The sequence below is a fragment of the Sorex araneus genome, chromosome 8 (genome assembly GCF_027595985.1).
Source record: "Sorex araneus isolate mSorAra2 chromosome 8, mSorAra2.pri, whole genome shotgun sequence".
Taxonomy (NCBI): domain Eukaryota; kingdom Metazoa; phylum Chordata; class Mammalia; order Eulipotyphla; family Soricidae; genus Sorex; species Sorex araneus.
The window spans coordinates 41,162,872-41,267,405 of record NC_073309.1 but is presented as its reverse complement, the minus strand read 5'-3'; the positions used below and the strand labels follow the sequence as shown (position 1 = coordinate 41,267,405).

General features: G+C 41.5%; 2 protein-coding genes and 1 non-coding gene across 15 annotated transcripts; 1 reads left to right on the top strand and 2 right to left on the bottom strand.

Annotated features, from left to right (window-relative positions):
• Positions 1–319: 319 nt before the first annotated feature.
• On the top strand, positions 320–32,936 carry LOC129406756 (zinc finger protein 569). 3 transcript variants are annotated; one of them, XM_055145120.1, is made up of 7 exons: positions 321–497; positions 1,936–2,102; positions 9,816–9,870; positions 22,723–22,754; positions 27,022–27,148; positions 27,586–27,681; positions 29,940–32,936. In XM_055145120.1, exons 5-7 carry the CDS (start codon positions 27,115–27,117, stop codon positions 31,760–31,762), a joined length of 1,953 nt encoding a protein of 650 aa, XP_055001095.1. In that variant the 5' UTR covers positions 321–497; positions 1,936–2,102; positions 9,816–9,870; positions 22,723–22,754; positions 27,022–27,114; the 3' UTR covers positions 31,763–32,936. The 3 variants fall into 3 exon arrangements, with proteins under 3 accessions (XP_055001093.1, XP_055001095.1, XP_055001094.1); XM_055145118.1 differs by lacking the exon at positions 22,723–22,754 and having other exon boundaries at positions 320–497; XM_055145119.1 differs by lacking the exon at positions 22,723–22,754 and having other exon boundaries at positions 323–463.
• A 7,970-nt stretch (positions 32,937–40,906) lies between these two features.
• LOC101544838 (zinc finger protein 383) lies at positions 40,907–103,804 on the bottom strand. Of its 11 annotated transcripts, none has more exons than XM_055145127.1 (6): positions 56,913–62,097; positions 52,444–52,519; positions 51,180–51,648; positions 48,102–48,218; positions 46,953–47,045; positions 40,907–44,900 (listed from the first exon to the last, which is right to left on the bottom strand). In XM_055145127.1, the coding sequence occupies exons 4-6, from the start codon at positions 48,169–48,171 to the stop codon at positions 43,582–43,584; spliced, it is 1,482 nt and encodes a 493-aa protein (XP_055001102.1). In that variant the 5' UTR covers positions 48,172–48,218; positions 51,180–51,648; positions 52,444–52,519; positions 56,913–62,097; the 3' UTR covers positions 40,907–43,581. The 11 variants fall into 11 exon arrangements, with proteins under 11 accessions (XP_055001102.1, XP_055001104.1, XP_055001103.1 ...); XM_055145129.1 differs by lacking the exon at positions 56,913–62,097 and adding an exon at positions 54,466–56,212; XM_055145130.1 differs by having other exon boundaries at positions 40,909–44,900; positions 48,092–48,218.
• Positions 51,453–51,559, bottom strand: LOC129406943 (U6 spliceosomal RNA). The gene has a single exon (XR_008631350.1). It is a non-coding gene; the product is annotated as a U6 spliceosomal RNA (small nuclear RNA).
• Positions 103,805–104,534: the final 730 nt, after the last annotated feature.

The window sequence follows — 104,534 nt, the reverse complement described above, 5'->3', positions numbered from 1 at the left end:
AAGAACCGTCAAGATGCAGTGAACAGATCAGAGGGAAGGACTTTCGGCTGGGAATAGTTTTGGGGCCGCGAAGGCATCTGGGAAATGTAGTCTGGGGCAGGCTAAAACCAACGGCCTTGGAAAAATTCTTCTGAGAAACAAACTGCGCTCCCGAGCCCCGAACGCCATCCTCAGGTGTGGTGGCTTTTTCACGGACAGCCTCCATGGAAAAGGATACGCGTCGTGACACGCAGCTGTGAGTTATTCCCGCTGTGGTTTATTCCCACTGTGGGCAAGCAGGAAAGGCCACGCCCCCAAGGGCCGCCCCGCCCCCCGCCGTCCGAGGCGCAGAGGACTCTGGGAAGTGTTGTCCCGCGTCTAACGGACCGAGGGAGGCTCGCCCGCGCCGGCCCACAGCCAGCGCTGACCGGAGCGGCGCCTCCCGTCATCCGGCGCCCAGCCGTGCCACTGGGGCGGCGCTGAGGTGTGGAACCAGGGCCTGCGTTCGCGGGTTCGGGGTGAGTCGCCGGGCAGCCGCGACCGATCGCCGGCCTTTTTGTGCGGGGCGCGAGTCGGGGCCTGCAGACCTGGTGGCCGTGCGGGTTGGAGGATGGCCGGGCCCAGCCGGGCACGTCGTAGCCGGCGAGTCCCGGAGGCCGAGTTGCTGGAGCGAGAGGCGCCTCGTGTCTTGTCCTCGCCACACATTTGTAGTCGGTTGTGGTGGTTGGGGTCGCGTGTGGACGTGGACTTGGGGGGATGCGCTGTTCCGTTCTGGGTTCCGTGCGAACGCGAGTGGAGTCGGGAGGGAGGGAGAAGCTCGGAGGATGGAAGGTAGAGAGGACCCTTGTGTGCGGAGATCGCGAAACGTACCGGGGTTTTCTTGGGATAGGAACATTGGCAAGGTTTGTATGTTGCGGCATCAATAGCCCTAACTCTTAATCTGGATATTTGGTTATTTTAAAATTTATTTTCGTGTATCTAGCGACGTTGCTTTGTGTGCAGCCCCAGCCTTAAATGATGAAGTATAGGAAAATACTCAGAGAACACAAAAATCATTCATAAATCTACCAGCCCTGTCAAAATGTGCTCCTCATCTTTTCACTCCTCCCTCAGAATACATATTCATGTAGTCATGAATATATATGTGTGTGTAGCGTAAAGTGTACGGTCAGTTACCTCAGTTACTATGTTTGTCTTTTAACAAGACACGTTATTTTCCATTTAAGCAGTTATAAATCCTTGCCATCACTTAAAAGTTTTTCATGGCATACATTTACATATTCTTATAATACGCTTCTTTCCAAAGTTCTGACGTTATTACAGTGTATTTATGTGCAGTTATTTGACACATGTTGCAATGCACTTCCCTACCTTTTAATTTTTATCTAGGCCTCTTAGAAGTGAAACTGATAGATTCGAATGTGTGTTCTTATTAAGCACTTTGTAAATCTGTCCAGTTATTATGATAATAATACTAATTTTTAACCCAGGATCTATACCACTCAAAGATCCTGAATAAGTATTTGCATCATTAATATAAGTAATCTTTAATTACCTCATATGTAAAATAATTTGTTTTTCTTTTTGGGTCACACCCGGCAATGCTCAGGGTTGACTCCTGGCTTTGCACTCAGTATTTACACCTTGGCGTTGCTCAGGGGACCATATGGGATGCTGGGAATTGAACCCAGGTTGGCCGTGTGCAAGGCAAACACCCAACCCACTGTGCTATTGCTCCAGCCCCTGTAAAATAAATTTTAATTTTAATTTGAGGTGGTTTGATAAGTGTTGAGGCCCCACGTTTAAAAAACCTTGGGAGTCAGAGATGTAGCTCAGTGAGAGAACATTAGCATTTCATATATTAGGCCCTGCAGTCTATCACAAAAAATAAAAAAAATCTTTTTTGTGGACTACCTGTTTTCAAAAGTGGTTTTCTGTTTTCCTTTTTCCTCACAGAATTCTTTATATGTTAAGGATTCACTTACTCATCCTCCAACTGACTGCTGAATGCTTTCTTGTCTATATGAAAGGAACAATTCCAGATGCTTTAGATAGAACTTAGAACACAAGGGACATCGAGCTATCATGATCCTTACACTGTTGTGGGCCAGATAACAAATAAGGTAAGTACCCAATATAACACATGTTAATAATGAAAAAATACTAAGAGGAAAAGTAATTAGGCAGATACGTAGAATTAGTGATGAGTTGGGATAGTATTTTAGGTGTTAATATATGAAGGATGTAAAGGAACTAATTATACATGTAACTGAGAGGAGGTTATAGCAACAGTTGTAAAGGCCCTGAAGGGGAATCATGAATGTTATAAAAAAAAAAAAAAGAGGCTGGTGTGGCTGAAATATGTTAAATGAAAGGGAGAAAAATGTGAGATTATTCTTGTGTAGAAAGGTAAGTGAAAGCAAAGAAGAAAAACAGGGCAGACTTTATTAATGATTTCGCCTTTATTCTTTTGTTTTGTTTTGTGTTGGGGCCAAACCTATGATGTTCAGGGCTTAATCCTGGCTCTGCACTCAGAGATCACCCCTAGCAGGGTGCAGGGAACCATTTAGGGTACCAGGGATTGAACTTGGGTTGGACTGCATGCAAGGCAAACCCTCTACCCATTGTACTATCACTCTGGCCCATTGGCCTTTATTCTGAACGAGATTGAAAACTTGGAGAATTTTGAATCTGGAACTGATAATTGCTTAGAATTTAATAGATTTGCTCTATTTTGCTGAGAGAATAATGTGAGGAAGAAAGGACAAAGGGCAGAAACAGACAATTAAGAAACTATTGCAATAGTTTAAGGAAAAGATGGTGCTGGTCTAGGCCAGAGTAGTAAATTTTACTAAAACAATATGATATACTGGATATAATTTAATGGTAGAATTGGTACAGTTTGTGTTAGAATTGACAAAGAATGTAAGAATGACAATAACTTTTTTTAAAATCCGAGCTTCTTAAAATACGGCTTTATATTCACTGAGAAGGAAAATAAGAAAAATAGACTTGGAATGTAGTGAAATCTGTGAAGTGTGAGATGCCAATTAAATTTCAAATGGAGATGTTAAGTTGGCAGTGAGATTTATAAGTTTGAAGTTTAAAAATAAAAAATCTAGACTGGAGACATAAGTTCAGAAGTTATAAGCATAGAGGTGATATTTAAAGCAGTAAACTGGATAAAATCGATGAAGGGGCTGGAGCAATAGCACAGCGGGTAGGGCGTTTGCCTTGCACGCGGACGACCCGGGTTCGATTCCCAGCATCCCATATGGTCCCCTGAGCACCACCAGGAGTGATTCCTGAGTGCAGAGCCAGGAGTAACCCCTGTGCATCGCCGGGTGTGACCCAAAAAGCAAAAAAATAAATAAATAAATAAAATAAAATCGATGAAGAAGGTAACTGGAATAGGAGTAAGGATAAATATGGGCCAGAGGGATAGTATATCAGGTAGAGCCCTTGCCTTGTATGCAGCCAACCTGGGTTCCAATCACTGGCACCTGATATGGTCCCCTGAACCCAGCATCCCTGAGTGCAAAGCTAGAAGTAATCCCTAAGCATTGCAGAGTGAGGCCCAAAATCAAAACAAGACTAAAAATATAAATAAGGTAGAATTAAAGGACATATTTCTGGGTTACAAAGTCTGGGAAATGAGTACAAATCAGCAACAATGACTTAAAGAACTTTACTTGAAGGGGGTAGAGGAAAACTAGATAAATGTCATATCCTGGAAATCAAGGGAAGAATATGTTTTAATAAGTAGTATCAGATATGACAGTAATTGAGGACACTGAGAGAGGACCTTTGAATATAGCAGCAGGAATATAATTGGTGATTTTGAAGAACTGTTTCAGTGGAGTATGGGCCAAAGAGAATTGGAGAATTAAAATTAAAAAGACTAGCTATAGTTTTGGGTTTTTTTTTTTCTGTATGTAAAGAGTAAAATGAAAATGACATAGTGAACAGAATTGATGTACTTAATAAGTACCACATACTGATTGAAATGATTCCATAAAGAAACTTTATATAAGGGTGAGAGTAGAAACTATTACAGACATGTTCTTAATTGGTATGAAAAGGAATGGAGATACATTGTAAGGACTGAATGCACGCGTTGCATGTAGGAGGCCTGGGTTCAATGCAAGTTGGACCCTTTATTTGGTGTGGCCCAAGTAAAAGCCCTCTCTCCATTTTATATAGATTCATCTATTTATATATCAAATATTACAATTTTGAGGAAAGAGGAGACAAATAAGAAATTCCTTAGTACAAAACCCTTGATACAGAGAATAGATTAAAGAAACATAGATATATAGGCAGCTTTGAAAACCCACTTGATGTTAGTATTTGTTAATTTAAAGTAAGTCTCATACTCAGGGTTATTTTATTTTTCTCCTGCCACAGCGTCAGACAAGGCAGGGGAAAGCTTGATTGAAATAAAATGGTTTCATGAAGTAAGAATAATGTAAAAGAGAGGGAATATAAGATAGCAGGAATTAATTATATTGGCTGACTCTGAAGTTTTGTCCAGCTAAGTAGAGAAGTGAGAATAGGAAGAAGGGTAGAGGAGTGGTGGAAAATTGGTTGAGTAAAGAAATGAAAGTACCTGATGGGGTTGAAAGATTCTTCAGTCGAAATACTTGAGAAGTAAGATGGAGAGGTAGAAGTAGATGTTTTCTTTCCATTGCCAGCACTGTAGTACTGTTGTCCTGTTGTTCATGGATTTGCTCAAGCGGGCACTAGTAATGTCTCCATTTTGAGACCTGTTGTTACTGTTTTTGGCATATCGAATATGCCACAGGTAGCTTGCCAGGCTCTTCCGTGATCCATTGCTAGATGGTTCCAAAATAGAATATCTCTCCTTACAACCATAGCAGTTTTAGAAAATGTGAATATTAGTTGTTCTAGTTGGATCTAACTAGTGCTTATTGCTATTGGCATTATCTTTTTTTTTTTTTTTTTTTTGCTGGGCTACTGCCACATTCTGTGGCTACTCCTATCTCTGTAGTCATTTGAGTCCCTGAATTATTGGCGCTTGAATCCAGGCCTTCTGTGTACAAAACATGCACTTCATCTCTTTCTCTGAACCTACCCTCCTGCCCCTATATCCAGGTATTTTTTTTCTTTTTCTGGTGAGCACAATTAGGAAATATCACTGTATCACTGTCATCCCGTTGTTCGTTGATTTACTCGAGCGGGCACCAGTATCATTTCCTGTGCTCATACTGCCATTTCCAATGCTAAAAAATTATTATTATTATTATTATTATAGCACTTTTACTTTCATTTTTGTCTTTTGCTTATGGATTTATATGTTTATCTAAATAAGATAATTACAGAGCAATATTAGCAAAACAACAATATTCCTACTGCTAATATTTTAACATTTCTTTTTAATTTGGTCCTAAAGGCACACCCCTCTAGGTACAAACTCATTATTGTGCTTAAAATAACTAGGGACCAGAGAGATAGTACACTGAGTAGTGCCTTGGCCTTATATGTGGCTGACCCAGGTTTAATCCCTGGCTCATCATATGGTGTCCTAAGTCCACCAGGAATGATCCCTAAGCACAGAGCCAGGAGTAAGCTCAGAAGCAAGACCAGGTTTGGCCCAAAAACAAACCAAAGAATATGGGGTGCCAGAGATCAAACCCGGGTTGACTGTGTGCAAATCAAGTGCACTGCCCGCTGTACTGTTACTCTGGTTCCCTAATTTGACTTTTTTTTTCTTTTTTGGGGTCACACCCAGTGATGCACAGGGGTTACTCCTGGCTTTGCACTCAGGAATTACTCCTGGCAGTGCTTGGGGGACCATATGGAATGCTGGGAATCAAACCCGGGTCGGCCGTGTGCATTGGCATTTATAAGGACAGAAAAGATACTGATCGAGTAGAAAATAGAGCTGATTAGCAATCAGGAGATAATTTATAGGTAGGGGAAAATGATATGCTGTGACTTTCAAGGAAGCAAATACTGTGGGTTTTTTGTTGTTTTAAGCCATGTTGTCATATATGGTCCATTCTACCCTTTAAACGCATACTATTCACAAGTATGTGTTTAAAGGGTAGAATGGACCATATATGAATACTTGTGAAATGACCTGGAATCTGAGAATATATGGCAGTAGAACACTAGAAGGTAGTGGGGAAAATATGCATTTCTCCACTGTGGAGCCAATTTCCAATGTGTAAGTTAACTCCAGTTATCTAGAGAATTTTTCTGGGAAATTTGGCTTAGACACTCAGAGATTTGGCTTTGTTTTTTGACAAAATTTGGGTTTTGGAAAACAGATGATGATAATGGCAATAATGGCCAAGTTGTTAGGTATGAACATTAACTGTTTGACAGTTAACTGTATGAGAGTTCTTTTTAGGAGGAAGTTATATACTCATTTATAAATTGAATAGATCAGTTTACTTCACATTAAGCTGTTTGCAAAAAAGAGGGAAATGGCGAAATGGCATTTGTTGTGAATGGAGTCATCTAGTCTGAATTTTTATTTTTAAAGTATTTCTCCAGTTATTTCTGCTTAGTTTTTAATTGTTCTAATATTTTAAGATTCTGGTCACCACTTAAAATATGTTTTCTTTTGTTGTAATTGTTGGATTTGGTTTTTTGTTTGTTTTTTCGCCCACGAAGCAATTCTGAGGCACCAGGTGGATGTCTTAACAGTTCAACTCAATGTAGACATTGCTTGCGTATAAAATCAGATTCCACAGATTAACACTGCTCCCCACCCTCATTTTAGACAATAGTCACAGTCCAGATTTAAACATTGAGCTTCTGTCCAACTGACTATAGAGCAGAGAGTTGAATGACCTCCTGTCTGAAATTGATCAACTTTGCTGGAACAACTAACAGAACTCAGAAACGTTTTACTCTGTAAACTACCAGATTATTATAAAAGGCTATGAAATAGATAAGAACAAGGTATGAGGAGAATGCATGGAAGCTCCACATTTGCCACTCCCTCTTAATCTCCACGTGTTCACTAGCATGAAAGCATTCTTACCTACATTCTTTGGGCTTTTGTGGAGACATAAGTACATAGGTATAATTGATTAAATCATTGATCATTGGCTCCATCTCCACTCTTTTTCCTCTGTGGAGATCAGGGGATGGGACTTAAAGCACAAGCAAACCCTGCGCTCACATAATTGACTCCACCAGTAACCAGTCTTTGTCCTCAGAGGATTGAATTTTTGTTTTATGGGGTTCACATAGCTGTGCTCCGGGTTCACTTGGGACTGTATAGGGTCCTGGGGAATCAGAGTAGGTCAGCCATGTGCTTGGGTTGAGAAATTGGTCTGCCATGTCGGCTGTGACCTCTAAAGATAGACTTTTTTTTTCTTTTTGGGTCACACCTGGCAATGCACAGGTGTTACTCCTGGCACTTCACTCAGGAATTACTCCTGGCAGTGCTCAGGGGACCATATGGGATGCTGGGAATCGAACCCAGGTCGGCCACATGCAAGGCAAACGCCCTACCCACTGTGCTATCGCTCCAGCCCTAAAGATAGACTTTTAAGTGTAAAATAAATAAAGACTTTTGATCTAGGGTTCGGTACTAATCAGAAATATTCTGTAAAATTTCCACCTATTGGCCTAAGACATAGTAGAGAAGGTCAGGTGCTTGCTTTGCATGAGGCTGATGTGGATTTGATCCCTAGCACCCTGTATGGTCCCCCTTAGCCTGCCAGGAGTGATCCCTAAGGGCAGAGCCAGGAGTAAGTAAGCCCTCAGTGCAGGATATGGCACAGAAAATAAAATCTGACCTGCTCTAGTTTGAATCTCTAGCATCACATCTGATCCCTGAGCATTAGAATAACTCCTGAACACTGCCTGACTCCAATGCCCACTTCCCGCAACAAAAAATAAGGCCAGAGAGATAGTACAGGGGTTAAGGTATATACCTTGGATAGAGCCAACCCCTGTTTGATTCAAGCACTGTAGGGTTTGCAAGAATTGTTGGGGGGAAACCCTGGAGGCCTCTGAGCACCATAGGAGATGACTATGGAGGCCCACAAGCATCACTTGTCTCTCCTGGTTAATCTGGCACTACAGAACTTGAGTCCCATGGCCTTGTTGGACCCTCATATTGAAACACTTGAGTGGTAGGCTAAGAAGCTAAGATTGCAGGACAAGTCTCTAGGCTTTTTGAATATTGCATGGGAGGCAAGATTGTAGCCAGGGAAATAGAAGGCTAGGGTTGCATGCTTTATATTAGGAGACCTGGGTTTGGTCCTGAACACTGCATAGTTCCTCTCAGCACAGAGTTAGAATATCCCCAGGCACCACTAGGTTTGACAGTCCCCAACCAAAAGAAGAAAAACTTAGATAAAAACAAAATGAAGATAGATAATCTATTAGAAGCTGCCTTTGTATATAGGAAATGCTAAAAGAAGTTCTTTAGACTGAATATGATAGCAATAGGATTTGAATCCACACACAAATAAAAAGCATTGAAATGAAAATATATGAAGGTATTAATTATTTTCCTATTTTTATTGCTCTAAAAAAATCTAAAGAAAATATTATGGTTTTTACAGCCTAGGTAATAGTGAAATGTATGACCATAGTACATAGAAGGTATTTAAAATATATTATTGAAGGTATGTGTATTGCAGGTGGAGCAGTAGGTAGACTTAGATTAATATGAAATATATACTGTAAAGCCTAAGGAAACCAAAACTTTTTTCAAAAGTGGTGTATATAAAACTTAAATGAAGATATAATACAATGTGTTTAATTCAAACAAGCCAAGGCAGAAAAGGGTTGCTGAATATAAGAAACAGAACAAATGAAGCATATAGAAACACTAAAAACAGTAGATATTAGGCCAGTCATTTGATAGCTATTGTAAATGTCACATCCTCAATAAAGATGGAGTTTGTCACATTGGATAAAGAGCCTCTAAATGTTATTTAATAAAAATCCATTTTTATTTTATTTTTTGGCTTTTGGGCCATACCTGGTTATGCCTAAATCTGCACTCAGGCGTTGTTCCTTGTGGGGCTTTCGAGACAGAAAAGAAAAGAAGATGGAAGAGTGAAAAGAAAAGGAAATGTCAGGAAACTATGGGATGAGTCTAACAAGAACAATATCCAAATTATAGGAGTCCCTAAGGGAAGAAGAGAAGATAAACTATTGGTCAAAGAATTTATAGCTGAGAACTTCCCCAGTCTAAGGCTTGATTCACACTACAGGTCAGAGAATTCCAAACAGAGTAAACTTGAATAGAAAAACTCTAAAACACACTGTAATAAAATTGACAAAAGCCAAAGATAGAATTCTGAAAGCAGCATGATCAAAGGAATTTACATGTCAAGGATACCATATAGGGTGCATTCTCTATCTTGAGGTTCATCCATATCTCAACCTGAGATGCTCAGTTCCTTTCTTTTATTTTATGGGACTTTATCTGGAGATTTACCCTAATCTCATCTGACATGTACTGTGCACTTTTTTCTCCATCAGGAGAAGCCTGTGTTCTCTCCTGAACACCACACCCTAATCAGACATACACAGACACACACACTTTATCTCTTTTTTTCCCTTCTCCCTTTCTTTTTTCTCCTCTCTCATTTATTTTAATAAAGCTATTTTATTTTGCACACTCACAGAAAGGATTCCACATAAGGTTCACAGCTTCTCTGTCAAATGAAGCTCACATGATCATACAAGTTATCCTTACACCTATCTCTGGTATGAATATTATTGGTCTTTCTGATTGATCCTCCTATAATTTTGTTACAGGGAGATCTTTACTTTGTAGGTACAGGTTTCTGAACCCACAAAGGAAATCTGTCTAATGGTTTTATTCTTTTCCCCAGCTTTTTCTCAGGTCCTGTGCATTCCCAAAAGGAAGAGGAAATGACTAAGTCCCAGGTAAATTTAATTTAATTTAATTTTTAAAAATTACTTTTTGGTTTTTGGGCCACATCTGGCAATGCTTAGGGGGTTACCCCTGGATTTGTGGACAGAATTACTCCTGGTGGGGCTCAGGGAACCATATGGGATGAACCCAGGTCGACTGTGTGCAAGACAAGCAGTTCTAGGTAAATTTTAAATAGCATATTTGTTCCTTGACTTACTCTACTGCACAGCCTCAGGGTATTACAGTATCTTATATAGCATATTGAAAATCCTTCAGAGACTTAAAACATTTTTTTTCATTTTATTGATTTTATTTTTTTAATTGAATTACCATGAATTACAAAGTCACAGAGATATTTATGATTGCATTTCAGGCATATATTGTTCCAACAACAATCCCTCCACTAATGTCCCCAATTTTTCTCTTACTCTCCAACCTGTGACAGGCGCTTTTCTTTCTCCTTCCCATTTTTCTAGTTTTCCCTTCCCTAACTTATTCCCCTCATCCCTGCCCCAATATCAAGCTTCGTACTGAAGACTAGTTTTCCTGCTCATTATTTCTATTGCCATTAGGCATTTGATATTCCCCTACAAAGTGTCTTTATATATTCCACATATCAGAGAGATCTTTCTGAGTCTGCTCCTCTCCCTCTGACTCATTTCATTCAACATGATACTCTCCATGACCTTATCTTTTCCTAAGGCTGTATAGTAGTCCTTTGTTCCATAGTTTTTTACTGAGTCATATATTCATGGGCATTTGGGTTGTTTCCATATTTTGTCTATTGTATATGATGCTGCAAAGAACATAGGAGTGCAGCATTATTTTCCGATTTGTGTTTGGGCCCTTGGGGTATTCTCAGGAATGGAATTGCTGGGTGATATGGAAGCTCAATTCCTAGTTTTTTGAGCAGTGTCCATATTGTCTTCCAAAAAGTCTGGACCAGTTGAATTCCCAGCGGCAGTGAATGAGGGTTCCTTTTTCCTAATATCCTCCCCAATCTTGGTTGTTGTAAAACATGTTTTTTAAATAGAGTTGGAAGATTAACAATAAAAATAAAATATGTGCTACAGCTGTGTATGAATTCAGAGATTAAGGGTGAGCCTTAAATTTGAATTTTGTTATTATAAGAAAACCTGCGATAGCACAGCGGATAGGGTGTTTGCCTTGCACGTGGCCAACTTGGGTTTGATTCCTCTGTCCCTCTCTGAGAGCCCGGCAAACTACCGAGAATATCCCGCCTGCACGGCAGAGCCTGGCAGGCTACCCATGGCATATTCAATATGCCAAAAACAGTAACAAGTCTTACAATGGAGACGTTACTGGTGCCTGCTTGAGCAAATCAATGAGCAACGGGATGACAGTGATGACAGTGAAGAAAACCTGAGCATAAATTTGTTACATAATTTGCATTGTACATAAAAGGCATAGTGAACATTTTTCTTATCTAAGTTTTTAGCTTTCTGTTGGCATGTAGATCATTGAATTCATTATTGCTTAGTTTCTTGTAGTTGATAAATCAAATTTTCTTACAGTCTACTTTGATCAAGGATGAAATGAATATATATTAAAATAGTCCAACATTAAAAAGAGAATAGATGAAGATAGAAAAGGGTATGTTCTATGTATTTTAATGTGATGGAACTCTACACAACAATAAAAAATACTAACAAATTAGTGGGCCAAAGCAATAATATATCAGGTAGGGCGCTTGCCTTGCGCGCAACTGACCCAAGTTTTGTAAAAAACTAAAGCTTGCCGAGGAGCGCGCGCACTCTTGGGCTCTCCGGGCGGCTCTGTCTCACCACCCACGTTCGGTGCCCCGGACCCGCTGTGTGTGCTGTCGGTCAGGGGCAGGCGACGAAAGGAAGCAGGCCAAACTGGTTGCTTGATCAGTTTATTTCATTCTCTCTCTCTGCTTCTCTCCCATCTCTGGATCTCTCTCTGGATCTGTGGATCTGGCCCCCCAACCCACTCTTACAGCCTAGTTAAATCTCCCCAGCATGAGGGTATTGGGGTCTACACATAGGTGTAGTCACCATCAATAGGGTTGAGGTTCCTTTTCCTTAGGGGATGCTTCTCCTAGGACTTAATTTTCTTTCAGCAGGAGGATCCACCCAAGGGTGGAGTCCCATGAGTATGTTTCTCCTCTCTTCAGCCAGCAAACATATAAGAATTCATAATATTAATAATTTTGTATGAACACAATAAGAAATGCATTAAAGCTTATAGAATTGTTCTCCAGGGGCCATCTCGATCTCAGACTACAGTACTCAGGCCAGATCAGTCTTTCCTATTCCTAGCAGGGTCCTAGTCTCATCATTACTTTTGGATCATGACAGCATTTGTCTATGATCAAGCTCTTAACTTATAGTTAAGAATTAGGCACTTTGGCCAGGCCTATCTCGATGCCAGGGTAGCACACAACTCACCGCTTGCCCTGGATCTGTCCCGTCCCTCGTCGAGACCCTGCTTTTGGGGTGCTAGGAACTGAGGGCAACTGAGGCTTAAGTGGAGAAAGCAGATGCCCAGGAGGGAATAATATTCGAAGCCAATTAATTCCCAAGTTACAAAAACATAATATTGTCTTCTTGTGTCTATACAAAAAAGACATTGCTTTAAAGTAAATTATTCAAAAGGCATAAAGAGGGGAGAAAGGCAATGTTATAATATTCAGTGTCCTAGGAAGGTCTGACCTTACAAATTAGCAGAGTCAGATTAAGGGAAAGCCTCGGATTAACTGTTTTGGGGAAGAGAGCATAGAGAAGTGATTATAGCTAAACAAAGGGATGGGAGAGATTCGGGAACACCTTGATGGGTGTGACTGGGGTAAGCCTAAACTCCGGGAAAAACCAGGACAAGCTACTCATGGCAAGGAGGGAGAGGACAAAGTAATGTCATCCTACAAAGTTTGATCTCTGGCATCTCATTTGGTCCCCTGAACACGACCAGGAGTGATTACTGAGTGCAGAGTCAGGAATAACATCTGAGTTTCAGCAGATGTGGCCCCAAAACAACTAGCAAGTTTGGGGCAGGATTTTGGCTCAGTGGAAGACTGTTTGCCTTCCTTGTGTGAGGTTCTGGGTTTGATCCCTAGAACTATCAAGACAAACAGAAAACAGTACTGCAACTCAAACAACAGGGATGTCTCCTTTTTTTCCCAAATAGTAAGCTGATTATGGTACATATCCCAGCTCAATCATGGTTTCCAAGCAGCTCTTCATTTTTACTGATTTCCTTTGGATCTTTTTGCCTATGTATCTCCTCTGAGTCCCTGTCATGGTTTTCAGTTACTGGCTATAATTTACCGCACAGCCCCTGGTTTCACCTTGCTCTCCAAGGGCACTATCATTTTCTTCTCAATTCTCATGCTACTTGGGAACCGAAGCTACTTAAGTCGTAGAGGAAAAATATCACATAATTTTTTGTTTCTTTCCATATTAAGTTTTAATTTGAAAATACTTCAGAGAACAGAGTGTATAGGAAAATAAAATTAAATAAACAAGTTTCTTCACATAGCACAGCAGAAGGGCGTTCGCCCTTCACTCGACTGAGCCATGTTTGATTCCTCTGCCCCTCTCGGAGAGCCCGGCAAGCTACCGAGAGTATCGAGCCCGCGAGGCAGAGCCTGGCAAGCTACCCGTGGCGTATTGGATATGCCAAAAACAGTAACAATAAGCCTCACAATGAGAGATGTTACTGGTGCCCACTCGAACAAATCAGTGAGCAACGGGATGACAGTGACAGTGACATTCTTAATTCTGATTAGCATTTGATTTGAGCTTTTGACTTTTTTCATGAGGATTTGAATTAATATTGCTGTCAGATTGTTTCAGTTTGAACAACTTTATTATTATATGATCTGTTTTTAATTTATCTGGGAATGTATTCCACTGCTTTTTTAGAAAAATTATTTTTTTAAACACCATGGTTTACAAAGTTTTTCATAATACAGTTGTTATGAATATTCAGTGTTCCAACATCAATGCCACTAACAGCATGACCTTCCCTCAATCATTGTCCCCATTTTCCCAACCACCCACCAGGCCTGACTCTTAGCAGAGACAAAAATATTTAATTGCTTGTTATAACTACTAAATGGCTAATGGAATTATAAAAAAAGTACTCTAGTAAAATGAAATTTGTGAAAATTATTGTATCTCACCATGCTGTCATTAAGTCCTTGTCTAAGGGTCTACAAAGCTGTTTGATACTAGTTGAACCTTCTATGTTACTGTTTTTGTTTATTGAGCTTAATTGGCTTTTATGTTATGTGATGTTAGTATTGTAGAATTTGGAGTTGTCCTGCAGCTACATCATGAACTCCACATTCTATAGAACTGTGCCGATAGATGAGTTTATATGGCAGCAACTGTGGAATGTGTGGTATAAGACCGCAGGGGCTTCTGAAAGTATAGGACAGAGGGGTAAGCAGACTTTTCCACTCTCTGAAGACCCCAGGGTTTCAGTCTGAAACCTGGTGTACCTAGAATTTTTGTCGGTTTGGCATCTCTGCAGAGATTAGTCGTGAAGCAGTGAAATTGGGCCATTGGCATGGCAGCAGCTGTGAGGTATGGGTGTAGCTGCTGGAACTGCGGCAGGGAAGGTACTCAGGCTGCCCCCTCCTAAGGGCACCATAGAGTTTTCAGCTGGGAGACTGGTGTACCTGTGAATTATAGCAGCTTGGCTTGTCTCCTTGGAGATTTAGTCAGGAATTTGTAAAGCTGGGCCTATGGATGAGTTTACATGGCAGCAGCTGTGGAATGTGGTTTGTATTTCACTTCCATTAAAATTGAATTCACATAACAATTTTTTTCTTATTTATCATGTTAGACTCCACAAATAAGCAAAACATATGGTACTTGTCTTTTTCTAATTTATTTCACTTTGTGAAATGCCCTTCAAATCCATCCATGTTGACACAAATGGCAGTTTCCTTCTTTGTGTGGCTGAGTTCATCGGGTGTGTTTATCTTTGGAAGTTAGTGTTCTTATTTTCTCTAATTAAATACTCAAGAGAATTGCTATGTCATATGTAATTCTGTTTTTAATTTGTTGGAGAACTTACTGTTTTTCATAATGTTTGCACCAGATTACAGTTTTATCAACATTCACAGTTACTCTTTTTCTCCACATCCTTGCCAATACTTGTTATTGTTTGTCTTTTTTTTTTTGTCCTCCCCAACAGTGTTCGGGCCACCAGTACCATGAAGCCCTGCAGTATCAGGGCCAAACCCAGGGCCCTGTGCATATGTGGGTCAGGCATGTATTCCATCTTTATGAACTATCTCCCCAGTCCCTTTTTATTATCTTTTTTATTACAGCCATCTTATTAGCTATGAGGTAATAAGTTCTGGTTTTTATTTTCATTTTTCTGATGATTAGTGATGTTGAGCATATTTTCAAATACCTGTTCACTATTTGGGAAAAAATAACTACTCAGTTTCTATTTCCATTTTACAGTCAAAATGGTTTTATTTTGGTTTTGCTATTGTGTTGTGGAGCCAAAGTAAAAGTACATCAGGTATGGCAATTGCCTTGTATGCAGCCAACCCAGGGTTGATCTCCAGCACGCTAGATGGTCCTCCTCAGCCTGTCAGGGATTCCTGGAGTAGAATCCTGAACACTGTTAGACATGGCCCAAAAAGCCAAATAAATAAATAATGTGAGTTACTTATATATTGGACTAGAGCGATAACACAGTGGTTAGGGCATTTGCCTTGCATGCGGCCTACCCAGGTTCTATTCCTCTGTCCCTCTCAGAGAGCCCAGCAAGCTACTGAGAGTATCCCGCCTGCACAGCAGAGCCTGGCAAGATACCCGTGGCGTATTTGATATGCCAACAACAGTAACAAGTCTCACAATGAAGACATTACTGGTGCCCGCGCAAGCAAATCAATGAACAATGGGATGACAGTGCTACAGTGCTACTTATATATTTGGATTTTAGCCCCTTATCAGAGATAAGGTCTGCAAATATGTTTTCCATAATGCAAATGACTTTGGTTTTGTTAAGTGTTGGCTGTTTGGAGGATGTATAGTTTGACTTAAATAAACACAATAAGCACTTATGTGTTTTTTGGCTGTCAGTACTCATGATTTTGGTAGCTTCCAAAAATTTTTTACCAAGATCATTGTTAAGATCTTTATCCCGGGACCAAGCACTAGTACAGTTGTATAGGGTGTTTGTCTTGCTTGTGGCTGGCCCATTCAATCCCTAGCACCCACCTATGGTCCCCAAAACCCCACCACAATTGATCCCTGAGCACAGAGCCAGAAGTAAACTCTGAGCACTGCTGGGTGTGGCCTAAAGTTAAATTTTTTTTTTTAATTTAAAAAATATGTTTAGGTACCCAGAGTGATAGTATAGTGGATAGGGCAGTTGCTTTGCTTGTGGCCTGCTTGGATCCTCCAAACTACCAGGTGTAATCCCTGAGTGCTGTCATCACTGTCATCCTGTTGCTCATCGATTTGCTCGATCTGGCACCAGTAACGTCTCCTGTTGCGGTAAGGTTTGATTAGACTGTCTGAGGCATTGAAATATGCACGCAAAAGAAATATGGAGGATGAGGATCACAAACTGTCTCTGGTGTTGTGCCATGCCCAGAGCAGCCTGTTCAGCCCCTTTTATTAACTAGCTTAGTGTTCTAACCAATGATATTCAGCCACATAGGCAGAATATGCAAATTAACTTAGTCAATGGAAACAGTATCAAAGTCAGTTATGTAATTGGAAGCATAGTTTGTTAAAGTAATAGTAACAGAAGAACAATTTTTACCTCCAAGCCTAGTTAGGCCTGAGATGGTGAGATGTTGTACACCAACAGTCTCCATTGTGAGATTTGCTGTTACTGTTTTTGGCATATCAGATACACCACGGGTAGCTTTCTAGGCTCTGCCATGCAGGCAAGGTACTCTCGGTAGCTTGCCGGGCTCTCCGAGAGGGGCAGAGGAATTGAACCCGGGTTGGCCGCATCCAAGGCAAATGCCCTACCTGCTGTGCTATCACTCCAGCCCTGAGTGCAGAATCAGGAATAATCTCTGAGTATCTGCAGGTGTATCCTCCCACCACCAAAAAAATAGCATCTTTAATCCCAGTATTTTCTGCTGTTTTATTATTCAACTCTTGTGTTTAAATCTTTAATCCAGAGCTGTATTTAATCTAGAGGCTGTAAAGATAGTACAGGAAGCAAGGAAGCAAGGCACTTGCCAGGAATAAGCTCTGAGTGTAACATACAAAAATTAATTTAATTAAACGTTAATCCATTTTTAGTTGACTTAAGTGGTTTAGGATAGTTCAGTTTTGTTCTTTGGCAGGTGATTGTCTAGTTGTTGAAGAGACTATTCTTTTCCCATTCAGTGTTCTTGATTCCTTTATAAATACTACTTGACCTTACATGAGGAATCTTATTTTTCAGATCTTAGTTATATTCCATTGATTTATGTGTCTTTTCCTGTGCCAGTATTATACTGTTTTCATTACTATACTGTAACATTGTAGTTTGTAGTCATGGAATGTGATACCTCTAGTTGTTCTTTATTGTTTTGAGTGTTTGAATTCTTCTTGTTTTTGCTTTTTGGTCACACCTATCTGTGACCAGGGCTTACTCCTGACTCTGTGTTCAGGGAACACTCCTGGCTCCTGGTGGGCCAGGGTTACCATAAGGGGTGCTAGGGATTGACCTCAGGTCAGCTGCATGCAAGGCAAGTTCCCTACCTTCTGTATACTATTGCCTCCCCACCCCAATTTGGAAACTTTTTTGGTTCCATTTAACTTTAAGTGTATTTTATTTTAAGATAAAAAGCCATTGAAATTTTTATAAGATTTCTATTAAATTGGCAATATGGACATTTGAACCATATTCTAATTTATGAAAATAAGATTGTTCCATTTATTTCTTCAATTCCTTTTTATCAGTGTTTTAATAATACTGTTCCTTGATTGTATTTGTTAAGTATTTTATTGCTTTGATAATCTTTTTAAATAGGATTATCTTTTTTAATATTTATTTTGTTTTCAGTATAGGGAAATGTTTAAATTCTGTCAGTTGATTTTGAATCCTGTTGTTTTACTAAAATTTTCTTTAATTCTAAGACCTTTTTTGTGTTATACATTGGAATTTTCCCGTTTGCAAAAAAAAAGAAAAGTTTTCATCCTCCTTTCCTATTTGCATCCTCCCCACACATACCTCTTTCTTTTTTGGTGGGGTAGGGGGTTGCTATACCGGAAGTACTCAGAGGTTAATCCTGGCTCTTCGTTTTAGAATTACTCCTGCAGGGCTCAAGGGACTGTATGGGATGCCAGGGATCAAACCCAGGTTGGCTGTGGCAAAGTGCCTTACCCACTGTATTATCTCTCCAGTCCACACATACCTTTTTCTTGCCTGACTGATTTATCACATATAGTAGGGTCATATATCATGATCATTATGATATTTATCTATCTAATATGATATATCAAATGAAATGATTGTGTATGTGGACCATCCTGGTTTCTCAGGAATAAATCCCATTTCATAATAGCAGATGAACCTTTTAAGACGTTGCTTCAGACAGCACTGACCATGCAAGTGGAAGCAAACATAAACAAATGGGACTACATCAAACTAAGAAGCTTCTGCACTTCAAAAGAAACAGTGACCAAAATACAGAAAGAGCCCACAGAATGGGAAAGAATATTTACCCAATATCCATCTGATAAGGGATTAATATCAAGGATATACAAGACACTAGTAGAATTGTATAAGAAAAAAACCTCCAACCCCATCAAAAAATGGGGAGAAGAAATGAACAGAAGTTTCCTCAAAAAAGGAATACAAATGGCCAAAAGGCACATGAAAAAATTCTCCACATCGCTAGTCATCAGGAGAGATGCAAATCAAAACAACAATGAGATATTATCTCACACCACAGAGACTGGCACACATTCAAAAGAACAAAAGTAACCAGTGCTGGCGTGGATGTGGGGAAAAAGGGACGCTCCTCCACTGTTGGTGGGAATGCTGACTGGTCCAGCCTTTCTGGAAAACAATATGGATAGACCTTCAAAAACTACAAATTGAGCTGCCATATGACCCCACAATACCACTTCTGGGAATATATCCCGAGGATTCAAAAATGCACAGTAGAAATGACATCTGTATCTATATATTCATTGCAGCACTGTTCACAATAGCCAAAATATGGAAATAGCCTGAGTGCCCTAAAACAGATGACTGGTTAAAGAAACTTTGGTACATCTACACAATACTATGCAGGTGTTAGGAGAGATGAAGTCATGAAATTTGCTTATAAATGGATAATCATGGAGAGTATCATGCTAAGTAAAATGAGTTAGAAAGAGAGGAACAGACATAGGGGGACTGCACTCATTTGTGGAGTATAGAATAACATCACATGAGACTGACACCCAGGGACAGTAGATACAAGGGCTAGGGGAATTGCCCCATAGCTGGAAGCCTGCTTCATGAGCAGAGGGGAGAAGGCAGATGGAACAGAGAAGGGATCACTAAGAAAATGAGGGCTGGAGGAATCAGTCGGCATGGGAGATGCATGCTGAAAGTAGATCATGGACCAAACATGATGACCTCTCAGTGTCTGTGTTGCAAGCCATAATGCCCAAAAGTAGAGAGAATATGGGGGATATTATCTGCCATGGAGGCAGGGGGAGGGTGGGAAAGGGGGGGTATACCCGGGATATTGGTGGTGGGGAATGTGCACTGGTGAAGGGATGGGTGTTGATCATTGTGAGATCGTAACCCAAACATGAAAGCTTGTAACTATCTCACGGTGATTCAATAAAATTTAATTTTAGTATATGTGCTGCCGAAGCGAGCATGATTTAATAAAATTTTAAAAATTAAAAAAAAAAAGTTGCTTCAGGAGCCAGAACCATTGTACAGTGGGTAGGGTGCTTGTCTTGCACATGGCAAGTTTAAATATAAATAGCTCTGTGTGAACTACTTTTATAGCATCCAATAGAATTTGATATATTATATATCCTCTTTTTTTTTTTTTTGCCTCAAGTGGTCTTTTGAATTTGTGGTATATGTGTCTGTGTGTGTGCGTGTATGTGTGTCTGTGTCTGTACGTGTGTACACTCATTGGGGCTGCTTCTGGCAGTATTTGACCTTGCCTGTGGACCTGAAGGTTCATTAGTTTTGCCTAACAGTGAAGTGCTATTCAGGACTAGCAATGTTGGTAGCTTCCTGGACCACCCTGGTGGTGCTTGAGGACCTTCTAGGCTACACCTAGTTGTGTTCAGGTGTTGGTTTTCCTTTTTATAATTTCTGCTCTCATCACTAGTTGTTCAGAGTGTGGTGTTTAATTTTCATATATTGGTGAGTTTTCTAACTTTCCTATTACTGATTTTTAATTTAGTTCTATAGTAATGGGAAATTATCCTGTATTTCAGTCTATTTAGGATTATAAATGTTGTTGTTGTTGTTTTTTACCTGACTTTTTTTTTGTTTTTAACCTGAAAAGGCTCTTGGTATGTTTGAAAAGTGTACTTGGCAGCTTTTGGGTGAGTTAATATTTACAAGATTCTTGTTTGGTTGAAGGCCACACCTGGCAATACTCAGGGCTTACTCCTGACTCTGTGCATAGCAATCCTCACTCCTAACTGAGCTAAGGGAATGTATAGAGTTTCTGGTATTGAACCCAGGTTGACTGCTCAGGTCAGCCTTACCCACTTTCCAGTGTCTGGGTGGATTATTTTTTATAAATGTGTTAGGCCGGGGGCTGGAGTGATAGCACAGCAGGTAGGGCATTTTCCTTGAATGCAGCCGACCCAGGTTTGATTGCCAGCATCTCATATGGTCCCCTGAGCACTGCCAGGAGTGATTCCTGAGTGGAGAGCAAGCAGTAACCCCTGTGCATCGTCAGGTGTGACCCAAAAGCAAAACTAAATTAATAATAATCTGTTAGGTCCATTTTTTTTAAAGCAGCAGGGCTTCTTTTTTGTGGGGGGGGGGTCACACCCGGCAATGCACAGGGGTTACTCCTGGCTCTGCACTCAGGAATTACTCCTGGCAGTGCTCAGGGGACCATATGGGATGCTGGGAATTGAACCTGGGTCAACTGTGTGCAAGGCAAATGTCCTACCCACTATGCTATAGCTCCAGTACAGCAGGACTTCTTTTACCACTCCATTTTGCCTGAGAAAATTTTAACTGACCTGGGTATATAAAATCAAACATAGATAAAAATCAGAAACAAATTTATTTTAAAACAAATTAAAATTTTTTTCCTGGCCCTCCCCACCCCCAATTCAGTAGATCGGGTTGTGATCCATAGTTTAGGAATTTAACCACTAGGATAGTACAGCAGGCAGGGCGTTTGTCTTGCATTTGACTGACTGCATTTGATACCCAAAATCCCATATGGTCCCACAAGCACTGCTAAGAGTAATTCCTGAGTGGAGAGCAAGGGGTAACCCCTGAGCATTGCTGGGTATGATTTAAAAAGCCAAATTTAAAAAAAAATGGAATCTAACTTAGAGCATGATTTCTTAAACATTTTCTATTCATGTCCTCTTATTTTCAGTAAACACAGTTTGGACAAGCATTGCCATTAGCACCTTGGATTCATTATGCAGTTGGTCATAATGTTTGGTTGCTGCATATTCAAAAACCTTTTATTGTGGCCAAATTTTTTTTTGTGGACCCACATTCAGTTACACAACACCATATAGTACCACAATTCACAGTTTAAAAAGCTAGGGTCTATAAGTTCAAATTCAAGGTTTCGTTTTATATTTTCTGTCTGAATTATTAAACCCATGGTTAAAAGTAGGATATTAAGTACCCTAATATTCTTGTATTCTTTTTTTCTCCTCATATTTACTAGCTCTTGCTTAATGTATATATGTGCTCAATGTTGGGTGTATATATATTTATGATTGTACCATCTTTATCACAGTGTGAATTGACTATCACGGAAAAATTGACTTTGTTTCTTGTTTTGACTTGAAGTCTCCTTTATCTGATTTAAGTACAGCTACCTTTTGCTTTTGTTTGGTTTCCATATGAATGGAGTATCTTCAGATTCCTTTACTTTTTCCCTAAACACATCTGTGTCTTTAAAACTTATAATTTGGGGGCTGAGTGATAGCACTGTGGGTAGGGCACTTGCTTGCACACAGTAGACCTGGGTTCAATACCCAGCATCACCCGAGCACTGCTGGGAGTAATCCTGAGTGCAGAGCCAGGAGAAACCCTTGAGTATTGCTGGGTGTGACCCAAAAAAGCAAAATAAAAAAAATAAAACTGGAGAATTCTTTTAAGTATACAATTCAGTCTTTTTTTTTCCATCCAGCCAGCCACTCTTGTTTTTTTTTTTTTTGATTGGAGAATTCAATTCAGCTACATTTAGAGTAATCACTGATAGGCGATTTTATGCCTGTGTTGTATTTTTCTGATTCCTTTCTTATTTCTTGATGTCTTTCTTCATAAATCAATGATACACTGTGCTGGCAAACTTTGGGTCCCATCTCTTGATCTTTCATGCATTGTTAAGTTTTTGCTCTATGGTCACCATGTGGCTTACATAAAATATCCCAGAGATATACTGACAGTTTATTTTATGCTAACAACTTTGATAATGTACATACAACCTTTTTAGTGTCATAATTTACCTATTTTGTATGCTCATTTACAAATTTTTATAGTTAAACTTATATTCAATACTCCTGTTCTTCAACCTTATCTTTAACCTTCTTGCCTTCTCTCTTTAATTAACCTTTTAGTTGACTCATCACCATGTTACAGTACTAGAGTTTTTTTTCTGAATTTGACTATGTACTTATCTTTGCAGTACATAATTCCTTTGTTTTCTGTTACTAATTAGTGTCCTTTCATTGCAGTTTGAAGACCTCCTTTCAGCATTTCTTTTAAGGTAGGTCTAGTGGTGATGAATTTCCTTAGCTTTTGTTTGGAAAGTTTTTCTCCTTCACTTCTGAAGGACATGTTAGTGAATACAGTATTCTTGGTTTCATTTTCTTTTAGCAATTTGAATGGATCATATCATTCGCTCATAGCAAGTTTTATATAATGTTTCTCTCAAAAATCCACTTTGAGTCTAACTAGGGTTCTCTGTAAGCTACAAGCTGGATTTCTCTTGCTGCTTTTAGTATTTTCTCTTTGTCTTTTTGTTGTTGTTGTTGTTGTTGACAGTTTTACTATGAGATGATCATTTTAATTGAGTTTGTTTAATGACCTGTGAACTTCATGAACATGATTATCCAGATTTCTCCCCAGATTTGGGCCATTCTCTTCCATTATTTTAGGTAATTCTTTCCTCTTCTTCCTCTTTCCATTCGGAGGCTGTGTAGGATTTTTGCTTCATGGTTTCTGGAGGTTCACATGAGCTTTCTTCATACTTTTTTCCTATTACTGATACTTCAAAGTTTTTGGTCTCTTTTATTTTTAAACAAGATTTTTTTTTTTTTTTTTTGCTTTTTGGCTCACACCTGGCGATGCAAGCAAAGAGACATAGCAACAAGCAAGCGAGATACATGATCAAGGGAGCACTTGAAGAGCAAGCCCAAAGTTTTTGGTTTCCTGGTTTACAAATTCTTTCTTCTTCATCTGTTTGCCTATGGTTCTTTCTGTTTGTTTTTTGCAGTCTGGGGGACTGAACCCAGTACCTCACACATGCCAGGTGCCAAAGTGCTCTACCACACAGCTATATCCCCAGCCCTTAATTCTCTTTATTACACATTTTATTCCTTGAATTCCAGTTCTGGAATGCTCTTTGATTCTTCATTATACTTCTCATTTTGTTTATCTTTCTGATTTTTCCATTGTGCTTTCTTGTAGCTCATTGAGTTTTCTTAGTACATCTATCTTAAAATTTATTGGTTTTTTTTGTTTGTTTTGTTTCATTTTGTGAAGGGGGCCCTAAACCATGTGGTACTCAGGGTTTACTCCTGCCTTTGTGCTCCAGGTGGTGCTTGGAGGAATATATGTGGTGATTGGATTAAAACCAGGTTTGTCCACATACCAGGCAAGCACCTGAACTTTTATATTATATCTCTGGCCCCTATTTTGCATTTTTTTAAATTGCAAATCTCCATGTTTTTAGAATCAGTTATTAGAAAGTTGTTATGATCCTTTTATATATATATATATATATATATATATATATATATATATATATATGGGATACTGGGGACCATATGGGATACTGGGACCATATGGAATACTGGGAATCAAACCCGGGTCGGCCCATATGGGATACTGGGAATCGAACCCCAGTCAGCTGCATGCAAGGCAAAGGCCCTACCCGCTCTGCTATCATTCCAGCCCCAATCCTTTTATATTATTAGCATGCTTTTTTGTTTATTCGTATTCCTTCAAATACTGTTGATGCTAGTTAGTTTTTATTAAATGTTTTCAATACACTGCCCCTCCTATTCTGAGGCTTTCTTACGGTTTCTATGAATAAAACTGTTAAACTGTTCTTGCTTCCTGTGATAGAATTAAATTTGTATGCCTTCTTCTCAATCCTACAACATCCCAGCAGCTAGGCTCACACTTCCCTTTTGTTTCCCCAAAGCCAGTACTAAAACTCATATTTATGTTATTTCCCTAGCTTCATATTTAGGCCAGCTCATTTCCATCTTCTGCCAGAGTATACTCACACCATCACCATCAGTTGGGAGAGATATGAGAGAAAGACAAAGAGAGATTCTTTGTTTGTTTGTTCTTCATTTTGGTTTTTGGGCCCACCTGTCGGTGCGCAAAGGTTCCTCCTGGCCCTGGACTCAGGAACTGGCAGTGCTTGGGACTATATGGGATGTTGGGGATTATTCCTGGTCGGACACATACAAAGCAAATGCCTTGTACTAGCTCTCTGTCCCTGATTCTTTCTTGATAGAGCTCTGGGGATGCCCTCTCCAAAAACCTAATGTTAATAGATATTTCTTTTCTTATTAGGATCTAGATATCAATTCTGAGAAATACTAATTATCAACCAGTTCCTGGTGAATTCCTTTTATCTGATACCATCTATTGTAGAAACTCCTCAAAAGTTAAGAAGTATTGGCAACTTCTTTCTTTTGCTGTTGAGGTTTTTTCTTATGTTTATATTCTTTAGGGCATCTCAGTTACAACTAGGAAAAGTACATAGATTTCCTTACTCAGATCCCATTGCTTCCAAGCATTTCACTCATGAAATTTATTCCAAATATTTTTTCACATTATTTTATATTTGACTACTCTAAGTTACTCATCAGTTATAATAAATGTTGGTAAAATATTTAGAGTTTTCTGTGTATGTTATCATGTCATTCACAAATAAAATCATTTTATTTTTCTCATTTCAAAATTTTAGATTTTTTTAGATTTTAAAAAATTAAATTATATCTTTCTGTCTACAAGTTTCAAAACTAGGTTGAAAATTAATAATAAAAATGAACATTTTTACCTACTTTCACTAAGAAAAAACTTGTTTTGGGGCTGGAGCGATAGCACAGTGGGTAGGGCATTTGCCTTGCACATGGTCGACCCGGGTTTGATTCCCAGCATCCCATATGGTCCCCTGAGCACTGCCAGGAGTAATTCCTGAGTGCAGAGCTAGGAGTAACCCTTGTGCATTGCCGGGTGTGACCCAAAAAGCAAAAAAGAAAAAAGAAAAAACTTGTTTTTATTACTATGACATTGTTTATATTTTTGTACTATTTTTTCTTTCTCCAGTCAACACACTTTTTAACTAAAGCACTGTGATTTACAAAGTTATTCATGATTGAGTCTTAGACATACAATATTGCAGCACAGATGCCACTACCAGTGTCAGCTTCCACCAATGTTCCCAGGTTCCTTCCCAGATGTGCCCACTCCCATCCCCACCCTTCCCTCTTGAAAGGTGGTACCTTCCTAAGTTCTTTTGCTAGCATTTGAGTTTCTTGACTTCAGTGTTGACTCTGTGGTTTGGATATTTAGCTCTGTCATTCCTTAACCTTTATATTTTTTGTTTCACACTCAGTAATGCTCAGGGGTAGCAACCACACAGTGCTTGGGGCATCATGCAGTATCAGGAGTCGATCCAGGGTTCCCACAGGCAAAGCATACACTCCAGCCCCTTGTACCATCATCTCCCTTGCCCCTAAAGCTTTCTCATTCTGGTCATCACTCTAGTTTGAATATTTCTTTGTTAAATCTTTGATGTTCTTATGTAATACTATTTGTGAATACTATCTGTGGACCTCTTTTATCAATATTTCTGGACTCTAAGCAACCATGTAGATTGTATTTTATTTTGTGACTGTGCGTACCTGTTATGGAGGATGAATAGGATCTCCCTGGCATTGCTGGAAGTCACTCCCAGCACCACACCAGGAGTAGCTCCTGAGCACTGCCAGTTGTGGCCTAAAAACCAGGAGAAAAACAGGAGTGTGAATAATAAATTTAAACGACTCGTTTTGGGGCCAGAGCAATAGTATAGTGGGTAAAGTGCTTGTTTTGCATGCAGCTGACTGGGTTCTATTCCCAGCGTCTGATATGCTCCCCTGAGTCTGCCAGGAGTGCTCTCTGAGCAATAAGCGAGGAGTAAGCCCTGAGCACCACCAGGTATGGTCCCAAAACACAAATGACTTTTCAGGTTTTCATTCAGGATTTCCCCTGATGTAATGAACAGTACATCTAACTGCTATATCACTGAATGTGTTCAGTTGGACAGCCAACTACACTTCAGATATTGCATGTCATTTTCTCCTTATATCTAATTCCATCCCAAATCCTGTTTTTATTTTGGTTTTTCATTAGTGTTAACAGCTATCTAATGAGTTTCCAAAGCAGTTCACACTAAGCAAAAATCAATGTTCATAATTTCATTAACCCATAGTAGCTTTTGGAAAGATATTTTTGGATTGGGAATGTAGTGCAGCAGTAGAGAATTTGCATTGTATGTGGAGGCCCTAGGTTTAATAAAGAAGGGAATGAGTGAGGAAAGAATAAAAAAGGAGCTTGATAAATAGATAAATGAATACAAATTGATAGAATGTTGCTAATGAAGTTTTTCTTTTTAGAAGATTATAAAAACAAGGGAAACATTTTTCAGTAATTTTTTTATCATTGTCTACTATGAGACAAAAATTTATTATGTGTTGCCTATCCCATCTAAGATGAGTGACTTCAGATTAAGTACTAGTGTTTTGTTACAGGAAACAGTGACATTCAAAGATGTGGCTATTAACTTCACCCAAGAAGAATGGCAGCAGCTGGATCCTGCCCAAAGAAACCTATACCGGAATGTGATGCTAGAAAACTATAACAACTTAATTACAGTGGGTAAGGACAATTTTCTGCTCAACTCAAATTCTGGGAATTAAGTACTCCCATCTGCCCAATTAGCTCTAAGATGTATGGAACCTTTAAATACTTAAATAAGTTTGGACTTTAGGTGATTGTGCGTACTGTGCCTTTTTTTGGGGGGGGGTCACACTCAACGATGCACAGAGGTTATTTCTGGTTCATACACTCAGGAATTACTCCTGGCAGTGCTCGGGATGCTGGGAATCGAACCCAAGTCGGTTGTGTGCAAGGGAAACACCCTACCCACTGTGCTATTGCTCCAGGCCCTACTGTTCCTTTCTAAGTAAAAAGCTATTCTTGGTTATATTTCTTGTCTTTCAGAAAGCTTAGTGTCCTTGAGCCAGCCTCACTTCTTGGATGATCTTGTTCCTATATTTATACGTGATCTTATACATGACGCTTCTATTTGACAGGCTGCCCATTCACCAAACCTGATGTAATTTTCAAATTGGAACAAGAAGAAGAGCCATGGATTGTGGAGGAAGAAGTGTTAAGGAGGCACTGCCCAGGTTAGTGAGAGGGAACCTTACAGGTGAAGAGGAGCCAGACCCTTTACCAGTTAATTTTGTAAATCCTTGAGTCCTCTAAAAAGTTCTTCAAAGATGCAAATAATCAGGGATGGATTTTTATAAAATACCTTTAAAGAACTTTTTAGAGATGGTTTTAGGGCCTTCTGGTGATGGTTTGAATTTTTCATAAAGAGATACCATGTTTAACTTTTTTATTTTTATTTTTGGCACCACAATCAGTGGTGCTCAAGGAGCTACATCCAGTTCAGTTCTCAGAGGTCGCTCCTGGTGGTGCTTGGTTCAGGGGAAGGGATTGGACCATGTGATGCCAGAGAGTGAACTCCGGCATTCCACCAACAAAGCATGCACTCTAGCCCTTTGAGCTCTCTCTCCCAGCAACATTCTTTCTTTTTATTTTCACCCCAGCCCTATGCACAAAAGTCAATCTCATTTTTGCTGGGCCTCCAACCTGGGTCTCCATGTACAAGTCATCTGCTTAGTCCTTTGAGCCATCTCTTTCTTCTTTCCTTCAGACTTATTTTTATAGAATTTAAACAGCTGCCTTCCTAGCTATGTGCCAGGTATCAACATACCTAGTTCGTTTATATATCAGCATCTTAGTTTCTTTGTAATTATTTACATGGTATTCTCTTTTGCATTCAGGAATTCACAGAATTGTAGTTGCTCAACCCATAAACACTTATAATCCTTTATCTTTCTCTTCTTTTTTTTCCATTACAATTGCCTTAATGTCGAAGTTTTGTATCCTACATCATACTTCTCACTATATTAATATCTTTTGCTATCATTTAAATAATGGCTATAATCCTTTTATTTCAATAAATTTTTGAAGTGCAACTTTCCTGTTTGCTCCCAGTTTCCACAATTTTGTATTGAAATATGCACTTATATGAGTGTAATTTGTACCTATACAAATAAACTTATATATACCTACAAATACATAGATTTATTTCTAATTTTGTAGATATTACAGAAGGCCTTTTTTTCTTGGCATCCCAGGAGATAACCATTTCTGTTTCAGCCAAGCACTTATTCCAGTACTGGCATTTCAAAAATATATGCTAGTTTTATGTGAATTTTTTTTGGTGGGGGAGTGCGATGGGGGCACATCCTCCTGTGCTAAGGGCTTACTCCTTGCTCTGCACTCAGAAATCTGGCATACTATCTCTCTGGCACATGGAATTTGTGAATTTTTTGAGGGACATTTATTGACAGAATTTCCCCATTGTTCTTTTTCAACCTTTCTGGTTTTTTTAAATTTAATTTTATTTTTTAAAATTGTTCACAATAATTTATTAAATTTAATATTCAAACACCAATCCCACCACCATTGCACCTTCCCACCACTATATTTTTGATGTTTCCACCCTAAATTCCAAACTGTGCTTCCTAAAGCAGAACTGAAACAATTAATTGTGTATTGCTTGTTATGAATAATATGCTTTAAAATGGTCCAATAAAATTTCCTTAGAGGAAAGTGTGTGAAGATTGTTGTATTTTATCCCGGAGCCATTAAACCCTTGTATAAGAGATTGCAAAACATGTTTGTTAAACCCAATCAAATGTGTGCTGCTCTTGGTACATCAGTGGTATAGTGTGATGTGGCTGCATGCACCAGGAATTCTAAAATTTAGAATACGATGATAGAGCAGATTCACTCATGAATGAGGTCTATGTTCTTCTTCTCTGGTAGCTTTATTTCTAAGTCTCTGGATCATGGCCGTTGATGAAATTATGTGGCACCAGGGGCAGTTTCTGGGTATGACTGCCAAACTACTGGTATCCTTGGGAGATGAGGGGAGGAGGCCCATTCCCTGTGTTTTCTTTTCCTTCTTTTGGTGTTAGTTTTTATAATGTATTTTCTTAGAAATTATATGCTTAGTATTTATTTCAAATTTATTTTTATGTATTGATACAAAGTAATTTTTAAAAATTCTTCTTTATTTGAATTTTCCCTTTCATTTATTCATTATATCATTTCTTTTGGATCCTGTTTTTAAATAGTCAAAGCTATTTTAATTTATCTTATTCTTATTTCCTTTAGTCATATTTCCTTTGCTAGAATTTTCTATTCAAAATTTATAAAATAAGATATTTATGCACATGGAATTTATTTACCACTGAGAGACTTGGTCTCAAACCTATAATCAATCCCATAAAAGTGTGTTTAAAAAATATTTTTGATGTTATAATACTGGAAAAAATTACAAATGGCTTTTATTTGCAATCTGTTTTAGGTGAAATATGGGAAATTGATAAACATGAGGAAATCCAGGACAGACTTTTGACAGAACCTGAAGATAAAGTCACTTTAAAGTCACTGACTGAAGAAAAAGTCAATGAATGTTATAAATTTACAAATGTATTTCCTACAAAATCAGAAATGTTTCCTTCGATTCACAATCTTTATGAATATGACTTATTTGGAGAGTGTTTAAAACATAATTTTGACTATTCTAATAGTGAAGCAATCCTTCTAAGAAAGGAACATTATGAATACAGTGAACCTATGAAATCATTTAGCAATAGCTCATCCCATTTTGTAGTAGCCCCCTTTAAATGTAATCACTGTGGGAAAGGATTCAATCAAACATTAGACCTCATAAGACACTTAAGAATTCATACTGGAGAGAAACCCTATGAATGTAAAAAATGTAGTAAAGCCTTTACCCATGAGGAGAAACTCAATATACATCATAAAATTCACAGTAGGGAGCAGTCTTATGAGTGCAATGAATGTGGGAAATCTTTCATTAAAATGTCAAATCTCATTAGACATCAAAGAATACACACTGGAGAGAAACCCTATGTGTGTAAGGAATGTGGAAAATCCTTCAGCCAGAAATCAAACCTCATTGATCATGAAAAAATTCATACTGGAGAAAAACCTTATGAATGTAATGAGTGTGAAAAGGCATTCAGCCAAAAGCAAAGCCTTATTGCACATCAGAAAGTTCATACTGGGGAAAAACCTTATGCATGTAATGAATGTGGTAAAGCATTTCCTCGGATTGCATCCCTTGCACTTCACATGAGAAGTCATACAGGAGAAAAACCTTATAAATGTGATAAGTGTGGAAAAGCCTTCTCCCAGTTTTCCATGCTTATCATACATGTTAGAATTCATACAGGTGAGAAACCGTATGAATGTAATGAATGTGGAAAATCCTTCTCTCAAAGCTCAGCCCTTACTGTACACATGAGAAGTCATACTGGTGAGAAACCCTATGAATGTAAGGAATGTAGAAAAGCCTTCAGTCATAAGAAAAACTTCATTACACACCAAAAGATTCATACTAGAGAAAAACCTTATGAGTGTAATGAATGTGGGAAAGCTTTCATTCAGATGTCAAATCTTGTTAGACACCAGAGAATTCATACTGGAGAAAAACCCTATATATGTAAGGAATGTGGTAAAGCCTTTAGTCAGAAATCAAATCTTATTGCTCATGAAAAAATTCATTCTGGAGAGAAACCCTATGAATGTAATGAATGTGGCAAAGCCTTCAGCCAAAAGCAAAACTTTATTACACATCAAAAAGTTCACACTGGAGAGAAACCTTACGATTGTAATAAATGTGGTAAAGCCTTCTCTCAGATTGCATCCCTCACTCTTCATCTGAGAAGTCACACGGGGGAAAAGCCTTATGAATGTGATAAATGTGGAAAAGCTTTTTCACAGTGCTCATTGCTTAATTTACACATGAGAAGTCATACAGGTGAGAAGCCGTATGTGTGTAATGAATGTGGGAAGGCTTTTTCTCAAAGAACTTCCCTTATCGTGCACATGAGAGGTCATACAGGTGAGAAACCCTATGAATGTAATAAGTGTGGTAAAGCTTTTTCCCAAAGTTCATCCCTCACTATACATATACGAGGTCATACAGGTGAGAAACCCTTTGACTGTAGTAAATGTGGAAAAGCCTTCTCTCAAATTTCATCTCTTACACTTCATATGAGAAAACATACAGGTGAGAAGCCTTACCATTGTAATGAGTGTGGTAAGGCTTTCAGTCAAAAGTCACACCTTGTTAGGCATCAGAGAATCCACACTCATTAGAAATTCTGTGGATGTTATGAATATGGAAAAGAATTCAAAAGAAAGTATCCCTTTGTCTTTTGAGGATGTCTCATTTAAAAATCCTCAGAATTTGTATTAAGGTGACATGTATAATGAAAATGCTGATCTAAAACCTTAGGCAGACCTATATTTGTAATATTTATCCAGCAATTATTTTAAAAGTGAAATGAGATCTACAAGAATACCAATGTGACACTTGAGCTTTAACCAATAATTTAAGCAAGAAAAACAAAAACACTACCAAAATAACTGAAAATTCTGAGAAAAATAAAATTTGAGAAATTATTACAAAAAATAAATACTCCAAGATCTCTAAATACTCCCAACTGTTTTTCACTAGCTAAAAGTATGATAAGGAATTTCACAAACCAACTCAAAATGTCAGAAAGAAATATAAAATACCATGAATACAGCTCCCAGGTGGTATATTCTTTACAAGTTAGTGTCATTTGAATGATATTGCCTTGGTGACTAAGTCACTGGCTACGGATACAGAAATCCAGGGATATTATAGGGATTCTTTCTATGTTGTGCTATTGAAATCATTAGAGAAAGGCTGGCCTATTAAGTACATGGTAGGTATATATGAACAAGAGATCTTTGTACCATATATAAAAATTAAATCCAAGTAGATTGAATACCAAAATATTAAAAAATTCTAATATTATATGATGAACTATTTTATCAGAGAACAAGAATTCTTTAAAAACAAGGTTTTAAAACATGGTGCATGGGGGCAGGGAGATGGACCAGGAGTGTATGTTTTCCCTGCCAGGAGCCTGGGTTCAGTCCCGTGCTACATGGTTTCGCAGCACTGTCTTTTGGGAAGTAAAGACCAAAACAAATATGATATAATCAATTCTGTTTTAGCCTCAGAGGCACCATTGTGTGTACAAAGATATATCTTACTGTGTTTACTACATCTTGGTTTGTATTATTCTAAATCAAACATAAATTTCCATCAATGAATGATATAACGAAAATGTTATTTCTGTGGTAGAACCAGTGTTAAAAGACAATACTGTTTGGTCATGTATGACTTTGGTTGCCTTTTAGGACCTAAAAAATGTTGGGAGGGAGTTGTTATATTTATCTGTAATATTTCGTCAATAAAAGAAAGCATATATGGCTGGTTACAAATCTAAATATCAAAGTTATGTTTTTGTTTTTAAAAAGTGCTGGGGCCAGAGAAATAGTACAGCAGGTAGGGCACTTGCCTTGAATGCAGCCAACCCAGGTTTAATTCCTGGCATGCCATATGATTCCCCGAGCCTGCCATGGTGATACCTGTGCCCAGCACCAGGAGTAAGTCCAGAGCACTGCTAACTATGACCCAAAAACAACAACAAAATGTCTTGCCTTTATTTTCCTGCTTCTCTAAAATAAGTAGTAATTAGATGGAGGAAACCTGGGCCCATAGAAACAAATTTTACATGTATTATTTTTATTCAGATAATAATATTTACAAAACTTCTAATAATAAACCAGCTAAGATAATATTTTACCTTCTATTCATGGTGTTCATTAGAAGCAGTTGAGGCAAATTTTTAAATTTGTATCTCAAACCTAACTTTTCCTACTTGAAAGTAGTGAAATATAGATAGTAAAGAGGGGTTCAGAATACTTGTCTTGGGGCTGGAGCGATAGCACAGTGGGTGGGGTGTTTGCCTTGCAAGCGGCCGACCCAGGTTCGATTCCCCACATACAATATGGTCCCCTGAGCATCACCAGGAGTAATTCCTAAGTGCATGAGCCAAGAGTAAGCCCTGTACATCACTGGATGTGATACAAAAGGCAAAAAAAAAAAAAAAAAAACAACTTGTCTTGCACATAGCTGATCACAATTTAATCCCTGGCACGAAATATTTTCCCCAAACCGCTGGTCACAGCCTGGAGTAAGCCCTGAGCAATAATGGGTATGGTCCAAAATAAAAGTAGTGAAAGAAACTCCTCAGTGGTTGAGATAATTTAGCCCATTTGTGAAAAAAAAATTACCTAAAATGTGGGTTGATTGCAAATTGAAGGGAAATTGCAACTTTATACTATACATTCATGCAAGTGCAAATTTTATAATATATATGTATACTGTTACTGTCATCCCATTGCTCATCGATTGGTTCGAGTGGGCACCAGTAACGTCTCATTGAGAGACTTTTTGTTACTGTTTTTGGTATATCCAATACGCCACGGGTAGCTTGCCAGGCTCTGCTGAGCGGGCTTGATATTCTCAGTAGCTTGCCAGGCTCTCCGAGAGGGGCGGAGGAATCGAACTCGGGTTGGCCACATGAAAGGTGAATGCCCAACCGCTGTGCTATCGCTCCAGCCAATATGTATACTATAAAATATTAATATTCAGACAGTTAAAATCAAGGATAGTTGTCTCCATCAGAGTAGATGTATCTTAAAAAGAAAATTTAAATTCTCTCTAAAGCAGGTGACCTCACTTAGGTTGTAAGATTGTGTCAGCTTTGGATGTAAAAACAAGATTATCCATATTACTATGTTTCACCAAAGTTTTAAAACCATTAGTTTTTTTTAAGCATTCTAATTTCAGAAGTGTTAGAAATGTAACAAGTCAGTCTTACAGCCTTAAAAACTGATAAAGTGGTTGGAAAACAATCTAAACTTATTCAAATTGTGAAGGCCTATCTCCCTCAATCTTGAAACATAAAAGGTAATACCAGATTTATCAGGGAACTTCCAAAGTTCTGCTCCATCACTGGCCTATTTCTGGTTGACTAGTACCTATACCTCGTAGTCTGATAAATTCTCCACATGATAGCGTATATGAAAAAATTTCTAATGCCCTCCAGGGCATGTATTTAGTCACCATGAATTACAAAGTTTTTCATGATTTGGTTTCAGGCATACAGTGTTTTAACATGGATCCCTTCACTAGTGTCTACTTCCTGTACCAATACCTTCCTCACCAACCCCATTTGCCTGGCACACACCAGTCTGCTTCTACCAGAAACTTTTTGTTTTCTTAGTTGGGTTACACCAGGCAACCCTCAGGGGTTACTCCTGGCTCTGCACTAGGGAATTCCTCCTTGTGGATCTCCAGGGACAATATGGGATGCAGGGTATCAAATACAGGTCAGCCGTGTGCAAGGCAAGTGCCACACCCTCTACTATTGCTCCAGCTTTGAGATATATAATCTTATATATAGATATTTCATATATATAAACTTTTGCACTGTGATTTATATTATTTATATTTATATTACTGTTGCTGATAGAATTTCATACACAGTTAACCCGTTTCAATACCACCACCTCCTCATGGTATAATGCTTCCCTCCACCACAAATGTTGCCCCTTTCCTGTCCTATTCCCCAGCCCCCTCAAGTGGCATATTTCCTACTGAATACCAGTCTTCATGTTGTCAAAACTCACATTCTTGTTTCCTTTTTTTCCTCCTGATACAAATGGAATCCTCAGCCAATAACCAAAAAGCTGTGGTTGAATGACTCACACCAAAGAGCATTGTTATCTCTAGCCAAAAGGCTGCATTTCCCCACAAACCTGCCACAAAAAAGTTTTAGAGGAGTTCACAACTCCCCTCTACCCATCCCCCCTTTCTTGTTGCAATAACAGGGTGTGTGTGTGTGTTGTGATTTCTTGCTAAGATCTTCTCCTGGCTCTGTACTCATGTCCTTTTGGGATGCTGCAGATCAGTGGCAGGTCGGCTTCATGCAAGGAGAGCGCCCTGTCCTCCGGCCTCTCGCTTTTGTCTTCACTCCAGCTGTGGTTGCTCACATGCTTTCCAGAGCCACACTCTGGAGGCACAAGTTTGCTGTGATAAGTGGGAGAGTTGTGCCCACACATGTGCAGACCCCAGGTTGCACTTCCTGATAGCAGCACTTGAACATCTTTTTAGCTGCTGTGGGATAGGAGGGTCACGCCCCTTTTTCTGTTTGATGCTTATTCACAGCTTACTGCTGGTGCAGCCAAAAATTGCTTTTAGACAAGGCACTAAGGAAAAAGGATGAAGGCAGTAACTCCACAAAAGACAGATTTTCTGATACATCAATGTCAGCAATGATTTGAGATAAAGAAAAATCTCAAAGCTACAAAGACCAGCACAGTCTGGGTTTGTTATCATTAACACTAACGCACTACAGGAGGTCACCTGCATGCGTGGGCTGCATAAACACTATAAACAGCCTCGCATGAGAACCTAAAAGCAGCACAAGCCACGGTGATAAGCACGCTCAACGAACTGACAAAACGGTGATCGCCAGATACCCACACACTCATGCAGCCCATGTGGAGCACCCCACAGGGTGACCTCTGGAACACCTAGCTCTGGAATGAGAAAGCTAGCGGAAGTCAGGATAGACTCAGAACCAAAACCTACCCAGGCCCACTGGACTGTGCCCTGGTGGTACCCAAAGCAGTGCAGGACACCACGTTGGGGACTGCAGAAGGACGTGTGGGGCGGGGAGTTCAGGAGTCAGAAATGAAACGAACAGGGGACTGAACCATCTCACAGCGGGTAGCGCGTTTGCCTTGCATAGGGCCGATCCGGTCCCCAGCATCCCATACAGTCCCCTGAGCCCGCCCAGAGTGATTCCTGAGCATACAGCCAGGAGTAAGCCCTGAGCATCGCCGGGTGTGACAATCTCCCCCCACTGCATCCTTCCCCAAACAAAGTGAAAGGAACAAGCTCAGAAGAGTTGGGGAAAGGGCTTCTACCAAGTTCCTCCCCATACAGCACAATGCGAAGGTGTTCACAGGTGGTTTTTTCCAAGGAGGTGTCAGTTAATGGTAATGTTGCCACCTCTTTACATTATAACCAGGCTCAGAGGCTAAAGATGAATTTTAGGGGGCTCTGTTTTCCTGGGGACTCGGTTTTCCTAATATTGGACACTCAGACAGAGCAGGAGAATACGATAAGCAAGCTTTAGACGTAGTGGAACTACTCCTGTCTCCCAGCAACGGAGAGAACCATTCAGGAAATAGCAGGAAATCAGGACAACCCATAATTCAGGTATTCCCTGGTGCTGGTATCCTGGGAAGGAGGAATGTGGGCGAAGGCGTCACCAGGTGCCACCAAGGCAAGGCAATGGCTACCTATGGACAACACCCTCTAGTGAGATCACTTTTTCTACGAGAATTGGGACTGCACAATGTATATCTTAGGAATAAGCTGAATATCTCAATGGAAAAGAAAAGATTTTGCCTTGAAAGGCTAACAGAAGAGACCAAGAAAAAAATAATCCAAGTTATTGTGCTTAGCAAACTTTATGACATAAATACAAAACTAAAATATTTGCATGGCACAATGGAACTGGATAGGCTAGAGGGAAGATAAGTTGATTTGAGCAATGAAAAACAAAAAACAGTGACCTAAATATATATATTTCTCTCTTACCTAAGAATTCAACAATAATCAACCCAGGAATGGTGAGCTAGCTTTGTCTTACTGAACAAGTAGTTCAGTAGAGCAAATATTTTATATCTAAAAAAGCAAACATCACAATACCATGGGTTTTAAAAATTTGTAAGTAAAATTTTGTATGTCATTTTGGATATCACAACTTTGAATATAATATTTTATATGTCATTGTGAGAACAAACATCAGATTACAAAATAAAACACCTATGCTTAAGGCGGCGACTGTGAAGGTTAACAGTAAAAACAACTGGGGTTGAGAGCTCCAAGATCTGGTATGTGGTTTTAACGTGAGAGCTCCAGGTTCCATCTCTGGCATTGCAGGGCCACCTGTGAGCCACTGGGATCAACCCCAAGCACTAAGCCGGGAGTGTTCCCTGACCACCACTGACTGTGGTCCCCAAAGAGCAAACAGAGAACCTGTGGCTTGGGATTATTACCTTGAAAAAAATAAATCAGTTGAAGAGGTAGTACAGTGGGCAGGGTATTTGCCTTGCCTGTGGCCTGAGCCGTCAGGAGCAATTCCTGACTTCAGAGTCAGGGGTAAGCCCTGAGCGCCACTGGGTGTGAACAAAAACCCAACAAACAAAAAATGGAGGAAAGAAGAAATCAGGTGCCAAACTACATCAAGAATCAGTTAATTGGGGCTGGAGAGACAGTACAGCGAGTAGGGACTCCTGAGTGCAGAGCCAGGAGGGACCCCTGAGAATTGCCGGGTGTGACCCAAAAAAAAACAATCAGTTAACTGGCAACTACTTTAAAATATTGTAATAGGAATTGAGGAGATAATATTGTGGGTAGAGCACTCACAAATGATTGACCTAGGTTCATTCTCTGTTACCCAATATAGTCCCCAAACCCAACTAAATGTTATTCCTGAGTAATAACTAAATGTTATTACTTATTCATAAGTAAGTCCTGAGCACCACCAGGTGTGGCCACAGAACTAAAAGGAAATATCATAATGTGTGTTTGAATGTTGTAAAAAAAAAGCGATCTTTAGGCCAGAGTTATAGTAATGAGGTACTGTGCTTGTCTTACAGATGGCCAAGCCAGGTTTGATCCCCGACACCCCATGTGGCCCCGAGTCCTCCAGGAGTGATTCCTGAGTGCAGAGCTAGGAGTAAGCCATTAGCAAGCCCACCTCCCAAAAAAACAGATTTTATAAGGAAGCTCTTGCCACAAGAAAAAATGGTAACTGTGTAAGAAAGGAAGTTAATAAATGACTGGAACTATGTATAGTTCCAGTCTATACATACACTGGAACTTTGTGTTATTATCTGAAATTACTAATGTATATCAATCATACATAAGTAAGAAGTAATTTCTGTATAAACTCAGGCTCATTAATATGAGTCATTCTTTTTCATTTAGCTCTAGTAAGACTAACCTTGAGAAATTTAACAAAAGTGATGACTTGAGTACTCTCACAAATAATCAAAGTAATTATTCTTCTATCTCCAGAAAATATAATAAAAATGATATGGATACAGCTTATAATATAAATTAAAAACTGGCAGCATTTTTAATCATAGTGTTTTTCAAAGATTTTAGATTTTCCTTAGTCTGGTTAACCGTTAAGGGAGTCTGTTTTAACATTTAAGAAAAATAATTGTTAGGGGCTGGAGAGATAGTACAGTGGGCAGGTTGCTTGCCTTGCATGAGAGTGACCCATATTCGATCCCTGGTATCACATACAGAAACAGGAGTCTGCCAGGAGTAATTCCTAAGTACAGAGTCAGGAGTTACCCAGAGCATCAACAGGTATGGCTCAGAAACAAACAAAAATTGTTAGAATATTAGGCATAAATTGTGGAAGTAGCACTGTTTAACTCAATGCACATGTCCTTCACTCTATCCTTTTATTTTGATAGAATTTTACAGCTATGCAATAACAATGCCCAAAATACTACTAACCTACTAATTTTCAAGGTGGTCATGTCTCAATATCATGAGTTTACTTCCTTATATTCATTCAGATAAAATAAAAATAATATTCTTAGGTAAGAGACAGTACAGTGACCCAGGTTAGATTCCTGATCACTGAGCACCGTGACCAATAGTGACCATAGAGCAACAGCTAGGTGTGACACTCCTCTAAAAATACTATCTCACATGCTCATATTCTTTATTATTTTTAATAGCAATGATTTTCTAAAAATTTAAGCTTCAGTTGCTTCTTATTTACTATTTAAAATGGTTCATTCCTGCACTCATTTGTGGAATATAAAATAGCATAGCATGAGACTAACACCCAAGGACAGTAGAAACAAGGGCCAGGAGGATTAGTCCACGGTTGGAAGCCTGCCTCAAATTCGGGGGTGTTGGTATACAACATCCCATAATCTCAGGCCTACCTAGGCTTGGATGTAAACATTGTTTTTCTGTTACTGTCACTTTAACTGACTATACTTCCGGTTATGTAACTGATTTTGATACTGTTTCCGTTGACTAAGCTAATTTGCATATTCTGCCTATGTGGCTGAATATCATTGGTTAGAACATCAAACTAGTTAATAAAAGGGGGCTGAACAGGCTGCTCGCAAGCGCCACAGCACAACAACTCTGGAGACAGTTATGTGATCCTCCCAGAAAATGTATTTCTTAAATGCCTCAGTCTGTCTAACCAAACCTTACTGCAACATATGTTGCAACATGGGGGGAAAGGCAGTTGGGGTACAGAAGGGACCACTAAGTAGATGATGGTTGGAGGGATCCGTCAGGATGGGAGATGTATGCTGAAAGTAGACAAAGGACCAAACATGATAGCCTCCTGGTATCTGTATTGCAAACCATAATGCCCAAAAGTAGAGAGAAAAAGAAGGAAAGTGCCTGCCATTAAGGAAGGGAGTGGGGTGGGGTGGGGTGGGGTGGGGGTGGCAGGAGGGATACTGGGGTCACTGGTTGTGTGAAAGGTACACCGATGGGAGGGAGGGATGTTCATTCATTGTATAACTGAAACTCAATCATAAAAGCTTTGTAACTATCTGATGGTGATTCAATAAAAAAAGAAACTTTAAAAATAAATGAATAAAATGGTTCATTCACGTCTAGAGTAGGAAAGGCATTTGACTTATATGTGGCCAACCAGAATTTAATTCTCAGTAGCCCATTCGATCCCCCAAGCCCTCCAAGGACGATCCCTGAGCAGAGAGCCTTGAGTATAGATGGGTGTAAGTCAAAAACCAAAATAGAAAGAACAGAAAATTGCTCATATATCTATTTCCACAGAGATTTAACTCTTGGCACCAAACAAAGTTACCCATAAACTTAAGCCAAATTTACAATCCACCCACAAAAAACTTCATAACTTACCTTATTATATTCACACACTATGTTTATTTTGCTGTTGTGTTGGACTACACCCAGAGGTGCTTGGGCTTACTCCTGGCTCTATGCTCAGAGATCTCTCCTGGCAGGCTCAGGAAACATACGAGGTACGAGGGATTGAATTCGGTTGGCTCTCTACCCACTGCACTACCTTTCCAGCCTCAAATCACACACTATATTTAAACCCATTATGAACACACAAAAAAATCTTGCCAACCTCTAAACCAATGTATCCATTATTCTCTTAGCTTACATTCTTTTTCAAGAGCCTATAATAAACTGCTACCACAATTTTTTTTTTAATTTTTATTAAATCACCATGTGGAAAGTTACAAAGTTCTCAGGTTTATATGTCAGTTATACAATATTCAAACACCCATCCCTTCACCAGTGCCCAAATTCCACCACCAGAAACCCCAGTTTACCCCCCGCCCCCACCCCCTACCCCCTACTGTATAACTAATGAATTTCACTTCATTTTTTCTTTACCTTGATTACATTCCATAATTCAACACAAAACTCACTATAGTTGACATAACTCTCTCTCTCTCTTTTTTTTTCTCTTTTTCCTTTTCCATTTTTTTTTTTTAATTTTTCCCCCTCATCCCCCTTCCTGCGCCTCATAGTATGGTGTACTCCACGCCACGTTGGCCAGCGTGGGGCTTTTGCTTAGCTCATAGTCCAGAGGTGGCTGTTACATTAAGAACCTTCAATATTTCAACAAAAACTTACTGTTATTATTTGGAGTTTCCCCCCCAAGTCTGACCTGTTCAAATGGAACCCTTTCACATTGATGACAATTATAAATGTTAAGTCGCGCGGACGCTGCTGCGTCCCCGCGGTTTTGGATTTCTGTATAAAGTCCTGGGAAAATTCTGCCAGAAACCAATTCCTAAAGCTGTCTCTGGTTCCCGCTTGTTCCACATCCACCGGCTCTGCAGGGGCATGGGCGCCCGGGCCGAAAACCCGGCCGGCCGGAGCCGAGCACGGGCCCGACTAGGGCTGGCTCTGTATCCTGCGGCTGTTTCAAGTTCAAAGCACACATTTTTTTTTTTTTTTCCGCGCCACCAAGTTCGTACCTTCTCAACGGACCCACAAAATGTCGGACACCACGCCTTCTCCCGGAGGGGAGAGAGACCAAGAAGGAAGGTTCTTTCCTCCATTAGCCGGCGGCTACCACAATTTTTTAAACTCTATTACAGGGTTTTACTAGATGAGAAGCAGATTAATTTATTTTTTTAATTATTTATTTATTTACTTATTTATTTTATTTTTTGCTTTTTGGGTCACACCCAGCAATGCTCAGGGGTTACTCCTGGCTTTGCACTCAGAAATTACTCCTGGCAGTGCTTGGGGAACCATATGGGATGCCAGGGATCGAACCCGGGTCGGCCGCGTGCAAGGCAAACGCCCTACCCGCTGTGCTATTGCTCTGGCCCTGAGAAGCAGATTAAACAAATCAAATATAACAATTCTTTCAGCTTTAGTAAGGCTATGAATTCAACTTTCATATATTTATTATGAAGTTTCTCTTCAGGATATTGATGCTATAGAAAAGTTGATAAGTTTATGAAAGGCAAAGTATTTTTTAAAAAACAAACACATGATGTATAATTCAGGACTATATTTCCAAGCGGCAAAATCTAATCCAAATTAAAACAAAAATTTATTGGATCCCAAAAATGATAAAAGTATGAGGAACCAATTCAGACTTCAGATTTGATTGCAATTGTATCAAATCATGCCATCAAATTTTTCTCATTTCCTTATTTTTCTATGGACTTAATGTGACAAATCTATTTTGAAGAGGCTTTTTTAAATGGCAAAAGACCTTACTAAATCATAGAAAGCTGCAATTAACAAAAAAACACTACTGCCTATTAAAAAAAGTCTGTCTAAATATCAGACAGGAACATTTGCCAATTCCTTATTAATCAATAGGTTGAGGAAAATAATTAGCCACACTGTGACACACACCTGTGACTTCATCAAAACTATGTACTCTTAAAAGTAAGGTAATTCTCAAATAGGGACAGAAATGAAAAGCTATTATTTATGCTATCTCAAATAACAGACTCTTTCACACATATCACATTCATAAAAAAACTACCCAAAAAAATTAGTGATGTTTATTTAATAAGAACTGAGTGGGGCCAGAGTGACAGCACAATGGGTAAGGTGTTTGCCTTGCATGCAGCCAACCCTGATTCAATCCCAGTATCCCATGGTCCCCCAAGCACCATCAGGAGTAATTCCTGAGTGCAGAGCCAGGAGTAACTCCTAAGCATCGCTGGGTGTGACCCAACAAGTAAAAAAGAAAACAAAACTGAGTGGTGAGTACGGTTTCTTTCTTTTTTTTTGGGGGGGGGGGCGGCTTCTTTGTGCGAAACACACACTTCAGGCTATTAAATTATTTCTTTAGTCTCCCACAAACGTTGTTGATTCATTAATTATTGTGCATCTACCATGTGCCAAATATTGTATCTTTATAAAGTTTTCAGTGGTGTAAAGAAGAAATCAGTAAACTCTGAGCGCTCGGTTTCTTTCTTAACCAGAGGGGTTTATTATGAATTTTCTGATGTCGTTTAAGGGCTGTGGAACAGCTAAAATTATTACCACATTCAGGTTGTTGGTCATGTGGGGGAAAGATGATGCGGGCCAAATATAGACTAGAGACTGAACACAATGGCCACTCAACACCTTTATTGCAAACCACAACACCTAATCAGAGAGAGAGAACAAAAAGGGATACCCTGCCATAGTGGCAGTGTGGGGTGGGGGAGACGGGACTGGGGAGGGGGGGAGGGATGTTGGGTTTACGGGTGGTGGAGAATGGGCACTGGTGAAGGGATGGGTTATCAAACTTTGTAAGGGAGAAACATGAGCACAAAAATGTATAAATCTGTAACTGTACCCTCACGTTGACTCACTAATTAAAAATAAACTATTAATTAAAAAAAAGTCTTCTACAATATAATATGTTACTGTAACCAGCATTATTTGGGGGCTTTTCAGTTTTAACAATGCAAAAATAGACTGCCTTACCGTTGGTGCTGTATCTATATGAGAGTTACAAGATTTCTGCGTGCTGATATTCCCTGTGAAAAGAAAATATTGCAAATAAAAAAAAAATTATTACCACATTCAGTACAGTCCAAGGATTTTTCTCCTGCATGTACCCTCTGGTATAGCCTAAGGGACAGGATCTGATGGAAAGCCTTCCCACAGTCATTACACACATAGGGTTTCCTCCAGTATGAACTCTTTGATGTTGATTAAGATATGAGTCACAACTGAAGGTCTTGCCACATTTGTTGCATTCATAGGGTTTCTCTCCTGCATGACTTCTCCTATGATGAATTAGAATTATAGCATCGCTGAAGGCTTTCCCACACTTACTGCATTCAAAAGGTTTTTCTCCAGTATGAATTCTGTGATGTCGATTAAGTTGTGAGTCAGTCTGAAAAAATTTCCCACATTTAAAGCACTCATAGGGCTTTTCTCCGATATGAATTCTTTGATATTGATTAAGGTGAGAGCGATAGCTAAAGGTCTTCCCACATTCGTTGCATGCAAAGGGTTTCTCTCCGGTATGGATTCTCTGATGTTGAGCAAGGTGTGCACTCCGTTTGAAGGCTTTATTACATTCCTTACATTCATATGGTTTCTCTCCGATATGAGTTTTCTGATGCTCACTGAGAAAGAAGTTATGGCTAAAGGCCTTTCCAGAGTCATTGCATTCATATTGTTTCTCTTCACCATGAATTCTCTGAGGTTGAGTAAAGAAAGAGTAACATCTAAAGGCATTATCACTTTCATCATATCCATGGGGTAATTTTCCAAAGTGAGTGGCTTGATGTTGGACAAGGAATGAGTGGAAACTGAAGAGATTTGAAAAACCATTATTTTCAGGTTTCTCCCCATGAGGGATTCCTATATGTTTATGAATGTATGTATTCTGGTTGAATTCTTTACACTCATTACTTAGCAAGTGTTTCTTCTCTGCACGTAGTCTATTATGCGCAATTAGGACTGAATTTGGGAGAACAATTTTATCATGAATATCAAATGTATGCACTTGCTTTATTATGGGATGTCTCTGTTGTGTTAAAATTACTGACTTAAAGAGAATCCTTCTCTCATAACTATTATATTCATTGCCTCTTCTCACAGCAGGGAGTTCCTTAAGAGGTGTCATTTGCCTAAAATGACTCTCTTTATTTCCCTGATGCAGCTTGAATTCACCCTCATATTTCCAGGGTTTTCTGAAACTGCAGCATTCAGGGACATAACGTGCAAGTGTTTTCATTACCATTGCCTGGGATATTTTCACTTCATCAATATACCACTTTCGAGATATTTCCTTAATTTCACACCAAGGCTCCAAACCTGAAAGATATTAAGAAAGTACATGTCTCCTTTTGTCCTTTATGCGTAGGAGAAAAAAACTGTCACAGAAGAAAAGAACTTAATTAAGGGGAGGCAGGGAGAAAATTTTGACCTCTCAAATAATACTGTAAATGTGAGTGAAATATAAAGAAAGCATAAATGAAGAAAAATGATGGAAGGAGGAGTAAGGGAAATAAGATGTATGGAACTGGAGAAGCCAAAAAAATTAAGGGACTGGGAACAGTTATTAGATCATAATCAGTTTTCTTGATTACAGTCTTAAAAGTTTCCCGTTCAAGCTGCTCTGTTATATAAGCCAAAGGCTCCATGAGGACAGGGGTAGTCTTTATTTCTTTTTCTTCCTACTTAGTGAATCCAGTGCATATAGCAGCATTTTTAAGTAAATAAATAAATGCTAACCAATTAATCAATAACATATAAAATTTTGTCAAGAAATACAGAACATTATTGGATTTTATTTTTCCTTTACCTAGAAGAAATCAGGAGGTCAGCTTATATCATTATTCAGAGAAAAATGTTATTTATAGATACCAGAGCAACAGTGCAGTGGATAGGGTGCTTCCTCGCATGCAGCCAACCAACCTGGGTCCCTGGCACTCCATATGGTACCCAGAGTCCTCAAGGGGTGATCCCTGAGCAGCAGAGAGCAAGGAGTAAGCCCTGAGAACAGCTTGGTGTTGCCCAAAAACTCAAAAAAGAAAGATTATTTACAGAATAGCTACTAAATACTTTCAGTAGTGTATACTGATTGCTGAAAGGTAGAAAAACTATTTTCTTTGTTTTTATTTGTTTCTGGGTCATACTGGGTGAAGCTCAGGGGTTACTCCTTGCTCTGTGCTCAGGAATCACTCCTGGCCATGCTCAAGGGACCATCTGAGATGCAAGGGAATAAACCCAGGTAGGCTGTGTGCAAAACAAATGTCTTACGCAGCGTACTACCTCTCCAGCCACACAAATCTAATTTTTAAAGATAATCTCAATTAAAAAAAATAACCTTTTTTTTAATCCCATAAAGAAAAGAGCTAAATATTCCACACAAAAAAGTTAGTGCCCAGCACTTAGTAGAAAAAAAAATCTGAGATAGAGGTCCTGCTCCTTTTTTAAACTCAAAAGAGAGAGATGAATTTGTACATTTAAATACAATATACAGGGTTAGTTAGTAGATTATCAGCATTAGTATCAGAAAAACTAAGATCAAAACTCACAAGCTAAAGAATAGTTCTAATAGAACATGTCCTTGATTTTAGGGGCTGGAACGAGATTACAGGTTGTAGCCTGGCATGTGGCTGACCTGGGTTCGATTTCTAGCACTCCACATGATCCTCTGAGTCCACCAGAAGTGATCCCTAAGCACCAGGTGTGATCCAAAAACCAAAATAAAAAAACATGTACTTGATTTTCAAGATCAGGCTTCCAAAATGTGGTCACTTAAGTAACAGAATCATTTTCTATTTTGATATGCTTATAGAATATTTTATAGGTTATTTTTTCAGTTAATCAAATAGCTTTTTCTTTAGCAATTTCCCATCTATTAAAAAAAGCTATCTCAAAACTAGGTTGACACAAAACAAAAAAGAAAAAACCTGGGGCAGAAAGCTTTGTTCATTTATATAATAGAATGAATTTGTTTATTTTAACCTTTTGGTCGCACCCCGGCAATGATGTACAAGGCATTAGCAAGTACAATTTGATAAAAACAGAAAAGTAAAGCTTTTCTATAGGTAGGGTTATTAAGGATATGCATACTGAAGAGATTCAGTTCAGCCAGGAAAGCCTCCAGTCAGGACACTCTGCTTGTTATCATCTGGGCTGGCACTTAGATAGCCATCCCTGGGATCGGACTAATAGTACACAGGTAGGACATTTGAAATGCACACAGCCTACCCAGGTTCAATCCCTGGCATTCCATATGGTCCCCCAGCACCTCGGGAGTAATATCTAAGCGCAGAGACAGGAGTAACTCCTGAGCATGGCTGGATGTGACCAAAAAAAAAAAAAGACAGCCATCCTGCCCTGCACCCCCTCACTCACCAGCATACTGCCCCCCTGACACCTCTCTCGCTACTGTCCATGGTCCTTTCCCTTGATCCAGTAAGATCATGTTGGGTTTAGCGAGGCAGAGTCCTGTTTACAATAGGAGAAAAAGGAGAGCAGAGACAAACACACAAATCAACAGCTATTCCAGGACTGCAACACAATCTCTTGTTCTTGGGCAGGGAAGGACCCTAGAGGGGTTGAGGTTAGGGAAAGGGCTGTGGGTAGTGTATGAGTGTGTGCTCCATATGTGGTGTCAGGACTGATCATTTGCATCACACACACACAAAAAAGAGGAGGGCTGGGATGATAATGACACTTTTGCATGGAGAAAAACAGCAGTTGAAGTAATAGAGCAGATGCACCATTAGCTAGAAACTTAGAAATGTAAAATTTCTCAGATCCAGTATAGAACTACTGAATCAGAAACCACTGTGGGGGCCGGAGTGATAGCACAGCGGGTAGGGCGTTTGCCTTGCACGCGGCCGACCCAGGTTCGATCCTCGGCATCCCATATGGTCCCCCAAGCACCGGCAGGAGTAATTCGCTGGGTGTGACCCAAAAAGCAAAAAAAAAAAAAAAAAAAAAAAAAAAAAAAAAAAAAAGAAACCACTGTGGCTTTCAAACTTTAATGGCAATCAATGATTTGAAGTTTTCATTAAAATAGACTATCTCAGAGTTTCTTATTCTCTAGGTCAAGAGTGGAACCCCAATATTTGCAACCTGAAAAATTAATTCCCACGTTATTCTACTCCAAATCATCCTTCTACAACAAAAAGAACTTCTTTTGGTGGTAAGGGGGCAGGATAGGGTGGTGGTTTAGGCCACACCTGGTGGTGCTTAGGGCTTACTCCTGGCTCTATTCTCAGGAATCTCTTCTGGTGGGGCTTAGAGGGCCATATGGGATGCCAGGGATAGAACCTGGATTGCCTTGTGCAAGGCAAATGCCCCACCGGCTGTACTATCGCTCCAGTCCCAACAAGTACTCATTCCTAGTTCAAAAAATGTCCAAATAATCTCCTGAAACAAGAAGCAGAAATTCAGCTAAGTATTTAAGATGCTCTAGACAGTTCCAAGAGGAGACAAAAACATCCCAGAGGAAAAGATTTTGGATCATGGAGGAGAGATATCCTTACCAAGCCATACCAAATTCCTGTAGTTCTCCAACATGACATCTCTGTGTAAATCTTTCTGAGATGAGTCCAGCCATTCCCATTCCTCTTCGGAAAAATCTATGGCCACATCCCTGAAGGTTACCAACCCCTGAGAGAAAAACAATTCTTGTCGGTCATGTGTTTCCATACAATTCAAACAACAACAAAAAAAATCAATTCTGCCAGAGCTCAAAGAGCTGAAAGTTGTGATGAAAATAATTATGCTTAGGCTTGTCAAATTTTTAGAAAGAAAGAGAAATATTTGCAGGCTTCTCTCTTGAAATTTTTATACTAATCTTAGCAAACTTATCTCCTGAAAATTTTACACATTTGTGAAAATTTTACGCATTTGTGGACTGGAGCGGTAGCCCAGCAGGTAGGGCATTTGCCTTGCATGTGGCCGACCCAGGTTCAATTCTTCCATCCCTCTCAGAGAGGCTGGCAAGCTACCGAGAGTATCCTCCCTGCACGGCACAGCCTGGCAAGCTACCTGTGACATATTCAATATGCCAAAAACAGTAACAGCAAGTCTCACAATGGAGACGTTACTGGTGCTCACTTGAGCAAATCTATGAACACAGTGCTACAGTGCTACAGTGTGAAAGGTAAGAGACAACTACATAGGAAAAAATTAATTTACGTAACATTAAAGTAAATATCAAGAAATGTTTATAGAAAGAATTCCCATAGGGGTCAGAATGAATACAAGGCTTGCCTTTCATGTGCTAATTTTGAGCCCCACCAGAAGTGATTCCTGAGCACCACCACGTATGGTGCAAAAAGAAAAAAGAAAGCCCCTCTGTTTCCAAAACTGGAATATAAAATGTGTCAGAGCAAGACTTAAACAAAAGGGTATGGTTTAAAATGTTAACTCTATATATGCAAGAAGAAATTTAAAAAAAAAATGTCCTGGAATAAAATTAAGTGAAGAGCTTTAGATAAGAATTTTCACTGGGAGACAGACATAGAAAGATTGCACTCATCTATGGTATATAGAATAACAGAGTGGGAGACTAACACCCAAGAACTGTAGAAATAAGTACCAGGAGGTTGACTCCATGGCTTCGAGGCTGGCCTCACGTTCCGGGGAAAGGGCAACTCAGAGAAGCGATCACCAACTACATTGTAGTCGAAGGCCATGTGGGGGAAGGGAGTTGCGGGCTGAATGAGGGCTAGAGACTGAGCACAGCGGCCACTCAACACCTTTATTGCAAAGCACAACAGCTAATTAGAGAGAGAGAACAGAAGGGAATGCCTTGCCACAGTGGCAGGGTGGGGTGGGGGGGGAGATGGGATTGGGGAGGGTGGGAGGGACACTGGGTTTACGGGTGGTGGAGAATGGGCACTGGTGAAGGGATGGGTTCCCAAACTTTGTATGAGGGAAGTATAAGCACAAAAGTGTATAAATCTGTAACTGTACCCTCACGGTGATTCTCTAATTAAAAATAAATAAATTTAAAAAAAAATGAAAAAAAAAATAAAAATAAATAAAAAATTTAAAAAAAAAAAAAAAAGAATTTTCACTGGGAGAGGAATGGATAGTACAATGAGTAGAATGCTTGCCTTGCATACAGTTGACCTGACTTCGATCCCCAGTATCCTATATGGTCTTCTGGGCACTGCCAGGAGTAATTCCTGAGCATCCCTGGTTGTGGGACCAAAACAGAAATAAACAACATAAAAAGAATTTTCATTGGAAGAATATCTAAAAAAAAATCTAGGAATAAACTTACATGCTCATAAGTAAACATTTAGACTAGACCACTGAACTACAAAAGCTGTATGAGGAGAAGCTATCTGTTTTTATAGTATAATTGTATTTATAGATACAATATACTTTAACTCTAAGAGTTCAGTGCTCAGGGGACCAGAAGTCTCCTGTCTGATTCTCAGTTCTGCTGGTACTAGTCTGACAGTTCAGAATTAAGTTGGGCAGTGCTGGTGACTATCAGGGTTACATCTTCCAATGTACAAGATGTACAAGAGGTCAGACAGTGGCAGGGATCAAAACTGGGGTTCCAGGAGTCAGAGCTGACAGGGGCTTGCCTTGCATGTGGCAACCTGGGTTCAATTCCTGGCATCCCATCTGGCCCCTACATATAATGGGCTCAAATGTCAAAAAAGAAAACAGTAAAAGGAAGAAGTAAGTTTGGGGTCACATAGCAAAGAGCTTTAAGAAGTATAAGGAAAGAGGCCAGAGAGATAGTACAGCAGGTATGGCACTTGCCTTACACACTGTTGACCAGGGTTCAGTCCCCAGCACTGTGTAAGTCTCCAAGCACCACCAGAAGTGATCCCTGATCACACAGCCAGGAGTAATCCTGAGCACAGCTGAGTGTGGGCCAATACCACTACCCACAACACCACTGCCCCCTGCCCCAAAGAAATAAAACATGCGTTGTATACAAGGGCTCAATTTTAAAATTCATATAAAACCTCATATAAAGAGGTTAAATTTTTCAGTGCTACATTAAAAATGGTGAGGTCATGGCTTAGAGTGATAGCGCCTGCCTCACCTGGTTGAGGCCCTAGATTCTATCTCCAGCGCACAGGCTGTGTACCCTAAAAACAAAAAACATACATCTCTATTTGCAAGAGTCATATAGTGACTATGGCTACATCAGTGGCCACTGTAATTTTTTGCGAGGGTGGTGGTGGTGGTGGTGGTATGGGATACCTGGCTGTGCTCATGGCTTTCTTCTGGCTCTGCACTCAGGGGTCACTCCTGGCATGGCATGGGGTATCAGGAATCAAACCCTGGTTTTCCCTCCCTCTTTCCCCCGAGGTGTGCTCAATACAAGTCTCAGCAGTACTAGGAAACCATACAATGCCAGGGATTAAACCGAGGGCTACCATATGAAAGCATCCTCCAGTCCATGAAGCCAACTCTCTACCCCTTTGTAGTTAGTCAGTCTTGACTTCTTTCTGCCTCTCACACTCCAGGATTAATCTCTAACCTAATCTCTAACCCCTATTTCCTCCTTCTAGTGTAGGATAACATTGATTTGTCTTTTCTCCCAGGCCACAGGGAGCTTGGGCTTGTTGATTGCTTTCCCAACCTGTCAATTACCTTTGCCTCCTGATCAGACTCTGTAGCACTGTAGCACTGTCATCCCATTGTTCATCAATTTGCTCAAGCGGGCACCAGTTATGTCTCCATTGTGAGGCTTGTTGTTACTGTTTTCGGCATATTGAATATGCCATGGGGAGCTTGCCAGGCTCTGCCGTGTGAGCAGGATACTCTCGTTAGCTTGCCAGACTCTCCAAGAGGGACAGAGGAATCGAACCAGGGTCGGATGTGAGCAAGGCAAATGCCCTACCCACTGTGCTATCGCTCCAGTCCAAAAATACAGAACGCTTCACGAATTTGCGTGTCATCCTCGTGCAGGGGCCAGGCTAATCTTCTCTGTATCGTTCCAATTTTAGTATATGTGCTGCCAAAGCGAGCACAGTGATCAGACTCTGCTGACTTGTAAATTTTGTTTTTCTCTTCTCCTTAATGTCCTTTGCATGGTTAGTTACTTCAGAGCAATCACTTCCTATATGGACACAGGAAGCAATTAAAAAGATAAGTTTGAAACTTGAGGTTAATTGACTCCAGATAGTATTACCTCCTGGACATCTGCTCTCTCGACTTAAGCCTCAATTGCCCTTACTTCCTAGATCCCCAAAAGCAGGGTCCCAACATGGGACTGGATGGACCTAGGGCAAGCTGTGAGCTATGAGCTACCCTGGCATCGAAATGGGCCTGGCCAAAGTGCCATAATGCTTAACTATAAGTTAAGAGCTTGGTCATGGACAAATTCTGTCATGATCCAAAAAGTAATAACTAGATTTGGACCCTGTGGGGTTAGAAATAATTAATCCAGTCTAAGCACTGTATCTGAATCTGTGGCGAGATGTCCCCAGGAGAGTTGCCCTATAAGCCTAAATGTGTCTATTACTGTGTCCATACAGAATGGCAAATGTTAGGAAGTAGAATTAAGATGCTAATTAAGTTATGGGTCTAAGGAGAGGAGAAATACACCTTAAGTGCTGTTTTGCCCTCATGAGCTATAGGTGGCCAAGAAGGCTTGAAAAACATGTTGATTGTGGTTCCCGTGGGGAGGTGTAGTTGGGGAGGTCTGGTTTGAGAAGAGGTGGTAAAAAGTCAACTCTGTTCCATCACAAATTTAAACACATCTCTAAATTTAAAAAAATTCTAAGTTTTATAGATGGGTCATACGAACAAATGGAGAAGCAGCGAGGGTGATCTATTAATGACTCTGGTGTCCTTAAGACCTGAAAAAGTCTTAGTGGTGGAATTTCTGGAAACATTTAAAACTTCAACTCACTCAAGATATGGCTTCACAAAGTCCAACAGCCATTCTTTCCTTATTTCTTCTGCTCTTTCTTACGGAGAATGAAGTCCTATGAAGAGAGAGCATTAAGGAGTGAAATGGTAAACTTGATCCATGTTGTTGATCTGAGACTTTTTGGGCAACGTGGAGCAGTTCTACTTGCTTCTAAAATGAGTGGGGCATTGAATCCAAAATAAATTAATAAACCCTGAAGTTCTGGCTAACATGAAGAATATATGGCCTCTATGGTGTGAGATGATATCTCATTGTTGTTTTTACTTGCATCTCCCTAATGATAGCCTCTTAGTATCTGTCTTGCAAACTATAATGCTCAAAAGTAAAGAGAGACTGTGGGGAAAATTGTCTGCCATAAGGGCAGGGGGAGGGGTGGTAGGTGGGGGGGGGGGATACCGGGGACACTGGTGGTAGAAAATTTCTGCACTGGTGAAGGGATAGGTATTTGATCATTGTTTGACTGAAACTCAAACATGAAAGCTTTGTAACTGCATCTCATGGTGATTCAATTCAAACTAAATATTTTTTTAAAAAAAGAATATATGGCCTCAGGGTTGGAGAGATAAGACATCAGGTAAGGTGCTTGCCTTGCAATTGGGTGACCCAGGTTCCCTGGCACTCCAGATGGCCCCCAACCCTGCCAGTGATCCTTGAGTACAGAGCCAGAAGTAAGCCCTAAGCACAGCTGGATGTGGCCCAATAAACAAAAAGGGGGAAAGGTAGCCTAAACAAAAACTAAATCCGATGATATGTCCAACATGGATTATTTAATATGCCAGCTGGCATCCTGTCCCCACAACTACTTTCCTACTCTTTCTCCCTTGCTCACCCCACTGTAGGAACTGTAGGCGTGAAATGGAAGCTTTCTTTTTAATGGGTCTACTTGTGGATCTCTACTCAGGGGTCAGTCCTGGTGGGGCTCAGGTTATTATATGGGATGCTGGGGATCAAACCTGAGTTGGCCGCATGCAAGGCAAGTGCCCTACCCACTGTACTATCACTTCGGTTCCGGGAACAGATTTCATTACAGTTCCTCAAATGTTGTGAACACTCCATCAAGTTTGTTGTTTGCTTTTTCCTTCTCTACTGGTCCTGGCTCTCTCTTTCTCTTCATTCCTCTGTTCAACTGTCACTACCACAAGAGGGAAATTCTACCTGAAAGAAAACCTCCCTCAAATCACATACTTTCTCCTTATCCAGATTTCTTAACATTTAACACCACAAACATGTAACTTTTTTTCCTTATCTAGTACTTACTATCTATGAGTATAATTGGATTCTTTGAAAGGGTTAGGATTTGTAATGCCCATTTGTTCATCTCTAGTGCTGGGATAATGCCTTAAAGCATTGCAGATGTGCAAACATGCTATGATAAATGAATACATAGATCTTACTATGCCTTCTGTAATATAAACAGCAACAGTAACACTATACATGTTCTATATTGTTATATAATCTTCATAAACATGCCATGGGTAGGTATTATCCCCAAATTTTCAATAACTGGAATTAAAGTTTAAAAATGTTTGAATAACTCAAACCAGTGTGCCTCAAAAATTGGTGCTCTGTGGCCAGAGTGATAATACAGTGTGTAGGGTGCTTACCTTAAATGCAGCCAACCCCTGTTTAGTCCCCAACACTACATAGTCCCCAGAAAACCACCAGGAATGATCCCTGAGCAATACCAGGTTTGGCACAGAAACAAACAAACAACAATAACAAAAAAACTGGTCCTCTTCCAAGAGACCATCGAGTCTGCATGACCTGAAGAATCAATGCTATGTGAAAATTTTTTTTCTGGTTTTGGGAAGTGATCAGGGGTACTCTTGACTCTGCACTCAGGAATCACTCCTGGCAGGCTTGGGGAACCATATAGGATGCTGGAGACCAAACTTGGGTTGAGTCCACGTTGGCTGTGCACAAGACAAGTGCCCCACCTGCTGTACTATCTCTCCCATTTTTTGAGGAGGGTCCCACCCAGCAGTCATACTCAGCACTTACTCCTGGCCCTCTGCTCAGGAATCATTCCTGATGGGGCCTGAGGGGCCATACAGGATGTCGAGGACTGAAGCTGGGTCATCCATGTGCCATGCGGTGCTACTGCTCTGGCTCCACTATGCAAAATTTTAGAGAAATATCTTCAGAGATGGCAGCCATTACCCTTTATTATTCCACAAAAATGCAGCCTAAGCAAATACTGGAAAATTTTATTACCAAACCAACAATACAGTGTATAGCCTGAAATAGGTTATTTGCCCTCTCAGAGTCAACATTTTTTAATTTTGAAGACAAGGATAGTTAACAATTCTGAGCTTCCCTGAGCTAGTTAACTGGGTCTCAAAGAAAGTTATTTCCTTAGAGCAATGCGACTGAAACTGTCCATGAAGAACCTTGCAACCTGGGAGGAGAATCAATATAATATTCTTGGCATCTGGGAGCTCTAAATAGAATCTGTTTTTTTTTTTTTCCCAGAGGGGCTACACCCGGCAGTACTAAGAGCTTAGTCCTGGCTCTGTGCTCAGGAATCACTCCTGGCTAGCTCAAGGGACCACATGGGATGCCAGGGGGATCGAACTTGGATCAGAGACATGCAAGGAGAGCACCTTACCTGCTGTTCTATTGCTCTGGCCCCCTTGAATCTTTTTTTTTTAATTTTCAATTTCTTTTTGCATATAGTTGTATGTTCCTTTGAGTGTTTTGTATGGATTTGTTGTTGTTATTGTTGTTTGTTTTTTGAGACACACCCAGCTGTATTCAGGGCTTACTCCTAGTTCTGAGTTCAGGCATCACTTCTGACAAGAGCTCAGGGGACCATATCAGAGATGCTGGGTATCAAACCCAGGTCAGCCATGTGCAAGGCAAGTATTATACTACTGTACCATCTCCCCAGCCCTGAGTATTATTTTCTAGATTTGAAATGAATTATCTACCTCAAAAAAAGGTGTTAGAAGAGACTTGGGGTTTATATAGTGCGCTGACTCTCTATTCTTTCCCTCATTTGCTACATGACCTTGAGCAAGTTAATGCATCTCTCAGAACCTTTCTTTCTTCACTGTGAAGATTGCATGAGTTAGGCTAGGGAAATCTTTTAAAGGATGCAGCACGTGCTTTGCATGCAGAAACCCTGAATTTCAAAGCAGGGAGCCACCCCTAAGTACAATTATATGTGGCAAAGATTGCATCAGTCAACTCCTGGTATAGAGAATTGCTACCTGTTGTTCTGTTTTTACACACAGTTGTAAAGGAAATAAACATCTTTGTATTAATAACTGTCAAAACCAAAGATGTAGTTCATTTGTTATGTCAGAAAAAGAGCCAAGTGCAAGCCTCTCAGCACCAAACATGTAAGGGCTTTTGACAAAGCTCAAAATACCAAATTCTCTGGCCTAAAGAAAGGAATACTGGATTTTCAATTGTATGCCCCCTGCCCCCCATCAAGAGGAATTTGAGGATGATCTCATGAAGAGTAGTCTTCAGACTGGCTGGATCAGAGAGCTGACAGGTAACTGAATGAGACCTAGGTTAAAATTTCCATGACTGTGAGGTCTCCTCCAAGAAAACACCCTTAGAACTGAGGACTCCTGATTTTCACTCCTATAATGGGAAAAATCAAGAAACTTTACAAATAAACAACAATCTGTTTGTTTGGAGGGCTGGTCACTTCTGCTGTGCTCAGGGATCACTTCTGGCAGGGCTCCTGGACCCTAGGTGATGTGGGGCATCAACCCCAGGTCAACTGTGTGCAAGGCAAGCTATAGTACCCGCTATACTATATAGCTCCAGACCCATGCAAGCACTTTGGATAAAACCTGCCTGGGATTCAGATTTTCTATTATATGACACCATCCACTGTTTGGTCTCAAACACAAATGGCCACGCAAACACACAAATGCAAGGTCGCCAATCACAGCTGCAATTTTACCTATGATAACTAGCACAAAACTGGATAATCACACACAGTTACTCCAACAGAGTGCCAGACACGTACAAGCACAGCCACTGGGACATACTACAAAAAGCGGGGCTAGAGAGTACTGTGGTAGGACACTTGCCTTGCACACAGCCAACCCGGCATCCCATTTGGTTCCCCGAGCCCCACCAGGAGTGCTCCCTGAGTGCAAAGCAAGAAGTAAGCATCACTGGGTGTGGCCCAAAAAGAAAAAGAAAAAGTCACATGTCCTGTCACAATTACTCAAAATTATACCTAGAGACAGGGGTCATGCCACACACCCTGCTGTCATAGACCTTCCAATTATTTCATCCGCAGACTCTAGTAGCCAACACACAGACACAAATATACACACAGTGCCCTTCCGCCCCTCCTGCAGCCTGTCACACTGTTATACACTGTGGCATCGCCGTCTCCCAGGTGGCGCTCAACTGGTCCCAGCGTCCACCTACGCCGGGTCCCGACCCCCAGCTAGCACACACAGCGAGGCCCCACTCACCTCCGGATGTCGTTAGTGTTCGGAACCCTCCTAGCGACCGGAGACTCACGACGTCACCTCACAGAAACCCCCGCAGGGCAGAGCGGGGCGGAACCGAAGAGTTCGGCTGGGATACTGACTTGCCACCCGGTCCGGAAAGAGCTCCTCGGCTTTTCCTTGGGGCTCCACAAACACTACCAGCCCCAGCAGGCTTGGCACCGCGACTCATCTCGTGGAACTACATTTCCCAGAGGGCCCCTGAGCCCCCACCCCGCCCCCCGCCTCTGCTTCGCGCCTGCGCAGCCCACAGCCGTGGTGTGAGTAACGGGACTAGAAGGTGCCGCCTTGGGTGGGCTCAGCCAGCAGAGTGACCTGCGGCAACTGTGTGAGGATTTGGGGGACTGTGATGGGATGCTTGGGGGAGACACTTTGGCTGTGACGGTTGCAGCGCGGGTGTGTACACCCTGGGATAAAAGGTCGTTGTGTGACAGATCGTGGACCTGGCGTTGAGGGGTTCTGAGGGGAAGTGAGGCCGACTGGGGTGGCCTTTGAGTTGAGGATTGAGAAGTTATATGTGGGTAGGTGTGTCTAGATCATTATCTAACCCCATTTCACTCTAGGAGTTTAAGACCGGTGCCTTTCTTGACTAGCAATATCTATGTCTTTAGAGAAACATCTAGTTTGCAACTAGTAAGTTTTTATCCTCCTCATAAGACCAAATGCAACATGTGTTTCTAGTAGTAATCTCTAGTAGAGTGGCGTGTTCCTTGACTGGCTAAATGTATGTACAGCTAAAACAAATGGTGGTAGGACTCTCCATCAGGGCCTAATCTAGAAATATACTAATCATTTCAACCGTGACTTACTGGACATTGATTATGCAATGTTGAAGATACGAAAAACCAGAAAGGGGAGACACTTTAAACTTCAGGAAGCAGACTGAAGAACAAAGAAGTCAATTTCCAAAACCTTTCAAAAGTCTTGAAAATGGGTTTTAGTGGCTAGAGTGATAGGACAGCCGGGAGGGTTTGCCTTGCACAAAGCCACCTGGTTCAATATCTGGCATCCAATATGGTCCACCGAGCACCTCAAGTTGTAATTCAGAGTGCAGAGCCAGGAGGAAAATCTAAGCATCGTCAGGTGTGACCGAAAAAAAGCCACAAAAAGAAAAGAAGTGAACAAAAAAGAAAAGAAAATGGGTCTCAGTCTGACACTTAACTGACTTGATGTTTCTGAAAAAGCAAAAAGGATCTGCAATCTCTAGCCCTTTGCTCTAAGAGTGATACTTAAAGAACTGGAAAACTGGAAACTAGTTCCTCTGACCTTCCTGCCTAACAGTCTCCTAATGCTTCCATTAAAAATGGAAAACCAGGGCCAGAGTGATAGGGTGCTTACCTTACACACAGCAGACCCAGGAACCCATCCCTGGTGTAACAATACGGTCCCCCAAACACCACTAGAAGTAATTCCTTAGTGCAGAGCCAGGAGTAACCCCTGAGCATTGTGGGGTGTGACTCAAAAATAAGAAACAAAATAAATATAACCTCTATTAAAACAATGACACACTAACACTTCTATGTGATATTTCTGTTGCCATGCTAGTTTGAAATTTTATTTTTCAATCAATACAAATGCTTTAATACGGCTCTAGAAAACAATCCATTTAATTATATTTCAGAAGATTAAGAAAAATGATAATTAGAAGCAATGAATGGGACCCAATTTTGCTTTTTTTTTTTTTTTTTTTTGCTTTTTGGGTCACACCTGGCGATGCACAGGGGTTATTCCTGGCTCTGCACTCAGGAATTACTCCTGATGGTGCTCAGGGGGCCATATGGGATGCTGGAAACGAACCCAGGTCAGCCGTGTGCAAGGCAAATGCCCTACCCACTGTGCTATTACTCCAGCCCCGCCAAGTTTGCTTTATTACTTTATTTATTTGGATTTTCGGGGCCACATCTGGCAATCTTCAGGGATCACTCCTATTGGGCTCAGGGATCCATATGTGATGCTAAGGATTGAAACCGGACTGGCCGTGTGCAAGGCAAGTGCCTGCCCACTGTACCCTTGTTCCAGCCCCTCCTCCATGACTTTAAGAGGGAAAATACATTTGGAAGAAATGTTAATAAAAATTCTACAACTCTAAATGAAATAGCCTTACATTAAATGAAAGTTGATGAAAATACATGGTGAAGTGCTTCCTAACATAAACATAAAATTCTGATCAGAGTACTAATTTTAAACAAGTCTTATTTCTTCTGCTAGGGAAACACAATGGAATTTTGCCTACATTACATTTATATTATATCTACATTTATATCACAGACCTAACAGTACATGTGTTAAACACAATGTAAATTAATAAATATGAAGACAATCCTTAATACAAAGCATCAGATAAGGAAATTAAAAACAAATCACTAATACAAAACTGGAGAAAAGGTAACTATAGGCATCACAATTTATAAACTTGTGTTAATTTTGATATTAAAATATATACATTCAAACATTTGCTTTAAGAGACACATGAAAATTCAAATAATTATTCATGTTTAAAACCAAACTTTATCAATTAAAATAGCACAAGTCACAAAATATGTTGACTATAATGCTATAAATTCTAGAAGGCTGTAAGTAGGATTCCTTGACTGAAAGAAAAAATACAAATGAAAATTATAAACTATTTAGAAATTAATTAAAAAACTGACATTCACTCTTTGCCTTACTTTGTTTTTTGAGCCACACCTGGTGACACTCAAAGAATTACTCCTGGCAGTGCTCAGGGAACCATATCAATCAGCTGCGTGTAAGGCAAATGCTCTACCCACTGTACTATCTCTCCAGCCCCTCAATCTTTGCTTTTTCTTCTGCAGAAATCCATGTTCTCTCTTGAATATGCCTCTTTTTTAAGACTTTCTCCTTCTTTCATATTCTAAGTTTCTCTAAATTAAATTATTTTACTTGAAAAGCAAAACAAACCAAAAAAAATGGACTTTATTAGAGCCAGAGAGATAGTACAGTAGGTAGGGCATTTGCCTTGAATGCAGCCAATCTGGGTTAAATCCCTGGCATTCCATATGGTGCCTGGAGTCTGCCTGGAATGGCTCCTGAGCACAGAGCCCGGATGAACCCCTGAGCACCGCTGGGTGTGACCCCAAAACAAAAACAATAAATAAAAAAACAGGATTCCTGAGCGCAAGCTGGGAATAACCAGTTAAAAGTTTAACTGCTGAGTGTAACCCCTACCCCACCACTCCCTCAAATATATATACATATTGTTATATATATAATATATACATATTATACAAATTATTGACATTACTTTGATTCCTGGTAAAGGCTCAGTAATTTTACCTATCATTGCTTTTGTACTATTGATACAAAATTTCAACACAATTGAAAAATAGCAAATAATGAATGTCTTAGCATTACCTAGCTTGCTGATCATGCAGGTCACTGGAAAGGACCCCAAACATCCTCTGGTGGATGAACATAAAGAACCACAGTTCCATAATAAGTAAAAAGAGAAATGAATGAAAACACTGAATCAAACTTTCTGGCACAGAGCCATCAAGATAGTTGAGGAGGTGAGGAGTGGGGTACTTGCCTGCACACAGCAGACCCGAGTTCAATCCCAGCACCATATAGAGTTCTCACGGAGTGCAGAGTACATCCTGGCCAGATTTGGTGTTGTGGCCCCAAAGCATCCCCATCCCCAAACCTACTGCCATAAATTGGAACTTTTTGGAATATTATTTTCAATTGTCAGTATTAGTGCATAAAACTAAAATATTTTGCCTTAAGTTTGACACACTTTAAACAAGAAAAAACAAAGCACTGCTGGCAACGAAGGCTCACATACATTCAAACTCTGGGAGACAAGCAAAAATCAGCTGAAAAATAGGGCTTTTCTCTACCAATTCTTACTCCCATGTCAGCACTCAGATTAGAATCTTCAAAAGAAAATTTTCAGGCAGTTAACCCAGTTGTCTATTGAAACCTAACATTAAAAACTGAGCAAATTTGGAAGTTTATTAAACATCACTTAGTATTCCCAGGTCTGAATGTTCTCAGTCTTATGCCTTCATTTTTTTCGCATCAGTATTTAGACTAGCCTCGTATTTCATGTTGTGAGATGACAATTCAGGATGCTTAAAGGAAACTGAAAAGTGCTCCAGAGCAACATACATACACACACACACACACACACACACACACACATCTGTATTATCTTTTGTATAGATTCAACCTGGAAATCAAAGAAATCCAAGAAACAAATGAAGGTATATTAAAAAGATCTCTCTCCAACTCAGTGATTAATACAATATTTTTTAATGCAAAAAAAAAAAATGTCTTCTTTAAACCTGGAATTAGTCTGTTCTTCAAACCTAATTAATTACAATCCTTAATTAATTACAATCCTTCTCACCTATCAGTTATTTGTAGATAGTATGTGTTAATACACATAATATGTGTTTCCATGAACTCACCATTTCCCAAACACTTCCTGAAGCTGACTGTGTCATGCTCTGGGGAAGCAAAAGCAAGATGAACACAATCTTTTTTTTTTTTGGCTTTTGATTTTTGGGTCACACCCGGCGATGCACAGGGGTTATTCCTGGCTCATGCACTCAGGAATTACTCCTGGCGGTGCTCGGGGGGACCATATGGGATGCTGGGATTCGAATCTGGATCTGCCGCCTGCAAGGCAAATGCCCTACCCGCTGTTCTATCACTCCAGCCCCAAGATGAACACAATCTTGATTTCTGTCAAGTACCTTGTTCAGGGAACTATGTAGGGTGGTGGGGATCAAACCCAGGTTGGCTGCGTGCGAGGCAAAGGTCCTACCTGCTGGGCTATCATTGCTCCAGCCCCTCAAGTACCTTGTTTTTGAAATTTGAGACCAGCACTAATATTGTTCACTCATATTGAGATTACTGTGGAAGGAGTGTTCAAGTGAACTTTGACATTAAAATAATAACCATTTACTAAATTCAGTTTATTTAGAAATAACTGCATCAATTTACCTGAGAAACCTCCCACAATCACCAAGTCAGAGAAAGAGGCCAGCAGTTCTTCAGAGTGAGCCTATTACAGTACTATGCGCATTCCCATCACATATAGTATGTCTATTTTTATATGTGGCAACTGCTAACATGATTAAGCCACAGCTCTAGGTATCCCCTCAAACATATGAAGCTAACTCCTGGTTAATGGTTTCATTTCACGAGGTTTTCATCCTGAGTGTGTCCTTTGATATGTCTGCCGAGGTTTGATTTCTGACTAAAGCCTCGACCACACTTCCTGCAAATAAAAGGCTTCTCTCCTGTATGCATCCTCTGATGCCGAATTAGGTGTGACTGCCTGCTAAAGCCTTGCCCACATTCGCTACACACATGAGGCCTCCCCCCAAAATGAGTGTCCTGGTGTGCAATGAGAGTTACCTTATCAGAGAAGCCCTGCCCACACTCTCTGCACACGAAGGCCCTATCATCAGTGTGTGTCCTCCTATGCCTAAATAGGTTTTGCTTCTGGTTAAAGCTTCTACCACACTCCCTGCATACGAAAGGCTTCTCCCCTGAATGTGTCCTCTGGTGTGAGATGAGGCCTGACTTATGATTAAAGCCTCGGCCACATTCCCTGCAGACAAACGGCTTCTCCCCGGAGTGGATCCTCTGGTGTGAGATAAGGGTTGATTTCCGGGTACAGGCTCGCCCACACTCTCTGCATACAAATGGCTTCTCTCCAGTGTGTGATCTCTGATGTTTCTTGAGGTTTGACTTCAGGCTAAAGTGCTGACCACACTCCAGACACATGAAAGGTTTAAGCCCCGAATGTAACCTCTGGTGTGTCTTCAGGTTGGACTTCCAGCTAAAGTGACGCCCACATTCTGTACATAAATAAGGTTTCTCTCCTGTGTGTGTCCTTACATGACTAACGAGGTGTGACTTCTGGCTAAAGCCTTGCTCACATTCTCTGCAAACATAAGTCTTCTCTCCTGAATGGATCTTCTTATGTCGGATAAGGTGTGAATGCTGGCGAAAACCACACCCACATTCCCTGCAAATATAAGGCTTGTCCCCAAAGTGTGTCTTCTGGTGTGTGATGAGGTTCGATTTCAGGCTAAAGCTCTGGCCACATTCCTTGCACACATAAGGTTTGACCCCTGAGTGTATCCTCTGGTGTGCAAAGAGGTTTGATTTCCAGGTAAAACCTTGTCCACATTCTCTACACACATAGGGCTTTCCCCCAGGGTATGCCCTTTCGTTTTTGATGAGTTCTGGCATACTGTCAAAGCACTGTCCCCACTCTGTGTGTGTCTTCTGGAGGCTGAGTAGGTTTGACTCCTTGATAAATTTTAGCCCAAACTCTCTGTATTTTATTGCTCCAAATTCTGATTCTTCTAAGCCATGCAGCACTTTGTCTAGTTCTGTGAGGCTGGTCCTCGGGTCAGGGCTGAGCCCTAAGTTCTCTACTGCATTGTCCTTCTCAAACCTTACTGGCTGTTCTTCAGGTGGGGGGCAGAATTCCTTTGAAGTGCTGTTTTTGTGTACTTTCCCAAACAAAGGCTTGGAGTCTTTTCTCTCTTGAATTTCTGCTTTGTCACTAGAGCAGGTTTGTTTAAAGAGTTCCTGTTGCTGTTTCTGATTTTCTGGGCAATGCTTCCCTGGATGGAGAAAAATACCTGCATATAAACTTAAACTCTGATAACCAGTTTTCAAAGAAACTAGAAAGAATAATACGTACTCAGGAGAAACTGCAGCCGAATAGAAACAGTTAGTTGCTGATGGGGCAGATACTTGTTTAGGGGGAAGTATTTCAAAGCTAATACTGCAAATATATTCAAAGAACAAAAGGAAAATAACTAAAATTGAAGTTACCAGAAAAATACAACAATTCTGAGTTCATAACAGAACCAGTAAACTGGATAGAGTATCAGAATTAACTAAATTGGAGAACAGAATGAAAGACTCAACAAAGATTCCATAAAAAACAGAGATCCAGGCCAGGGAGATAGCTCAAAGGACTGTAATACATGCTTTGTTTGTGGGAGGCCTATGTTTAAGAGCCCTCAGCAACATCTCAATACCACCAGGTGTGACCTAAAAAACAAAAATCCCAAAAAGCTCTAAAGAGACCAGGGAAATGACTCAAAGGGAGGGTGCATGTGGGAGCCCAGGTTTGATGCTCTGCCACAGAGGACCACCAAGAATGCCCGAAAAGTGGGGATGGGTGGGGATGGTGGGAGGAATGCTGGGACCATTGGTGGTGGAAAATGGACACTCAGTCATTGTATAATTGGTCTTTGATTATTAATGTTAGAGCTTTAGAGACTATAAAACAGGCTTAGATGGGATTGTGTGCAAAAAACTGAAGTCATTTAAAGTGTAGAATAAATGGAATAAAATGAGACTTTACAAAAAAAAAAAAAAAAGAATGCCTGAAAGGATCACTAATATAGCCCAACAAGCTGAGTACATGTTCTACGCACTGGAAAGTCTATATTCAATCACAAGAATCACAAGGTCCCAGGAATACCAAGTTAGCAATAACCCTGGGCACCACAGGGTCTGAATGCCCCTCCAACACACAAACACAAAATATTTGAAAAATATTTTTAAAGAATCACAGAAACTTGTCAGATACTGTCAAACTATCTAATTGTATAATAGGAACTCAGGAAGACAGGAAAAAAATAGAGTAAGTACTTGAAGAAATAATACCTAAAAATCCCAAATTTGATGAAAAATAACCTAAATGGATAGATAAAATAGTACAGGAGCTAACTGCTTGCCTTGCATGCAGCCAACCCTTGTTCTATTCTGGCACTGCATATGGTCTGAGCACAGAAGAAAGCCCTATGCATGACCAGATCCAAGAAGTTCAACAACGTTAAGAGAAACTAAAAAAATTCCAGGTATATAATGGTGAAAGGGTTGACTATAGGGGGAAAAAAGATAAAATCTTTTTTTCACATATGTCAGCGAATAAAAATGACATATGTGAAGGGAAACAATGAGTAATACTAACCTATCACTAGAAACAACAGAGATTTGAAGGCAATTAATTTGATATTTTCAAAGAGTTGAAGAAAAAATTATTACGAATCCCTTTACTGGGGTGATAGTAAAATGGGGAAGGCCTTGCATGCAGCCAACCTAGGTATGATCCCCCATATAATCCCCCGAGCAACACCAGGAGTAATTCCAGAGTAGAGAGCCAGGAGTAACTCCTTGAGCATCACCGGGTATGACCCAAAAAGAAAAAATCTCACTTCTGGGCTGGGGGTGTGGATAGTGGTAAAGCACATACCTTGCATGTATAAAAACAGTGGGAGTTTGGGAGGTAGAGGGAGTGGGAGAAGAGAGATCGTTCAACGGTTGGAATGCAAAACTGGCGTGCACAGCGCCCTGAGGTTGAGCCCCCTCAGCACCTAGAGCATGCCACCATCCTGGTGGCCCCAACACAACTGGGGAGGTCTCCACTCAGGAAAAAAAAATCTATTTATCAAAAATGAAACTAAGGGAACACAGAGAAGGTACAGGGATTAAGGTACATGCTTGCATGTAATTGACCCTGATTTGATCCCTGGTACCATGAGGTCCCCTAAGCATCACTTAGTGCTCGAGTGCAGCCTGAGTAATCCCCAGCACAAGGCCAAGCAACACAGCATCCTTGGAACCTTGCATTAAACCAATGGAACAGCTGGCAAAGAATAAATCGAAATCACCCCCAGACTCCTGGAGTCTCCCCAAAACAAAAGACTGATACAGTGATATTCAGACTGTCAAGTATTTACCAGTAAACATCCCTTATAATAAATACTAAATAAGATGTCAAATCACCACTGGCCCTACTCCACAACCTAGAGACTAAGTCTCAGAAAATATATGAACCAAGCTGCTAAAATTCATGGCTATACCAGTCTTCTGACTGAAAATTCAGGGCCCCCCCTGGAGGGGTACAGGCAGAGTCCCAGTCCTGCTAAAACCCTGACTGCCAAATCCCCGACAGCCACACCCCGGCTGCCAACAGGCCAATGGCCCAACTCCACTATTTCATGACTAATCTCTACAGAGGCACCAAACTGCAAAAATTCCAGGAACAGTTGTCAGGGTGAGAACTCTCTTTTTAAGTAGAGGTGGGAAGCCTTCTCTGCTCCCCCCACCCACTTCACCCCCAGTATATCTGGAAGCCCCAGCAGCCATGCCTGTATCCCATGGCCTTGCCATGTAAACTCATCAGGCCAGTTCTACAGATCCTGGAGTTCCCTGAGCGTGCGACACCTCCAAAATGCACAATACAAACATCCCAATAGGAACACACCAAATGGTAAAGTAATATAGAAGCCAGCTAAACTCAACAAACAAAAGCAATAACACAGAAGGTTCGACTTGCAAGAAACAGCTTAGTAAATACTCAGACAAGGGCTTAATATGATGAGATACAACAATTTTCACAAATTTTCTTTTACTGAAGTACTTTTGATAATTCCATTAGCCATTTAGTAATTACAAGAAATATAAAATAATTTACTGTGTGCCTGATAAGGGGCAGGCTTAGGAAAATGGGGACAGTGGTGGAGGGAAGGTCACTCTGGTGGTGGGACTGGTATTAGAGGAACACTGAATGACTGTAATGTTTGTATTATGAAAAACTTTGTAAAGCATGGTGTTTAAATAAAATTTTTAAAAAATCTACTAAGTCCTTCGAGCTGAAAAACTATTGGTATCAGATACTAATTCATACCGACAGTAAGAATCAAGGACCATGGGTATATAGACACATGTGTATAATTTTTTCTTAATTTTTCTAAAAACGTTAAGATTATTATAAAAACCAGCAAGCAGGATACTATATTGTTTCATAATATAAAGATATGTAAAGTACAGCACAGAGGGCACTTGGCTTGCACACTGCCGACAGAAGTTTGATCCCCGGCACCCATATGGTGGTCATGGCCCCCCAAGCCTGCCAGGAGCAATCCTGATCAGGGAGTCACAAGTAAGCCCTGAACACCACCAGGTATGGCCCAAAATTGAGAAAGAAAAAAAAACACATATTGGACAGGAGAGATAGGACAGAGGATAGGGTACTTTCCTAGAGTACTTTCCTTGCACGTAGTGGATGGAGTTCAATACCTGGCATTATATATGGTCCCCTGAATACTGCCAGGAGTGATCCCTCAAGCATCATACTAGAGTATAAGCCCTAAGCACCACCAGGTATGGTCCCTTCCCCAACACCCCCCAAAAAATTGATACTTAATTTCCACTACAGCATCAAGAAACTCATTCACTGGACCAGACATGTAACACAAGGGTCAAGGCATTTGTGCTAAAAGTGCCCAACCCAAGTTTAATTCATGGCACCATCTATGGCCTCCTGGGCATACTTTGCTAGGAATAATACCTGAGCATAGAGTCAGGGGTAATCCCTTGAACATCACCAGGTATGTCCCCCAAAAAAGGGGGTTTGGGGGACAGAAAGCCTTCAAAAACAATTGTAAGTAATTTATAAAATGTATAGGAAACTACTTTAAAATATGTATAAGCATGTGTATGTGTAGCCTAAAAAGTAGGGTCGAAATATAAAAAGACACAGACATATTTTAATAAAGCAAAATGGCAGGTTTAAACCATATCAATAATTAGTTAAACATGAACAAATTAAACTTTTCAAACAAAGTAAACATGTGCCACTAGATTAAAAAAGCAGTATTCAATAGCAGGCTATTTATAAGGACACATTTGGATCCCAAACACAAATAGATTAAAAATAAAAGGATGATAGGAGTTGGGGATTAAAGTGCTTGCCTCGCATGTGACTGAGGTTTGTTTTGAGCATACCTATGGTGCCCTGAGCCCTACTAAGAGTGAGTCTTGAACAAAGACCCAGAAGTAAGCCCTGAGCACAGCCAGACATACTGCAAAACCCACCAAAAATAAATAGAAGATGACCTGTGGAGTAGATAGAACCTAAGCAAGGGGAGTACACAATGGCTGATCTTGTTTTAAACTTGAATCTAAAATTCTCAGTAAGAATTTCTCAGTAAGAATTTCTGGACTAAAAGGATTGAGATATACTGTGCAAACAATAGTCAGAGAACTATAATAAGTATATTAATACTAAACAAAAGCAGATTGCAAGACAAGGAATATTTCTAGGGAAAAAACAATTCCTAGAGACAAAAAAAAAGACAATAATCAGAAATATATACAATTAAAAAAGAACAAAAAAAAACGATCCTCAAAATATGAGAAAAAATTTACAGACTGAAAGGATAATTCAGCAATAATTGAAAATATAAGTATTTAAATCCAAATAACACAGAAATTGACCAAAGATATAGAAGTTTTTTATTTTGTGGTCATACCTTGTGGATGTCAGGAGCTACTCCAAGCTTACTGCTCTGGTGACACATGGGGACCATGTGGTACTGGGAATCAAATCCTACCTCAAACATTAAAGGATGTGTAGTAGCCCTTTCTCCACACCTGGACACAGAAGACCTAAAGTCTTAAAGTCAACCTGATCAAAATTATATAGGGGACTGCTACAGAACATATAATCCTTAAAAATGTTCATAGAGCACTGGGTAAAAGTGTTGTGGCCACACCCTGCAGTGCTCAGTGCTAACTCCTGGCTCTGTGCTCAGAAATCATTCCTGGCAGAGTTCGGGGAGGCCATATGTAGTGCCAGGGATTGAACCCAGAGGATCCATATGCAAGGCAAGGGCCCTACTTGCTGTACTATGACCCAGCCCAAAAAATAGTTAAATACACTAAAAGACAGCCAAAAGCAACCTTAAGTTTGTTGGGAAACTTACATTAAAAAACTGCAATGGGAGCCATATAGTATAGCAGGCTAGGTACTGGCCCTGCATGCAGTCAGACCCAGGTTCAATCGCAAGCATCCCATGAGGCCCCCCCAAGTTTCACCAGGAGTGATCCTTGAGCACAGAGCCAGGAGTAAGCCCTGTGCATAGCCAGGTGTGGTCCCAAAACACAAAAAAAAACTAAAATCTCCATTAAGGCAGCCCTAGCTAACAAATGAAACAACTTCATTAGTGGAGAACAATCTGGCATTACCTATTTAGATTGAGAAGTGCACACTCTTGACTAAGTCTCTCTATTTGAAGGTATGTATCTTAGAGCAGTGAGTGCTTACATGCCCAAGGACCTGTGTATCAAAGTATTCGGAGCTGTATTCTTTAATAGTCAAAACTGGCTAAAACATATTCTATAAAATGGTATACAAATGAGTCGCATTCTAATTTTGTATATAAGATAAATACTATAGTCGTGGGCTGGAGCAATAGCACAGTGGTTGGGCATTTGCCTTTCACTTGGCCGACCCGAGTTCGATTCCTCCGTCCCTCTCGGACAGCCTGGCAAGCTCGAGAATATTGAGCCCGTGTGGCAGAGCCTGGCAAGCTACCCGTGTGTATTGGATATGCCAAAACCAGTAACGATAAGTCTCTCAATGAGAGACGTTACTGGTGCCCGCTCGAACAAATCGATGAGCAATGGGATGACAGTGACAGTGACTATAGTCGTAAAAGTTAATGACCTACAACTTCATTTAACAACATGGATAACTCTTACACATTTAGATAACCAATGATCATGGGTTACTCCTGGCTCTGCACTCAGGAATCACTCCTGGCACTGTTAGGGGGAAACCATATGGGATGTCGGGGATCGAACCTGGATCAGCTGCATGCAAAGCAAATGCCCTCCCTGCCGTACTATTACTCCAGTCCCCACAAATACATTTTAACATGAATGCATCAATAAAATGTTTAAATAAAAATTTCCAGAAATCACATTAGGATTCATATACATGAAGTTTTTTTAAAAAAAAAAGGGCAAGAGAATTATTAATCCCTAATTTTTTTTTAACTTGGGACACACCCAGTGGTACATGGGAACTACTCCCAGATTGGTTGTCAGGAGTTGCTCCAGCTTGGTGCCTGACAAACTATGCAGTGCTGGGGGCTGGCTCGAGGACTATGCAGTACTGGGGACTGACATACTAACTTAGCCTGTGGTGCTAATTCTCTAGCCCTTAATAATTAATTTTGAAAACATTCCTTTCCCTTTGAGCAGGGGATCTGAGAAAAGCATATAATCAGGGAAGGGGAAATAAGGGCCTCAACTATTAATGTTTTCTTCCCTTAGCTTGGATGTTGGCAAACACATACATATTTTGTTGTTTATAGCATGCCTATATCTTACTGAAGGACAACTGTTTTAATTAAGAAAATTGGGAAGGCAAAAAGATAATTATGACTTTTTTTAAAAGACCCCAAAAAAGGGTAATTATGATATCCAAGAGAAACTGCAAAGTACCTAAAAGGGTGGCAATTTTAATGTTCATGAGGTAGGTACAGTTTCTAATACCACACAGAAATAAAAGAAGCTCTTGAGTGAGCAAAGAATGGACATGAAAGGGAGAGCAAAAAGAGGAAAGAGGGGCCAGAGTGATAGTATAGTGGGTATGGCATTTGCCTTGCATGCGGCTGCCCCAGGTTCAATCCCTGACATCCCATATGATCCCCTGAACACTGCCAGGAGTAATTCCTGAGTGCGAAACCAGAAGTAACCCTGAGTATTACCAGGTGTAGGCCACAAAGCAAAAAAATAAAATAAAATAAAATAAAATAATGAAGGATCTTCCTTCCTAGTAGGAGATAAGAAACTAGTGAAATCCTTTCTTCAACTGAGGATGATATTATTGAAGGGAGGTGAGACCAGACTGCCTTACCAGTGTCCTGGACAACCTGGAGAAGTATTTCTTCCCATCATAGGAGAAATACCTTCCCCTCTCCTTTCCAGCCAACTGCAGATGGTCTCCCTCATCGTGTCACACTCACCTGGAAGGCTCACAGGAGGCTGACTCTCCTCTAACCAGCGCTCTTCCCCATACTCCAGCTGAGAAATGACCTTAGGTTTGGAAAACGGTATTTCTGCACAGAGGGAAAGAAAACAGAGACTTTTGTTTAAAAACTCAAGGGAGCTTCACAGAAACCAAAGCAGAAATAAGTAGGGGGAAATCAGAAATTTGTAAAGATGATCTATAAATATCATAACCTCAGTTGAAAAGCTGAGTAAGAAAATGTGACTTTGGGCTGCAGTGATAGCACCAGGTGTTTGCCTTGCACACGGCCGACCTAGGTTTGATTCCCAGGATGCCATATGGTCACTGCCAGGAGTAATTCCTGAGTGCATGAGCCAGGAATAACCCCTGTGCATCACCAGGTGTGACCCAAAAAAAAAAAAAAGTGACTTCAGAAAAATACTATTGGTGAATGAAAATGTTCTGCATCTGAAGCAAGCTAAAATAAATAGAGTCTAATCCTTGGTAAAGAGGTGTCTAGAAATGGAGAATAATAGTTTTCAATTCTACCAAATACAGATTTGCCCTAAAAAAGAAAGGTAAATACTTGTTTTGGGGCCACAGCTGGTGGTGCTCTGGATTTACTTATGGCTCTACAATCAGGGGACATTCATAGCAGAGCTTGGGAGAAGTTATCTGGGGTGCTGGGGATTAAACCTGGCATGTGCAAGGCAAGCATCCTACTCACTGTTCTCTCACTCCAGTACCAATAAATTACTGTTTTTAAGCCCAACCTCAGGATATAACTGCCTCATGGGCAACCTTCCCTCATGGCACACAGAAGCTACTCTGTGGAGCAAGAAAGCCATCCTTACCCAGCGAGACCAGGTGGTCAAAAGTCTCCAGCATCACTTCCCTGTACAGGGTTCTCTGCGTAGGGCTCAACAATCGCCACTCCTCCTGGGTGAAGTCCACAGCCACATCTCCAAATACCACGAAAGCCTGTAACATAAAACAGGCTTGTCTACCTTGTCCATGCGCAGGATACAGTGATCAAAAAGGCTTCCTTAAAGGAATTAGAGAAGATGTTGAGTCTACTTTCAATAGTGAACAAAAGGTAACAGAATATGCCACTCTCATATATGCCATTTTGGCATAAGTATTTTTAGTTAAAGGCAACTGAAAAGCAAAAACAAAAGTTTTCAGCCCTCTCTAATTTACATAATGGAGACATTACTGTTGCTCGCTCGAGCAAATCGATGAACAATAGGATGACAGTGATACAGTGATACAGTGAATGATGCCCCATCACTACCACCACCTGGAATAAGTTAATTACCAGACACAATTCTAAACCCTTATCAGCCCAGAGCCAGATGAATCTACAAAACAAACAGTAGTGAATATATACCCTTTGTCTTCCTTGAGTTTTACTTTTGTATCTGCCTTCCCACAACCACCTTTGAAACTAAAAAGCCCTTTTCGGTCACTGTGTCACTCTTCTGGTGTGTTTGCTGGAGGCCAGGGAGATAGTGCAATTGGAGTGATGCCCTGCACTATCTTGCCAAGCCTAGGCACTGATCAGTGGGGCGTGCACAGCCAGATTGAATATCACTGGGAGTAGTCCCCGGGCTCTCTAAGCACTGTTTGGGATTTCCCCCCAGCCCCTCAAAATGTTAGTGTTCTTTTTGTTTGTTCGTTCTAGGGCAACACCCAGCAATGCTCAGGGCTTACACTTGACTTTGCACTCCTGGCAGTGCTCGGGGGACCATATGGGATACCAGGGCTCAAAACTAGGTCAGTCGCGTACAAGGCAAATGCCCTATGTGCTGTCTTATCATTCTGGCAACCGATTTACTGTTCTTTAAAGATGTTATACAAGTTCAGGTTCTAACTACCCCTTTGCATTACTCATCACAATATACTCATGTGTAGACATCATGTGCATTAATTTCTGGGGCTAATTTAATCTATTTTTATCAAGTCTTATTTACAGAAGTCCAGATTAATAACTCAAAATAAAAAAATTAAAAACTGAAATAAAAAATTAATGCAACAAAGAAAAGCAAAGGTGGTAATTAAATAAAAACAAAATGACCTCAAGGTAAGGAGCAAAAGTTTGGCTGAAACACCTCTGAAAATGTGAAGGTGATGATTACACCTTCTTCTTGCTGTCACGGAATATCTGAAAAAACAAGTTAACCTGTATTAAAATAATACACAGCCTAAAGTACTATGCCTAAAATAATACACCATTTGGCTACATGTTCATTGCATTCAGTTAAATCATAGGGTTCTTCATAGTGATCAATCTCTGGGATTAGTTTCCCATTAAATTCTGATATATACACAAAACACACACCCCCATATCATTTTCTTTTTTGTTTTTGTTTTTGAGCCACATCTAGCAGTGCTCAGGTTTTACTCCATGCTCTACTCCCAGGGGCCAAATATGGTGCTGGGGATCAAACCCAGGTCTGCTGCATGCAAGTACTGCCATACATAGAACTGCTACAGCTAATGTATAATTTTTATCTCAAGTCCATTCTCAACATTATTCAAAGCCTAAATAATTCAAAGATAAAGTATATGCTCTAGAGCCCAGCAATCAGCCTTGCCACCCAGACAAGAGGTGGAAATAAAATTATTTAGGGCCTAGATATTGACAATAAAAGAAGGGAGATTGGGGCCAGATCAATAGTACAACAGGTCAGGCACTTGCCTTGTGTGCTGCTGACCCACAAATTCAAGAGTAAGCCCTGAGGAGCCAGAGCCATAGTACAGCGGGTAGGGCTTTTGCCTTGCATGTGAGCTGACACCAGGTTCAATCCCTGGCATCCCATATGGTCCCCCAAGCACCACCAGGAGTAATTCCTGAGCGCAGAGCCAAGAGTAACCCCTGAGCATCTCTGGATGGGGAAAAAAAAAAGAGTATGCCCTGAGCACTACCGGGTGAGGCCCTCAAACCAAAAAATATATATAAATAAAAATCAGGGTTAAATCATTGACCACGTCAATCCTCCAACAAAGTGGCAAGGGTAAGGTGAGGCTTCTGACGAACCATGCTTCCTACCTTCCCACTGGTAAGTCATCCCCCAAATGTTCAACGCACCAAAACAAGCAGCCCACTTCCCATCACGGTTCTCACTACTGTCCCTGCCCTTTATCTCTACCACTGGACAATCATGCACGCATCTGTATTTTTAAACTGCTCCCTATGTTGCTCAATGAAATACTCCACGGATGGCTTAGCCATGGGTGAGGCAGAAAAGGAACGATGAGGTGCTACTCCTCCAAGTCCAGGTTTATTGCCAAACCACCAAAGCAGTCTTGCAGAGTCGGGGGCGAGGTGGGGGGAGGGGGAGAGAGGGGAAGTAACGACGACGGGTTAGATCCTCAGCACCCCATAGGGTCCCCAGGAATGATCCTTGAGCACAGAGCCACGGATAAGCCCGAGCATCTCCGGGTGTGACAATTAAAAAAAAAAAAAGTAAAGATAACGGATCCATCCCGGTGAGACAACCAAGGCGGAATCGGAATCTTAAACAGAAAATTCTCACCTCTTTTTTGGCTCTCAGACGCCCCATAATCATTTTCGCGGTCTTCTCTGCACCCTCTCTGGAAAAGGGCAAAGTCTCAGAAGACAGATAACGGGGAGGTGAAGAGAAATATCCCCAGGAGACTAGGGGACGGAGGCAGTGCTGCCCCACAACCGGCAATTGGGAGTCACGCAATCCGCTTCACACCACGTTTCTCCTGGAAACGGGAGACAGTGGAGGCACCTCCTGTACCGAACTGAGGCTAAGAAACGCGCGCGGCGAGCGCTCGTCTCTCCACCGCGGACAGGAATGAGGGTGGCCGGGCGGGGCCTACAGGGGAGCCCGGGCTAAGGCAGCCGCGCCTCGCCAGCCGCAAACCCGTGATTAAAACCGGGACGGCGGTAGGACAGGATGACCCGGCCGGCCACCCTGAGAGGGCACTCACAGGGCGCGGGGTTCCAGGGACCGCTTCTGAGGCGGAAACCCAAGGGAAGGGAAAGGGGGAGGTGCTCGAGGACCGAAAGCGGCCGCCTCCGCAGCACGGCGGAATCAACTCAAGAACCACGGCTCTCACGCACCTGGCGGAGAGAGAGAGAGAACGCGCGCGAGCGGAAGTTGTCGCGAGGCCTCGGAGACCGGAAGTGGGCGCAAAGGCCTCTGGGGATTGTAGTCTTGGAGGCAGACGGCTGCTGAATTAGAGGCACAGATAACGACGGACGCATCTTCCCCTCCAGCCAAGGCCCTTGGGAGCCCTTCGCTCCTCGCGGCCCAGATGAGCCGACTGCGGGGCTCGCAAGTTTTTTTCTCAGAGGCCCAGATGGATCTGTGGGCCTCAAAAGAACTCCAGGGATTCGGGGAGAGGTAGATTTTTGGCGCCCTGCGAGGATTTGAGGAGGAGGGTTTGACCTTAGAGGGGAAACTGATGGAAACCTTAGCTGGGCTGGCTTCGCTCGCAGCGCTCTCCACCCTTGACGCTTTGGCCAGCGCAGAAAATCAGAGCCCGGAGAGAGGAACCTGGTTCGTCCAGGTGGTGGGTACTGCTCACTCCCAGAGTGCCGGTGGGAATGACTCCAATTGAGGGAGGTTGAGTGTATCCACTTGGGGTTAAAAAAAAAAAAAAAAAAAAAAAAGCAAAATTCCGAGCCGGAGCGATGATTATACAGCGGGTAGGGCACTTGCCTTGTATGCAGCCGACCGGGCTTAAATCCGCGGCATCCCATATGGTTAAACCCTTCAGGCCACCAGGAGTGATCCCTGAGTGCAGAGCCAGGAGTAACCCCAGAGCACCGACGGTTGTGTCCCCCAAACCAAAAACACAAACCCACAAAATACCTTACTGGTAGTGTGGGGGAGGACCGGTGGTTTGAACCAGACATATCTGGGATTGGATAGGTACAAAGGAATCCTTGGCGATGGAGAGTGAGGGAAAACAGGAACCGTCTTGAAGAGTGGGCACATCATCAAGGATTCTTTGTGGAATTAATTTTATTTTTTAGATAATTAAAACTACACCCCCCCGTTTTGTTCTTATCCCTTTACTGACAACAACATCAATGCATCTGATGCAAGGTGAGCCTCATTAGTACCTACTGGCCTATACCCAATGGGAAGGTGAGGGTCAGGCTTCTAGGCATTAATTAAGTAGCAGGCTTCTAGACATTTTAGGTTGAGAGCTTCACCTTGTATGTCCTGTCTTTTCTGATTTACTTAATACCCTTAGTACCCTTATTTCCTAATAACCCTCCCAACCAAAGCCCCACCACCAAGGAGCCTATAAGGTATAACTGGGTGCAAATATTCAAAGATTATTCCTTTTTTTTTCTTCAGTTTGATAAGATTTTGATGTCGTTATTGGCCTTCCGTTGTCAGTGTTCAACAGTTTTACTGGTCACTGAAAGTTCTAGAAGGTCACAGTAGAATGAGGCAGAGCCTCCATGCTGGTCAGTGACTTCTCTGTGTCTACTGTTTCTTCTTTGAGAAATTGATCTCGAAGTCCTCATCGCTCCACTGTCAGCCTTGAGTCCCTCTCTGGTTGGCATCTCTCAGGGATAGCCATAGCTGGAGGGGATAACTTAAGAGGTTCTTCTTAGTGGTGGGGGTTGGGGGCATAGATCTGAGTTTATGTCAGTTCACATGCTCTCCTGCTAGGTCCTTGCCTCTTTTAGGCTGCCTTTTCCTCTTCAACATGTTTGGTCCCTAAATTGACAAGATGCCAGGTCAAAGATTATTCTAGACTATTCACAACCCTCTTCAGAATATCTATATTCTTTTCCCTGGAAAAGTGAATAGTTTACATGTTAATGTCATCCTCCCCCTGGGATGTATTTTCTGGAAGGAGGATCAGCCCATGCTCTGTTTTATTTCCTTTTTTTCGTTTTGGGTCACACCCAGCTATGTTCAGGGATTACTCTTGACTTTGTGTCACTCCTCTCAGGGCTGGGGGGACCATATGTGGTGACAAGGATCAAACCCAGCTTGATTGTGTGGAAGGCAATCCCCACCATTCGCTGTACTGTTCCTCCAGCCATTAGTGCTCTATTTTAGTCCTGGTGTCACACCTTGCCAAAACATTTCATGTACATGAACATGGAACACTTGTAACAATTCAGTGGGAACAAAAATCAGGCATGTGGTACTGAGGAACAAATATAAAATGGAGGGACTGAGAAGCTTCAGAGGTTCAGCCTGGGAATGGGGTAGGAAACAATCTAGAAGATCCCTATATATAGCAAGTTTGGTGTATACATCATTGAAGAGACTCCCAGGGTGATAGGTTCATCAAATGTAATAATATATCAGGTTATGATGGGCTGGAGTGATAGCACAGAAGGTAGGGTGTTTGCCTTGCACAAGACCGACCCAGGTTCAATTCCTCTGTCCTGCTCGGAGAACCTGGCAAGCTACTGAGAGTATCCCGCCCACATGGCACAGCCTGGCAAGCTACCCGTGGCATATTCAATATACCAAAAACAGTAACAAGTCTCACAACGGAGCTGTTACTGGTGCCCATTCAAGCAAATCAATGAGCAACAGGATGACAGTGACAGTGATCATTTATGATAGAATTTGGGGAAGGGGGGTAGCAAGCAAGGAAAGAACACTATCTCTTTAAACTTCACAAATATTCACATTTTGGGGGGCTGGAGACATATACAATGGGTATGGTGCTTTCCTTGAACACAGCAAACCTGGGTTCAATCACCAGTACCCCATATAGTTGCCTGAGCCTACCAGGAGTGATCCTGAGTGCAGAGCCAGGAGTAAGAACTGAGCATCATCAGATGTGGCCAAGAAACAAACAAAAATTTAGTATTTTTAAGGCTCTAAATTTGCATGCGGTAGCTTCAGGCACTTACATGAAATGTGAGACAAGTGCTAAGTTCCAAATACAATGATAAACTGTTGTGATACTGTGGATTATAAGATACCTAAATATGGTCTTCCACAATCAATCCTGGCTCCAAGCACCCCAAATCCACTGAATTATCTGCACATTGAAAGTAATGGGTGAGAGGCCAGAGAGATCGTACAGCAGATTTGGCATTTGCCTTGAATGTGGCCAGCTTTGCATGCGGCCAACCTGGTTTTGATTCCCAGCATCTCATATGGTACCCTGAGCACCACCAGTAGTTTCTGAGTGCAGAGCCAGGAGTAACCCCTGAGCATCACTGAATGTGACAGGAGAAGAAGGAGGAAGAAGAGGAGAAGGAGGAGGAGAAGGAGGAGGAGGAGGAGGAGGAGGAGGAGGAGGTGGTGGAGGAGGAGGAAGGGGAGGGGGAGAGGGAAAATAATGGAGCATCTGTAATTTCTGCAGTGGCTTCAGAGCCTAAAAATGGGTTATTGATTTATCAAGATTCCTCTTTGAATTCAGCTGAGCTTTTGTTAATTATGTATTTGAATATTCCTCAGCTGTGTTTCCCAAAGCAGGCAATACCATGCCCCAGGAACATGCTGGAAAGGTCAAGGGGTAACCTGTAACTGGGGACTTTCATTTGTTTGCTTTGGCTTTGGTTTTGGAAAAGAGATTTTCGGGGGGTTGCTGAGCAATCTTTTTCTGAAAGGAGGGGTGTAAGTCAAATAAGTTTGGGAGGCTCTGCTCCTGAGGATGGTAATTAGAAAGTGTCAATTTTCAGTTTCTACCTGATAACCTCCAGGGAGGAGAGAGAGATTGGATCAGTCATGGCCATGTTAACGAAACCTCCGTAAAACCCACAAGAAATGTCTGGAAAATAGTTCAAGGGGCTGTGGCACTTGCTTTGTAGAAGCACTGATTTAGATTTCAGTGCCTCATAGTACCATGAGCACTTCAGGGAGCACCATTTGAGCACCACACTAGAAGTAGAACCTGAGCACTGCCTGAAGAAATTTAGGAAGAGACACACTCAGAAAGTTCAGAAACTGCCCCCATAATTTTGCCCTTCTCATCTTTTACATCGGGCTGCTCCTAACCTAATTCTTTTTATAATTAGCAGATAAGTTAGTGCAATGATTATCTGAGTTGTGAACATAAGGAAGCGTTGTGGTGGTTGGGATCTAGGGCCAGAGTGATTGTATAGCAGGCAGGTTGCTTGTCTTGCACGTAGCTGGCCCAGGTTCAATCCCCAGCGCCATATGTGGTCTGCTGAACCCTGCCAGGGGTGATCCCTGAGCAAGAGCCAGAAATATACCTTAAGTGACATCATTGATGGTCCAAAAACAAAACTAAAAAGAAGGGTGCCATCCAAGTCTGCCATGAAATGTTTAAGCAATAAAGACGCAGTGAGTGCAGGAAGAGGTAGTTGACTAGGGACAGACAATGAATTTGTTCTGAGAAACTCCAGATTTTGGCAGAAGAGCAGGAAGAGTGGGGGAGTAATTAAATCAGCTTTTGAGAAGACAAAGTCAGCCAAAACTACGAGGCAAATATATACAATTAAGATCACACTGAAGGTGTCAGAAAGAAACGGTTCGACAGGTTGTAGTGCATGCTTGGTGTGCAGGTGGCCCATGTTCAGTCCCTGACCCTGCCTGGTCACCTGAGCATCACTCCCAAGCACTGAGCTGGGAGTAGCCACTGAGGACCACTGACTGTGGCTCCAAGATAAAAAGATCACATCAGGTATATATATATATATATATATATATATATATATATATATATATATGTATCACTGTATCACTGTATCACTGCCATCCCGTTGCTCATCAATTTGCTCGAGCAGGCATCAGTAATGTCTCCATTGTGAGACTTGTTATTACTGTTTTTGGCATATTGAATACACCTAGGGTAGCTTGCCAGGCTCTGCCACGTGGGCGAGATACTCCCGGTAGCTTGCCAGGCTCTCCGAGAGGGGCATAAGAATGGAAACTGGGTTGGCTGTTATCAAGGCACATGCCCTACCTGCTGTGCTATATGTAGTAGAAGAAGAATATCCAAGGCCAGGGAAAACAGGATTAGGAGGAATGGTCAATGGCTGGAACTAACCACAAGTGTGTGTGGGGATGAGGGTAGGTAAGATAGAGAAGAGACCAATATGACAATAATAGCTGGGAATGATCATGCTGGACAAGATCGGAGGATTAAAAGTAGGTAAGGGATATTATTGATAACCTTTCTGTATCAATATTACAAAACACAAGAGAGAGAGAAGAAAAGGCTTGCCATTGAGGCAGGTAGGGCATGGCCAGCGGCGGGTGATGGGAGGGAACCTGGGGACACTGGTGCTGGAAAATGGGCACTGGTGGTGGGATAGGTGTTGGGATACTGTATGACTGAAATACAATCATGAACAGTTTTGTAAGGGTCTGTCTCACAATGATTCAATAAAAATGTTTTTAAAAATCACATCAGAGTGAGGTGGGTGAGGAATGAAAGAAAGCAGGGGATGAGGCTGAAAACATGGAGCATTTTCTTTGTAAATGGAGTATATGACAACAATACCTCCAGGAATTATTTACCGCAGCATTTTTTTCGGTTTTTCTTTCTTTTTCAACAGGGTAAAGGCAAGAGCAGCAAGGATCAAAGGCCTGACACTTCCACTGGGTCATCAACATGAATCTGTGAGCAAGCCACCATTTCCTCTTGATGAACCAGAGGCACTGAGAAGTTCACTAGCGGACTCAGGTCCAGTGTCTATTAAATAATATCTGGATCAGGGACTAGAATAAGGCCATTGGCCTCCTAGCGTCTGTGCTTGACACTTGATGACTAAAAACTCAATCTTAGTGCAAAGAAAATTCTCTCTATATATCTCTTAAGTTATTCTTTCTCTGTGGTCTGGAGATGAGAGAAGGAAGAGAGAAAATGAAAACTCAGAGAAATATCAAAATTCTATTTTTCCTCTTTTTTGGCTTCTTTACTTTTTTGTGGTGCCAGGGATTGAATACAGGTCTCATATACAGTGCTTTTCCCACTAAGCCATATCCCTGCCCACCTAAATACACTTCTGATGGATGAATGATCAAAAATGGGAAATAAATTACTCCCAAGGATCAAAGTGCCATTTAGAAAATCAGTGAAATGAGCCCAAATCCTGGCTAACTGGGAAACCTGCCTTTAAATGCATCCAAGACAAAAAAGTCTGGAAAATACTCCTACATATTATTGAGCAAGAAAAGTAGAAATGCAAACAAAGAAATCAGACCCTGAAAAGTCACAAATCAATGTCCAAACCACTGCTAAATTGTTCTTATGACCAATATACCAGGGCAAAAACTTTGCATCTCAAATCTTGATCTATGTCCTAAATCCTCTGACTTCTCGAAAGATCCTCAAATCATTCTCAAAATGCTATTGGAATACATGCTAGAAAATCTATAGTGGGGGCGAAGCAATAGTACAGCAGGCGGGGCATATGGGCTTGCATGTGGCCATCTTAGGTTTGGTCCCCAGAGTACCAGATGGTTCTTTGATCACTACCAGGAGTAATTCCTGCGTTCAGAGACAGGAGTAACCCCTGAGCATTTCCAGGTGTAACCCAAAAAGAAAAAAAGAAACTCTATAGGGCCTTGAATAACGACATAGAATGCAACGATCACAATATTTATAAATTTTGTTTGTTTGGGGGAGCTAAAATCAGCAGTGCTCATGGCTTACTCCTAGATCTGCACTCAGAAATCACTTCTGGAAGATTCAGGGTGCCACGGCCCGCGCGGCCGACTTGAACCTCAGCTGGAGAGAGGGAATGAGAGTTGAGTGGGCTAGGGAGAACTGCATGCAATATACGGCATACAGCAAGTTTATTAAAATCCAAGCGGGTTTATATAGTCTTATTTTAGCAATGATCAGCAGGTTACATAAGTGGCATAAACTTTATTAATCAAGTGGTACAAGCAACTTTATTTTTGCCAATATTACTTGTTTTTCAGTTCCTTCTCTCAGCCCTGAGAAACATGGGAAAGCAGATGTGGCCTTGAGCATGGCCATGGCAGACACGAGCCAATCCTCCCTTCAGCCTCCTCTCGAGTCCAGCTGCCAGAGCATGGTGGCCCTTCAACTTTTCTCACGAGGCAGGTCGCCAGAGCATGGTGGCCCTTCGACCCCCCTTTCCAGGCTGGCCGCCAGAACATGGTGGCCTTTCGGCCACCTGTCAAGGTCTGCTGTCAGGGGATGACTCGCCCTCATGCCAAATTTCTCCATACTCATTCCCGTTTACAGGAACTAAGGTAGGGAGTGCCTAGGCTCCCTCCTCACCTAGTCCCTGTTTACAGGGACAGAGGCAGGGGATGTGTAGGCCCGTCCTCAACATTAGGGGACCATATGGGATGGCAGGAATTGAACCTGGATTGGTTATGTGCAAGGTAAACACCCTACTGATTGTACTATCATTCTGGCTCTAGTAGTTATGAATTTTGATACACCAACAGGTATGTCACTAGCATTTTTCTTCTCCTGAAACATCTATTTCAGTATATAAATTTATATGAAGCTATAACAGTATTTCCATGTGATAATTGTGCATAAAAATATCAGACCCATCTGTGGTGATGACTGACTTCCATACACAGAATTTTTAAATCCAGGCCTCAAACTCAGAGCACAATCCCCTCTGAGGAGCCAAGAATAACTACCTTTCACAAATGCAGGGAACTAGAAAGTAATAAGGCCCTGTTAAAATGACTTGATATAAAGCTCTGGAAGACTGCCTTTTTAGTTGATATTAAAGTGTATGTAGGGTGCTGGAGCCATAGAATAGTGGGTAGGGGATTGCCTTTCGAGTGGCCAACCCAGGGTCAGTTCCTGACATTCCATATATAATCAGAGTAACCCGTAAGCAATGCTGGGTGTTACCCCAAAAACAAAAACGAGGGAAAAATGAATGTGGAAGGGACCAAGAGATAGTACAGTGTATAGGGTGTTTGCCTTACATGCAGCCAACCTGGCTTCACTCCCCAGCATCTCATATCCCCCAGCATACCCCAAGCACTGCCAGGAGTAATTCTTTAGTGCAGAGCCAGGAGTAACCCCTGAGGATCACCAAGTGTGCCCCCTCAAAAAAAAAAGAAAGAAAAGAAAAAGAAAAAAGTGTATGTTGCAGTTAGGTGAATTTAGGAAATACATTGCGTGTTGTGAACACATATATGCTCAACCATAGGACAGAGAGTGGCTGCTGCCCCTATCTTCACATGTAGTCAAGAAGCTTGGGCAGCTCAGTTTCCAATTCGCCTTGGCCGCTGGAAGTCACGCCCTCGACCCACCCTCGGCACCATCTTGCCAGAACCAGCAGTGAAGAATCTGGGCCGTTCCGGCAGACACCGCCAGCTGGAGTTTGCTCCGGACCCCAGACCGGGCCAACAACACCGGGGTGCCAGAAGGAGAAGGTACAGCCAGCACACCTTCTCCAGATGGAGCCCCAGCGACACTGAGCTTCTACTAACATGGCTCCGGTATGCGGGACTGGGACATCTCCAAAGCGCGTGGCCACTTATGCGGCTGCGCGACCTCTCCTGCTATATAAAATATATGCTCAGGAATGGCTCCACCACCCCTGAGCATCCATTATCCCAGAGGCACAGAAACCAATCTCAGAAACACAGCAGCTGCTGGCAGATATGGACTCTAAATTAAGCTATGGTCCTGTGCAGCCCCGGGAGGGGAAGGGTTTCTGTCCCTTGGCCTTTTTCCCCCTGGAATAGCATGACGACCACCACCATTCAGAACCAATTGGACAGAGAGGTAGGAGTTTGCGGTGATGGGATGGGATGCATGGGGAATCTTGCGATGGGGGAGGCAGAACCACCCCTGCCTCCTGCCCAATGAGACTCCGAGCAGTCACCCATGTACAGCTCCTCCACTCCTGAACAGCCAGGATCCCAGCGCCACAGAAACCAATCTCGGAATGCAGCGGCTGCTGGCAGAAATGCCTCTGGACCTAATATCAGAACTCCAAATCTGGGCGGCTGCTTTCACAACCGTGCAACATTGTATGCTCTTTGTTACCAACAATGGAAAACATACAATCTAATGATGCCATTCCAACAGGTCTGACTGTTGGGGGAAAAAACTCCAAATAATGATAGTGAGTTTCCTGTCAAAAATTGAATGTAATCAAAGTGAGGAAAGAGTAAAGTGAAAATCATCTGCCACACAGGCAGAGGGGGAGTGGGAGGGGGGGTATGCTGGGGTTATTGGTGGTGGAATATGTGCACTGGTGAAGGGATGGGTATTTGAGCATAGTATGACTGAGACTCGATCCTAAAAGCCCTGTAACTGTTCTCACAATGACTCAATTAAAAAACAATAAAAAATAAATAATTTTTTTAAAAAAAGGAAGCTTGGGAAAGGCCGGCACATTCGGGGTCACTGTTCTAGGTGAGAGTACACTAAAGGTAGACAACTGGAGGCACAAGAAGAATGAGGTCCAGTCAACATTTAGAGGGGTTAAGTACAGCTTTTGGACACCAATTTGCACTTGCAAGGACAAATGGACAAACACAGAAGATGGAGTGTCCAGGTCACACTTTTTGGGAATTCCCCTCTCTTGGGGGTCCGGAAGCCAGTGCACCTGACTGGCTAACTATAGCTAGAGTTAACTCATGGGGGCCAGAGAGATAGTACAGTGTTATGGCGCTTTTCTTGCAGGCTTCTGTGACACCTTTTTGATACCTGGCAATGTTTGGTTCCCCAAGCATTGCCAGTAGCACCCCTGACCCCAAAATATAGGTGGAAGTAGCCCTGGAGTACTGCTGAATGTGGTCCAAGGAGCTCAAAGAAACACCATACATACCAGGTGGTAAAACAATCTTGCACCATTTGAGCATTAAAAATGATCGTTAGATCATTAGAATCTTGCACCCTTTGAGCATTAGAAATGATCATTAGATCACTAATAATGATCAAGTAGTTGCCCCTTTGGGGCCATCCATGGTGTTCTCAGCCAGATGTGAGTTGTTAATTGCCAAGTCACTGTTAAACACTTTAAAATTCTAGATAGTTACTGAGAGAAAATTATTACTTTGGTGGAGACTCTTTTAGAAACTTCAACGACCATATTTAATTAAAAAACACCTCTAGGGTGCACTCAGTGCCCCTGGTGGGCAGAAAAACCCAAGAACTGAAACAAAGGAAAAATCCTTTTTTATAGAAAAAAAATCACATTTGTTTGTAACCCCAGTATGAGGTAAGACAAGATGGGGTACTTCTCTTTCTAAGGCATGTGAAGGTGATGGTTTATATTTTCTTTTGTTTCACATTTTGATGGTCATTTTCTTTGCTGTGTTCAAGTTGGAGATAGATAAATTTGGAGAACTATTCCCAAAAGTTGAAATTTCAGGTAGCCTGAGGTTTAGTATCTGAGCAGAAACAGATGTGATCATTTCCTTAATAGGCAGATTTTGTTAATGACCTTTGTTTAAGAATAGCATAGTTGTTGGTGGAAGGTTATGGATCCTCTACCATATTTTGGGACAAGTGCGCTCTGCATCACTTGCCAGAATCACTACTGTCCACTGAATGGTAAATTCTTAAAAGTTCTGAGGTTCTACTGGTTTCATTTGTCTTTCTGGTTTGGGCTGTTCAGTTGCTCATTTCTTTTGGTAGATATTCTGGCCAAGTTGGCTAGAATTAAAGGTCTGTCCAAGTTTTCAGTCTGAAGGAGTTTTGGCAGACAAAAATATTTGTGCTTATATGGATTTGGCTAAAAATAGTATCTAAAAATACTCTTTACCCAAGCAGTGTTTTCCAAGTTTCTGCAATGTTTTCTGAGCCTTTTCAATGACTCTTATGCTATTTATAGAAAAATGTAATGGAAACAAGTCAGGCCTTGAGCTGTTGGAAGAGTCCAAAGAATGAAAGGTCTGGCAAAGGAGGAAGACTTGAATCAGGGTGTAAGGAAAGACTATTCAGTTCTGGAGAGCAAGTCCATTTGTAGCTTTTTTTTTTTTTTGCTTTTAGGGTCACACCGGCGATGCACAGGGGTTACTCCTGACTCATGCATTCAGGAATTACTCCTGACGGTGCTCAGGGGACCATATGGGATGCTGGGAATCGAACCTGGGTCGGCCACATGCAAGGCAAATGCCCTACCGGCTGTGCTATCACTCCAGCCCCGGTAGCTTTTTTTTTTTTTTAACATAGTGGACAATGTTGATTTGGGGGCCTGAGCCAGGGTAGTGCAAACCTGATGAATTGGATTAGAGCTTGAGCACCAGTGGTGCTAGAGGCCACTAGGGCCACATCTAGGGATACCGGAGGATCCATGTGGTACTGGGATTGAACTCAAAGCCTCCCAACTCCTGACATGTTCTAACACTTTAAACCACACCCCTAGCTCCCATGGTAGCCGTTTCTAAAAAATTGTATTTGTTTTGCTTTCTGTACCAGGGATTGAACCCAGTTCTCATGCATGCAAGGCAAAGGGCAAAGCTACATCCCCAGGCTTAAAGAAGTTTATGTGCTTTTTTTGGAGGGGGAATGGCAGGGAGTTAGTTTTTGTGCCACATCCAGTGATGCTCAGGGCCTACTCCTGGCTCTGTGCTCAAAGATCATTCCTGGCAGTGCTCAGGTCAGAGGACTATATGGGGTGCTGGGGATCAAACCTGGGGGCAGGATAAATGCCCTGTCTACTGTATTCTCTCTCCAGCCCATAGAATTTTTTGAAAAATGATTGTACAACTACTGACACTGTTCCCACTGAGAAGTGAGCAACAATATAGGCTATCCTCCTCCTGTCCTCTTAATGTCCTCTTAATGGACAGAGATGATTTTTGCAATGATATGCAATGCTACGTAACTTAGAAGGCTGAGTCATAAAGATCCATGCGGCTTCCAGTTTGATCACTTCATCCTTTGAAACCCTATTCCTTGTAGAAATTTGACTACCCTAAGACTGTTGTGCCGTGAGGAAGCCAAGATAACAAGAAGGCATGTGAAAGCACTTGATGACAGCCTCGGCTGAAGCTCTAACCCAGGTATTAGCATTACAGCCCAGGTGTTGGGGACTGCTCAGGACTCTGAACAAAAGAGGACCCCGAAACCTTTACCCTGGACAAACCGGAAAATTCCATTACCAGCTTTGCTTGACCTGAGGCAAAGGTGCCCTTGTGACAAAGGAAATAGCCAAACTCAAGAGGTAAAAGTAGCCCAGGGCAGTTAACTAAGAGACGCCATTAAGCCCCCCATTAAGTAGAATACCTTCCTCTACCTTGTGTATTCCTCCTGCCAGATGCTCCTGCCAGATAAACCCTTGCCTTCCCCTCCCCACTATTTCTCAATCTACTCTTGAAGAATGTTGTAAGCCCACCTAATACATCCCGAACCTTTCCTTATTTGGTCTGAGAAGACACTTCCCTGATGATTGACAACTTATGTACCAACCCCCTGCTAAGAAAAGTATAAAACCAGCGTGGCAGTTAATAAAGTTGCCCTTGATCGGCATGTGTCGTCTTGGGCCCCCTGTTTACTAACCTCACTAGTCTTATTTCAGATTGGGACCCTCACAGAATCCACCTAATTAGGAGCGCTTTCCACTGTTGTCTCTCCGCGGGCCGGAGAGATCTCCAGGGGAACGCGCACCCAGGTATCAAACAGAAAAGAATGTGCCTCCAGATGGGTGAGTCTCTACCAAAGATGAAGGTTGCTAAAGAGATTTAAGAAACAGACAAGCTGGTCACACTTATTCACACCCTGAGCTCCTCTTTTCAGAACTTATGCAAATAATAAAGTAGTTTGAGCACTAGGTTTTAATGTTACTTCTTACACAGCAGTGATTCCTACATAGCCACTTTAACACATTAGTAATATGATATCAAGTGGCAAGCCTTCAAAGGAATATGCTTAGCAAGAAGTGACATGCAAAAAGGTCATTTAGAGACACTGGGTGGAATAATAGTACTGTGGTTAGTGCATTTCAAAAATATGTCTTTTGAAGTGTTCTATTAAGTTTTTTAAACTTTTTTTTTTGCTTTTTTTGGGGGGTCACACCTGGCCATGCACAGGGGTTACTCCTAGCTCTGCACTCAGAAATTACCCTTGGCGGTGCCCAGGGGACCATATGGGACACTGGGATTTGAACCTGGATTGGGCACGTACAAGGCAAATGCCCTACCCACTGTGCTATCACTCCAGCCCCATAAGTTTTTAAAACTCTTATCAATTTTGATAGTCAACTTATTTATAAAAGTCATGCATTTGTGGGCCAGAGTGATGGTACATCAAATAGGAAACTTGCTTTGCACATGGCCAATCTGAGTTTGATCCCTAGCATCTCATATGGTCCTCAGCCCCACCAGGAGTTACCTCTGAATGAGGAGCCAGGAGTAAACCCGAAACCTCCCTAAAGAAAATAATTAAATAAAAATCATTCCTATTTGTTCTTTTGAAGAAGGTCACATGCAAAGATGTTAAGGGAACCATATGGGATGCTGGAGATAGAACCTGAGTCTGCCATGTGCACAGAAAGTGCCCTACCCACTGTACTATCTCCACTCTCTCAAAATCACTCCTCCTGAGGGTTCTGACAGTAGCAGAGATAAGGCATTTTTGAGGGTCCAGATAATAGAGGTCAGTTCAAATCCCTGGTATCACATATGGTGCCCCAAGCAGGAACAAAAGTAAGTCCTGAACACAGAGGCAGCAATAGCCCATGAATACCACTGGATGTGGCCCCGAAATCAAAAAGAAAAAAAAAATCACATTTTGTCCAAGTTTTTAGGTATATTTTTTAAATTCTTTTTGGCTTTGGGGCTACACCCATAATGCTCGGAGCTCATTTCTGGCTTTGCACTAGGGATCTCTTTAGGCAGGGCTGAGAAACCATATGGGGAGCAAGAGAATTGAACTCAGGTCAGCTGTGTGCATGGCCAGTGTCTCACCAGTCATACAATCTCTCTGGATCCCTAATTTTAAACTTATTGAGATAAAATAACATGCCATAATATCCAGCATTTTAAAGAATATTGTTAGTGGCTTGTAGTCTTTTTGCTTTTGGTGCGTACCTGGAGGTGTTCAGGGGGTGCTCTTGGTAATGCTTGGGGACTGTACATGGGACTCCTGAAGGCAAAGTATGTGCTCCAGTGCTTTCAGTGATGCCCCCAGCCCCCAGAACATTTTATATTTTAGATAACTATTTCCTTTTCCTTTTGTATTTTATAATAATGCTTTTATTGATGCGCATTTTGGATTTGTGGTTATTGTTTTACCTCCTTGGATGCATACTGATTTTATGTATTGTCTCCTAATGCAATACTAGCATGTCATCTTGGATTATAAAGCTGTTAATAAAACATTCACTCTAACTCATAGGGCTGTAGGTTTCTCATTTTTGAGGGGAGAGGACACACCCAGTGGTCCTGGAGGTGTTCAGGGCTTGCACTCAGAAATCACTTCTGGCGGGCCTCAATGGTCCAGATGAGGTGCTGGAAATAGAGCCCAGATTGGCCACTGCAAATCAAGTGCCCCACTCACTGTATTATTACTCCAGCCCCAGGGTTTTCAATCCTATTCTCATTTTCAACCATATATACTAGAATTTACTCCTCTAACTCATAATTAATCAAAAGACACCAAATTCAGTTTATTCAATTTTCAAAATTGAGTGTTTGATGGCTACCCAGCCTGACTTTTTTTTGGTTTCCATTCTGGTCAAATAATGTGACCTATGTTTAAGTCTGGTCCTTTGAGAACAAATGTTGGGAAAAATATCTTAATCTCTTCCCTTTTTTTTAATTCACAGTGGTGCTTAAACATCCATGTAGTTTGACATCCACGTAGTTTACATCCACAGTTTCCAGACTGGAATAAACCTTTGTACAGCATAAAAGATAAAGCCTGAAAACTGGAAAGATAGTACAATAGGCAGTGCATTTACATGTGGCTGACCCAGGTTCTATCCCTGGCACCTCATATAGTCCTCAAAGACCTACTATAAGTGATCTCTGAGAACAGAGCCAGAAGTAAGCCCTGAACACCTCCGGGTATGGCCCCAAACCAAAAAATAAACAAAAATAAAACATAATAAATAGGTTCCACACTAAATAAGAAGTATGAAAAAAACTTTTCTATTTTCATTTTACTCATTTCTTTTTTTCATTTTGAATATTTCATTTAGACAAAGTGAGTGTGCCATTAATAATAGTGGACAACTTTTATAAAACATTTACTATAATAAGAATAGGTTAAAAGCACTTTATATTTGCTAATTCACTGAATGTTCACAACAAACCAATACACAGCATTGATTATATATACCACCTACATATGAAACAAAAAGGCACTGATATATTTAAAAAACACATAATATAGATAAAAGGTTAAAAAATGGAACATAACACTTGGATAATAGCAGTTTTCTTTTAGAATAAGATTGGATTTTAGGGTTAATAAAAAGGAACAAAATGGTTTACGAGAAGAAAATATACATTATTATCAGTAAGAACAGATGTCTTATTTATTTGCTTTTAGTTTGGGGGACACATGAGGCAGTGTTCAGGGTTGTTCCTGGCCCTGCACTCAGGAATCCCTCCTGGTGGTGCTTGGAAGACGATAGATACAAGATGCTAGAGACCGAACCTGGGTCACTCAGATGCAGGGCAAGCACCTTACTTGCTGAACTATCTCTGTGCCCCCCAAAATAGTTATCTTAAAGGAAAAAAAGTTATCCAAAACCAACCTATATTAATATACCTTATATGAATCAGGGCAAATTTTATAACTGAAAAAATTTAGATGTAACCATAACATGAATAATAGTCACCTCAAAGTCATTAAATGTCATTAAAATAACCAAAGTTTACATTTACTAAATATTCCATAAATATTTACTAATAATATTTACTAATATTTAAGAACTAGTTCGTAAAGTATTTGATAAGAACAAGTGGAAATACAACATGTATATCATGACATTTTCTTTAAAAACTAAGTCATGGCCACGCCCCTCCCGGAACCGCTCCGCTGACTTGGAATCACCTGGATGGATCCTGGGCTTGGTAGACGCTAAGTAAACGTGACAGGTCGTGTGGCCTGGCTCGTAATTGGTTCTTTTTCCTTTCTTTTTCAATTTTCCATGTCCCGGGAGGAGGAGAGGTTGTATTCCTTATGTGATTGAGAACATGGAGATAAGGAAGTGATGGGACCAGGATTACATTAAATAAAAAAGGGCTTAGGAACTGAAAAAAATAAAATAAAATAATTAATAAATAAAAAGAAAGTCGGTAGTTGGAGAGATATTACAGTGGGTAAGGCACTTTCCTTGACACTTCATGGTTTCCCTGCCCTACCGGGAGTGCTCCCTCACCTCAAAAAAAGTCTAATAAGATTTGTTCCAACAATTTGAGAGTACTTATCTACAGTTGGCAAGGTTACACTGAATCTTGGCTTTTTTGTCTCGTTTTCTCTTATTACAATCAGAACATATACACTTGAGAGATGAAAGCAAAAGATTAACACTGACTTCAAAGTTATAACTCTGCAAGGAATTTTAAAAAATAATTTAAAAAACAACTAGAGAGCACACAAATGTAATCAGTGTAATATTTATATATACACAAATAAATGATCTAGCAGTCCTGAAACTCAGGAAATGAAAACAAATATTCTGGGCCAGGAAGACAGCTCACAGACTAGAGCATATGCTTTGTAGGTGGAGACCCCAAATTTGATCACCAGCATTACAGAGTACCCCTGGGTATGGCTCTTGTGGCCCTCAGTGTAGCTAGACCCAAGCAATACCATATCACTAGACATGAACATTAACCCATCTGGCCTTCTCCCTGGCTCAAGTATTACTGAGCACTTTCAGTATTACTACTGAAAGTAGTAATAATAAAACTATATCACCAAGAAAATGGATTTAAAAAAATGGGGAATCAAATAATTATTAACAACTGTCATTAGTACAAGATGTGGGTGAGTGGACAAATTTCAAATTACAATTTGAATTTATAACTTAGTGAAATTGATTTTGATTAAGAAGATATATTAAGAAACAAATATAGAGACCAGGGAGATAGTGCAGCAGATAGGGCTCTTGCCTTGCACAGAGTCAACCCTAGTTTGATCCCCAGCATCCCACATGGTCCCCCAAGTCCTGCCAGGAGTGAGCACTGAACACAGAGCTAAAAGTCCTGAACACAGATGGGTGTGGCCCCAACACCAAAAAAAATAAAAACAACAACAAAACCAAACACCAAAATAGTGAAAAGGGGTAGCTTTTAAACATTAATTTATTGTACATTTTTGGAGCCACAATGGGAGGTGCTATAGAGCTATTTCTGGCAGAGCTCAGAGGGCCATGCAGTGCCAGGGATTGAACCTGGGGATCCCATATGCAAAACACACACTTCAGTCCTTTGATCATCTCCACAGTCTTCAAAAATGACATGCTTCTGTTAAAAATACTAATAAGAGCTTTAATTTTGAGTATTCACCAGGATGAATTCCCTGATGATGAATGAGGTCTGAGCCCCTAACGGCCACATTCCTTACAGTTATAGGGCTTTTCGCCAGAGTGAATTCTTTGATGTCGAGTCATATTTGAACATTTGTTAAAGGCCTTCCCACACTCATTACATTCATAAGGTTTTTCATCTGCATGTATTCTCTGATGTTGAAAGAGTTCTGAGTTCTGAGTAAAGGCCTTCCCACATTTAAGGCATTCAAAGGGCTTCTCCCCAGCATGAATTTTCTGATGTTGATGAAGTTGTGAGCTCTGAGAAAAGGCCTTGCCACAGTCCTTACAATCGTAAGGTTTCTCACCCGTGTGAATCCTTTGATGTTGAACAAGCTTTGAGCTCTGAGTAAAAGCTTTGCCACATTGCTTACATTCATAGGGTTTCTCACCTGTGTGGGTTCTCACGTGTTGAAACAGCTGTGAGCTCTTAGTAAAGGCTTTTCCACATACTTTACATTCATAGGGTTTTTCCCCGGTGTGTATTCGTTGATGGTCAATAAGATTTGAGCAATACCTAAAGGCCTTCCCACATTCCTTACATTCATAGGGCTTCTTACCAGTGTGAATTCTTTGATGTTGTGAAAGGTACGAGCTACAACTGAAGGCCTTTCCACACTCTTTACATTCAAAGGGCTTTTCTCCAGTATGAATTTTCAGGTGCCGGGTAACATGTGAACCACAACTAAAGAATTTCCCACACTCCTTACATTCGTAAGACTTTTCCCCAACGTGAATTCTCTGATGTTGAATAAACTGTGAATTTTGACTAAAGACCTTTCCACACTTCTTACATTCATAGGATTTCTCTTCATTATTAATTATTTGGCGGAGAGTAAAAAGTGGCTGTGGAATTAATGTGGGCATGTATTCATGAGTGCGTATTTCTTGGCGAAAACTTCCATTTGGATCATCTGTTTGCCTTTCAAAATGGCTTCTGTATTCCAAAACATCTCTGAAACTGGAGTATTCGAGGCCTTGCTTGGTAAGTCCCAATAAATCCCTATGGCATGATTCCATTTCATAAACTTCATTCTTGAGAGATAATAACTTGGTTTCACACATTGACTCCAGATCTGGAAGAAAATGAAATGATTATTCTTTTCCCCCTTTCTTTGTACAAAGTTAATTTTTTATATAAAAATGGAAATATTTAGGGGCTGGAGTGATAGCACAACGGGTAGGGTGTTTTCCTTGCACACGGCCGACCTGGGTTTGGTTCCCAGCATCCCATATGGTCTCCTGAGCACTGCTAGGGGTAATAATTCCTGAGTGTATGGGCCAGGAGTAACCCATGTGCATAGCCGGGTGTGACAAAAAAAAAAAAATTTAAATAAACATGGTATCTGGTAGTAATTATATAGTTCTCAACTGTATGTTCAATTTGATAACTATCATTATAAAATTTCTTGGACCAGAGTGATAATACAGTGGGTAGAATAGGCCCTTATCTTCCATGCAGCCAATCTGGGTTCATCCCTGGCAGCCCAGAAGGTTCCCCAAGCCTGCCAAGAGTGGTCCCTGAGCAAAGAGCCAGGAGTAAGCCTTAAGCATTGCTGGGTATGCCCCCCCCCCAATTTTTATTTTACTATGTTGCAGTAAGGTTTGGTTAGACAGTCTGAGGCATTAAGATAGGCACACGAAAAAAATACTTTATGGAGAACCACAAAACTGTCTCTGGTGTTGTTCTGTGCCAGAGAGCAGCCTGTTCAGCCCCCTTTTATTAACTAGCTTGATGTTCTAACCAATGATATTCAGCCACATAGGCAGAATATGCAAATTAACTTAGTAAACAGAAACAGTATCAAAGTCAGTTACATAACGGGAAGCATAGTCAGTTAAAGTAACAGTAACAGAAAATATATGTATATACATACATATATATATATGGGCTTGAGATATAATACAGGGTAACGTGCTTGCCTTACATGTAGCAAAGACATGTTTATTCTCCTGCACCTACACATTATCCCCTGAGCCTTACCAGAATGCCTGAGCACAGAGCCAGGGATAAATCTTGATCACATATGTTTATACACATACACTTTTAGACTTTTTGAAATATATATATTTTAAAACCATCTTCTTGCACTTCTGCCAACTTCTTACAAACCAGAATCATCTCTTACATAGACCACTGGAATGGCCTCCTAGCCAAGTCCCCAACAATGTCTCATACAATTTAATCCATTCAGGCTTCCACAGCTCAAAAGCCAAATGCCTCATAATCACTGACAATGGCTGAATAATATAGGATGATCTTGACTCACACTTTCTCAACTCACACTTTCATTTTCTCATCAGGCCTAGCAACACTGGTTTTCTCTTAGTTCATCACACACACATCAAGCTTCTTTCTCTAAGGTCCTTCACAGGGATTCTTCCCAATGTCTGTCATTTTTTTAAAAAATAAAAACATATTAAATAATAAGACCTAGCAGTGAGTCCTATCTTACAATAATTCCGAAGTAGTGGTGTGTTGGGAAAAAGGTTTAAGTGAGATAGGAAAGAAAGAAGACTGAGTGGACAGAACAACAGCGACAGCCAACTGGTGGTCTGAACGCTGGCACCAGCTGATGTGAAACACCACTGAGGCTACAACGCTCCATCTTGGCCTGACCTCTTGGGTATGAGAAAATAGACCATCCCGAACTGCCAAGACACGAAGTTATGTGGTAGCTTGGCTTAGAATAGTTCTTATAATAGTTATGCTGAGAAAACAGCCCATCTTCATACTGATCTGGGAGAGATGTCCAAAGGTAGGCCTGGCCGCCACTGGGCCCAGATCTCTGAAACCTTAGCAGGAATGGGGGAAGACCTAGTCCCCACCCTGCAAAGGACCAGCGCTAAACCCACCCACATCCCACTCCTGCCACTGCCAGAGAACAGCCCAGCTTCGTGACTGATCTGGGAGAGACGCCGGAGAGACACCGGCAGCTAATTGTCCCAGATCCATAGCTCCCAGAGAGTGCAGCCGTGCAATACCTCAAACTTCACAGAGCTGACAGTTCAGGAGAGGCAGAGAAAATTAAGATGGGGAAACTAAATAGAAGTCCACTAAGTTCAGTAACACAGAAGGCTCAACTCACACCTAACAGCTCAGTCAATCCTCAGGCCATGATTTCAGTAACACCATTATGAGATATACACTGGAACAAGTCATATAAAGTAAATTATTTTGTGCCAGATGAGGGAGCAGGCTTGGGTGGGTGGGGTGGGAAACTGGGGACATTGGTGGAGGGAAGGGCTCACTGGTGGGGAGACTGGTGTTGGAATACTGAATACCCGAAACAACTATTACAAACAACTTTGTAAATCACAGTGTTTAAATAAAGTTTTATTCAATGCAAAAAGAAAATAGTTAAGCTTACAAAGTATGTTGTCCACAAGGTAAGAATGTTATTCCCCATTATGGTTTACTGATGTAAGGCAATAAATACGTTTGTGGGGAATGGACAGGGCTATACACCATAATGTTAGCTTCATGGATAACAGTTCATGAGTCTTTTATGGTCCTGATCACCTCTTTTTTACTCTTGTTTCTGTCTTGTCTCTTAATCCTCAGGTCTGCTTCAACCTTATTCACCAGGGCTGGTCCCTGACCATGATGAGCAAGGTGATATTTCAGTATATCCAATATCAGGGGGCAGAGCAGTAATAGTACAGCAGGTAGGGAGCTTACTTTGCATGCATCTGACCTAGGTTTGAACCCAACACCATATATGGTTCTCCAAGAACCACCAGCAGTAATCCCTGAGCTCTGAGCCAGGAAGAAGCCCGAAACACTGCCAGGTATCACTGTATCACTGTCATCCCGTTGCTCGTCGATTTACTCGAGCAGGCACCAGTAACATCTCTATTACACTCAGCCCTGAGATTTTAGCAGCCTCTCCTTACTCATCTTTCCCAACGATTAGAGGCTCTTTCAGGGTCAAGGAAATGAGACCTATCGTTACTGGTTTTGGCATATTGAATACACCACTGGAGCGATAGCACAGCAGATAGGGCATTTGCCTTGCACACGGCCGACCTGGGTTCGATTCCTGTCCCTCTCGGAGAGCCTGGCAAGCTACTGAGAGTATCCTGCCCACACAGCAGAGCCTGGCAAGCTACCTGTAGCATATTCAATATGCCAAAAAAAAAGTAACAAGTCTCACAATAGAGATGTTACTGGTGCCTGCTCGAGCAAATCAATGAACAATGGGACAACAGTGCTACAGTGCAGAATACGCCATGGGTAGCTTGCCAGGCTCTGCCATGCGGGAGGGATACTCTCGGTAGCTTGCCAGGTTCTCCAAGAGGTACGTATATATCTGTTATTGTATTTGAGATATGAATATGCCACAGGGAGCTTGTCAGGCTTCCCGAGCGGGTAACAGACTCTCGGTAGCTTATCAGGTTCTCTAAGAGGGATAACTAGGCTATAAGATGTCCAAGCTTCCGGGAGCTTGGTTTTATAGTCTCTGGATGTTGGCCACTGATGGGATTACATAGCAGGGGGAGGCGGGTGAGGGGGGGGAAGAGGGTGCAGTTTCTGGGTGTGACTGCCTAGCTACCCAGCTAGGAAATGGGGGATCTGGGTGGAAGAGGCCCAGTCCCAATCCGAGCAGCCTTGGAGATCTCGCCCCGGGTCCACACACCTGGGTTCCTCTGCCAGTTGCCCAAAATCAAACAACAAACCCAATATATCTAGTAACAGTAAAATGATATGAAAACATCTGTGATTCCCACTTTTGTTAAAGTCACAGGAACTAGTCAGAATACTACCGTACCAATGAGATAAGTGAGTCTCTCCCTGTAATCACCCTGTAATCCGGTCATTTCTCACTCACCTAAACACAAGCCTCTTGTCAGTTCTCTGCCAATCATCCAGGGCTCTTTCCCTTGTTCCAACAAGGAGATAACTTGAGGTTTAGGAATGTAAAATCCTGCTCACAGGAAAAGATATGGAACATAGTTATGCAGTGGGTAAATCAGATCCAGTCCCTGGATGATCAAAGAAGAGATGCCACTAGAGGAACAGCCAAGGAAAGATGAAGCTTCAGCCATAGCCAACTGGTGCTGCCCATTTCCCACACTTTCTTTTCATTCAAGTTCAAAGCATTTAATCGAGACCAGCAAGCAGAAATTCAGCTGGGAAGTCAAAAAGCAAGTGAGAAATTCCCCGTGGAAGAAACACATTCTGGAGCACTCCAAACTACTGATCTAGACGTCCTTACCCATGGATACCAGATTGCTATAGTTCTCTAACATCACATCTCTGTACAAGTTCCTCTGAGCAGGATCCAGGCACTCCCACTCCTCCTGAGAGAAGTTTATGGACACATCACTGAACATCACTGTTCCCTGAAACAATAAACACATGCATTACTGGCCTCATGAAAGAAAAAAAACCATTATGCTTGTATTCTGGAGCAAAGTCAATAAATAACAACAGCCGTGTCACTGAGAACCATTAGATTTTAGGAATAGATGCAAAAACATGTTGGGGACGAAGGGTTAAGATAGATAAATAGGGGCTGGAGCAATAGTACAGTGCGTGGGGCGTTTGCTTTCCAGGCGGCCAACCCGGGTTCAATTCCCAGCATCCTATATGGTCCCCCAAGCACCACCAGGAGTAATTCCTGAGTGCAAAGTCAGGAGTAACCCCTGTGCATCGCCAGGTGTAACCCAAAAAGAAAAAAAAAAAAAGATAGCTAAATAAAGAAAAAGCACAGGATGGGCTGCATATGGGACCTTTCAATTCAGAAACTCAGAAATGTTGGTGCCAGGAGGTGAAATGCTGACCCAGCAGAGGTCCCAAAACTGCTCTATCTCTGCTCTTTCTCACAGGAGAATCTCCTGAGAAAGCCCTTGACAATTGTTTGTCCCAATATACTATAGCCCTCAGATGTGTAAAGTTCTGGATAGATTAAGATAGTTAGGCACTTGGACAAAAAAAAATTGCTGTTTCTCTTCTGATGATAACTAGTGCAAAGTAATAAACATCATACATGGAGGAAAGTTGAGGCTCTCAGTCTGTGAGGCTGTGAGCTCCCCGACTCATACTTTTCTTTTTTTTTTGCTTTTTGGGTCACATCCAGCGATGCTCAGGGGTTACTCCTGGCTTTGCACTCAGGAATTACTCCTGGCGGTGCTTGGGGGACCATATGGGATGCTGGGGATCGAACCCAGGTCGGCCGAGTGCAAGGCAAACGCCTTACCCGCTGTGCTATCGCTCCGGCCCCGACTCATACTTTTTTAATATTTCTGTCTCTTTTCTTAATCCTCATCATGTTCCTGCTTCACACTTGTTCACCCAGGGCCTAAACCTCACAAAAATACTCAGTTTATATTTTATTTAATTAATTTATTTTGGTTTCGGGGCCACACCCAGCAATGCTCAGAGGTTACTCCTAGTTTTGCACTCAGAAATTACTTCTGGTTGGGCCAGAGAGAGAAGACAGTGGGGAGGGTCCTTGCTTTGCATGCAGCTGACCCAGGTTCGATCCCCTAGCATCCCATATGGTACCCGGAGCCTGCCAGGAGTGATTCCTAGGCAGAGACAGGAGTAAGCCCTGAGCATAGCTGGGTGTGGCCCAAAAACCAAAAAAGAAAAGAAAATACTCCTGCCAGTACTTGGGAAACCATATGAGATGCCAGGATCAAAACTGCGTCAGCCAAGTGCAAGGCAAATACCCTACCCACTGTACTATACTGCCTTGCATGTGGTCAACACCAGATGGATCCCCAGCACCTCAGATGGTCCCCCAGCCCCACCAGGAGTGATCCCTAAGTACAGAGCCAGGAGAAGTCCTGATCACTGCTGAGGGTGGCCTAAAACCCAGAGAGAAAGGGGGGTGAGGGAGGGGAGGAAGAGAGAGGGAAAGAGTGAGAGAGAGACAAGGGGGGGGAGAAAGTGAGAGAGAGAGAGAGAGAGAGAGAGAGAGAGAGAGAGAGAGAGAGAGAGAGAGAGAGAATGCACTTTTCTATCACAGTCCTTGGGAGAAGGCTGAGGAAAATTGATGCTGAACTTTACTAAGTAAAAATATTAATGCTGGGTCAGAAGAAGGAGACTTAGTTGGGGTAGAAGAGTATAAAATTATGTGGAGAGAGGCCAGACATATACTACAGAGAAAGGGCTCTTGCCTTACCTTATGTGCAGCCAACCCAGGTTCTAGCCCTAGTATCCCATATGGTCCCCTGATCACAGCCGGGAGTAATTCCTTAGTGCAGAGCCAGGAGTTAGCCCTGAGCACTGAGTATTGCTAGGTATGGTCCCCCAAACAACAACAACAACAAAAAATTATGTGGGTAGCACCAGAAAGATGGTTCAATTTGTTGCGCCCATGTGTAACATTGCACCAGGCCCTAAATTCAATCTCCAGCACTCCACGGCCCCCCTGAAAGCCACCCCTGCTGGCATGGCTGGGCAGACTCAGCACTGCCAGAAGTGGCTCCACCCTGCCAGCATCACTGGCTGTGGCCCCTATAAAAAAATGATCTGACTATAATGAGAGAAAATGGGAATCAGAACTGTAAATGAGGAGCCTGTCCTGAGGTCCCCTGAAGTCCCCAAGAGCACATGGTCCCCTGAGCCCCACCAGGAGTGATTCCTGAGCACAGAGCCAAGAGTAAAACCTGAGAACAGCTGAGTGTGTTCAAAATCCATTACAAAAAAAGAAACACTGGAATGGCCACCAGTTCCATGATACCACTTGGGAAGCTCTCCTCAGAACAAATAATAGTTTTTTTAGTGCATGTGCTGCCAAAACAAGCACAAAAACAAATAATAATTGGGAAAAAAAAAAAAGAATTGAATGTCCAAAGGCAAAATGCATCAACTCACCTGCGCCATGGCTCTCAGTACTGCAGGCACTGATCAGTCGTCTGGTCTATTTTCCTGAAGAAAGGAGGAAAAAAAGTTGCTTTCTAAGAAGAACCAAGGAAATGCTCAAGAAATCATGCTAGTGGGCTGGAGTGATAGTACAGCAGGATGGGCACTTGTCTTACTTGGCCAACTAAGTTCGATTCCCTAGCAACATATGCCCCCCAGAGCCCCACTTAAGAGTGATCCCTGCTGAGCTCAGAGCCAGGAGTAAGCTCTGAGCACTGCCAGATGTGGCCCAAAATACACACACACACACACACACACACACACCCATGTTAGCATCCAAAGTGGATAGCACTATCTTCTTTTTCCTTGGTCTAATGCTACAATCTGTTCTATTTAAAGTATATGGAATAAATTCCTGTTTTGCCTTCAACCTCTGGGTGGGTGCTTGCCTTGCACAAAGTTGTGATCCATCCCCTGCACCACATAATGGTCCTGAGCCCTCCAGGAATGATCCTAAGAGCAGAGCCGGAAATACATCTTCAGCATTGCGGGGAGTGACCCCCAAACAAACAAGAATATCCCCCCCCAAAAAAAAAACAAGAATAAAAAGGCTATAGTACAACACATATGGCACCATGAGGCTGACCCAGGTTTGATATCTGGCATCCCATACGATCCCCCGAGCACCAAGCACCATCGGGAGTGATCCGTGAACATAGAGTCAGAAGTAAGCCCTGAACACAGCCAGGTTTGCACCCCCCACCCCCATAAATAAAAACAACCCTGTACTAAAAAGGGCTCTCATTGAATAAATAATACTTATACAACCTACCAGGAATACTTACTGTATTAGAATGGACATCAACTCATTGAAACAGTGAAGAATAATCTAAGTTAAAACTACCCTAAAGTCAACAGAAGATGGTGAATAAAACAGATTTTTTTCTACCAAAATTTGTGTTATTTTTCTCGTCTTATTGCTTATGTTACTGGCATAAGGTGTTTCTTTTCAACTACACCACATGAAAAGAATGAACTCAGAGCACTGTGAAAATCTACCTCGTTCAGAGCTTTTTCACATTTGTAGCCTCACACAATTACTCAAGACAGAGGATCAGAGTAAACACCAGTGTGAACATACACAAAAGAAATGAAAGTGGAGTTCCGAAAAAAACTAAGACTGCATCCCAAATGAGAGCTCAATGCATACTCCCATCATCATCACATAGGAAATGAATATTTTATTCAAACAACATTTAACCCTTGACAATTACAGTGATATCAATTAGGAAAATATAAAAATTTAGAGGTTCTAAGTGGTCCTCTAGGGAGTCTGGGGACCACTGGCTGCAATACTTGACCAATCTGACCAATCTTATAGTGCTACAGCCTTAGGATGTGGTGCTGCTTGGACCAGCTGTGCAGGGGACCACCAGGATCATCCCAGCAGGGCTTGGAGGGCTTCAGGGCTATACCCAGTGATGGTCAAGAGGTCATGTGGTGCCAGGGATCAATTCTGGGTTGCTGTAGGATCTCCCTGGCTCTAACTTTGTTTTATAGGTTTGGGGAATTTTTTTTTCTTTTAAATCACAACCAGCAGTGCTCAGGACTTATTCCTAGGTCTGCACACAGGGAACACTCCTCGCAATACTCAAGGGACCACAATGGGTGCTGAGAATCAAACCCAGCTCAACTGCACGGAAGGCAATTACGATGTCTTCACTCCTAATTTTAAAATTGTTTTAGTATCACTAGTCCAGGTCTTCACGATAAACCAACGAGTTGCAATGACCTCTATGACCCTGCAAAAAAGAAAACACCTTCACACCTGGTATTCAGCTTGGTCCACAGCCACTGCTGTTTCTTTTGATTCTGAGGAGATGTTAGAGAAGACCAGAGCAGAAGAAAGAGAAAGAAATTTTGAGATGCGAGGTCTTTCTTGTGGCCTCTATGGACCACTCTACCACCATGCATGGAGAGAAGGGATGGAGAGAGGCTGGAACAATCTAGGCTGTCCTGAACTCCTAGTGTCACAAAGTCTGTGCTGGTGACCAGGCCCTGGCTGCACCTGAGTTCACCTGAACTCAACAGGAGTTGCTAAAGCCATATAAGAAAGATGGACAAGAAGTTTTATTCATTCATCCCATACACTGCACAGTGAGCTGGGGCCTCGAACCCTTGACCCATGAATGACTCAAAGACTATGATCACATTTATACCCTCACACAACATTCCTGTGTCAATTAAGAACATACAAGGTTACCTGGTTCACTGGAGGGAAGTTGACACTGGTAGCAGGATCTGTGATGGAACATTGTATGTCTAAAACCCAATGATTAATAACTTTGTAAATCACAATGCTTTAATAAAATCTGGGGTGGGGGAGAAAGCATACAAGGTTCACTTAAATCTATAGTCAAAGCACCGTCCCACATCAAGATTTGAGGGGAACAAAATATGGTAAAGGGGCAGGGGACATAGCGATAATATAGCAGGTAGGGAGATTGCCTTGCACACAGCCCATGAAGATTTGATCCTCACACCACGTATGGTCTTCATAGGCCATCATGAACGATCCCAGCATGCAGAGCCAAAGGTAAGCCCTGAGCACTGCTGAATGTGGTCAACAAGCAAACAACAGCAACAACAACAACGAGAGATGGCAAAAGTCATATAACCAAAAGGGAGAAAACTATATTTTCACACTGCTCAGCACTTTTCTGTACTTTCTCAGCAAGCCAGCCACGTGGTCCTGACAAGATCCAAGGGCTAGCAAAAAGTTAGAGTCAGCACAGGGTTACAAAGTGAGCACAGATGGATGTCCTTAAGTCTCAGGGACGAACTTTTAACCCTTACTTGGCCCAAAGTATACAGTAGATGGAGGACGTTTTCTTTACTAATTCAAAAGTGCTGCTATCTCTACAAAATAGGGTATAAAAATCTCGGACATTATACACTGGGCACCTACACCGTCACCCAGGCACAACTAACACTACTCACTAATCTGCACAGAATCACAACAAATTACTTGATGGGGTTGGAGAGACAGTCCAAGCCCCAGCACCTCATATCATGGTTCCCTGAGCCCCGCTAGGAATTATCCCTGAACATAGAGCCAAAAGCAATCCTTGCGCACGGCGGGGTGTGCCAACAACAACAGTTACCTGATTACACACATCAGTCACAGACATCGGGTACATTTACTGCTAACATTCATTCAACCACAGTCATACACATACCATTCAGTAGACAGTCATAGCTGCACAACGTCACACAAAATCCCCCCATACCCCACGGGCCACAGTAACACCTACACACGTCACAATCATATGTTTACCAGGCTATGCACGGTTACACGTGCACGGAGAACTCCGCCCAAGATCAGAGTGACACACCTACCACCTGGCCTTACCGCCCTGAGTTATATATATAATATTAAAATCGCACACGTGGAATCCCACACTCTGGCCCCCTCCTCCCCATCTCGGTCAATGCACACAGTTCAAAGCCGGCGATCGCGCAGACCGTCCTTTTAGACCTCCAGCCACTCACATGCACATCAGAAATTAGCACGGTAAACTCACCTAGCACTTGCCTTCCCCGAAGGCCGAGGGTCCCGCAGGCGAGTGAAAGGGGCTGCCCCGCACCCACGGGGCCTTGTGGGAAATGTAGTCCAGAGCCCGTTTCATTCGCACAAGATGGCGTCCGGCGTCCCACTTTCCCCGCTGGCGGCGCACGGTCTGACCAAAGCGCCGCCACTGTTGCTCTCTTCGAATCACTGACAGCAGTCTTTTGAGTGAGACTCACATGAGTCCTACTTTACGAGGTCGGGGGACAAGCTTCCCTGGGAAATAGAAAAAAAAAAAAAAAAAAAAGATCGCTAGATTCGCGCCCGAAGTTGGGTAGAGGCGTAGGGACTTCGGGAAATGTAGTCCCAAGATTGGTTGGGGACGCAGGGACTTCTGGGAAATGTGGTTCGGCCGTTGGTTAAGGAGCCGCGAGGACTTCTGGGACATGTAGTCTAAAGCGGGAAAGGGTTAGAAACTCGTCATTGACTCTGCTCAAAGCTTGACTGTTAGCAACCAGGACGGCTATGGAAACGATATGTAACCCACTCTGAGAATATTTTGGACCAGCTGAATAAATAACCTTCCCCTCTCCGCCCCTACTCGGTGGATGAGTGAGGCAAGGGACCCCGCATTGTGATAGGGATCTGGGTATCTCAAACTTGAGCTGCACCAGGGCAGAGCCCTGAGTGGGACTGGGGGTTGGGGAAGGGGAGCTCCAAGCCCTAGATGCTATGATATCTGAAAATCTCGTGTGTGTGTGTGTGTGTGTGTGTGTGTTAATGTGAAACAATAGATATGAGAAGAGTAGAAATCATGGTTTTGGATCCTTTTGTACTTCTACTTTTGTTTTGTTTTGGAACCACACCTAGCGGTGCTCAGAGGTTACTCTTGGCTCTGCACTCAGGAATGGCTCCTGGCGATACTTAGGGGACCATATGGGATGCCAGGTTTGGAACCCTGGTCGGCGGCGTGCAAGGCAAGTACTTACCCCTTGTACTATCTCCAGCCCTGA

What these genes read in the sequence shown, in the direction of transcription:
- LOC129406756 (XM_055145118.1), top strand. An exon ending in TAACAACTTAATTACAGTGG is followed by an intron (nt 27,149 to 27,585) that starts GTAAGGACAATT and finishes TCTATTTGACAG; the next exon opens with GCTGCCCATTCACCAAACCT. An exon ending in GTTAAGGAGGCACTGCCCAG is followed by an intron (nt 27,682 to 29,939) that starts GTTAGTGAGAGG and finishes AATCTGTTTTAG; the next exon opens with GTGAAATATGGGAAATTGAT.
- LOC101544838 (XM_055145124.1), bottom strand. Translation starts at nt 74,327, where the DNA reads ATGATTATGGGGCGTCTGAGAGCCAAAAAAGAG. An exon ending in TGACCACCTGGTCTCGCTGG is followed by an intron (nt 70,865 to 71,609) that starts GTAAGGATGGCT and finishes CCCTCTGTGCAG; the next exon opens with AAATACCGTTTTCCAAACCT. An exon ending in GCCTCCTGTGAGCCTTCCAG is followed by an intron (nt 63,560 to 70,771) that starts GTGAGTGTGACA and finishes TTCTCCATCCAG; the next exon opens with GGAAGCATTGCCCAGAAAAT.